The 124,639-nt window shown below is 32.1% G+C and overlaps 2 protein-coding genes across 8 annotated transcripts; both read right to left on the bottom strand.

Annotated features, from left to right (window-relative positions):
* Positions 1–3,086: 3,086 nt before the first annotated feature.
* Positions 3,087–70,003, bottom strand: LOC143243721 (spectrin alpha chain-like). Of its 4 annotated transcripts, none has more exons than XM_076487364.1 (49): positions 69,877–70,003; positions 66,549–66,797; positions 65,189–65,314; positions 62,124–62,264; positions 60,857–60,940; positions 60,555–60,659; positions 59,550–59,641; positions 57,520–57,664; positions 57,017–57,133; positions 55,358–55,531; positions 54,984–55,085; positions 53,922–54,059; positions 51,906–52,016; positions 50,631–50,708; positions 50,183–50,338; positions 48,623–48,765; positions 46,726–46,900; positions 45,974–46,042; positions 44,032–44,274; positions 43,139–43,262; positions 42,604–42,671; positions 42,121–42,270; positions 39,851–39,943; positions 37,525–37,659; positions 36,734–36,994; positions 35,791–35,982; positions 34,963–35,199; positions 34,309–34,490; positions 32,786–32,885; positions 32,211–32,252; positions 30,655–30,803; positions 28,301–28,594; positions 25,923–26,085; positions 24,566–24,835; positions 23,715–24,028; positions 22,793–23,021; positions 21,106–21,252; positions 14,481–14,739; positions 14,122–14,198; positions 13,327–13,463; positions 11,388–11,460; positions 11,076–11,192; positions 10,167–10,346; positions 8,896–9,008; positions 7,379–7,433; positions 6,783–6,979; positions 5,855–5,908; positions 4,949–5,243; positions 3,087–4,339 (listed from the first exon to the last, which is right to left on the bottom strand). In XM_076487364.1, the coding sequence occupies exons 2-49, from the start codon at positions 66,789–66,791 to the stop codon at positions 4,211–4,213; spliced, it is 7,278 nt and encodes a 2,425-aa protein (XP_076343479.1). In that variant the 5' UTR covers positions 66,792–66,797; positions 69,877–70,003; the 3' UTR covers positions 3,087–4,210. The 4 variants fall into 4 exon arrangements, with proteins under 4 accessions (XP_076343479.1, XP_076343489.1, XP_076343487.1 ...); XM_076487374.1 differs by having other exon boundaries at positions 66,549–66,793; positions 69,877–69,975; XM_076487372.1 differs by lacking the exon at positions 69,877–70,003 and adding an exon at positions 69,556–69,618.
* A 5,709-nt stretch (positions 70,004–75,712) lies between these two features.
* LOC143243663 (nose resistant to fluoxetine protein 6-like) lies at positions 75,713–119,142 on the bottom strand. 4 transcript variants are annotated; one of them, XM_076487312.1, is made up of 15 exons: positions 118,892–119,142; positions 104,327–104,553; positions 102,401–102,515; positions 99,758–99,845; positions 96,576–96,691; positions 95,063–95,233; positions 94,430–94,523; positions 93,158–93,250; positions 90,191–90,356; positions 88,642–88,721; positions 84,123–84,245; positions 83,119–83,239; positions 80,089–80,275; positions 79,647–79,789; positions 75,713–76,023 (listed from the first exon to the last, which is right to left on the bottom strand). In XM_076487312.1, exons 2-15 carry the CDS (start codon positions 104,540–104,542, stop codon positions 75,727–75,729), a joined length of 2,010 nt encoding a protein of 669 aa, XP_076343427.1. In that variant the 5' UTR covers positions 104,543–104,553; positions 118,892–119,142; the 3' UTR covers positions 75,713–75,726. The 4 variants fall into 4 exon arrangements, with proteins under 4 accessions (XP_076343427.1, XP_076343411.1, XP_076343435.1 ...); XM_076487296.1 differs by lacking the exon at positions 118,892–119,142 and adding an exon at positions 114,725–115,333; XM_076487320.1 differs by lacking the exon at positions 118,892–119,142 and adding an exon at positions 106,604–106,622.
* Between the last annotated feature and the right edge of the window lie 5,497 nt (positions 119,143–124,639).

Genomic DNA, 124,639 nt, shown 5'->3' with positions numbered 1-124,639 from the left:
TAAATGAAGATGCGCCGACCATGGTGATGAACTACCTGTTTCAGTTGTCTTAAAATCAGTAAATATGGGCACTGAGAGAAGCTACTTTAACACAAACTCTCTGCCAAGGTCAAATAAAGGCATCTAAAAATAACTATTTTAAAAATATTTTTTTCTGATTGGCTGGCAGCTTGACTTGGTGTATGAAGAAAGTTTAAGGTGAAGAATTCGCATCCAATAAAGTTGTCAATATCTAATTTAAACAAAAACACAAAACGTTTGCTGGTAAGTAATAAAATAATTTCTAAATTGCAGTGGAAAGGAAGTTCTTGATACACCTAGTTCAGTGAAGTTGCAGTATTTGGAACATAAAATTACACGGACTGGAATATTTGATACTCATTGTTCCGTGAAGTGGAATATTTCATACACGCGATTTTATGAACTTGGAATATTTGACAAACATAGCTACGCGAATTTAAAGTAACTAATACACATATTTTCATGAGTTTGGAATGTTTAGTACACATAAATCATTGAAATCAAAATATTTGATACACATAGTTCCGTGAACTCTAGACATCAGAACAGAGCTGTAAGGATGTGTACATTTGTAAAAAACAAACAAAAAAAAAACACAAGTACGACTGTTTCGTCTTCCGAATCAAACACATATATAACACGATTCGATATTTGACTTTTTTCAAACCTTACGAATGGGAAAGTAAAGGTACTTGTAATGGTATTGGCTCTTCTATGTAAAATATTTTCTCAACCCAAACGAGCCGTTTTTGCATATAAATTGGTCAACTATTGTTCTAAGACACCAAATAAGATAATAAAATAACGTTGGCTAAACTACTTTACGTTTATTATACAGATCAGTTCAATATCCGTTTATCATAAAGTGTCTGTAGAGTCCCCTAGTGGTACTGGTTATTAAATAGTGTAAGGTGTCTTTAGAAGCCCCTAGTGGTACTGTTTATCATATAGTGTAAGGTGTCTGTAAAAGCCCATATTCGTGCCGTTTATTATATAATGTAAGGTGTCTTTAGAAGCCCTCTCCCACATAGTGGCACAACGGTAATTCTGCGGACTTATAACATTATAATCCGGGTTTTTATACCCGTGGTGGGCGCAGCACATATAGTCCATTGAGTAGCTTTGCGCTTAACAACAAGCAAACAAAGAAACTCTCGTCTTTCCCTTCTGGCTATAAAAGACGGGCGAGAAGAGATAATTCGCCTTCCTGTTTCATATTTTCGCTATTTGTAACAAAATTTAAAAACGCATTACCTTGGGTTCTTACTTAAACGGACGGCTATTTCTTGGGTTTAACCTTGGAATTTCAGTATAAGATGATGTTATTGGTTGTTTGCTGCCCTAACAAATTATGGGGCTGTTACTCCTAGTTGTAGTATTTTTCTTAGAGACAAAATGTGATGTTTTAATAATTTCCATCAAGCATTCTTTGAACAACTCGAGTTTTCATTTGAATCTTCTACTATTTGAATAAAGTATCACAAACCTGCAAGATTGGACAATGTTAAAAACTTTGTGTTCCTTGACTGAATATGTGTTATTTAAAACAAGTGAACTTATTTTTTATTTTTCTTAATTATTAGTGCATATGTTTCTTTTAAAATACTTAAATACATTATTAGAAAAGGTTGTAGAACAACCAGAATACATCAATTGGAATGTTGATAGCTACTTTGTTGGATTCAGATGACGGACAACCAGAATACATCAACTGGAATGTTGATATCCAATTTGTTGTATTGAGATGACAAACAACCAGAATATATCAACTAGAATGCTTGTTTCTTTTGAATTTCGCGCAAATCTACATGAGGGCTATCTGCGTTAGCACCACCCACCACCAACTCTTGGGCTACTCTTTTACCAACGAATAGTGGGATTGACCGTTACATTATAACGCCCCCACGGCTGAAAGGGCGAGCATGTGTGATGCAACGGGAATTCAAACACGCGACCCTCAGATTACGAGTCGAACGCCTTAACCCACCTGGCTGATGCCGGGCCCAGTAGCAATGGTAGATTACTGTGCGATTTCTAAATTTTTACAAGTTTGTCACCTGGTTTTGTTTAATAATAATATTTTGGAACATTATAAAAGACTCAATGTTCAGATGATATCCATGGTTTTTATGTTAAATGGCCTAAGATTTCATAGTAGCCTCTACAAAAATACGTATGACAATAAATCATAATTTATAAACACTGTTAATATACAGAATTCATAAAAGCAAGCCTTTGGTATTTCATCTTCTCTGTTTTAGAATTTTTGTACAAAGATACCCAATGATTATCTCTTCATAGTCATCTCTAACCTTAAACTGGCAAAACTGAAAAGAAGACAATAGTGGTCAACAGTATCTCTCACCAACTCTTGGGCTACTCTGCACTGACTTAAAAGGTAGCTATATTTCCCCTCCACTCTTATAGTGCCACATCAACGACCACTTACTTGAGGACGTGGGATGTGAACCATGAACCTTCAGATTGACAGTGTGGGTATGCTAACGAACCATTCCATATCCTAACTTTGGTAATTCGAGGTTGTTTTATGTAGAACTTGGTGTGTCAAAAGATTTACTGAACATCAAATATGTGTAATTAAAGAATATAATTCAAGAAACATTCACTTCTTTTATAAATGTAGATAAGAGAAATATTTTGGCTGAAATTATGAATGCTTCTCAGTAACTGTTTTGAATAATAAATTGTTAAACATTAATTATATACTCGAAAACTGATTAAAATTGACTGTGATTTTAAAAAAATCATTTATTAAGAGGCTCATAACACTTAAAAAGCTAATAACCAAATAATTGCAAAAGAAAACCAGAGTAAATTTATTGAACAAACCATTGAAAAATGTATTAATGATGAAGAGAACTAAAAAAAAATAAATTCCGATGTTTGGAATACTGTGTTAAAATAGTGGCACACTTTTATTTCATGAGCAGCTGCATAATATTTAGATCAATAACTGGAAACTTTTATTTATACCTCAAGAGTTGTATTTTTGCTTCAAGTTATTGAAATGTCTCCATTTCCATTGTCAAGTAAACACACAAGCATCAATGAGGAATAAATTTATTTAACACAAGTTTTAACAACAGTCCAAACTAAACCTAAACAATGTCTTATTTTAGTCTAAAGTGATAAAATTGCTCAAGGCTTTTGTGAAGCTTTTAAAAAAAATAGAAACTTTGCTAAATAAAGTAAAAAAATTTGATTAGTGTTATTTACTATAATTTAAGTACAGCTCTAAATAAATACAGGTACAAAAACCAGCAATAATTATAACATACAAACTAAGTATTAGATGAAAACTTCAAGATACTCAATGAAAAACAACTTTTTACCTAACACTGTACGTTTTCACCACCTCATGGCACAGTGTGCAAGTTTAAAGAATATTTATTATAAACAGTTTCAGTTAAATATATATTATAAAAATATAAATACTCAATGATACACACACTGTAAGAAAATTGAGGCATCAAATACAGCTTTGTGTGTGTGGTACTTAATCTGTTACGCTTCAATGAAGGTTAATTCCAACAACATGTTTGTAAAATTACGTGCAAACACAGTTTAACATAAAATATATTATATTAATAAATAGATGCTTTATACACTTTCCAACAGCATGAGAGTTAAGCTGTCAAGTACTGGAGTAATTGTATAGAAATATGATTATTTGTTACGTAGAGATAAGATAAAAACTCTGACAATATCAAGCTTCTTACACATCCAGATGTTACTTTGTTCTCAGACTTAAAAATATATTAATAACCCACTTAAACCCTAGAAATATTATAACGTTAGGCAGAATAATAATTTATTAGTCATTACTAGCTCACTATTCATTTTTTTTTAACAAAGTCAAAAAGGTTCAATGTATGCAACATAAATAAGACCTGATCAAAATAATACACTACCTGTATATGGGGCAGCTATTGGATAAAATAATAACTAAAATAAAGCAATTATTGTGATTTAAATAAAGGGGTCTGATTAATAAATTAGTCACAAAAAATACTAACATGATAAAAATCAAATGTTTATATTTAATTATTATTATGAACATAATAGTTTCTGACAAACAAGACAGCCAAGTGTTATTCAATGGATAGAAAGTTGTCATAATAAATATTTTAAGATCATAGTGACTTCACAGACAAAACAAAAAAACAAGTTATTTCTGGAAAAGTAAGCGAGTAAATTCCACATAATCATATGCTCCAGTTATGGTACGGCCACTCTTAGGTTCCACGTATGGTTTCATGTGGGACACGCAGTAATCAGCCATCTGAACAGTGAGATTCTAAATAACATAAAATAATTGAAATAAGAAAAAAACGGAAAAATGGTTTTCAAAGCAACTGTACGATTCATGTTATTTTTTGTGGAGATGGTTAGATCAAAACCAGCACATTGTATTCTCTATTTTTTTATTTTAAACTTAGAAGCCATGTAGACAATACTGATATTTGTTAGAAGCTGACAAGAATCAAACACGAATATAATTATTACACAAGAAAACATCTTAATATTTCTTTTTTTTCTAACTCAAGAAGTGTTTGAACACTGAAACTTATTCAAGGTTCTTATACATCCAAATGAAAGAAAAGTATTTATCTGTTTCTGTTACTCAGGTTGAGATCTTGAAATTAATTTTTTTTTTTTATAAAGCACATAAAAATCTAGTACTATGTGAATAGGTGTACAAACCTATTAATATTATTCAAAATAATATATTAAGTCTTATAAAGAAGGTATAAAATTAGAAGTAGTATATTCAATCCCAAATCTATTATTTTACTAATCAATTTGTGAAATGCATATACTCTGTAAATACAACCACCCAGATTTAATACAAGCTTTCTGATTTTGTAAGAGTTTGGTTTTTATGAAGTAATAAGATAATTCTTACCGCATACAAGTCATCAGCTGTGACATATGGGCGGTCACCAGACGTGATCGCTCTGAAGGCATTTTCAATATCTTCGCTAGATCGTACATTTTCGGTTTCACGGGATATCATGAAAGCCATGTACTCTTGCAAGGACACGAATCCATCCCTATTTGGATCAACAGCGTTAAGGATAGATTCAAATTCTGGGTCAGGTTGTCCTTCGTCCACCATTGGGAGATCGTAACCCAGAGCTCGCAGACAACTCTTGAACTGATAATGGTTTAATTTTCCGATCTTTTCTCGATCAAAGTGTCTGTGATGAAGCACAAAAAGTTTCACGTGGCTTGTTTATTGAATGCTATTGTTAAGTGTATCATATTCAAACAACCATTTAAATTAGAATGATTCTAAATCAAATTAATTGCAAATTTTTAAGCAGAATATTGATACTATTTAGTGGGTTTCGTGAAACTTGCTTATGTGTTTCCACTATGAGAAATAGCAAAAACATTGAAATCCCTCTGATCTAGAAGAAGTTGAGCACAGCTACAACGTATTGAGAAAACATTTCTTTATCATTTGGTTAATTGAGAAAGTTAAATTCTACAAAACAAAACATTTCCATGTTGAATTTTCCTTGTCATATGTAATCATGTGATGTTTTAAAGAAATTTATTGGCATTGTAACTAAATATGATATGTCTTAAGGTTGTTTTAATTTTGATGGATCTCCTGAGTTATGTACAACAAACATTTGATTAGTTTTTCCAAATCTTGCAGCTAACAGACATGAACACTTTATATAATTCTCAATTATTACTTCTGTTGTTGTTTGTGGTTAAGCACAAAGTTACACAATGGGCTATCTGTGTTGTGCCCACCACAGGTGTCAAAACCCAGTTCTTACCAAATTCAACCACTTACCTAAACATCATGCTAAACTCTTTCAGTGCATCTTCTGAAACACCACTCTGGTTTCTGTAAGAGAAATATGTCAAAGAAACAGAATTGTTCTGTTAACTGTCGCTCCTTAAAACAATTAACAAACTTATATATCAAGTTGTTACTATTTTAACTAAAGTACAGGTACATCCAAGATGATTTTTTACTAACATTTCTTTATAAGTAACTGCACAAATAATCGATAAAAGTTTCATCAATTATTATTAATAAAATCAGCTAACTGCAGAGTTCTATGTGATTAGGCCATATGAATAACAAAAGCAATTAATATATATCTTGATGATGAGAAACCCACTTGAAGTAAAAATGTATCTTAGAATGGCTGGTAAAAGTGTTAATACCCATACCAGCCATTCTGAGATACATTTTTATTTCAAGTGAGTTTCTCGTCAACAACAATTAATGTATTATTTTGTTATTGTTTTTCCAGAATCTAGAGGAATTTAGACATTTTGGATTAATGCTAAGAAAAAAACCCAAACAAACCTTCATTCCCCAAATAATAACAATAATAATAATAACTTATTTCAGCCAATGTTAAGACATTCTGGCTTCCTCAGGATTAGTAGTACAAGTTCTGATATGATTTAATAGCTCTGATGGCCAAAATGTTGGTTGAAATATAATTTTTTTTCTTATTAAATGGAGTGTAAAAGTCTCCCTCCCCACCAAATTTGTTGCTGAAATTAATATTATAAAATAACAAATTAAAAGTGAAACAGAATTAATTAATATTAATATCACCCACAAGTAAACAAAGGTAAAAAACAGTTTTCATAAATAGTGTATAAGCACTGAAGAAAAGATAATTGCGAGTGTTTAGTATTTAGTATTAGTACGAGCAATTTCCATATTTGATTATCTTATACACATCAAACAGATGACTCACCGGGCCTGGATTTGTTGCTCCAAGTTGTGTTGCATCCTCATTCCTAGCTGATCCAGTTGATCCCACTGCTGTGCCAAGCCAACAGTACTGTGTTCAGTATACCGGTTATCCAGTATAAGATGCTCTTCTAGTGTTGCACCTAGATCTTCCAGTTTCTTTAGGTCAGCTCTCTTAGCCCTAATTTCCACTGACTTATCCTGATCAAGGTACAATTTACACGATTCATTTTTATTAGTTGACAAAACTATCTTATGCACAATTAAGTATGATCTACACGCAGTATTAAATTCACCATTAAATCACACACCTATAACTGCTGTATGACACAATACAGTCTATTAAATCTTTCTTAATATGGAACATGAAGTAACAAAATTTTTCTAAGGTGTCACAACATTTTGGTTGTTGAGGTTATACTCTAGAACAAAATTAAATTACATAATAATTTATTAATCATTTATATGAAATGTGTGTGTGTCTGTTTTTCTTTTCACAAAGCCATATTGGGCTATCTGCTGTGTCAACCGAGAGGAATCGAACCCCTGATTTTATCTTATATGAATAATTTAATATAGTTTGTAAAATGTTTTACTTACTCTTATAGCTTCAAGTTGAGTTTCCAAGTTACCTGTAACTTCCATCATTGAGGATCTACGAATAAGGAGAAAACTTTGAAACCATGTGTATATATAACTATTAATAAGAAGATAAAACATTTATCAAGTTCCGTATTTTTATGAAAATTCCAGAAGTTATTTTCTTGTAATCATTTCCAATGAAAGGTTTACACAATAAGATTGAGCCTTCTGTGTGGGACACAACTCCTCATAAACTTGTATGTGGTACCAAACAACTCATTTTATCCTTAAGGTTTGCACACAGGTAAAACTGAACCCCTTGGGGAACCCACGCATTTAAAAAAAAAAACACTTTTGTGGATTCCCTGAAAACAGATCCCAAATCTGGCACTAATTTACATTACAGCATGTAGATAAGTAGGCCTACTAATTACTGTTTGCAGCTTGAATAAAGAAAATAAATTTGCATTATAGAGAACCCTGTTAGTATGGGCCACAGGCCTATAAGTTTAATATGTTTCACATTACAACTTTATATACTTTCACATGTAAATTAAGTTGAAATTCTAATATGGTTGCATATCAAAGATGTTCCAAAATATGAAAGCCAGTCAATATATTAGGAAGGAAGCATTATGTGCATAATGTCTGAAAAATCTGTAAAAATTATGGCATACATAAGAGTCAGATTATTAAATGTCTCACACTTCACCAATGTCAAAAGAGATTTAGATACATTTCATATGATTCAAAAGATGAGAAAGAAACATTTAACAACCACAATAAAGAACTAAAATTGTGTATCAATATATTCCATTGGTTTGTATTATGATATTACATGTAATGACAAACAAGTACCAAATATCTTTCACTGTTAAGCTACTTCTGATAGAAAAAAAAAAAAGAAAAATGGCTGAATGGAAGGAAAACTGAAACAAGAATCAAAATGTAAACATTAGACTTACAAATAACACAGCTATAATTACTATGAATATTTTAAAGAAGAAAATTAAACCATTTAACATCAAACATTCTTCTACCATCATCACAGTTATAGTGTTATACTCAGGTATATCATTCTTAATATATAACGATACACCTATCAATAACATGAATTCATATAGATGCATATTTCTTTTGTTTTCTTTAATTAATAACTGTTCTCTTCCAATTGATAAGCCTTAACCCATACACAGAGTAGTTCCTCTGTCGATGAATAAAAGGGGTTTACGTTTTATTTAAATTTAAGACAATTAAAAGAAATTCATCCTAGATAGGTTAAGAAAAATTCCATCATTCTGGTTACTTGAACTCTGTGTACTCCTGGTAGAAAGTTAATGCTTCTTTAGGAAAGTTTTTTCTATTTATTGTTTAACTGTTTACTTTTAAGGTAATTATATTTATTTGTATCAGTTTATAGTATCTTTATTACTTAAAAGTTATTATTCTTGGAAAGAAAGTGCAACATATTTTATGATTAATGAAATGGGTAAAATAATCTAACACTATGAACAACCACAGAAGGTTATTCCTGCCTTGTCTCTGTTAACCACTGGTAGAAGGCATTAGCATGTTTGGCAAACTCTCTGCGAAGTCGGTCGTTCTCATCTTGACGTTGAGCTTCCTTAGCAAGCTCTATGTCACGTTCCTGAAACAAATATTACAAAGTTACATTATTAATAATTTCAAAGGAAGGTTAATTAATAGTAATAGTAGAAATGCAATTAAAAATAACCATTTGTTTATGTCTGAAATTACTTTGTGCAAGATAAAATACTACTTTAACAGTTTCTTATTTTAAAATACCAAAATAAATATTAAATGCAAAAAGATAAACTGCAAAGCACAAATCATCTGCATTTAAAGTTTGCATAATCCTAGAAAGACATTAAAAATTGTTCAAAAAAGTCACTATAGTTTGCTCCAATTTAACAGCAGGTTAGTTCCATCTATTGTATCTTAAGTATCATTAGTTTGGTTTGAATTTCATGCAAAGTTACACAAGGGCTATCTGGGCTAGCCATCCCTAATTTAGCAGTGTAAGGCTAGAGAGAAGGCAGCTAGTCATCACCACCCACTGCCAACTCCTGGGCTACTCTTTTACCAACAAATAGTGGATTTGACCGTCACAATATAATGTCCCCACAACTAAAAGAGCAAGCATGTTTAGTGTAAAGTGGATTCGAACCCGCGACCCTCAGATTACAAGTCGAGTACCTCAATCATCTAGCCATGCCAGGCCTTTAAATATAATAGTTTTAACGTTAGCTTTCTTTAAACACAAAGTGGGAAAAATTTATTAATTTTCTTTAAATCATAACCCTTAAACGGCAGCCATCATCAATTGATGTTGCTACCTACAACATTCAATTTTTGTAGCATACAGAGATTAGATGCTGCTGATTGTAATAACATGTAATTTTAACAAAAGGTCATTTTATGTTGATATTCGGTAACAAATGTTATATAAATTAAAATTCAGGTTTTTAAATAAACACTATATTAAAGACATTTTTAAATGTCTTCACTAACTGATAGAAACAAAACTATATATATCATAGATTTTTTAAAATATCTGTCTTAACATATATTAAAATAATTTTACCGTTACAACTGTTAAAAACATCCGATAAATAAGTAGTATTACACGTAGTTCAGACCCCATTTCAAACTATTTTTTTAACAGCTTAAAATATTCCCTTCTCTGGTCACTTTTATACAAGAGGCTTTATTTCATTACGTTTGTAGTCTTAGTTGAGTTTACTGTTACAACAGAGTATTCCAGTTATTCTACTCTAAACCTCACCTCAATGATTTTCTGCAAGTTTCGCCAGGTTTCTTCTAACGCTTCCATGGTGAACCAAGTGTAAGGGTTTGAACCAACATTGAATCTTTTGATCTCTTGATCTAAAACTGCCAGAGCATCAAAATCTGATTGGGCTGAGCTCAGTGATGCCTGAAACTGAGAATGGGCTTCACGCAAGGCCTACAAATAAAAGTACACAATAAATTATGACAATGACTTATACTAAAGTGTCTAAACTATGAAACAGAAAGGGGTAACGCTTTGACTAACAATGTCTTGATATACACTAGTTCAGAATGTTCTTTATATTTACTTTCCAAATTTATTTTTTTAACACTAATGACTTTTCAGTAACTATGTACATCTATTTCTAACCTTGTTTCTGAATAATGCTTGTGTTCAAAATACGGATACACATATCAGTGTAACAAATTTATTTGCATGTTTGCCCCCCTCCAAATTAAAACAAGAAACTCATCTCAGAATATGACGAAATTCTCAGTCTTCTAGAATTATTTCTAGGCATATTAATATATATTTTAGTTAATTATACTGTTTATTAATCTGTATAATTATTTACACATCTCACTGTTGTAGTGAATGTGCCTGGCCTGGATACACATATCAGTGTAACAAATTTATTTGCATGTTTGCCCCCCTCCAAATTAAAACAAGAAACTCATCTCAGAATATGACGAAATTCTCAGTCTTCTAGAATTATTTCCAGGCATATTAATATATATTTTAGTTAATTATACTGTTTATTAATCTGTATAATTATTTACACATCTCACTGTTGTAGTGAATGTGCCTGGCCTTTTTCTGAATACTAAGTTTATTCATTCGTTCACAAAAATTGTGAGGCAAGTAACAAATACATGAAGAAGAAACATGAAAAAAATCGAATACCCTAATTTCCTCAATTGAATTACAGCGGACGGGGTCAGTTAGGTCTTCTTCTGCATTTTCAAACCAACTATTAAATGCCGAAGCTTTTTTGGCAAATGTAAGAAAGAGATCTTCAATCTGCAACAAAAAAATCGATTTTTATATTTTATCCTACATAGTTTAAAATAGTAATATGCATATACACTTTAACCAGATGTATTTCATCATACGAGCACCTTACAACTGAAACAGTGGAAAATCAAAATATTGTTTGTATTGCTTTTTGTAACTAACATTAAAAACATTACGTATCAATGAATGGCCCTACAGTACCTGTTTAAACTGATCTTGCATGGTTAGGAGGCGATGTTTACGAGCTTCTGATGCTGCCATGAGATTTCGCCATCTACATTCAAGTAAACAAACTTAAACTCAATGTTCTTAACTTACAAAATAATGATTTAGTCTTCAGTAATGTAATTCTTTAAGGGTTTTTTATTGTTTTTCATTGATATAGTATCTACTGAAAAAATTGTTTGCTGAAGTATTATCAGACTTGTTAACAGTTAAAATTACATAACTAAAATAATGTACAGCAACCTATCTACATGCAGTTTCACAAAATGACAAACTTAAAACATTTTAATGAATTTTACCTAAAGTTACACAAATGTTCTCTATGCTGTTTCTAATTCTGAAGTGACAGAAGAGAGAGAGGGAAAGCAACAAGTCAATGCTAACCATCAACTCTTGTTATGCCAACTAATAGTTGACCATCACAGCTGAAAATACAAGCATCTTCTGTGACAGATTTTGACACCACAACTCTCAACTTTCAGTTGGTATCCTAACCATCAGGTCCTATTAATAAGAATGTAAACCTATTGAAGCAAATGAAACAACTTTCTAGCTGACAGGTCACAGAACATAGGTTTACAAGAAGTAAAAAAGAATATATCTTTAGGTGGAAAATACAGTATGAAACCACCTTCTACTTGATAGTTTATGGAGCCCAGGTTTAGATAATAAAAGCATGCAACTGCATCAAGTGAAATATACAGTATGAAATCTCTATCTGACAGTTCATAGAGCATAGATTTACAAGAAGTAAAAAAAGGATATATCTTTAGGTGGACAGCATGAAACCACTTTCTAGCTAGTAGGTCACAGAACATAGGTTTACAAGAAGTAAAAAAGAATATATCTTTAGGTGGAAAATACAGTATGAAACCACCTTCTACTTGATAGTTTATGGAGCCCAGGTTTAGATAATAAAAGCATGCAACTGCATCAAGTGAAATATATAGTATGAAATCTCTATCTGACAGTTCATAGAGCATAGATTTACAAGAAGAAAAATAGTCATTAGGTGAAACACACAGTGTTGAAATTTAAAAAAAAACATTAATTCTGAGTTGATATAAATTAGAAAAAAATCTCAGAAAAATCTTTTTTTTACACACGAAAAAAGGATTCCAAACAGTCTATAGGTACTTTGACATAAGAAATGCATCAGTATTCACAATTACTATTTCAACAACACCACTTAATAAAAATTAATATTTTGATATTTTGGAGAATGGAAAAGAAAAAACTGTTGCAAGCATAAACCAACAATTATTACATACACTACATATGAAAACAGGCCTATCTGAAATGAATTAGCTCTGTTGGATGTACATCACTGACTTTTTAAAAATACTTTTGCACAAGCCTTTTTCGTGAAGGTTTAGAAAAATCCAATATTAATGTTTATAACTTTGGAAACTTCAGAAAAACCTCACCAAAATTCTGGATTTATAATCTTGAAATATTTGCTGTCATTTTACTTAAAACTATAAAAGGGCTCTCAACTTAAAAAAATTCAAAATTCAGTCTTGTTGTTATACAAATACATTTACAATGGAGGATGAAAGGGTTAAATACATGAAAACTGAGAATGTAGTATGAAAGAGTTATATGTAGACACAGGTGACAGAGTATGAAAATGACAATATATCTTATTGTAGCAGCTTGAGGTTTACAGTCAAAAGTAAACATTTTCTAACCTATTAAACCTACATATAAACTACATCACAATGGTGCTTCAGGATACATGTTCTTTGTACATGTATATTCTACAGCATAATGCATAAAAAATAATCTGAAATATTAATCAGCACATGGAAAATGAACGGCCACAATGTTTTTTAAATACTTTAAAATTAAAACTTTAATCTTGTTCTCTTCAATTGTACGCTAGAGGGCCACACTACTGAACCAATGAACTCACCTGGCCATGACATCATCATGACGTTTTACAATACTATTGCTGTTGTCATGGTTTCCTGCCAACAGCTCTTGCTTCAGCTGCGTAATGCCCTGGATTCCTTCCTGTTCAAAAGCTTGCAATCCAGCATCAAACGCTTCCTATTTGTTTTGTATGTGGGGGAAACAAACTATGCTGTTATTCAGGTGTGAATATTCAACAAAGCACACTTAGTTCGATACCCTAAAAATGTATTTCTCTCCACAGATAAAATATAAGATTAAATTACATTTTTATTTGGAATTTTTTCATGCATGTGCATGAGACTTCTTATACATCTAATTACAAGTCTGCAACTATAATTATTAAACATGTATGCATATCTTAGCTATAGTTTCACATAATACTACTTAAGTAATCTACACAATTCCAAGTAATAATGTCTGTTTTGGATATTCAGACAAAGCTATACAATGGCTATCTGCACCATCCATATCAAATTGTGAGCTGAGATACTGGAAGGTAGGCAGCATAGTCAGTAGTACCTACTTACTACCAATGCTTGGAAAAATTTAATAAAAAAATGGGATTTGACCATTACTCTTATAACACATGCAACACTACAAAGTATTGGGTGCAATTTTCATTTTTATTTTGTAATAACAAGATGTGGACCCTGGATTTTCAGATGCAATTGGTCGATTTTGGCCCTCTGCTTTATGTACTGATGCATTAATTGTTTAATATTTAGCCAAAACAGAGACACAAGGAAATAGCTCAAACTTTATATACAAATAAATGTGAAAAAATATAACAAACCTGCTTCGTAAGCAATGTCTGAACTGAAGATAAATCTCTACCACAATCTTCAGATCGAAGATGAACTTCTTTGTCCGCTACAGTCATGTAAGAAACGCACGTATAAACAACATGAGTAAACAGTAAAACTGTACTCAAGTAATATAAAAAAAGGACTTCTTAAAATAACCAAATTTTATTATTTACTACAGTAATGTAAAAAACACGTGTGTAAACAGAAAAACTATACTAAAGTAATATAAAGCAGTTCTGGAAACAACTAGAAAGTTTATTTCTTTAAGAATCCTAATCATTTGCTGCATAATGTTCTGTTTTGTTATCACACTGTTAAACAAGGTTTAAGGCTACGAAATGCTCACCAATCCAACTCTCAACAACATCAGCTTTCCACATGAATTGTAAATAAGCTGAATTATCCTTCAGTTTTCCCTTTCTCGTAATGATGCTGGCCTCCAAGGAATTTAGTCGATCCTGAAGTTGCTGTAGACGTTGATGAATATTTTCAGAATGGTGATTACCGTCTGCTATTAGTTGGTCGCCTGCTTGTGTTATATCTCCACAACGTTCTCGGTGTACAGCAAAGTCGCACTCAAACGCTTCATGTTTCTTCAATAACCCCTAAAATTGAGTTCATACTTATCATTAACAAATAACCCCTAAAATTGAGTTCATACTTATCATTAACAAATTACCCCTAAAATTGAGTTCATACTTATCATTAACAAATTACCCCTAAAATTGAGTTCATACTTATCATTAACAAATTACCCCTAAAATTGAGTTCATACTTATCATTAACAAATTACCCTAAAATTGAGTTCATACTTATCATTAACAAATTACCCCTAAAATTGAGTTCATACTTATCATTAACAAATAACCCCTAAAATTGAGTTCATACTTATCATTAACAAATTACCCCTAAAATTGAGTTCATACTTATCATTAACAAATTACCCCTAAAATTGAGTTCATACTTATCATTAACAAATAACCCCTAAAATTGAGTTCATACTTATCATTAACAAATTACCCTAAAATTGAGTTCATACTTATCATTAACAAATTACCCCTAAAATTGAGTTCATACTTATCATTAACAAATTACCCCTAAAATTGAGTTCATACTTATCATTAACAAATTACCCCTAAAATTGAGTTCATACTTATCATTAACAAATTACCCCTAAAATTGAGTTCATACTTATCATTAACAAATTACCCTAAAATTGAGTTCATACTTATCATTAACAAATTACCCCTAAAATTGAGTTCATACTTATCATTAACAAATTACCCCTAAAATTGAGTTCATACTTATCATTAACAAATTACCCCTAAAATTGAGTTCATACTTATCATTAACAAATAACCCCTAAAATTGAGTTCATACTTATCATTAATAAATTACCCCTAAAATTGAGTTCATACTTATCATTAACAAATTACCCCTAAAATTGAGTTCATACTTATCATTAACAAATTACCCCTAAAATTGAGTTCATACTTATCATTAACAAATTACCCCTAAAATTGAGTTCATACTTATCATTAACAAATTACCCCTAAAATTGAGTTCATACTTATCATTAACAAATTACCCCTAAAATTGAGTTCATACTTATCATTAACAAATTACCCCTAAAATTGAGTTCATACTTATCATTAACAAATTACCCCTAAAATTGAGTTCATACTTATCATTAACAAATAACCCTAAAATTGAGTTCATACTTATCATTAACAAATTACCCCTAAAATTGAGTTCATACTTATCATTAACAAATTACCCCTAAAATTGAGTTCATACTTATCATTAACAAATTACCCTAAAATTGAGTTCATACTTATCATTAACAAATTACCCTAAAATTGAGTTCATACTTATCATTAACAAATTACCCCTAAAATTGAGTTCATACTTATCATTAACAAATTACCCTAAAATTGAGTTCATACTTATCATTAACAAATTACCCTAAAATTGAGTTCATACTTATCATTAACAAATTACCCCTAAAATTGAGTTCATACTTATCATTAACAAATAACCCCTAAAATTGAGTTCATACTTATCATTAACAAATAACCCCTAAAATTGAGTTCATACTTATCATTAACAAATTACCCCTAAAATTGAGTTCATACTTATCATTAACAAATTACCCTAAAATTGAGTTCATACTTATCATTAACAAATTACCCCTAAAATTGAGTTCATACTTATCATTAACAAATTACCCCTAAAATTGAGTTCATACTTATCATTAACAAATTACCCCTAAAATTGAGTTCATACTTATCATTAACAAATAACCCCTAAAATTGAGTTCATACTTATCATTAACAAATTACCCCTAAAATTGAGTTCATACTTATCATTAACAAATTACCCTAAAATTGAGTTCATACTTATCATTAACAAATAACCCCTAAAATTGAGTTCATACTTATCATTAACAAATTACCCCTAAAATTGAGTTCATACTTATCATTAACAAATTACCCCTAAAATTGAGTTCATACTTATCATTAACAAATTACCCCTAAAATTGAGTTCATACTTATCATTAACAAATTACCCCTAAAATTGAGTTCATACTTATCATTAACAAATTACCTAAAATTGAGTTCATACTTATCATTAACAAATTACCCCTAAAATTGAGTTCATACTTATCATTAACAAATTACCCCTAAAATTGAGTTCATACTTATCATTAACAAATTACCCCTAAAATTGAGTTCATACTTATCATTAACAAATTACCCCTAAAATTGAGTTCATACTTATCATTAACAAATTACCCCTAAAATTGAGTTCATACTTATCATTAACAAATTACCCCTAAAATTGAGTTCATACTTATCATTAACAAATTACCCCTAAAATTGAGTTCATACTTATCATTAACAAATTACCCCTAAAATTGAGTTCATACTTATCATTAACAAATTACCCCTAAAATTGAGTTCATACTTATCATTAACAAATTACCCCTAAAATTGAGTTCATACTTATCATTAACAAATTACCCCTAAAATTGAGTTCATACTTATCATTAACAAATTACCCCTAAAATTGAGTTCATACTTATCATTAACAAATTACCCCTAAAATTGAGTTCATACTTATCATTAACAAATTACCCCTAAAATTGAGTTCATACTTATCATTAACAAATTACCCCTAAAATTGAGTTCATACTTATCATTAACAAATTACCCCTAAAATTGAGTTCATACTTATCATTAACAAATTACCCCTAAAATTGAGTTCATACTTATCATTAACAAATTACCCCTAAAATTGAGTTCATACTTATCATTAACAAATTACCCCTAAAATTGAGTTCATACTTATCATTAACAAATAACCCCTAAAATTGAGTTCATACTTATCATTAACAAATTACCCCTAAAATTGAGTTCATACTTATCATTAACAAATTACCCCTAAAATTGAGTTCATACTTATCATTAACAAATTACCCCTAAAATTGAGTTCATACTTATCATTAACAAATTACCCCTAAAATTGAGTTCATACTTATCATTAACAAATTACCCCTAAAATTGAGTTCATACTTATCATTAACAAATTACCCCTAAAATTGAGTTCATACTTATCATTAACAAATAACCCCTAAAATTGAGTTCATACTTATCATTAACAAATTACCCCTAAAATTGAGTTCATACTTATCATTAACAAATAACCCCTAAAATTGAGTTCATACTTATCATTAACAAATTACCCCTAAAATTGAGTTCATACTTATCATTAACAAATTACCCCTAAAATTGAGTTCATACTTATCATTAACAAATAACCCCTAAAATTGAGTTCACACTTATCATTAACAAATTGTTAACATTTTTTTGGAAAGTCTAGTCTACTATATTGAAGGTTTTAGGACTGATTGGTTGCCTGGAGTTAAATCAAAGGATCAGTTACATTAAAATATTGACTTGTTCTCATATAAATAACAGCACTTGGGTCAAAGAATAAAGAATTAGAACTATCACCTGAAACTACAACACTATTTAATGCTCCAAACTATTACAACACTAAGTAACACTCAAAACTACTGCAACACTATATAACACTCAAAACTACTGCAACACTATATAACACTCAAAACTACTACTACACTATTTAAAATGTAAATCAGATAAATAAGAGATCCATTGTTTCTCCATAAAGGTAACAATGAAGAAACAATACGAGACTATAAAAGCATCAGAAGTTAGATTGTTTCTGAAGCTAGGTTTAAATACTATGTATAAACAACAGTACAAATAGTGAAGACAGGGATAAAGGGGAGTTACATAAAAAAGGTTGACTTTTTTCATATAAGCATTTCATAACAAAAAGACTGAAGTTGACTATATTCATGGTGAAAAAAATAACATCAACAGAGATAGAAAGTGAGACAAAGAACCATTCACTTTCTGACAAACGAAATACCAAAAGACTATATAACTGTACAGTCTTAAAATTACAGGACTAAAAATCAAGGATTTTATTACAAAAAAATACAAATCCATAGATGTAAGAAAGAAGATTGGTAAGTTTTAAAGGTTCCTATGATGACGTATTCAAAACAACACACACTTAAAATAAGCCTAACTGAAAGCACTCATACTCAATACCTAGTAGACGAATATCAGCAAGAACACTGCAGATAAATAGATAATATTATAAAGTCAGACAAATTGTTTGCTTTCTATATTCACACAAAGAATATCTCCACAAACCATCTTTAATTCTTATATGATAGACTAGAAGGCAACTAGTAAATAATACCCACTGACACTGTTGGACCACTCTAATTAAGTAGTAGGATTTTATGATGCACAGCCACAAATAACTGTTTTTAGTAATAATGGGACGTGTAACATATACTCCTATATCCACACCTGCAACATTAACCACTAGGTCATGCCTAATTCGTACAAGATATTAAACAACTAGCAATAATAATCAAAAATTTAAATATATTACTAAGTCTAAACTTTAACTACTAAAACAACTTAATTAATACACTAGTGATTTAATATTAGAACTTTCAAATCAAATCACCTGAGGCAAAGAGATATATGCAGGTTTTCCTTTATTATGTCATCCTTGAGCTAGAATATATATTCAGTTAATGTTCATGTGCTGTTTTCTATATGTTGCCATTTCATTTTCACAGCGAAAGTGTATCCTTAATAATATATTATTCACATAAAACAATTAACATTGGTTAACTGCTGTAATATAATTTTCTTTACAAAATAAAAAAGCAAACTTTAAGAAGTATTCATAACACCTGTAGACCTGCTGTATGGTTCATATATAACCCACATATAACTTGGAAAAATTCTAAAAAAAAATATATAATTCTAAAGTGAGGTGAAATACCTAACCATGACTATAGCCATTCTACAAAAATATAGCTTTACAAAGTAACTATAGTTACTTTACTTGACATTTTCATAAAGGTAAGAGTAATTAATGCAAAAGTAAGTAGCAGTTGTTTAGTTCTTCCTGAAATTAATCTCAAACTTTTGTTCTTGCTGAAATTAAACCAAAATATAATTAATATTTTTTTTCCTTAATCTAAATGTATTATTTAATTATTCAAGTAAAGCAAATGATTTTTGTTTACTTTTTGTCTCTAAAGCTAAAAATTGTTGTTTTAAAAATAAAGTTATTTAAATTATACATTCTACAATTGTTTAAAATAAAGATTTTTATTTTGTCTTTTTCTAAGCACAAACCTATCCAATGGGCTATTTATGCTGTGCCCACCATGGGTACCAAAATAAAGAAGCAATATGAACAACTTGTAAGAAATCATAAATTATCATTTACTTGATCAAAATAAGTTACATAACATAGCAAGAATTATGCAAGTCGTCCAAACATTTAGTAAGAATTACCTCGAAAATGCCATTTTTAGTTGGCATTCAATTATGTTTTTTATGTATTTTATTGTCATTTCACATCACGGATAGCTGGATATTTTTAAAAATAATTTTGCATTCCCTATACCTTAATATAGATACATTTTTAAGCCTTGTTTGATACACAAGACTGTTTAGTTTAATAGTTATTATTTAGTGATTTAGTATTTAATGATTACTTGGTTATCATAACAAATGTTGAAAGTTAATTGTTTTAAAAGTGATAGATTTAACAGGTTCATTAGGTAGTTCTATACAAGTCATATGTTGTGTACATAGTTCAACTGTTCTACCTGGCTTTAATAATACTGTTGATGTCATCTTTCTCATAGCTTATGTCTTTCTTGTTATGTTTAATATTGTTGTTACTATAGGGCTAGTAATATGTCTCGATTTTTCTGTCCTGTTATAAATATGTGCACATACAGAGAGGAAGTAATAAATGTGAAAAAAGTGAAGTTAGACTGCATGATTGTCAGTTTAGGCTTAAGGAAAATTTCTAAAGTGAAGGTATCACAAGTTGTATTGCAACAACAGAGCTAAAGAAGAATAATTTGTCTTGTCAAAGGGTGTTATAAATTGATTGAACCAACCTGTGTGGACTTTGATGAAAAGCAGACAACTGTGATAAATTAACAGTTATACTGGAAGTGAGTTTCACAGCTTGTATTGTGATAACAGAGATAGAGAATAATAATTCATCTTGGCAATCGTGTTATAAAGTAATTGAACCAGCTTGTGTGGACTTTGGTGTAAAAGAGCATTAGTATTTTAAAGTTCTAGATTTAACTGTGGTGACCGACATTATAATGATTATATATATATAAACATTTGACTTGTTTTGAACATATTTTTAATCAAGAGGATTGTGTGCTGTCTGTTTATTGTTGAGATTTATCATCACCAACAAATCACAGACATTTACTGTAAAGACTTAAGCCTCATAAACTGAAAAGACTTAAAGAGAAAAATAATATTAAAAAGTTAACAAATGTATAAATAGATACCCACTAAAAATTGTGGGATTACCTGTACAGCAGCCATGTTGTCACCATAATCTTCAACAGATAAAAGTTGCTGTTTTTCAGAAATCCAAGCTTCTTCCTCTTCCACCTTGGCAAGGAACTGCTGATAAGTCAAAGATTCTTCTAACTTGTTTCCTCGATTATTGGACATCTAAAAATTTTTAATGAAAGACATTAGTGTTATCAGTAAATTAAAGTGAAAAATACAAGAATTAATATTCGTATTATTCAAAATCTTAATCTTTTTATATTTGTTTTCACAACCTGATTTATAAATACCTTCACAAAGTCACTAAATTGAAGCACAGGCGATACCCCTTAAAACACCATAAGGTGTTTACAAAGATACTGCTGTGAGTATAAAGCTGAGAACCACTATTTTGAGCTAACTGGTCTCAAGGAATGGAAGCTTCATTTTGAATTAATGTATTATCAAATTATGGCAATAAGCCTTTAAAGGCCAAAAATATTTTACTGTAATTTAGTTAATAAACTTTGAAGCTGGATGAAAATTATCAAGATTGTAACCAGTACAATATCAGTAACATATATATTTTGGCATCAACAATTCTGTAACATGTAGCACATAACATTTTAAAACTCAATTAATGTTTATACAAATCTAGAAAAACATACTACTTTTTCTAAGAGAACTACTGTATGCTCTTACAGAAGAAACACAGCTAGGGGCATAAACAAATTCAATGTTTTCCTTTAATGTCCTTCACCGTTACACATACAGATTCCAAAAATACACCAGTTTTTAATTCAAAAATAAAAAAAGAAATTAATAAAATAAACTTTACCTGACAACCATATTTAGTGGTTATAACATACACATTATAAATAAACTTTACTGGACAAACATATTTAGTGGTTATAACATACACATTATAAATAAACTTTACTGGACAAACATATTTAGTGGTTATAACATACACATTATAAATAAACTTTACTGGACAATCATATTTAGTGGTTATACCATACACATTATAAATAAACTTTACTGGACAATCATATTTAGTGGTTATAACATACACATTATAAATTTGTGTAACTAGGTTATGCAATTAACTTAATTGTTTCTTGTCTTTTTAAATCTCTGGCTCCAAAATATCATAATACTTTAACTGTCTAAATAGTTACTAAATTCTAATGGTTAATATCTCAGAAATGTTAATCTGCAGTTTCTTTTTTGCTATCTCACTCATATTTCTATTTGTTTGTTCGTTATTACACACATAACTGTAAAATGTGGTAGCCATGCTATGCACTCCACAGGTATTTGAGCACGAACATTACCACTCAGCCAATGGGGGTGAGGAAGAAATTACATTTCTAGAAGCATAATTATTTTCCTAACTACACAATACACTACTCAGACTGTATATAATTTGATCAATAGTTGGATTAAAAACAAAAGTATATTTACTATGAACATCACACACATTTAAATAGGTTTGCATTTTACTGCACCAAATTAGAGAATTCCAACAAATGGTATTATTCCAAAACCTTTTGATAGAACACATTCTTCCACGACAAGCTTATTTCCAGTAGTGAATTAAAAACTATACCTAGGCCTCAATTATTATTACAAATTTAAGAAAAGTAAACAGCACATAATATTTATTGTTAAAATTATAAATATCTGTTCAAATTCTGTCATTCCAGATAGAATTTCTGACCTCCTTAACTTCCTGCCAGGCTTGAGCTAATGCTTTAAGTCTCTGTTCAATTTCAGGCACCCCAATATTTGATTCAGCCATTAGTTTCTGACCTGCTTCCTGGACATCTTGGATGGTTGGCTCATGAGAAGCTAGCTCGGTCTCAAACCTCTTGTGTTTCTTACGAAGATTTTGGACTCCAGTTAAGTCACGGCCATAATCATCTGAGCTAAGAAGGAGCTTCTTTTCTCTGTCAATTTTAAATTTAACATTTTCATACCAATATCACAAATGGCCATACTGACTTTCTAAAAACAGAGTTAAGTGACCCTATGTATAAATAATAACTTTCAATTATGTACTATATGTTTGCATAAAGAATTCCAGGAGTATATATCTTTTTCCCACATCATGATAAAATTTAACACTTGTGCTATCTAACCACTCTAAAAATTATCATACATCTACTCCACTTGGGTTATTTATAGTATATGCAAGTGGTACAGGCATGCAATCAAAGTTAATCTTATACTGAATATCACTATTACCTTTTTGTTTTATTTATTTATTGTAAAAGACAAATAATTTTAAAGACCTGTTTTTACTTACGTGTTTATATATATATATCATATTTAGAGGTACATATACATTTTCTCACATAAAAGTGTGTTTATACACATCATATTTAGAGGTCCATACACGTTTTATCACATGAAAGTGTGTTTGTACACATCATATCCAGAGATCCAAATACGTTTTATCATGTGAAAGTATTTATACACATCATATCCAGAAATCCATATACGTTTTATCATTTGAAAATGTGTTTATACACATGATATCTAGAGGTACACATACATTTTATCATGTGGAAGTGTGTTTATACACATCATATTTAGAGGTACGTATATGTTTTATCATGTAAAAGTAATAAGAAACTCACTTAATCCAAGATTCTTCATCTCCAATGTCCCTGAAGAACTGATGAAGAGTGTAAGCCTCATCAAGTCGAGACCTACGATAACCAGCAAGAGTTTTGACACGTTCATATCTTTCGTTAATGGAAGTACGTCTCTCCTGCACAGATTCAGAGTCAAACTGTCCTGACTCTACCAGACCATCAGCCAAGTTGTTCATGTCCTTGATACGGTCCTCATGAACAGTGATGTCAGCTTCTACAAGCTGATGTTTCTTGATCAGATTCTGTACTGAAGCTAAGTCTTTTCCAGAATCATCTGTTTCCAAAAGAGAGTCCACCTAGAATAATATTACATCAGTAAGGTTTATATACTAACGAGAATGAACTTAAGGAAAAAATAATACATATAATAACATAATTTTGTACAAAAGTGATGTAACTTTTACAACACCCAGAATATTTATTTGAAAATTTTAAAATGCCTTTCCTGTATACAGAAGTGGTTTTACAAAGTGTAATATTATGTTAAAGTGTATTCCCCTTTATTCCTCTATATCAGAAAGTCATTAGAAAATCCAGTAACTGGTAACAGGAGTATATAGTGGACAGAAAAGTACAAGGAGAGAGAGAGATAGTGTCAAAATTTCATGTTTTAAATGCAAACTCTTTCTCACTTCATAAAATTACCACAACCTTTTGAACACCAGTGAAAATACCGGTTCACCATTCCAAAAGATAATTTTATTATTTTGTTTCTGTTTAGTATGTTTTGCTGAGTATAAAATGTTTGCACACATTTCATTATTAATATTTAAGTATTAACAAAGTGCATACCAAAAGAAGTAAAATGAAAACACAGAAACTACAAAACTAACCTCGCCTAACCAAAAGTCTAGATCTTTTATGGCAGCATTAAATGATCTTTCTTTGTTCACTTCTTTTAACTTCAAGCTTTTCTCTGATGATTTCTGGGTCAGGTGCTCCCACTGGTCAGCAAGAGACACAAGTCTAGCCTTCACTGCTTCCTCTGAGCCAGCACACTGGTGCTTGTCGATTAGGTTTTGACCAAGGCCCAAAACAGCCTGAACTCTGTCAGCATTAGCAGCAATTTCAGCTTCAAAAGCTTGATGTTTCTGGTGTTTGCTCTGTTTCAATGATTACAAGATTTTTAATCAAAAATCCAAAACCTTTAAGACACCCGTTTATTAATTTAACACAATTAACTAAACAATAAAAAACTGAAATAAGTTTACCTTTCTTGATTGATTACACTTTGACTGATTTAAAAAATACAACTTTAAATTTAATATTAATTCTTCAACTGTTAGCCATAACTTTATATGATCAATTTTTATCACAATCATAAGCATTCTATATGAATAAAATGATATTTCAACCAATAACTTTCTTTAGTATCCATATGATTAATTACGGAAATGTCAATAATACATTTCTTCTACTTCAATTCAAACTTCAATCAAACTAATACATAATAAGAGGTTGTTTAATCTATTGAAAATGATTCACTGCTCATCACATCTGACATTAGCAACTCTACAGTTTTATATTATATGGATGAATGTAACAATCATGTAACACTCATTTCGAAAAATTAATTTAAAAGAAATTGCACGTTATAGAAAAGCAAAGATGACTGCTAAAATGACCAATTAATGTTTTTTTTTTAATTTTGCAAAATGAAACATTTGAACTACTACTTTACATATTTGGTAGTGACTTCACCTCATATAAAGTTACACTAGTAAAACTAAAATAATCTAATTTATATTAATTAATTGTATGCTGATTAATTATTTTAACAGAGTGTACAAACTTATTACATTTGTTTCTTTGTTATTATGCACAAAGCAACACAATGGGCTACATATATATATGTGCTGTACCAACTACAGGCATCAAAACCCAGTTTTCAGGATGCATACTGTAGTACCACCAGGAAGCCAAATTTATTACGAGAGTTTATTTTGATTGAAACTAGCATTAAATTGGTTTAATCAAGTTTGGATTTGAAGATTTAGATATTAGATTTAGTTGAGTTTTCACATTAAAAGTATTTTTAGGTGTTTACCAATAAAATTTAAAACTTTTCAGAATGGTCAGTTTTTGTTATTAATATGTTTTCAAATCTTAACCCTCATTAATCACATATAAACTTCTCCCTTCAACCTACAAAAGTTGATCTAAACTTGGATCTTTTATTTCGTCACTCACTTGGATGTTAGCAGGATCTCTATACGACTCATCTGTGGCTATCTGTATCTTTTCTGCGATCCAGTTCTCTATCTCATCAGCATCTCTACTGAACTGTTGCAGAGACTGAGATTCACCAAGTTTTGACCTCTTGTCAATAAGAGCTTCTTTAAGGTGGTGCCATCTGTAAGTAAAAATATCAATTTTTAATACAATATAGTTACGTGGGAAAATTATATTTGCATACATTACGTGGTCATAAGGTCCCTAGAGAAGTTACAAAAAAGTGGTATGAAAATTATAAGCAGCTCGGACACAATATTCGTTTCAAATATTTCCAATGGAACACACTAAACCTTGTTATGTTTCAAGTTCTTATACAATTTTTTTTTATTTTACAGAGAATAAAAGGAAACTGTTTTCTGTGGAGAATGCTTTAAATTTCAAGTAACATAAAGCAAACATGGATATATTATGATTTATAAGAATTATATATCAATATAATATACATATATATATATATACACACAGAATATGGCTATTTTATTATGAACTATACCTAGTAACAGGTTGGGCCACCTTTTGCCTGAATAACGATCTTTACAAAATGTAACTGTAGATCTACACAGTGCTGCATGGTTTCCAAATGGAATGTTTTCCATTCAGTTATTAATGCAGTAGAAAGAGAGCAAGACAGGAGTAGAATCATGATGAAAATTTTGTCTTTCAAATTTATCCTACAGATGCCCAATTAGATTAAGATTTGGGGATTGTGGTGGCTTTGGGACATACCTAAAGTCTCGGTCATATTCCTCAAGCCATGCACATACAATTTGGGTAAAGTGGAAGGGAATATTGATATGTTAGAAGTAGCCATCTACATTGTGGTACACACAAAAAATTGATGGATGCACGTGATCAGAAATGATGCTAAAGTAATCTGTAGCATGCATTCCACTTTCTAAAGGAATCAGTTGGCTCAGGTTATGTCAGGAAAATATGTCTAAAACCATTAATCCTGTAACAAAGTCCTGGATAGTTGAGACAACACAAAAGTAGCTTTATCCAAATCTGTCTTCAATGTAAAAGGCTAAAACTTATCAAATTGATCAGCCTGATATGTACCATACCTGTCAAACTGACTAGTCTGGCATGTATCATTCCTATCAAACAGACCAGCCTGGTATATCATACCTATCAAACTGACCAGCTTGGTATATAAAAGTGTCAAGAACATTTCAGTAAAGAATCCATAGTCAGTCCTAGTTGTCATCTTAAATCCACAGCAGATAATGTCTGTGATAACAGCTCCCACATGCACTGGGGATATCCCATCTATTAGACAAAATCCAAACACTGATGTTAAGCTAGTCAGCCATCATGGAAAATAAATTAAAGATATGAAAACGAGTGTTCACACCCACATCTCAATTCCTACTGCTTTTCACTGTCTATAGCCAACTGTGGGAAGACAGTTACCCCTAAAAATTCTTATAATTACTAAAGCAGAAATGAAACCACCCCTAACAATTCTACTGTATACAGCTCCTAACTTCCACCCTTATGAAAATAATAAAATAATTTAAGTACAACAACAAGACCTACCTTTATATTTCTTACACAATTCATATTTCTAACCTCCTCCCTTTTCCTTGAATATATTTTCTAGTATAACACAGAAAAGTCGAGACACACCATAGCTGTTGAAAAGTCTTTCCACCTCGATATAACAAAATAATTTCAAACTTAGCTACTTTTAAGTAGCTAGCACCCTCTAGTGAAAAAAATGTACTTTTTAAAATTTTTATACTTATTATGTAACTGTGTAAAAAAATCTTAATTGCCAGTACCTGTAACAATTATTTTCTAGTTTATGTAGGAATAATATAACATTATCCATGTATTATACTGATTTAATTAACTTGGTTTGTTTCGAATTTCATGCCAAGCTACACGAAGGCTAATTTAGCAGTGTAAGATTAGAGGGAAGGTAGTTAGTCATCACCACCTGCTGCCAACTCTTGAGCTACTCTTTTACCAACAAATAGTGGGATTGACCATCACATTATAATGCTCCCACAGCCAAAAGAGCGAGTGTGTTTAGTGTGACAGGGATTCGAATTACAAGTTGAGTGCCTTAACCATCTGGTCATGCTGGGCCAACTAACTAGATACGAGTATATACCATACTTATATAACTAACTACACACATTCTTGTAAATATTAAGGGGTATTAAAGAACAATAAAAAATCACTGCAACCTCAAAGACAAACATATATCTGTTGTAGTTTGTTACATTATCTCATACCTCACCTCAGACTACAACATTCCATTTAATTCAACAATTTATGTAACTAATGATGGTAACATACATATTTTCTCAAAAACGTGTGCACACCTATCAAGCACCTGCTCCTTCTTTTCTTTGATGGCATCTGAATCATAGTGGTCACCAGAAACCAGTTGGTCAGCCATGTGTGCCAACGTTCTTATTTTCTCCTCCTGCACGTTGATAGCTTTGTCAAAATCTTCATGTCTCTTAATTAAGGTTTCTACATTGTCTCCTCCCATGTCGTCAGAGCTGAGGAAGGCTTCACGGTTGCCCATCCAGTTCTCGGCCTGCTCGCAGTCTCTATAGAACAGCTGAAGTTCCAGGCACTGATCTAACTTCATACGTCTGGCAATCCATGCACTGGAAAGAAACAAACATTTAACAACCATGTTGTTCAAAAATTTACACGAACATTGTTCCAATCCCAAAAGATCTGTAGTTATATTTCTTAAACCAGATGTTATGAGATTGAAACAATGCTCATGTAAATTTTTAACTAATATGGTTGTTAAAAGAAACCAACTCTTGATGGCACACAGTAACTATTTAAAAATGGAACTGTTCCAAGGCCTGATGATGATGAAATAAAATGTTAAAACGTGTGGTGTTACATCTGTGCTCAGTCTCAAGGCTTTAATCATTGGACAATAAATCACTGATTATACATTTTATGAAAGTTTGAGAGTGGTCAAAACCTCATTTTTAGATATCTAGTGTATATTATTAAACATTTATTTGTTTTTAGCAATGCATTATGAAAACAAACTTAATTTCTTTGTATCAAATTTGTTGCCCAACGTAAGAAATATTTCCATTATGTTTAATTTATCTTTCTAAACTAAATGTTCTACTAGTACACGTGCCATTAGTTTTAACTGCTGTGTATTGATATAATGTGTAATACAACAAGGTTATAAGTTGTTACACACCAGTTATTAAGTTTAATCTGTGCTTACAACGAAGTAAGAATGACAGATCATTTAAACACATTTTACAAGTAGGAATGCACAAGCCCAAAATACAACAATTAAAAACAAACATATAAAAACCTAACCTACAAAACTTAGTTTCAACGTGTAATAGTTACATGGATGTTTTTTTCTCAGTATTATAACAAAAAATATCAATAAATAACATGAAAATGTGAATAATGTATTAATACTGTTATTTGTTTTGATATAAACATTTAACCTACAATAACCTGTAAAAAATTTTAGCAAAAACATAAGCATAATAAAAACTGTTATGGGAACAGATTACTTTATAATATAATATATTTCAAAAATTACAAATCACTCAACAAAATAAATAATCACACATAGGGTGAATATATGTTTAAATTTATATGTTTGTCCTTTCAGATCTGGGCACAGAATAGGTAAAATTTTCAGTGCTTGTCCTGTGAAAGTGGGTTTTCTTGGGGCACTCCCATTTCCCCCCACATCCAAATCTCAGGCATTGGATCTTTAGATCCCAGCCAAGGCAATATTCTTGCTCAGCTCTGAATCGGGCTGTTTTGAGTTGATATCTCATCGGCTTATTAGACTGAGGGCTCTGGCGTGATTTACTTCTCTTGTGTCGCCTTTGTCTCGCTCCCCCATTTCTCACCTGTTATTTTTATAATACCCCACTGCATTTCATCACCTTAAACAAGTCAAAGTAAAATACAAGTAAATCCCAAGCAAAATTAAATAATATTTCATGTGAGGGGACGAAGAGGAACCACAATGTTCCTGACCACCCCAGCTGGAGAGAGAATTCTTCAGACTTCTCTCTCTCTAAACTAAACTCCTGCCATGTTCGTTTGCATTTGATTATTTTATATTACTAAAACTATACTTATCCTTGATTGTTTATATTACAAAAACTATACTTATCCTTGACTGTTTAATATTACTACAACTATATGTACCCTTGACTGTTTTATATTAGTAGAACTATATGTACCCTTGACTGTTTTATATTAGTAGAACTATATATATCCTTCACTGTTTTATGTTACTAAAAACTATACGTATCCTCCACTGTTTTATATTACTAAAAACTATACGTATCCTCCACTGTTTTATATTACTTAAACTATACATATCCTTGACTGTTTTATATTACTAAAACTATAAGTATCTTTGGCTGTTTATATTACTAAAAACTATATGTATCCTTCACTGTTTTATATTACTAAAACTATACATATCCTTGACTGTTTTACATTACTAAAAACTATATGTATCCTTCACTGTTTTATATTACTAAAACTATAAGTATCTTTCACTGTTTTATATTACTAAAAACTATATGTATCCTTCACTGTTTTATATTACTAAAACTATAAGTATCTTTCATTGTTTTATATTACTAAAACTATACATATCCTTGACTGTTTATATTACTAATCACAATGTGCATCTTTTTACGCTTACTTTTCAAGTTCTTTACGTGCTTCATTGATTTTATCCAACTTTTCTTGAACTTCTGCACTAGCATAGTGGTCACTTTGCAATAACTGCTGTCCAAATCGTTCGAAGGCTTGGAAAGTTCCCGCCCTAGCATCAATTTCAGTTCGGTGTTCCTAAGATCAGGAAAGTATTTAACAACATTTTGTACCTAAAGATGTGTTTAAATTGATTAGGTTTTTGTCTCTCTTTACTTGAAAACATTAGAATTTCTGTAAATGTCGTTGTAATAGCAAATACGTACAGTTTATATTTCAAGTGTGAAACAACATACTTTCACACTGCTTTATCACAGTGTAATGTCTTATTTACTCAACTATACCCTATACATGTTATCTCTATAGACGGGTCTCTTGAAAACTTTGTTCTAATAAATACATGCAATACAGTTCGTCAGCATAAGTTATCCTACTACAACCTATAAGCTTATTGTCCTTTTGTATTCAAATCATGTCATTGATATTTCTTGACACATTTTTACAATAAAAAGGAAATAAACCCAGTGATTTTATAATTTAAAAATAAAAAGATTTGGGCACATATACTAGTTTTTCTTTTTTAATTTTGTGCAAAGCTACATGCCAGTTGTTCTTAATTGAACAGTGTATGACCAGAGGGAAGGCAGCTAGTCATCATCACCCACTGCCAACTTTTGGACTACTATTTTACCAACAAATAGTGGGATTGACCATCAAATAATAACACTACCATGGCTGAAAGAGTTTGTTTGTTTGGTGTGACAGGGATTCAAACTTTCTACTCCCAGATTAGGAGTCAAGCACTCTAACCACCTAATCATGCTGCACCTGTCATACCATATATATCAAAAAATCTCCAAATGTCAAACCTAAAATCTATGTTGATTTTGTAGTTAATAAGGATGAGCTGGAAAAGCTAAATAACACTAAATCTTGTTTTTCAGTTATATTTAAATTAAAAAATCACAAGTAATTAAATGCTCTTAAACTAAACAATTAGTTAAAGTAATTGAAACTTTCATTAGAATAATTTCTTTTAAATAACAGCAATGTGAAAAAATATTTTCTTTTCAGCTGAGTGGCAGAACAAGACCTGTGTGAATATCTGTTGGTTGTAAACAGAACTAAAAATATATATATAAAAAATAAATGATAAATTGAGGAAATAATATCAAATAAGATGAAATAAAACATTTATTATATGTCAAATAAAACTGATATTAAAATAAAAATATAGATATTCATCTCATAAAATGTCAATAATATAACATAAAATTAGTTATATTTAAATTTTGCTTCTTAATTCCAAACAATTAATAAAATTAATACATTGTTATACTACGAAATAAAAACTTTATTCTTTTCAATCATTCACAAATGAGGTAATAAGTAAAATATGCTGTCTTAACACACGTTGGTGTAAAGGAGGGGAAAAGTCTGAACAAGAAACATAATTATAAAAACAAGCAAACCATAAACCAAAAATAAACCAAAATGAATCCAGAAGAAAGAGAAGGCAGTTGTTGGTTCCAATGGTATATGTACCTGAGGTATGCCATAGAAGACATCAATCTCTGCACGGTAGTTCTAGAGAGAACAGTGCTAGAATCAGTGATAGTGTATCTCAGATAATAACTGTAAGATATTTAAATTTGTGGAAAAATGGTTCATAACATTATTTATACTTCAAAATTGTTTTAAAGTCTGTAATAGACTGCAAACTACTAACGTATATATATTATTTATGTATTAATATTTTGGTTTTCTATTTTTTATAGTAATAGCAGTTCTTCAGCTACAAGTAAAGCTAGTGATAATAATAAAAGCTAAAAAAATCACTTAAATAATCTTTACCAAAAAAAAGAGACAGCATGCATAATAAACCCTTAATTATTCATGATTAAAAAATTAAAAGTTAAAGAAACAAATGAATAACTAGAATGTGAGGTTTTAAAGGAGATAGAGGTTAATTTACAGTGAATTCATTCGATCTGTTAAGGCATTAATTTACAAGCATACAAAAGTTTAACTGTCAAAAAGAAACTGAAATTCAATATGATAGTTAAATCATAAAATGCCAACAATAAAACTACAACTAAACAATTTCTGAGCTTTATTACCTGATGTCGCTCTAACAAAGCTTCAGCTCCAGTGACATCATTAACCAATTCGTCAGAAGACACTAAGCTCTTCATATTATTAATCCACGACATCAGGTCTCTATGGACATAGTACAGGTGAGATTAAAAATCAGTGATTCCCTTCCTCCATCTCACAGATAAGTGTAAAAAACCCAAAGTTCAAACAAAAATAGTATGTTTATGTTATGCTGTGTTTAGAAATATAAAACAAACCAAAAATATAAATGGTTCCCTAGAATGAGACTGCTGACTGTTACAATACTTTTTTTAACATATTAGTAATAGCAGTAAGTAGGTTATTATAATTTATTGCAAACTTTAGTGTTGCTTTAAAAAAAACGTATGTATCCGAACTGTCTGGAGGCCCAATGATTCAACTATCACAGCCTAGTGCCCTTAATCCGCAAACAGAAAATAAAAATATTTATCTCCACACCATCATTTATTGACTTGGTATTGTGTATGTGTGTTTGTGCTCATGTAATCTCCTAGAGAACAACTGAAATAGGCAAATGGTGTAAACAGTGCAGGGAAACACATGGCATGATAACAGTGAAAAGAAGCACTGTGATGGTGTGAAAACAGTGAAGGGAAGCACTGTGATGGTGTGAAAACAGTGAAGGGAAGCATTGTGATGGTGTGAAAACAGTGTATAAAAGCCTATAGATGGTGTGAAAACAATTCAGGGAAGGCATAACTGCTAGGTGAGTACCATGATACAAACCAGAATATCAGAATAAGTCTTCCTAGCTGAACAGCTCAGACTTAAACCAAGGATCCTAAGGTTCACAAAGTATTTAAAGAACAGTTTTTAACGAAACAGCCATTAGTGTTTTAAGTATCAAGCAGCTAACTTGGCCTACCAATTGTATCAAAAACACTTAATGTTAGTTTATCAATCTCTCACATAAATATACTCCATATATTAATGTTGTATACAATAGAGAACTACACTAAGCTTTCTTGGTTAACATGAGAGACCACACACTCTCTTACACTTTGTTTACAGTTGAGACAGTTTTAAAGGTCTACTTAGCCCTACTGAAAATTATCATTATAAGCCACTCACCCAGTGTCAACGTTCTAAACCCATTTTACAACTAGGGGGAAGCAAAAAAGTGATTTTATAGCTAATTAATTTGGATAAAATAAAATGAAGTTGATATTACTTTTCAGTGAGGGCATAAAAATATATTGTAGCTGCTAAATGAACTATAATTCTGAAGAGAACAGGATTTTAAAAATCTGTATTCCATTAATCTATTTAGAAAACATTGACAGTACATGCCTGATACCAATAATTGTGGACTAACACAATTGCACAACAAAGTTTGATATCATATACCATCAGTTTCAGGCAGCTTAGTTTTGGCTGGCTATAAATAATGTATCTCGGAGAGTAATTTTGGTTTACATACTACTTGAATTCTTCTCAAGTTATACGTTGTCTCTCAATTAACTACGTTATGCTAGAATTTTGAGGAAAAATATGATACACTTGCCTGTAGTCAGCTGAGAAACGCTGCAAGTCATAAGAATCCAGTAACTTTTCTTTACGAGCATTTGCCTTGGCAGTCAACCGTGTCCATTCTTCCTTGATCTCTTTTTGTTTTTCGTAGATGGTTTCAGCTGAGTCAGGATGTGTCTGCATCAATCTACTGGCAGTTTCATCGAGTTGTTTGATCTAAACAGTTAATAATTGGTTTTATACAAGATGTTTTAAAAACATCAGAACTGATTTATTTGAAACCTAACACGATCATTCTTCTGAAACATATTCTTGCATTGTTCAAGCAGTTCATAAAAAATACGTTTTTCACATTACTAAAATATTACATGTAAACATCTTTTATTCTTAAGTATTAAAAAATATAGACTCCTAAATACTGTATAATTCTGATAAAAAAAACATCTGCAAGTTATTTCAAATTTAATATTAATATGTTGACAAAAAATAAAGAAAAAATTCTTATCAATTTTACAGCGTTTGTAATTAAAACAAAATTTGTTTTGGACAGTCGTTTACTAAGAGAATTAGTTATGTATTAAAACGTACTTTTCAGTAAACTCAAAAGCTCCTATCACAAGCACTATAGCTAGAGGATAATGTTTTTAAAAGTTAACAAACAATAATAAAGATATAACATCCATATTACCCTGTCTCCCAAAGCAGCCAAGTCCCTTTCTAAGCCTTCATGTTTCCGCTGCAAAGTCTGAACATTCTGCAGGTCTTGTCCATATTCTTCAGTTTCCAGGGCTTCATCTTTTTCTTGTATCCAGTCTTTTGTTTCATCCACATCACGATGAAATCTCTGGACTTCATGAGCTGTCCCAAGCTGAGTTGCCCTCTCAGAGGTCACTTGTTGAAGATCTTGCCATTTGTGGTTCAAGTCCTGCATTTGAGAAAAAAATATTATATTTTTACAACATTTCTGTTTATAAAAAATGAACACCAGTTATCCTTGATAAGAGAAAATGATACTTATGACTGAAAACGAAATCATTGTGATTAAAGTATTTTTACAGGGTTTCAGTATATTTTAATGAATTAAAAATAGAAAATGAAATGTAAGATGTTGAATTACTGACACTAGAAAAACTGATGAACAAACACTTTGACTTACAGACAGTTCGGAAATTTACCGCCAGCTCTTTAAAGAGCCCTTCACCCTGTATAAACTGTTTTCAATGTGGTCAATTATTTTCTTAATCCTAATCTTCCAGAGTACTTAAACCACAAAAAGTTTAGTTTAATGCGTTTCTTATTTTAAAAAAAATGGCATGAGAATAATATTAATTAAATCCCCTCTATTTTATAAAAGCTGAATTCAGTCAGAACTAAAGTTCACATTATTGCCATATATTACAACTACCCAAAGAAACAATATTTAACTTTCCAGTCAGAAACCTTCAAGTCTTTTAATAAGATTGCTTCTAAAAGCAAATCAGTAACATAGAAATACATGTTTATGTATATATCTCACATCAAGTTGTGTCTGAATCTTCAAAGCTGCCTCTGTCTGTCCAAGGTTCATCAACTGGGTGGCAATTTCATTCATCTCAGCCAATCGAACTTCGTTAGCTTTAAGATCATACTGGAAATCATCAAATTTCTTTTGAAGCACCTCTACTTGTTCTAAGTCCTCTCCAACCTCTTGAACTTTAGCAACTTGTTCCTGGAAAAGAAAAAAAAATGTAGAAATATATTCATATAATAACAAGTCTGAAGAAAAAATATTTTATTTTCTATCCAAAGCTTTTATCTTTTCACATTAAATATTATGTAAGAAACGTAAAGTTCTAATCCAAAAGCGTCAAGATACCTTAACCTTGACCAGAAGGACATAAATGAAATAACTGGACAAAATATTGGCTAAAAAAGTAGGATACATTAATAAAAATACAGTTTTATCTGGCATTCAGAGAAATGAATTTTGAGTCAGAATTTTAAATACGTCTAAACAAGAAATTAATTTATCTGCAAACAAACACAGTTTTGAAAAATTGTTTAATAATGCTACAATATTCTTTTCTTTCAGAAATCCTGTTTTTTTTAAGAGTTAAATTTAAAATACTAAGTACAGTTTTGAGATACACATTTCATTACAGTAAAACTTGTAATACTATACAGGCACACAACTGTTAACTAGTTATAATTTATTTGGATGCACACATTAGGTTTAACCATTTTAATAACATAACAGTTCCCAATATGTCCACAAAAACTGACTAGCTCAGTGTATACTATATTTACCTAACTGAATACCTCGGTGTATACCATATTTACCTAACTGACCACCTCGGTGTATACCATACTTATCTAACTGAGTCGCTCGATGTATACCTTACATCAATAAAAGATTAAGTAACATTTAAAGTGTCTGTTAGTTATTTATGTCCATAACTGTAACAGTTCATGAAGCTAACCTTGTCTTTGATCCACTGAGCTAGCTCAGCAGCTTCTCGAACCAATTGGTAGGCTTTGCAAGTTTCCTCGAGTTTTCTACAGCGTTCTCTACCAAGAGAGAGCAAGTTCTCATACTGAGTTTCAATCTGAGTTTGTCTTGTAGAAATACTATTAGTATCAGCAAGATTCTGTTGACTTTCGGAGAGACCAGCTTCGATTTTTTTCACATAAGCAGCTGGTACAAATCCTTGCCGATCATTAACTTCCACCTTCCACCAGTCCTGGAATAAATATAAAATATTCTAAAAAATATTTCAACTTGCAATAAAAAGCACATAATCCAAGTTTGTGTTGTACAACAAGCAGTGAAGAATACAAAAACAAAAACTTCGATATTTTAGGGAACTTTGTAAGAAGTTATACAATTGCAGCATTTTTCTTTACCTAAAAGTAACACAAATAACACAAAAATGCAATTACAACAATAAACATTTTTTAGATATATAAATAATGAAAGTTGTTTGGCTAAAACACTGATCACTTTCCTCAATCAATTCTTTTAATTTCTAATTTTCTTTCCTGTAAGATGACAAGTTAAAATCATATCCTAAAAGCATAAAATGAGTTTCTAAATAAATTTTCATCATCCATATATTTAAACACAATAAACTTTCATTTCAGTATTAATGAATAACTAATAAGTGAAGAAATATGTACATGTAAGCTTCTTTTATTGTTTCTATAATCAAGAGCCATATATGTCTGATTTATTCTAAACAAAACCCACCATTTTACACTGAATATAACATACCTTATTGTTGCTGTTCAAGAGAGTTAGAACGTCTCCCTTTTTCATTGAAACCTCTCTAGGGCTTTTCTCTATATAGTCGTACAATGCCATCACAAACTCCTTACCAGCTTGATCCACCACAGGAGTTTCTTGTTGCTATAACAAATAATAATGGTCAGAGTAATAATCTTTTACAACAAAACACAATTAAGGCATTTTTCTTATATGTGCCAATATTTCCTTAGAATAATGTGCAAGCACACAGAGCACTTCATAATCAATAACTAACAAGTTAAAATGCAAAAACTTGTAGTCAATAGAATACTGAATCAACTTATATGTATATGTGTATAATGAAAAGTTGTTTGCTCGTCTGGTGTATTGATGACATGATGCCGTGAGGAACCCACTGAATCGATTTCAGAGAAATTTGGTAGATGAACTAAGGTGGAACGTCCAAAGACAAAACTAACATGGATAAGCAACTAGAAAAACACTACCAATAACAATAATAAAAAAACTGGCTTATGTCAAAGTAATTTTTTTTTCAGTAGCTTGCACCTCTGTGGGCAGTGGGGAAAAATACACTGCATTTTAACAAGTCAAGTTACTAACAACAATAACAAAATATAGATAGAAGGAGTATGATCCTTTTGAAACCAGTGTCCTGAATAAAGCAATTTTTGTAGAATACAGATGGACAAAAGAATGCCATTACCCCAAATATGAGGTATTCAGTCATTAAAATATCAAGAGTATGGTCAACGAATAGCAGTATTCTACAATGAAAGACTTGGATGCTGTTTCACACAAACTATCTTATAGTCTTCACATTTTTCTTGTAGTTCTGTTAACATCACTGGATCCAAACTGTCTTTGTAAACTTCGTGGTAATCATCAATGACCTAAGGCTGAAGATATTCTATACAAGTTGTGGCTAACAAATCACATTTTCAAAGAAGCTCTGACTGAACTGGAAGACAAAATACTATACATTGGAGGTCATGAATTTAAGGTATTTTGAAAAATAATACAAAGTTGCTGTGAAAATTTGAGATAAACGAACTCTGCTGTAAACCAAATGTAATTCCATTGGCTTGATTTTCATTGTATCAATACCCCCACTTGTAACACTGAAAGAGGGAACGTATCTTCTGAAAAGTGATTAACTTTGTGTGAAACACAAGTGACTACAAAGTCAGCTTTGGAGTTTTACATAGTGCATATAAAAATCTAAAATAATCCAAGCTGCTAAATTTTAAAAATATTATTTGTGGTAAGAAGTGATCCAAGAGGAAATATTGTCAGTACAATAATAAATACATCTTATTTTTGGGAACGTTTTGGAATTTATAAACTATCCACTGACATGAGAGTCCATCTCAAACAGATTCAACATCAAAGCTGAAATATCTTCAGAATTTGGAGATGCAAAATTCAACGTGCTGTCAGGATCTAATCATTGATTTCAAGTGGAACATGTGTAAATGCAACTGAACAATTGAAAAACAGAGTAATCCCAGATCTAGCAGTTTGCCAAATCTCCAGCATGGTTGTGAAAGTATGCAGTTCTTGTCTCAAGCAATAAGTTAGTGTCTGGTGGACACATTCTCAGATGAAGAAGTTACAGACAAATCAACTGATCCTGTTACTAGCAAACAAAGGAAGTTTTCAACTGATCCTGTTACTAACAAATAAAGCAGTTTTCAACTGATCCTGTTACTAGCAAATAAAGCAGTTTTCAACTGATCCTGTTAGTGACAAGTAAATCCGTTTTCAACTGATCCTGTTACTAGAAAATAAAACAGTTTTGTACATGTTCGAGTTATTAAATTTATTGAAACACTCAGGAATACAGACACAAACCAAACTACCAATTATGAGAGGTAAACCTTAAGTCTGCAAACAAACTTCATAGAATTGTCATGACTATTGCCAAATATTATATATACAAAAATCACACAAGGTCTTTACTTACATCAAAAAGCATTTACTCCAACAACTTCACTACAATAAACAGACAATTCTTTCATACACTGCTAAATACTTCCCATACATACATAAAGATCAAGAAATCATAAAAACAATAATTCAAGGAAGATTACCTCAACCTACAACTCCACTATTTACTCATAGACAACACTGATTCATAACAACAATGAAAGGAAAACATTTAACACAAAACTTTTAAGGGGTTAAGGAAGGTAACATCATGAGGTATGACTCCTCATACACTGCCTGTTAGGTAGTCCATTGTTACAACTGTTTAGTTTCACCTGTATATTGTACATATTAGTCATTTTAAGAAAATGCAAACTTTCTTTGTCCAGTTATTTAAAAACCTTACACGACATGACTGTGCCTGATCCCTCAAGCCCGATATTGTATTTCCAAAAGCTTCCAGATCTGCCATGAGAGCTTCTTGTTTTTTCAGGAGTGCCTGCACAAATAAAAAAAATCAGTGAATGTAAACCAACTTGAACCTTTCATGTACATGTACTTTACATGTTATTTTCACAAATACATCACGAGAAGCAATTAATAATTACCTGCTCATCGTAAAATTACACGTTACAAAACACATTTAACAAGCATATACTTTCAAACACACTAAAAAATCTTGGTACATTTTTACATTGTTATAAAACAATGATCACAAGAGAAAGAAAGTAGAATATAATGAAACTGTAGTGGCATAATAAAAGTTTATATTTTAGCAAAGAAAGAAATGAGGTAAGTAATGACAGCTCAGTTTTAGACATGCATATTGTAAGTGCTGTGATAAACTAGGGATCTACATCATATATTAGAAATAGTTTTATCTAAGGCTGATTTAAGTAGTTGTCAATGATCTTGGTTTATGTTCAACATGCAGGATGAAATTAGCTATGTAATATACCAACAAGACAAAGTGATAAATCATGTCAAAATGAAAGTATCTGAACATATCAAGTGAAGGGGGAATTTTTTCTCTCTAATAAGAGTTGTATAACTTATGTTTCTTGTGATATCAGTTTGGACTGGTAAAATTGCATAAGAAGCAAAAAGAGAGGAAAGACGGCATTGAGAGGCAAAAGAGACGAAAGACAGCATTAAGAAGCAAAAGAGACGAAAGACAGCATTGAGAAGCAATAGAGAGGAAAGACACATTAAGAAGAAAAAGATTTCCTCTCAACTTGTCAGAAAAGTACTTTGATTGTAGCATATTTTTTGAAATTCTTTTGTATTCCAGTTTCTTGATTTATAATTTTTACATAAGATACCAGTAGTTCAGTCTACTAATAAACTATTTTGTTATATTTAGTAAAGTTAAATTCTTTAATTACGTATCAAGCTTACCGTTTTTACTTTATACTTAACTTTCCAGTAATACATTTTATGTTATTATTAAAAAATTAAGAGTGCATTAAATTATTTAAAAATAAAAAGAATGCAGTTTTAAATAAAGTAAAATGGCTTTACTCAGAACATGGCATACTAGCTAAGTGAATACTTAAGAAAATGTTTTTTCACTAGTTTACGCTGTGACTTCAATTTTACTTTAAGGTAAAATATTCAAATAAAATTATAATCAATAAATTTTTACTTGAACAAATAGACTAATTTTTAAATTTAACTTCTACTTGGTAATCATTTTGTTAGAGAAATGATGACTGACTTTGGATAGACTATTGTTAACTTCCTAAGTAATGATTAAAATGCATATATTTAAAGTTCAGCTAAATTTCTAATGATCTTGTACAATGTTAATTTCTATTCTAAAATATTTCGAATATAAAGTGTAAAATAAACTTACAGTTCCGATTTTTTCTGGCACTCTACTTCTGATATTTTTTATTTTTTTACATCATTAAGAGTTTTTAACTTTATAAAGCCACTGATATTAAATTTGATTCTTTACAATACGGTAAACCAGGTGGAATTCCATAGTATTTACTATTAGTTTTTTTCAAAATGAAAACGATTCCACAAACAAAACAAAAGATTCAAGTGAAAATTATAAACTAGATAACCCAAGGGCATACAGCTCAAACTTACAGGGATGACAATGCTAATTTGATATTTAAATTACTGTTTTTAGTTTAATATTATTTTAAATTTAGTTTCTCTAACCAAATTAAAAATGGTAATTAGTAAGCTTACTCATTCACGTGCTCTAATGTCAGCCAATGCCAAAGTTAGAGTCAGTTATCTGGGAATCCATGTAAATGTATGTTTCATGAAGTATCTGATGGGGTAGAGTGAAATATTTTACCTCTGTGCAAACCTCAGAACCAAGACAATTTTTTTGGTGCCATCTCAAAGTGGGTGCAGCCAGCAGTTAAGGAGGAGTTATGCAACACACAGACAGACAGGCATTAAATATAATATAGATTATAATAAATTCTACAGAACACAGAAAAGTCTCAATAAAATATAAAAAAAGGAAAATTGAACCAAAATTCAAAATTTGCAGATGCTTAGTTAAGTTACATGCTACAATGCTTTGCTACACAGATGTTGTGTAGCAACAGTTTCAGGTAAAAATTAACTTCTGTCTAGTTCCAAACTTGTACATTTTATTGTTATATGTTTTACGCTCCAACTATCTAACAGTTAAATTTTACACAGTTTCACCTCAGAAGAATCCTCATCCTTTCCAAAATCTTGATTTCCTGCAATAGGTTCTTTCTCTTTCATCCATGATTCTGCTTCATTAGCATCAGCAAAGTACTGATGGGCTTGGAGGGAGTCATCCAGGTCTTCCTTTCGTTGCCGTGCTTTATCCTTGGATAGAAATTAATTGCATCTCTTAGTCTTATTGAGAAAAAGAAGTTTCAGAGTATTCAAATTTAATGATTAATGTAGTATAAATTATCCCCATATCACATCAGCATTATTTTACTACTTGCTTATAATCACAGAATACATAATATTTTACAAGCAGTAAAATATTATTAAGTCTATTTTATTACAGAGGTTTAAAATGTTAACAAATGTTAATTTTTATTTTCTAAAAGTGTGTGTGTGTGTGTGTGTGTGTGTTTAACATTTATAAATTGAAACACATTTTGGAGATAGCACCTACTTTTTATATAGTATGAAAATATAACAACTAACCTTCAACTGTTGCCATTTTTCATTCAGCTGATCCATTTTTTTGTGAATTTCATCAGTAGCAAAATGACCTTTCAGAAATAAGTAATATTATTGAACACAAAGAACTTTATATATAATATATAAATAATGTTCTTCGATTACTAATGTCAAAAATAACTGATGCTTCAAAAAGAAAATGTTCAACAGATTTTCCTTGAAACAAGCATATGAAAGTCTAGAAGTGTTGCATAAAGAATTTTAAAATATATACACCATCAAATTACATATTTATCACTATATACATATATACTACAGGGAATTGAGAAAGTAAGACCATAATCCTTTAGTACACTTCTCCATATTTTAACTGAAAAGCTCGATGTGGGTTAATCTCAACTATTATAAAGTTCTGTAATGACATGTTTAAGATTCATCAAGTACTAGTGAAACAGCTTCAAGACTGTCTCTAAACCTTAACCACTTTAGTCTTTAAATATCTCTAAAGAATTCAGTAAAACTGTGATACAAAATGTTCAAAGTGAAGTACTTTGATTACCTTCTTTTATCATTTCTTCACCAACTTGGCACACAGCTCGAATTCTGTGTTCATGGTGGTTAATTTCGGCTAGCACAGCCTGATGCTTTTTGATTAGATTTTGTACACCAATTAGGTCTCGCCCTGAAGAAGGACAACAATAAAGTCACTACGGTACTGCATATCACAAAAATGAGAGACAATCAAAGGTTTTACAGTCATTTAACAGTAACTAAAGGAATGTTCAAACAAAAACTTTTTTATAATTCTTTTTCTAACAAACGAAAAACAAACATGATACACATACAAGCAAAATACACAGTCTTTCACGACATTTTTCTTAATATCAGAACATTTGATATAATTCAGTTCAGATTTAAATTTTAATGCATAACTTGAAACCAGTGGTTTTACTAACATACATATAAGCCGTTTTTCATACTACAGAATTTTTTTATACTTATCACCTTGTTGGATAAATAACAACATAATGATAAACATGGAACTTAACTACTTTCACAAAAACAAGTCATAACTAATTTAAAAAGTACTAGAAATATGTCTCCTTATTACTAGTAAGGTAAAAAATAATTACTAAACAAGTTGCATTACATTAAAAATATTTCAATAACTGAATATGAAAACAAATAGCTCCCAAAAATCTTAAGTTCACAAATACATCTTTCAAATTAACAAGTGTACAAATAAGTAAAAAAAACAACACAAAAATTGTATAAATAACACCAGTTGTGTTAACAAAGCCATTGAAGTAAGTAATAAATATTGTTAAAGAATGAAAAACAAGTTTCCTGGCAGGACAATGGTAGGTTTATTAAAACCTGAGGTCCATTTACACATGGTGGGCAAAGCAGACAGCTCTAAAACAAAAAAATGAGAGAAACAACTGCTCTAACCCTATTTGTAGAAGCAACTATTGGTTCTTTCTCTCGAATCCAAGCTTCTTCATCTTCAATATCACGAAACAGTTGCTGTACCCAGAGAGAATCATTTAAACGCTGCCGTCTTGCAGATATTGGCTGTTGTAGGCCATTGTAGCGCTCTACAATGGCAACCTGTTTTGATTTGATTAAATCTGCATGGAAATGACCTCGTTCCACAAACTGGTTAGCCTGGATTACAATCCCATCAATGCGATCCTAAAAATGTATTACCAATTTATTTTGAGTATTTGTTTAAAATATTTCAAAAATTAAAAATAAGAATTTTCACTTAATAATTTGATCTTTATTGAAATATATATACATATAAATTATTATAAAATTTGTGTTATCAGTCATACATATTGTAGCAGTCATATCATGTATGGCTTCTTTTCATGGTACGTTTTTCCAACAACATTACCAATACTTTTCATAAAAGGTTGATTAGAAGCCTTTTAATCCATTACTATATCTTAGCCAAGCATTTTTATTATTTAAACCCTACACCATTTATCTTTATCTCTAATATTACATGAAGGAAGCTTATTAGATATGTACTATAAAGGTATTAAAGTTGTTGCAAATTCAGCTCAAACTGATCTCCACAAGAGTGATGGAATAAGTTTACAAAATAACAGGAGATACGACAGGATATCGATAGAAAATCATTCTGTATTTCTCTTAAACTTACTGAGTTCATGAAAATTATATAAAGAGATCAGATAAAATGTACAACATACAATTTTCGTTATTTACACTAACACAGTCTATACATTAACGTTATTTCCAATGGATAGTTCTTTTACTGGATCAGAGATAACATCTATTTGACTGATTTGACTAAGATAATCTATCAGACTGTTTAAACATCACATTACACACTTCTAACACAACATCAGAGTTATCCACAATGGCTAGCACTACCCACATGACATATGACTCATCACCTCAAAGCAATATCCAACTTAACACTGGAAGGCACTTCTGTGAACATTTCTCTGTATAATGTGCAGTATTATAGCCATACTTCCTATGGGCAGATTAAGTGTTATCTCGGGAGAATGACAAAGAACAAAGGCAACTCGAAACAAAAACAACCTAACAACTTTCACAACCTTGTATTATATGAAAGCTGTACATACACAGAATAACTAATAAATATTTAATAAGCCTATATAGAAATAAGGAGGTAGAAAAATCCATAGTATGCTCAAATACCACAAACTATCAAAATTATCTGAGTAGCTTAAGGATAAACTAAGACTTTACATCACTTGTCTTTTTAATTTGTACAAATATCTTAAGGATAAACTAAGACTTTACACCACTTGTCTTTTTAATTTGTACAAATATCTTAAGGATAAACTAAGACTTTACACCACTTGTCTTTTTAATTTGTACAAATATCTGCCTACAGTTAGTTTTAGTATCTGACTCTGGAATTTAAGTGCAAGCTAATGCAAGTTTCATTCACTATTTCTGCAATAACCTTTATTTTTCAAAGAAGATATTACTTAACTGTCTCCTTTAACCACTAAAAATGGGACTCAATGCTACATCTCTCTGCCTAATATATAAAACTCATGATTCACAATTCTTTTCAGTTCATAATAAATTCAGTGTAACTTTAAATATTCAGCTATACAACAGAATTAAAGGGAATTAGTTGATGAACTCTGACAAAGTTTTCTAATAAAAACACCATTTCCATGTAAATTTGTCACCAAGTCATATTTGCAAATTCTGCATGGAGAGATAAAAAAAATAAAGAAGCTTATAGCTTGATAATTACAGAAAGGACAGAAATCAAATATTTAATTAACATATCACAAAATAACATTAATCATTCTAACTGATTTTGAACAGACTTCACATTAACAGAAATGTTAGGGAGAGAAACACACACAAGTGTTACCTGGTGAGAACTGACATCAGCCTCAAGCAGAGAATGTTTCTTCAATAGGTTCTGCACGCTAGTGAGATCCTGTTTGTAACATGTTATATAATTAGATTAAAAACTAATTCCTAAAGAAACCATACTATTATGAAGACTGATTATGTCCCATTGGATTACTATTGTAAAAAATATATTTACACAATGCAGTTTTATGTCAATATTTAATTCAGAGACAAATGATATATTTATTACTTTACTTACAACATTTGATTAGATTTATATATTTATTTTATAATATAATTATGAATCTTTTGTTTGTCCATATTAACTAAATTTATAAGTATGTATTATTTTGCATCTAATTTATCACTTTCAAATTAAATGTTTTCTATTAAAGAAAGAGCACAAAGTATTAATTTTAATTTAATATTTAGAACAATGTGGACTGAGATCTTTCTTGGAGTTAGAAAGGAAATATAAATAAATGTTGTGTATCTATTTGTGAAAGATCACAAAAAAGTACTACCAAAATAAATTGTTTTATTACTGCAAATGTTGGGGTAAAAACAAATAAAAAAGTTCAAATAAGTTTATATTTTCAACTGATACATAATGCTTACTATTAGGTTTCTAGGAACATTTCAATTATAATGACAGACAACTACACTGAACATAAAATTCCCATTAACTTAAGACTAGAATTATATTATAAAATAATAAAGAATATTCACATTTTTTTATCTAAAGAATAACCATATAAGTTTACAAACTTTGCCATTATCTTCAGACATAAGTTGTCCTTCAATCTCAGATAACCAGATTTCCACGTCTTCAACTCCATGGTTAAAATGTTGTTCAGCCGAAGCTTCCTTTAGTTTTGTTCCCTTACTGGAAGTTGCCTCGGTTAATGACTCCCACAAGTCAACAATCTCGCACATTCTTTCACTAACAAAAATACATATTCATATTAAACACTCACAACTATGTTTCCTCCATTTCTCATTTAACTAAGAGATATTTCAACTTAATAACACAATGTACTGAGAGAGTATTGGAATACATTTTACGATTTATTTCCAGAAAGTGTTCATTTTATGTCTCAAAAGTCAAAATGTATAAATACTTCCCTTGATACAAAATACAAATACAATCGTGAAACATGCAATAAATAAGAATGAATTGTTTGATATGCTGCAATTCTACAAAAAAATCTTCACAACAATTAAAATGTCAAGCTTTTTGGAAACCAGTTAAATAATGTATAGATATTCTTCTATATACAAAGAGAAGGTAAAATAAATGAAAAATAATTTCTACTTAATTAGAGATTTTGGTTGGTATGCAATCTATCAATCTATTACTGCAGGATTATTATAAAGTTATCTGATCTATTATAAAATCCAAAATTTGAAAACTTATTAACAGATAGCTACAATATCTGGTAGGAGAACTAATGAGATGATGGAAGAGATGACTGTAATAACGAAATGATGGAAGAGATGAGTGTAGTAAAGAAATGATGGAAGAGATGAGTGTAGTAAAGAAATGATGGAAGGGATGAGTGTAGTAAAGAAATGATGGAAGAGATCATTGTAATAAAGAGAATATTTGTCACCCAAGATCCTTAATCATGTTGACAATGTCAGAATTCTCAAGATGACATTTAGAAACTGAATATTGAGTAACTTATTGTTCGTTGGTTTAATCCAACGTTTGTTGCTTACAAGGTGTCTTAACTGTCTGCTGTTTAAACACTACTCAGAGTAAATTCACAACCCTCAAGGCAGCATGGACAAGGACTTTCATCTGATTTTCCTCTATGACTTCAAACTTGAACAAAAAGCTACCCAAACTATATGAAAAAACATCAAACAGGCATTCAGCCATGGATATGTTACTGAATGTACAGTTCAGCATTGTTTCTAAAGGTTTCCACATGGAGATGAAAGTCTTGAAGACCACAAAAACTATTGAAGGAAGCTGTCCTTAGGTGAAAACACAACAAGGGAAGCAGTTGAGACAGACCCTTGCACAACAGTGCATGAGCTTGCAAAAAACTAGGAATAAGCAAATCAAGCATTGCCAACCACCTGAGTGCAATCGGAAAGACAAAAAACTTGGATAAGTGAATTCCACATGAACTGAGTGAAGATCAACAAAATCTGCATTATGAGACCTGTCAAGGATGATACTTCAAAAATGTCTTCTACAAATTTTCATTTTATCAAACACTTTGATAACTTTTTAAAAAATAAACACTTTCAAAACTAGGCAGTTACAGAAGAAGCTTTCAGGGAGTTCACTGATCATAGAAACTCTAATTTCTACAGCAGGGGCATAAACAGCATCATTATACGTTGGCAAAAGTGTGTTGAGGCAAACAGTGCTTGCTTTGATTAAAGCATGGTTTACAACACTGGTTTATACTTTTCCAAACTTCACAGTTCAAAAACAATATTTATTTCTTGAAAACCTGATAATATATAATTATCAAGTTATTATGAATAACTAAATATTGGCATATTTAATGGTTACTAAATTTAAGATCCTTCATAATTCCATTATATCCAAGTGTCTCTTAACAACTAAACCTTAAAAGTTCGTAATGTCTTCTCAAAATATAAATTAACTATGATATAAGGAATCAACAACAATGATATCACTAACTTGATCCTTGTAGATGCATAATGACCACCGTCAATCAGTTCTTGACCTGTACTTGTAATTTCGTCAATCCTGCTTCTGTTTGCATTTAGTTCCTGTTCAAAATTCTGGTGTTTTTGAAGTTTTCCATTCAGATTTACTGGGTCCTGAAATATTCATGAACAGATCACATTTATAATTCACTAAAATAAAAAAAAATTATTTTGTGGTGTAGAAAGTTGATGTTTTCATGAAATCGTGTTGCTATTTTAAGAAATAAAAGAAAAATAGAAAAAATTGACAAAGTTTAAAGTTAAAAATAAATATTGTATAACATTTTAATAAACTTTTTTATTTGATTTTGTTTTTTTTTAACTTTGCTCAAAGCTACACAAAGGCTATCTGCACTAGCCGTCCCTAATTTAGCAGTGTAAGACTAGAGGGAAGGCAGCTAGTCATCACCACTCACTTCCAACTCTTGGGCTACTCTTTTACCAATAAATAGTGTGGATTGACCATCACATTATAATGTCCCCATGGCTGAAAGGGTGAGCATGTTTGGTGCGACGGAGATTACAAGTGGAGTGCCTTTTTTTTTATTCAGCTGCTTGAAATAAAAATGAAATATATCCTAACTATTCACACACATTTTCAAAATACTAAAAGGTTTTAGGGCTCATATCATTACCATGCATGCAAAAATTGGAGTAGTTTTTGAGAACTAATTATTTTATGTTCAACACATTAAAAAGAAGAAATCCAAATAGCAGATTATCATAAGTCAATGATGAAACTTTCTTACACCTTAAATGGAAAACACTGTCTTTACCGTTCATCATTAATGTTTGTTTTGTGGATTTTGCACAAAGCTACACGAGAGATTCGTCCCTGCAACTGACTAGCTGCCTTCCCTCTAGTTTTACACTGCTAAATTAGGAATGGCTAGCGCAGATAGCACTCATGTAATTTTGTGTGAAATTCAAAACAAACAAACAGACTACTCTATGATACTTGGTTAAATATAAAACAAAAATTAAAGTTGCTGCATGTAAAGTAACTATTTCTATAAAATACTACTAACATCACGAAAGCTACATCTTGCGGGTGTATACTATGAAATCTGATAAAAAGTATGAACTAACAGCTTATTCATTACAAGCAAACTTTCTTATTTCTGTATCTACATTACTGTAAAGTTTGTAGATGTTGTATTGAATTACTTTTCTGGTGAGCTGGCTTCCAAAGTGATAAAATGCATCTATGTAATACTGAACTACTTCTATGATATTTAACATCAGGACAAAATCAACCACTTTCATCAGTAGAATGAAGGAAAAAGTAAATAATACTGAAAATGAGTTCTTGTTAATAAGGTTTTCAGTACTATCAGTATAGTTTTAAATATAAGAGATAATAATGGTGAAAAAAATTAACACAAGTTATTATTCAGTAATAAACTGTGTGTGTAAAGCTTATTAAAAAAGTTAGGAAAATATGTATTCTCGGTAATTGTAAAGCTTAGTCAAAATAATTTCTCACACAAGCTGGTTTACTGACAAATGTGTCTTTCAAAACATAGTTTACCAGATAGCTATCGTCCATTGCTGTTTTCAGTTTTTCACTGATCCATCCCTTTGTTTCATCACAGTCTCGTTCAAACTGCTGGAGACGGTAAGAATCTTCTAACATTGTGCGTCGATAGTGCCATTTGTCCTGGAGTGCTTGCCGACCTTCAAGCAACTACAATTACAGAGATGTGTATGTATTATGGTAGAATTATGTTCGTAAATTTAAAAAAACTGTAGAACAGAAGAAAAACAAAACGCCCATATGAAAAAACAACAGCTATACTTTCCTCAACATTTGATAATTATAAAAAACGCAAGGCAAATCATATTTCACAAACTTGATTCTCACGATTTTTTAAGTTTTATTTTGTGAACATTTGTTAATATAAGCATTTAAAATGTGAGAAAATGAAAAACAGAAAAACAAATTTAAAAGAAGCTAAACTGTAAACCGTTTGACTTACAGCTGCTCTTCTTTGAGCTACATCATCAGCTGCATAATGTTGCCCTTCTATTAACTTAGTAGCAAATTCATCAAGAGCCTGTAAACATAAGTATAATTAGTTATTTAAAAACACAAATTTAGTAAAATAAACCTCAAATACTGCATATTTTAACTATCACAACTGACAACAAAAACTAGTCTCCAATAAAAATATCAGTCACGTGCTGTCTTAGATATACACACACATAATTATCAATAAATACTAAAACTGATTTTTGCCTGAATTAAAATGAAAATTTTCAACTGAAAATAATTAACTAAATAATTTTACATGCATCTGGTTTGGGGAAATCAAACAGTATAAAAAGATTAATTTAAAAAAGTTCCTTTTGTATTTGCTAATGAAAAAAAATCAGTGTGTACTCATAACATATTCAACTATAATTATAGAGTAACATTCTATTAATGACGTATTCTGACAGGTGTTAGGAGGCATAAGTAATGAAAACATTTGTTTGGCAGAAACTAAAGAGACGTAAGCACAAAACAACTGATATTACAGTAGCAATTATCAGTTTTCTTTTACTTGATTACATCCTAGCTTAATAATCAGATCTAATCACAAGATAATCTAACGTTTGATTAGGGTTAAGTTAAACCTGACATAAAGATGCTCATGCATTACACTGGGGAACACTCATTTTGTTGCATTTAAAAAAAGACCTTTCTGTAGTCAATTTGAGTGTGTTGATTTCAAATCTGAAGTCGGTTTTTGTCTGCAAGCTACAGATTTTATGCAATTTGACATTGTTATTTATTTTTTAATGTTTCGTTATTATAGAAAATTATAGGAATAGCCTATCAATTTGTTTGTGTATTTTATTCAGGTAGGAATTTGCGTTTGTACACTTCATCTGGACAATCTCGTTTAATGCTCCAGCAGTAGTCAGCCATCATACTTTTGTCCCAGCGCGCCCTTGGTAGAGTTCTTCCATGACCTTTAGGTCTTGGTGGAATCGTTCTCTTTGTTCGTCACTCACAGCCCCCAGGTTGTCAGGGAACTTATCAAGGTGGCTGTTCAAAAAATGGATGTGAAAATGCTTATACATGGTTTACGCAAGTTCACATTTGTACAATTTCGTTAACCTCAAATTGCATACAAACTAGAGCTTGTAGAGAAAAACTAATTTCAGATTTGAAATCAGCGCCTAAAACTCCTTCAGAATCAGTTAAAATATCCAATGCAACTCAAAGTTACTGAAAAAGTGTTCCCCAGTGTTATCTAAAGACATACTTTGATCTTCTCTTCCTGAGCTGCTAGTGATTTCTCAAAGTCTTCGTGTTTCTTAATCAGTGCTTCTACAGAGTCTAAGGAATCACCCAAATCTTCATTTTCTAAAAATGCCTAACATAAAAAAATCCTATATTAGTTCACCTTCTGTACAGTCTATTGGTAGTCAGAGTTACTAGTTTAACGTTAGTTATAGTCATTTTTACAGTTAACTAAATATAACTTGAGTAATGCAGGGCTCCAAATAAATGTTTTACAGTACTCTCCTTAGACTAGACAGCCACAAAAATGTACTTGACATTACATTCATTTGCTAAGCCTTGCTTACCTTTCATATACTTATATATCAGTAAAGTTGATTCTGTATGCTGCAAAAGTAAGTAATGACAAATGGTTAATTTACTTAAGCTTGACTTTAACTTACAAAATGTTGGAACCTAATGTATGAAAAAATTATACTTGCCTTATTTGTACCACACAAAATGTGCTTTTCAAGAATGTACTTCCAAAACTGAAGTAAAGTGTTTTGGAAAAACACAGGGCCGCATCCATAAAATATTTACTTCAACTCTCAATTTAAGTATGTTTCTTAATAAGTAAACTACACAGTAAATTTAGTGTTACAAACAAATTTCATTATGTTAAATCTACAGTCCTTATAAGCAAGTTAAATGTTTAGGTAACTATTCCTACAGGAAATTTAAATGTTTTGTGCTGATTTACAAATATGGACCTCATTGAAAAAAAAAATAATAATATTAAGATGTGAATTTCTATAGGCTCATATTACCATTCCATATTCAAATAAGAGTGTCTTATGGTTCTGTAACAATAATGATGAATTTAAATGAAATGAAAATTCCCTAACAAAACGACTGTATTTTTTCTTTAAAATTTAAAGGTACTTTTTTAGTTAGTTATTATTAATGAATATCAATCATTTTTCTTAACAGATATTTTCATTATATTTATAATTAACTGAAAAACAATTTGTGAATTATTCTGCAAAGTACTTCCACAATTTTGAAGATGGAAGGACCAAACTTGGCCTTCAGTGGATTTTTAGTGGCTTTATCTATTTGGAATATAGCTTACCCTCTAACAAGAGCTGCTAAAACATTCATTAACCGTATCACAATAGGTCAAAGATCAAAGGCCACATAATTATATTTGTTCACTTGCATTTAAACTTTTATTGAACTACTATTGTATGAATTTATGTCACTAACTGTTGTACTAAACTGTAGATTATAATTCAGATTTCAGTATTACACATTAGTTAATTTTTTTAATATTAAAATATTAAAAGATCACATATAAACACTGGTTTCTATCAGCCATGTGGTATGTTGAATACAGCACTGGTTGAAATTAGATGTTTGCAATGTCAAAATACTAAGTCTATAGTTTTGTACAAATTTTATAAGGCTCAGCAAGCAACTACAAGCAGTAACCGAGCACAAACGTTGTAACTAAAAGATACAACTGTTTGCTTTACTTCTTTATTTACTGTTCTATATTTTCAGATGCGAGGGGCATTTTGTCTGAAATTGTGTTTTTATCCCCATTCATAAGTCAGTTAGTTGGGCCAATGTGACTAAGATACCAGTGTCTTAATCATGTTTATTTTATAATGTACCTTTTTAGTTTTACCCAGTCTAAACATTAATTAAATATTACATAACTACAGCATTATCATTCGATGTTCAGAAAGACATACGATTCTAGTTCTATGAGGTACATATAAAAACAGTTGCATTAACCAAACATTCTGCTCTGGAGTGCATCAACCAAAATAAAAGTTACTATAACATATTTTATAATATGTACAAAAACAAAATCATGAATTAAACTTTTATTGTTCCATAAGATTCCATGGAAGTAATTCTAATTATGTTGTCTATATATATAAATAGAAATATATATCATAACAATTTAAATAATTTTGTATAATATACTTTTAATGGTTTAAAAAGTTTAAATTGGAAAATACAGATTAACTTAACTTTGTACACATACATTTTGTTTGGCCATCCAAGTATCAGCCTGCTCAGTATCACGATAAAACAGCTGGAGGTCCATACATTGTTCGTACAATATTCGACGTTCTTCCCACAAAGACAGAAGCAGTTGCTTCTCATTAGCTAAGATTACAAGCTACCAAAAAAATTGTAAAAGACACTTTCAACCTATTCTAATAATAATTTTAAATAAAGGACAGGTTCAGTTTACAAATTTCAAACAGTTAGAGAAAACACACAAATTATAAGATAAAATTCCAGTGAGCCACCAGTTAGAACAAATACACATTAAAAGATGAATATTTGATAACACTTTTTGATTCTTCATTTTAGTATAAAGTCGCCATACCAACAATACCTATACATATTTAATACGAACCATAGAAAAAAACAAATAAGCAAAACCTGAAGAATGAAAATTCCTGAGAGTTTTAGAATGTTTGTACAATATTTATTAAATAAATATATAAATCAATAATCAAACTTTACTCATCAATAATGAGGATATCAAAATCTGAAGTATATTTAAAAAAACACAAAAAAAACCTCAAGCTAATTCAAAAAAAAGAAAATACCAGATATGGCTTGATCTCAGCTTCACATTTTCCACATCTGCTGTACATTCAATATGGTTCTATGCAAACTTAAAACGAACTTGATACAGCTCAAATGAAATTCAACTCATGCAGGTCTGACTTTATTGTGATCTTTACATAATTTAACTTATTCTGAAAATAATGTAGCATTATTCAAATTAAATTAAGATGGATTTATAATGCATATCAGTACATTCCAGAGCTAAAAGATCTATGTTATAGTTAATTAGAAAATTTAATGGGCTTTTTACCTCACCCTACACATGTGCATGTAGCTTAATCCATCCCACTCACAACTTTTCAGTAAGAACATCATACATGCACTTTAAAGACAAACAAAATTTAACTGTAGCATCTAGGAACTAATAACTTGCACTACTGCCAAATAAAGCAAATTTTCTGCAATCACCCAGAAAAATTCAAGGAACAAAAAAGTCATATAAGTTATTAATACTTTCAAGTACCTTTTCTTTCACTTCTTCTGATGCTGAGTGGTTTTCATTCAACAGTCTCTGTCCTGCCTCAGCTGTAGCATGGAAACTATCTTCACGGGCATCAATTTCACCCTAATAATTCAACAGAAAATATCGCACAAGATTACTCAGAAACACTTGTTATAAATAGTTTTTTTTTTTTTAAAGATGTGAAAATTACTTTTCTTCCAAGGAACCTGAATGTATTCTTTTTTTTAGCAATTTCTTGAAAACAAATACATAAAGCCTACAAGTCTTTAGTTTGTTTTAATAAAAAATATAAATCTTCCAGATAATTAATGACAAACTAAGTCTTGTCAATAACCAGTTACTGTTATCAGCTTTAAAAAGTATTGTATTCATACCTTGTGTTCTTGATGGCGTTCCAATAGAGCCTCTGCTCCAGCTACATCTTTAGCTAGTTCATCTGCAGATATTATTGATTTCATGTCATTGATCCATGAAATCAAGTCCCTGAAGTCAGCTAAGAAGTAATGCAGATTGTAGGACTCATCTAAATGTCTACGACGTTCTTGAGCCTAAAGAAACAAAAAGTCAGAGTCTAAATTAAATGATCTTATATTTCTAATATTCTTTTCTAATCCATGTCAGAGCTACATTTCACAACAAATTTTCTAGTGTTCTCTCTCACTATAGCCATCAGTTTTCTTCCATTTTTCTCTTGTCTTTTTCTGTTCCACTGTGATATTTATCACTCTTCAACCACATACTTCTATTCTCTTCTTTCCATATCACAGAGTCACCTAGGGTGATAATCTACATAGCTGGTACTACCTTCATCCTCTCCCTGAAGGTTCTAGTCTTGATATAGACGTTCTTCAATATCCCTGTCATCCACATCAACATTTGCATTTCTGCCACTTTCTCATCTACCCTTCTTTCTTTCTTAAATACTAATATTAAGTTATCATGCAACAGAAAATAACAATCTTGATATTTTAATGGTTAAACTATAGAAACACACAAAATTCTCTAAAAATATGTTCTATTCAGTGAAAAAAAAAAACGACATCCATTAAAACACAGTCAAGTAATAAACAAACAGCAAAACTTTTATTCTGTTGATTGTTTTATGTTTTATGTTATATTTAAAACTTAACTTCTGAATATGTGTATAGTTTTATATTCATATTTACAACTTAACACCTAAACACGTGTACAATTTTGTATCAATATTTATGACTTAAAATATGAATAAATGTGCACTTTAATACTGTAAGTTCTTTGATATGGTCAATTATATACTCCTGCCAATAATGTTAGTGTTTGTTTGTTTTGTTTTTTGAATTTTGTGCAAAATTACTCGAGGGCTATCTGTGCTAGCCGTCCCTAATTTAGCAGTGTAAGACTAAAGGGAAGGCAGCTTGTCATCACCACCCACTGCCAACTCTTGGGCTACTCTTTTACCAACGAATAGTGGGATTGACTGTCACATTATAACACCCACATGGCTGAAGGGGTGAGCAGGTTTGGTACGACCGAGATTCAAACCCATGACCCTCAGATTACAAGTTGAATGCCTTAACCCACCTGGCCATGCTGGGCCTAACGTTAGTGTACAACATTACTGTCATCATGTGACATTATTCAATTTGTTCTGTTATGTTTTATGTAGAAAACCTTTTACTTGAATATTGTAATCATAAGGTAAGATCTTGTTTGAGAGAGCAACTGATAATTCACAACAATAATCTTGCACTTTTGTTCTTTAGTTGTTTATCTTCCAAACTAAGAATGTTTATTTTACAGGAAATACCCTAATTAAATTTACCTTTATATTCATGTGAAATCAGTTACTGCTGGAGGAAGAAATAAGGTGTTTTATAATACTAATGAAATCATATTGATAAGGTGTTGATTATGTTTTTCTTTATGCAAAGCCATACAATAGGCTATCTATGCCTTGTCTATCTAAGAGAACTGAACCATTGATTTTAGCCCTAAGTCCACAGACTTATCACTAACTCACCAGGAGATTTATCTTCATACAACTTTCACCATACCTTGGTTTTAAGCTTCTCCCAGTTTGAGACAATTTCAGCATGTTTGGACTGGATCTCATCAGCATGGTCCTTGTGGCTGTTGCACAATCTGTCAGCTTCTTGTCCTAATGTTAAAACCTGCAAAAAACGAAAGAACAAGTGACATATTGTACAGTAAGACAATGTTTCTTAAAATTAAATTCACCAGCAGGCAACTTTAACTTGCTAAGGACAAGTAGGTATTTCAACGTTTCTGTCAACAAACGTTTTATCATTTGAGTTATTGTTAATATCTTTTTACTAAGTAAATATTAATCTAAAGAAAGGCTACTGAACCTTTTTAAAATACAAAAACAAAAATTTATTATTATTATTATTACTCACAAGTTCTTGAAATTGTTTTATGATAAGACGTTTAATTACATATTATTGAAAATATAAATGTAAACATTTGATAAAGTAATACCTACTTTGCGAGTAAGCCAACCTCATACAATTAGTAAAATATTATGTTTCACTGTTACCTTGTCTTCTAAAGCAGCTAAATCTCTTTCCATTCCCTCATGTTTTCTCTGGAGAGCCTGAACACTAACGAGATCCTTGCCATAATCATCAGAAGAAAGAACAAGATCTTTCTCAGATATCCATCCAATTGTTTCATCAGCATTTCTGGAAATGTGTTAAAAGAGCAGTTATAATATCATTATTTAACAACAAAATTAACAACATTTTTGTTTCATATACAGAAAAGTGCAGGATAACATGAAGATACCTACAATCCTCATACAATAAAATTAACAGTAAAAACCACCGTAACACAGTTTAATGAGTTAAATAAAACAACTTCACATTATAATGTTATGAAATTATTCCATTCACTAAAGAATTCCTTAACAGGTTTACATAACCCTAACTTTGTGTCTTGGGAAAATAGTTTTAGCACAATCTTCCTGAAAAACTTAAAGATCAAAACTGAATAACATTCAAAGTCTGTGGCTATTGACACTGTAATGTTAAATTATTGTTGTATGCTGAATTTTCACACTTAAATATAATTTTTCTAGATGATGCTGCTACCCTTGATGATGTAATGATTGAGAAGCTTCTTGTAATATCTGGAGACAAGGGTATATTTTTCATAAATACGAATTTATGTGAAGTATTCAATGAGTCTATGAGTTAAATGTTGTCCACAGTTCATTGTCAGAAGAGAAGTTTAGTTAATGATTAATGCTGAGGTTCTATAATCTTGAGAGTTAACACCACTAACTGAGAATATCTGTTGAAACGATTTATGCTCTTAGGCCTACAACTACGCATAAGGGTAACTTGTAACAATCATGTAACTAATTTGTTGTTACATGTACTGGACCTCACATTATTTATACCAAATAACTTGCAAGAACCCACCTATAAACAGAGTATGCTACAACAGTATACATCAATAGAACATTAAACTGTTCAAGAAATAAAAACAAAAAACAGAACAATTAATCAACATGTACTCAAAAATATTCAGACTTGATATTTCTCCCATAATTTAACATCAGATGTACATTTTAGGTACAGTAGAATAATTGACTAAACTTATTAACATAAACAAAGAATAATTTTATATTAGTGAAAACATTTTGAACTTTGTATTCAAACAATATAACAAATGGAAAGATAAACCAGAGATTACAACAAAAATAAAATTAATATTTACACTTATAGTAAACCAATACACATATAATTTTCAACACATAAAAGATCAAATATGTTTCTCAGTTGTTCAATGAGCCATCTGTGTTAGCCATCAACACTGTAGTGAGAGACTAGAAGGAAGATAGTCTATCAACACCACTCACTGCTAACCTTTGGGATATTAAAATAGAAGGATTTTAGCATCATTAGTATAAAGCATCCAGGTTAGAGTCCACAGCATGATGTCTTTTTTTTTTTGTTTAAATTAGTAATGGGGTAAGGTTCATGTATTAGTAAGGTTGGTGTGTGTGTGTGAATGCGATGAACTGAAGTGGGTCTAATAAATATGCTATTCTGTAAATGTATTTTCAAAATACAAGAATGCCAATAAAAAATATCAAAGACAAATTGTATTTCAAAACCAGAAGCTTACAAATTTCTTGTGCAAACATATGTACCACATGTAACTGATCTTAAGATTCAAGTTGTCAATTTACTTATTTCGTGAGACAACAATATCAACCATCTAACTGCATGTGCAGTATTATATTTGTGGCTTTAACTAATATGCTGGCCCTGCATGGCCAGGTAGGTTTAGGCGTTCGACTCGTAATCTGAGGGTTGCGAATTAGAATTCCCATTGCACCAAACATGCTCACCTTTTCAGCTGTGGGGGCATTATAATGCGACGGTCAATCCCACTATTCCTTGGTAAAAGAGTAGCTCAAGAGTTGGCAGTGTGTGGCATTTACTAGCTGCCTTCTCTCCAGTCTTACACTGTAAAATTAGGAACGGCTAGCACAGATAGCCCTTGTGTAGCTTTGCATGAAATTCAAAAATCAAACAAACAAAACTGGTATGCTCATACCTATTAAAACGTTGAATTTCATGAGCACCAAATAATTTTTCTTGTCTCAATAAAGTCAAAGCTTTCAGTCTCTCCCAGGCTTCATTCAGTTCCTAATAAAAAAATACATAATAAATAATAAGAAAGCAAAACATGGTCTAAAAGAAACAGATAACGAGGGCCATATATCCTCTTGGGTAGAGGAAGTTAACACAGAAATAATATTTTCTTGAGCTCTAGACTAAATTAACAAACTACTCATTCCATGATTAATAAAATTCAGTAAAAAATATTTCCATATTGCTCTTTAAGCTAGAGAAGTAATTTTTATAAACATTATTTTACAGATAGACAAGTTCTACTCATTTTCCCAGAAAAGTGAATCTTGAATGATTTTTACCCATCAAATTATACTGTTTCCAGCAATGTTAAAATAACAACAACTGGAGACATGAGTAAGCAACATTAAATTTCATAAACAGGATACATCCAAGCCTACTGTTTATTTAAACAGACTAGAAAAAGAGAAAGTCAATATATTACATGGTTGTTTGAAATTTCATAGATTTACTGTTGTACATCAATTTAGATGGAAGAAAATAATTGTGTTGAATTTTAAACTGTTGGTTAAAATCCATCTCAATAACACAAAATGATTAATTACAAATTATTCCAAAGAAAAGTAAAAACTATTGAATCTTGTAACAAAGTAACTTAAGAGTAAGTTGTATGACTGTACAGGCTATGCCATAACAGAAATCCTAGTCATGAGTTATTATTTCCTAAAGCAGGGGTTGGGAACCTCTTTCTGCACATGGGACAGAGACCATGCCTGTGAGCAGATGGAGGGCCACATTAAGTTACAAATTTGAATTCTTTTTATGACCACCACAGGCCAGATGGATGTCTTATTTTGTTTGGGGACTGAGGGCTGGATGATTTTGGATGGTGGGCCATAAGTTGCTTATCCCTGTCCTAAAGGTTTTCATACATTCAGAGATTAAAGCCTTAAAAATTTCAACTCACCTCTTTTTTCTTTTGAATACCTTCTACTTCTGGATGTCCCTCATTAATCAGTTTGTTTCCAAGTTCATTGACCTCTGTTACTCTAAATTCTTCATTGGCCATGTCCTGTGAAGATCAAAGTATATAAATCACAATAATCATTACAAGTTTAGCTGTACTCTAATATACAAATTTCATATCAAAATACATATTAAAAACAAATACTAAGTCTACCGACATATCAGAGTACAAAGTACTTTAATATAGTTACTTGATAATAAATTGGAAATTTGTGTAAGCTTCTATTCAGACACACTTATTACCTTCTGAAACTCATCAAATTTTCTTTGCAAGACTTCCACATGCTCTAAATCTTGTCCAAATTCTTCTGTTGTGACAAACGTTTCCTGGAGCAAATAAATATATATACAAATTTAAAACATCTATAAGGTAAAATAATTAATGCTTGAAACAGTTGCACTCATTGAAACTCCAGAATTACAGAATTGAAGAAAACAAAAACAACTGTATGTGTTTCACAAATATTTTGTTCATCATTACTATGATTTTGCCTAGATGATATACATGGAATTAATAAATCAAATATTTAAAAGTATACAGCTGTTTTTGTTTACCTTAATTCTATAATATAAAAACTTAAATATTCACTGACATTTCAATATTATCTGGACAATCAGCAAAATATAGGTTTCTGAATTCTTGTGTTAAATTATGAAAGGTTTGTTTGTTTGTATTTTAAGCACAAAGCTACACATTGGGCTCTCAATTTGGGTAGTGAAACTAGATTTCAAATATTGTAAGCTTGCAAACATACTGTTGTGCCACTAGAGGCATAAACATGAGAGAAGAAAGTTTAGCTGTATGATCTACTAAGAAAGTTGTCATAAATAGGGTGATTAGCTAATGGAATGACTTATTGCTTTTGGAAGAGGTGAAGATTAGTATTTTGAAATACGGAAGACAACAGGATATTTTTTTTAAAAATGTTTTTTTCTCAACTTCTAGTCATCTTCAAATCCTGCTAAAACAGCATACATTTTAACTGATTTAAAAGGTAAAAAGAGAAAATTTCTCTAGCTTTGGCATTATGTAGCAAACAGTTATCACTTTTAAAATATTATTTTCTAACAAATTTAATGAAGTGGGTAACTTAAGAGCTCCAATGATTGGACATAAACCACAAAACAAAGTAAAAGTCTTCATTTTCTTAACTGATCTTTCTTAATATTCTAGGAAATAAGTCTATAATAACTAAAATTTTCAAAACTGTTTTTAAATTTTAGTAAAATTATGTATTGGATTTCCACTCGTACTACATGATCAACTGATGGATTTTTATTCATTGTCTGATAAGTTTTGAGTGCTAAGACTGTTTAACTGCAATAAATTTCCCATTCAACATCATCAGAAGCAAATTATTAGAACTTTCCATAAGCCTAACACACAATTCCTCAATTATTTTACTTAAATACATAAAATCAAACAGCTAGCAGTATGTTAACTTTTCATCATAACAAACTAAATACCACACCTCAATTCTACAAAAGTTCAAAACTTGTGATCACCTACTTTATCACTGATCCAGGACATAACTTCTTCACATTGTCGAAGAAACTGAACAAGCTTCAAAGCTTGCTGAAGCTTGAGGCCCTTATCGGCAAGACGAGACAAGAGAAGTTCCCAGAGTCGATGCAATTCTTCCAAACGTAGCTGCGATACAAGATACAAACAAAAAATTAAATCTTCATGTAAAGAATAAACAGTTGTCTAAACCCATGAATGCAAGCCTAGTTAAGAGATCAAATAAAAACATAACATTTAAAACTATTTTTCATCAGCAATGAACCCTTAAGTTTGCTTATGTAACTAACAAAACATCTCAAAATATCTTTCCATAAGGCTTCAAACAAACATATATTCCTCAGCTTTGAAACCGATTTTCTAATAAAATTTAAAGTATTCTCCAAATATGAATTGCTTATTTTAGAAAGCTAATTGCAATAGTTATTGAAACAATTCATAATGTTGATAAATTTGAACTGTCTTGAATAACAACCCATATTTGTAACATTAATGTCTTGATATGTAAAAATATGTAATTATATTTAAAATGTTAAAATATATATTTTTTTTGTTTTTAAATTCTGCACAAAGCTACACAAGGGCTCTATGCACTAGCCATCCATAATCTAGCAGTGTAAGACTAGAGGGAAGGCAGCTAGTCATCACTGCTAATTCTTGGACTACTCTTTTTACCAACAAATGGTAGAATTGGTTGTCACAAAATAATGTCCCCACAGCTAAAGAGAGAGCACATTTGGTGTGAAGAGGATTCAAACCCACAACCCTCAGATTATGTTTAGAGCACCCTAACAACTTGGCCATGTTGGGTCTAGTTAAAAGTAAAATACGAAATTTGGAATGGTACGAGAAAAAAAGAATAAAAACCAAGTGTGAACATGTTATGCTTGCCAAAGGACAAAGTTCAATCAAAAACAAGCAGCAAGATTTATGGAAAATATTAAAGCAATTGAACCTTATGAAATAATGGAGTAGACATTATAAAGCCTTATCCTAAATCTAATACTGAGAATAGCCATTTATTTGGTTATTGGAGGTTATTTTAACAAATGTGTTTACTGTTAGACAAGTTACTACTCAAGAGATTATAAAAAAACAAAATTACCACATTTTTGTATAGATTCAATAATTCCACAGATTAATGTATCAGATAATGGACCTCAATTTGTGTCTCATGTGATGACCAAAACTTCTAAAGTCGTGGAAATTAATCATGTTTTTACAAGTCAATATCATCTTCAGAGTAATGTGGCAAAACAAGTAAAGAGAACCACAGGTAATATGCTTACATTCCTAAGAAACACTGAACTTAGGAAAATAAACCTGAATTTTCTTTGGCCATTAAAACTTCTGCTGATAAGCCTACAAGTTACACATCTGTCAACTATGTCTAGAACATATGATCTTTCTTCCCTGGAATCATCTGACTAAACATCCTGCTGAACCTCAGACTATGGAAAAGGAGAAAATTGAAAGCAAGAAATAATGTTGAAACAGCTCAAAAAAGACAACAGTGAACTTGCAACAACAAGCTAAGTGCAGTTACTTACAAAGTAGGCAATACAGAATCAGTACAGACTCACCCTGCTGTCTTCTGCAATAAATAATTTCACTGTAAAACTTGATCCCAGATGGAACAAATATCTTCAAATTACAACTACATTTATATTTTATTTGTGACTTAATTCAATTTCTTTAAATGTCTAATGTTAATTTTAATAATCTTACAAGTTATGTTGTTGTCCTCATGTTTTTCCCTAATTTCCTAATATAATCATGTGGTTCTGATATCAACAACTTTGTTTCTTTGGAATACTTGTATTTGATTTCGAGACTGAGTTATTTCTTTTCAAAATCCTGGCCTCATTTTTTACGCTTTGTAGGGTTTCTGTTGTATTTAATAGACCTCTAATGTTCCACATCCTGGAAATAATATTGTTAATTTTATACATTACACTGTCAACATCATAATTTGACACCATCCTTCCCATTTTACATTGGAGCAATGTAAAATAATAGTCCTACGAATTTCTTCAAACTCATTCTACAACTATATAACTTTTCACCAAGAATCTGCATAAGATAGTTTACAAGGTGAGTTTATGAAAACTGAACTTATGTAGTGGTATCAAATGATCTAACAAAGACATAACATACAACATGAAGACTTCATGAAAACCATTGCATTTAATTAATGCTTCACTCTTCACGAAATTGTGACAATTTAAATTAATGTGACACCTAATTAATTATTCAAAGTCATAAGTGCAGAAGTAGGAAACTAACTGAAGAATCATATAAAATTAAAAATTTAAGTTTTTCTATATAATCTCAGTTCTATAGCACTTGATGCATACTTGAGTATAGTTATTCTAAAAGAATAGTTGAAACCGTATCCAAGCACTTTAAAAAAGATTAGTCTGGAACTGCCAGACAAACTTGAGAATTTGTATGTAAAGAAGATAAAAGTAAACTCAAGGAAATACATCCTTTCTTCCTGAAGATTCATTTATTCAAAAATCTAAATAACTATGTGGATGATAACAAAGTAATGTGAACTGTTCTAAAGGTTTATAAGTAATGGCTTTGGGAAAAAATTCTTTAGTAACAAAGCCAAGAAAGAAATCTGATTAATAGGAAGCCAAGCTTTAATGAGACAGTAAATGATATTAGTTTACCATGTGTAAAGTGGTCTAGTCATATACATTATGTAGAATTATGTATATGTTCCAATATCCTACCCAAAAAAACAAATCATCACTTTTTCCAAAACACATTAGTATATAATGCTTCTATATACATTTTCCACTAGCAGTAAGTCATTTAAGCCTGTCAAAAAACGTTTAAGAATGTCTAAATAAATCAACTAAAGCTAAAAGTGTAACAAAAACTGAACACAAAATAAACCCATTTTGTTAGGTATATGTAAACTAGATTTTGATTAAAAATAATGTATTCATACCTAATTTTATTATGTTTATATGGTACATAAGATTCATTAAGTTTGTGAACATAATTCTGTGATTGAGCCATAAGCAAAAGATATCTCATACCTTTATTATGTCTGATGCAAAATGATTTTTACTGATCATATCTGTTCCAATGTTATCAAGCACAACAATAGCATTGCTATGTGCTGAAACCTCTGCTTCAAATGCTTGATGCTTTTGTATCTTAGCCTACAGAAGAAAAAAAAATAGAAAATGTAGGATGTTAACTGACACTGCTTAGTTCTCATTATATGTGATATAATTTATACTATAACACAAAATACAAACAAATTACTACCTGAACATTTATGAGGATTAAGATATAAAAGTTCTCCACTGATAATTTTATAAAGTTAAAATTCTTTTACATGCTAGCAACTTTCCTACTGTAAAGTGCTTAACAACATTTTTATTTTTGGTTAAACTGAATAAATTATTTGACTTTACTGTAATTACAAAGACCAATTCACACATTTAAGTATTTGCTGGTTGAGTGTATGTATGTGTTTTCTCATAGAAAAGCCACATAAAGGTATCTGCTGAGTCCAATGAAGGGAATCAAACCTCTGATTTTAGTGTTGTAAATCTAAATACTGCTGTACCAGCTGGGTACTTTTCTGGTTGAAGCATGGAAGCATATAATACAAACATATATATATATATTTGCACTTAGTAAGTTTACAGTACTGGTTCTTTATGATTTCTTACTATTTTAAGTTTGTTAGAATGTTTTATGCATATGTAATATTAGATTCCAGAACACCATCATAAGTTGATATTTAAATATTTACTAATACAATCTTAGACTGTTCAGTTTACATCAGAATATATACGCTGTGTATATATATACAAAAACCATATTCAACAGTTATATAAATATTAACATAAAAATACAGAGTTGGAGGGGATCTCATTGAGATGTTTAATATTTTAAAAGTGATTGATAGTGTTGATGCATCAACATGTTTCATACTTAACAGTGAGAACATTAGAATGATGAGACACAAACATAAAGTATGGTAAGGTAGGAGTCATCTTCAGCTAAGATAGTTTATTTTTCAAACAGTGTGATTGGCCACTAGAATGGGTTGCCTCCGGATGTTGTGTAGACAGTAAATTTAAGTGCATTTATGAGAAAGGTTGATAGATAAATGATTGATAAGGGCTGACTTTAAGATATGTTTTTAATTTATTTATTAATAGCTTTAGTTTAGAAAATGGAACAGCTGAGATGGACCAATAAATCTCACGTTGTTCCAAAACATCATGTTATTTTATCCCACTTTATGGCTTGTGCTATGGTGAGCATTTTAAATTTGTTGTGTAACACTTTTTTTTATTACTTCATAAAGCCTGTTTTGATAATATATGTGTATGTAAAAATTCATATAGCATTCAAATATGCAGAAATAAAGTTACAAACCTGAAGATTTGTTGGGTCTTTGTAACTTTCATCTGAGGCTGCCTGAAGTTTTTCGTTTATCCAAGATTCAAGTTCATCAGCGTCACGTTTAAAGTACTGGAAGCGGCGTGAATCTTCGAGTCGCTCTCTTTTGCTCCTCGCTTCCGATTTAAATTCAACATATCTTCCCAGAACCTGTTCTCTTCTTTCTTGAATGTCTTCGACCGTTTCCAGAATTTTAATATCTCTTGACTGGGAGTCCATGGCTTCCTAGATACAGTTTATGTTATTTCACAATTAAATTTATTTGTCTCTTATTGACACAACACTTGTTTACAATAACTCCAAATATAAATAATAGAGTTGAAATTTCTTATCTATCATGATATTTCCAAATACGAGACATTCTTTACGATCAGTGAAATCAACTTGTTATGTAGTAAATATAATTAATAAAATATTAAATATTCTTGATAGTTTTTTACCAAACACATTTAAACAACTCACTTATATTATTAAATATATTTTAATACCAATGAACCAATGTATACAAACCTTAAACCTTACGCACGTTTAATGTTTCTTACCATTGTACAAGACAACATTTTAAGTGGTATAACTTACATAAAGAGATTTTTTTTTTTATTTCGTGCAAAGCTACACGATGGCGATCTGCGCCAGCCGTCCCTAATTTTGTAGTGTAAGACTAGAGGGAAGGCAGCTAGTCATCACCATGAACCACCAACTCTTGGGCTACTCTTTACCAACGAGTAGTGAGATTGACCGTAACTTTATAACGCACCAAAGATGCGCGCCCTTTCAGTCTTGGGGGCACTTGTTCTCACTAACAAATTAAGAAAATTTATATCACATTTTCTTATTAAACATTCTCAAAATGAAGCAATCTTAAATATAAGGCAACCCTCACTTTCAGAAACCATAGGAAAGAAAAAACTGAGTATCATAACATCCTTTTCTAGGTCCAGGAAATCAATAATGTGTTTTCTTAGAGCAAAGCCACTTCAGGCTATCTGCTGAGCCCACCGAGGGGAATCAAACCCTTGATTTTAGCGTTGTATATCCGGAGACATACCGCTGTACTAGCAGGGGGCAAAATCAATAATAGCCCGAAGGTGTATTAATTTAAAGAATTGGTGATTGCCTTGTAAAAACATCAGGCGCTCGTGCTATTATTATCAGCCATAATTATAAGGTAACTACGAATTTTACAGCCCAATTATTAACCAAAAAACATCATCTTATAATAAGGCCAATACAGCATTACGTATTAAAATATTTCTTGAATTAGGTTTTAAAATATGCTTTACAATTACGTCTAGAAATTTACCATAACAATATTTTTTCCGCAAAAAATGTTTCTATAAAATTATCGATGATCCCCACAATTAAACAGCAATTAATGTGTACAATAATATAAATTTATACAGTTTATGATAGTAAATTTTCAATTTCCTCACTTGAAAACGTACCTGTAACTGAATCATTCATATGTAACATATAAACATCAGCGAACTATTTAGTTCTTTAAGGTTTTCCTTGCATATTCACCACACGTAAAAGCAAACTTTAAACCAATGTATCTCAGAATGGCTGGTATGGGTATTAACACTGATAAGGGGAGAACAACGTTTCGACCTTCCTAGTTCATTTTCTTAACCCGTTCTCTCCTTATCAATAAAAGTGTTAATACCCATACCAGCCGTTCTGAGATACATTTTTATTTCAAGTGGATTTCTCGTCATCCAGAAACTTTAAACCATTTTGTTTTTCTTTTCAGGATATCATTGATCCCCCTCACTACTGTAACGTAATGGCCTTTACTACTACTAAACAAAATAATTCCTCAAGTAAACCACCATTTTAAAACTGTCTTAACTGAAGCCTAGCATACATATTCCAAATTAAACTTCTGTACTCTCATCCCAGTATCTTCAGAATAGAAAACAAAAGAATTAAAACCCTTTATCCTTTCAATTCCCTTGGATAATATTAAGATCATCAACTACCCTTTCTTTAGGAAATCTTAACCTATCATTATACGATGGCTCTTCTATCACTGAAATCATTCGTGTACCCCTTCTCTGTATCCTTTCCATGAATTGTAGCAAAACTTAAAAAAATAAACTATGTTTTGAGTATTTATCATGAAAATTTGAAATACAAATAATTCGTAAAACAATAAGGAACGTTTGGAGTATGCAATATTAATATCTAAAAAAGATTTTTTTACATATGATTTTCCCTCAGACTTCATTTTTTTCTATAAGTAATTCAAAATACACATCTCATACATAGCATACTTTTTTTCATTTTCAATATACAAAACAATAAATTCTAAAATACACTTTCTTCCATTTTCCATCAAAAAGATGTAACAGTATAAGAGAAAATGGATCACTTTAAATCCATAAGTGTGTTTTCCAGTGTTTACAAAAATCATAGAAATATTTTCTCAGCAGGCTTCTCTGTATAGACTGCCTGTTGTACAAGAAAGATGTTATATTAATTCTTACCGAGCATAGTGCAAAAGAAATTATTTTTGTGGTTTTAGAAACCATTTTATCCCAATTTGCTACAACTACTACTGTATGTAATCAACACGAATCTAAAATAAATAAGAAAATATTATAAACATCAAATAAAAGGAAACTTGCAAAAAGCCACTGTTCGCTGTCATTCAGTTAGTATTTACTACTACCAAATAATTTAACTTTAAATAGACTTATTTATAACTGACTGTGGCTAACACTTATAAGTTTAAATTAATTATCAAAACTAAAATTAGTTGTTGTGTTTTTTTACAATTTACAAAACAAGTACTTATCTACGTTAGTAGAAGTAGCAGTTATTTATTCAACACATACAAATTAACCACACTAACGACGAAGCACAGCGACAGTTAGTGATATTTATACTGAATTTTTCAAATCTGCTTTACTTTAGCTCAATACAGAAATAATTTATATTACATTAAAACATACTGTTTAAGCTGTTTTTTCGTACTTACATTTGAACAGTATATTCATGAAAATCAACGCATCATTGGTACTAGTAGTGGTAGACAATATTTACGTAGATAATATTACAGTTTTAGTTCCAAAAATAAAACTAAAAGATACTATGAGTCACTTTTTTTTAAAAAAAGTGTGTGCCAATTTATTTAATTAATACAGCTAGGTCCGACTTCTGAATTAGTATACGTACAACTTAATTTAAAACGATGGAAAGTATTTTACTGTTCAGTTTAAAATTTAAACTTTTATATTAATGTTCTAGTTTGTGACGATACACAATATATTTTTCAAATATTATGAATAAATAATCTTACCTGAAACAAAAAACTATATACCGAAAATTTTTCTCCTCTCGACACACGCCCTAGCAAGAGTACTTTCTGGTTATTTTGGTTAGCAAGATATTATTAGCACTATCGGTTTTATCGAAAGAAACCCTCTATCGGCAGAAATGTGGAGTCCAAAACTAAACAACGAATACTCCACCCAACTGCAATACTTCTGCACTTCGATCGATAAATTTTAGAGGATCTTCTACAGGTAATCCTAAAAATATGATACCTAAAACGTCCTCTTATATTTTCTTCTCAAAATTAAGACAACTTAACAAAACAAGGATTACATTCTGTATTTAACAAATTCAAGTCGTTATTTGATTGGTGTCAGAGATAAATATTTTACACATAAAAATTATAATTATGTTACTAATTCATGATTGACAGGCATTATATATAAAATAGTAATTCCTGGGAATTAGCCTAGTTGCTTTGCACCATAAAACGCTAAACCAACCAACCAATCCTGGGAATTTTTCAAATTCTGGAAAATCGTGTGATTCTACACAAAATTTTATTTTTATTTGCTAATGAACAGCGAAACACGCTTTTCTTTGTAATTATCTTTTGCTGTAAAATAATTACAATAACCATGAAAAAATATGGTGTAACTCGATTACATTGGTTGTTCTTTGTTATTATTAAGTGCATTTTTGTTTTGTTTTTGATTTCGCGCAAAGCTAGTCGAAGGTTATTTGCATTAGCCTTCCCTAATTTAGCAGTGTAAGACTAGAGGAAAGGCAGCTAGTCATCACCACTCACCACTAACTCTTGGGCTTCTCTTTTACCAACGAATAGTGGGATTGACTGTCTCATTATAACGCCCCCACGGCTGAAAAGGCGAGCATGTTTGGTGCGACGAGAATGCGAACCCGCGACCCTCAGATTACGAATCGCACGCCTTAACCAGCCTGGCCATGCCGGGCCTTATTAAGTGCAAACCAAGTTTCTAGCATTAAACGTCCGCAGATATATGGTTACTCAGTTAATATTGCCAGATACAGTAGTTTTATGATTATTCTTTCTGTGACAGCATTTGAAAGCCAAATTATGTATTTTTATAATTAAACACAAAGCTACACAATGGAGTATCGAAATCCGGTGTTAAGAGTTTTAAGCTCCCAGACTTAATGCTGATCCACTGGGGGTGGACAGCTCTTACAGGTAATTCATCATTTTTCTCAGACAAAAGTTTGTTTTGTTTTTGGAATTTCGCACAAAGCTACTCGAGGGCTATCTGTGCTAGCCGTCCCTAATTTAGCAGTGTAAGACTAGAGGGAAGGCAGCTAGTTATCACCACCCACCGCCAACTCTTGGGCTACTCTTTTACCAACGAAAAGTAGGATTGACCGTCACATTATAACGCCCCCACGGCTGGGAGAGCGAGCATGTTTGCGCGACTCGGGCGCGAACCCGCGACCTTCAGATTACGAAGCGCACGCCTTAACGCGCTAGGCCATGCCAGGCCCTCTCAGCCAAAAGTAGTGTTAGAAAATCTGTTGAGATCTAACAGCATTTTCCATAACTCAGACGTTTATTTTTATAACAACCGTCTTATAGTTACGATCTTTTATTTAACCGAAATACACTACTTAATCAGGTATATTAAAATTATCAATATGACACAAGATCTGAATTATCAAATGGTTTCAGTAAGTTATATTTTTCCTATGCTCTTTTTTTTTGTCTTTGTGTCTTGTACATTTATTTGACAGTTCTACTTGGGACAGTTAAGAACAATTTTAACAAGTCGTGGACTGATGTGGTATGTTGACGTTTACGTACTTTATCTGTGTATATTTTAAACCCCAATTATAACCTTATATTTACTTATCCCTATTTTCAAAGAATACGCATAACAGAGTATATAAAACAGTAACAAACGCTGTGCTGAATTCTGGTTATCATTGGCTTAAAGTCCTGCTATCCATTTAAAACTGATATTGAATATACAAAAATAGGCCTACTGGTAAAATAAAACGCTTTCTACGATAATTCAGTAAGAGGTCTCTACCAAACTTTAACACAAGCTGGTTGACAGTAGCATATCTTAAAATTATTTCATCCCAGTTGTACACTAGTTAGCTTAATATGTCTCTAATTGTTATTGTTATTAGTATACAATTTATCACAAATTCTAATGAGTACATGTTTTACATGCATACAATAATTATTCTAATTATTAGCAGCTGAATACCATGGAACTGAGAAAATGGCAGGACATGGTTCCTCCACTTTCTAGATCCATTGCGCCTTCGTTTGTAAAAATACTTTTTAAATCATAATTATATATAAATGACAGGATTAGTTTAATGTTTTATTAGTTTAATGTTATTCGTACTTATTTCTAATCCCCATGTTTATTTCACACTTGTTATAGATGTTTTCACACCAAACTGTTAATTTTCCGTTTTAATGTTATGTCTACTTGATTTTCCTTTCGAACTTTTTTTACCTCATCTTATTTTGTTTACCTTATAAATATCGTAACATTATCAACTTTATCCGTTATCCCGTTTAAACCAGTATCCCTCTGTCGTCAAAATAACGTTTATAATGTGTATATTAATACCTTTGTTCAAAGTTTCGTAATGGAAAAAAAAGTTGATGAAATAATTTCGGGTTTCTCTTGAATTTAATATTTCTATCTTTTTTTCTATAAAAAATTGCCCCCCGTTAGTAAAACGGTATGTCTACGGCCTTACAACGCTAAAATCAGGAGTTCAATTCCCCTCGGTGGGCTCAGCAGATAGCCCCAGGTGGCTTTGCTACAAGAAAAACAAACAAACCATAAAAAAATTAAAACAGTGAAGCGTTTTACACTGTAAGAAAAAGCACTGTTTATTTTGAATATGCCGTGTAATTAATTTATTAACGTAAACCTTGCTTGGCCAAAGTTGGTGGTAAAAAATTAGTGCTTTGTGTTTGATTTTAAACAGGAAACAGTGAAGACCAGAAATGATGGTAAAATTAGAGTAGCATTACATTGTGAATTTACAAGAACATTTTAGATGAAAATTGACTTAAAGGGTGAGAAATGAATGACTTCATTCGTATGATTCGTTGTAATTTCCGATGTCCTGATGTGGTAGTTCCCAAGCTTGAACAGTGTGTTGCAGCATACAGATAAATACATTATTCACTGGTTTCGTTCATATGAAGCACAAGTTAAACGCTTATTTTGTAGATTGTTTTCATTTATGGCTCATCGTATATATATTTTTTTACATACCGTGGTTGACGTAATGTTCGTAGTAGTTCAAAATATTGAGTTTAAGCAAATATATTTACGCTCACCCAAGGATACTGAAAGATGTCAAGGATTGGATATTTAAGAAGTTATTGTTGTTGTTTTGAATTAAGTACAAAGCTACACAATGGGATATCTATGATCTGCCCACCACGGATATCAAAACCCGAATTTTTGCGTTGTAAGACTGCAGACATACGGCTCAGCCACTGGGGGGGCAGATATTTAAGAAACTTGCTATTATTTTACGTAAGTCCTCCTTGAATAGCGGGCAGGTGCTACAAAAATGAAAATTGGATAATGTAATTCTTTGTCATAAAGGAGGTGATAAAATCTGCCTTAGTAATCATACACCTATTAGTCTTACATTAATGATGGGAAAGTTTTTTGAACATATGATAAAAGATACCTTTCAAAATCATTTAACAACGTTTAGAATTTTATTGGATAGTCAATATGGTTTCATTTCAAGAATATCTCGCCTCACTAGGTTTTTGACATGCTTTCAAGAAGTTACTGCTTATGCAAATAATGATAAGGGTGTAGATTTGGAGTATCTGGGTTTTCAGAAAGCATTTGACAAAGTGCCATATTAAAGTCTGATTAGCAAATTCTCTCTGTAGGCATGGAGAAAATAGGTTGGCTCATTGGACAGAAAACTGGGTGGATGGAAGAAAGCTGAGGGTTGTTATAAATGAAGTTAAGTCAAGTTAGATTAACATTATAAGATGAGTGCCTCTGAAATCAGTCTTAGGACTTTAGCTCTTTTTGAGTTCCATAAATAACGTAGATAAAGGAATAAATTATTTAAATTTGCCAATGATATTAAATGTTTGGTATTCCTAACTGCAAGAAGGATACTGCTGCTCTTTACAAAAGAACTTAAACTATCTAGTGAGTTGGGTGAATAAATGACAGATGTCTTTTAAGTATAAAATGTCCCTTCGTATAGGTTATCATAACTTGATTTACAAGTATAATTTTAATAGGAATAACATTCACAGCCTTGTGGAAGAAAAAGATCTTGAAGTTTTGGTTCATCGGTTCCTTTGATCATTTAAGCAGTGTGCTTGATGTAAAGCGAATAGGATTTTATATTATATATTTTATAATGTATTTACAGAAACAATGAATACAAATCTAAAGAGACTGAAACGTTATTTTATGGGCCATTGGTTACTCCTGGTATTTGAGATATTGTGTTCAACTTTGGATTCCTTACCAAAAAAAGATAAATGAATTATTGGAAAGGACACAGAGGATGGCTAGTAAGACGATAGGATGTAAGATTGTTGTACGAAGATAAATTAAAAATGTTTATTTTTAAGAAAAAAGAATAGTTACAAGAGATCTGATTAGTGTGGTTGAGATTGTTAAGGACACATACAGTCTTGATGCAACATCTTTTCCTCGTATTTAGTGGTGATAATTTGAAAACTAGGGACCACAAACATGAATGTTGGCAGAGTAGGAGTCATCTTCAACTAAGATAACTTTAGTTTTCTAACAGGATAGTCGGGCTTTGGAACGGATTGCCTTCAGATGTGGAAGAGGTTTGGATAAGGGTCTTGCTTTGAGCTTTTTTATTTTTATCTCAAAGTTTAGTATATAGGATGGGAACGATTAAATGGACCAACATATCTTTTGTTATTCTTAAATTATATATAAATAAATATACATGTATGTTATATATTTAAAAACGGCTGATATGGATAGAGAAAGTACTAATAGAGGAGCGAATAATGTTTCGCCCTTCTTCGGTCATCGTCAGAAAAAGGTCGAAACGTTGTTTTCTCCTCTACATAGTGCTTTCTCTATCCATAACAGCCGTTTTTAAATATATAATTTTTCTCTACAAGTGGGTTTTCTCATCATCACGTATATGTATGTGTTTAGAACTATATCGTGGCGTACAGTTGCAATTATTGGTTATACGTTTAAAGATCAAAACCGTATTGCCTTAATTAACGCCGACGGGGGCGTTGCAAACTGCAAAAGGGAGGCACTAGTTATTGTATTTGTGTAGTTTCGAATCCTATTTTTTCATGTGGTTTGTTGATTTAGATGCTGATAAGTGCGCACTTATTTGATTTTCTTATTTCTTTTCTTTGAAATCAAAATTACGATAATAATAGTGGATTATATGTTGGATTACTATTGATTTCACACAAGGTAAGCCTTATAAAAATAAATACCTATGAGCGTTAATCAGGGGCTATAGAGCATTTCCCATTGATTAAGACTTGCGAAGTACATTCTTTTAATAAGAATATAACACGAAAGAATAATGTGAAATCATAATTCTTTAATGTCCAAATAATCACTTAATTTAGACATTTTTCTATCATATATCTACATATGAAAGAAAAGATTTAAAGAATTACAACAAAAGTGAATCAGTTACATCCCCAGAAGTACATAGACACTTTCGTAAGGAATCAAAGGAAGAATGTTTTTCTTCATTAATGCATATATCATTTACATTGTCAGTTTACATTTTTAAAAACAACAACAACTGATAAAATACGTTTGTATCATAAAAAACTAAGCTCTTCATCTACAATACTGGATCTTCAAACTTATTGTTCCTTTAGGAAACCATTGTTGTTTATTCCATTTATACGGAATTCGATGGAATCGTGCTTAAGGTTAATTTCCTTTAAAATTATATCGGCCTTTTTATCGTTTTTCTTCCGACAAGGACCAAATGTGGGTCCAGTTTTTTCTGGATCGTTCTCTGTTTTCGAATCCCGATGTTGTTGACGTCGCTGGGAAAAAATTATTTTTTCAAGGTTGATAAACGGAGCTTCGAACACCAGATAAACGCAGAGAGACAGAAGCATAGTCATGGTAAGGTAGCCCGCATAGTCGAAGGCCTGAAAAACAAAAGAAAAATTAACTTAAACACGTAGAGGGCGCGCTAAAGAACTAAGTGTGGCTTATGACAATTAAAACAGTTTAAATATTTTGAAAGTTAATCCCGACGTATAACAGATTCAAATTTTAAAGTTCATTCTTGTTATTAGCGCTTCTGCGAGAAACTTTACACTTAGAGAATTGAAATTCAATAAATATGAAACAACCTGTTATTGCGTGCAACATGGACCCAACAACGCCTAGCATGGCTTAATATATATGTAACATTCGACTTGTAATCTAAGGGTCGTGGGTTCGAACCGTGGGGACATTATAATAAACGGTAAGTCCCCTATTCGTTGGTAAAAGAGTAGCCAAAGTGTTGACAGTGGGCGATGATGACTAGCTGCTTTCCCTTTCATTACATACTGCTAAATTAGAGAGGGCTAGCGCAAATAGATCCCGTGTAGCTTTACGCAAAATTCAATAAACAAAAAACACAACTGAGTCTAAATTTAACGAATAATAGTTTATTTTTGTAGTTTTTCATAAGTTAATGATAACTGAAGTACATTAATAAAATACTTATTTAGAGAGGGAAAAAATACGGATTTAAAAATAAGCCTAGATTAATCACACATAATAACATGGTTTGGTTGATGAATTTCGCACAAAGCTACTCGAGGACTATCTGCACTAGCTATTCCTAATTTTGAAGTGACAGACGAGAGAGAAGGCAATTAATAAACACCGACAACGCTTGAACTATTCTTTACCAACGAATAGTGGGATTAAACGTTTCATTATAACGCCCACCCAGTTGAAATAACCAGCGTATTCTGCGTTGGGTTTTGATCCCATGATCTGCAAGCCATAATGGCCCGGCATGGCCAGGTGGTTAGGGTGCGTGACTCGTAATCTGAGTCCCGTCTATTCAAACATGCAGGCCTTTTTCAGCTATGTGGACGTTATAATTTGTCAGTCAATCCAGTTATTCGTTGGTAAAAAACCATACCAATAATTGGCGGTGGATGGTGATGACTAGCTGCCTTCCTTATAGTCTTATACTGCTAATCAGGGTCGGGTAACGCACATGGTCCTCGTGTGGTGTTGCGCGCCATTGAAAACAAAGAAAACAAGCCTTAATACTGTGTCAGCTTCAGTTGTTATAACATTGGTACCGCTTGGGAGAGCAGACACACAATCGTTTAATTCGACACATCGGCTTAAAAAAATTATTCAAGGTCATCCGTTATTAGAAGAGCTTTTGTTTACTTTATTCAATTAATTGTTGAAAATAAAAAAAATCACAATTTGCAAAGAAAAATATCAAACAGTTATTGAGACTGTTTATAAATATTCTATTTCACTCACAGTATTGACTTGCGTGTCGAACTTTAGACAAGAGGTTACTGTGTTTGTGCCCCGTTAATGCAAAAAACAAGAAGTCTCCGCATTATGTGGTAATGTTCGTATTAAAACTGTGGTGTTCAAAACCACTCATTGGCCTTGACAAGAGTAATTGAAGTGTTGGCAGTAGGCGGTGCTCACTAGCTGTCTATCCCTCGAGCTCATCGCTTTAGAATTGGGAATTGCTAGCACAGATAACAATCGAGTAACCAAGCGCAAAATTCAACTACCAAACTCTATGCGTATAAATAAACAAAACTATAAACTTTGGAAACTTTTTTTTTAAAATATGATTATAACTTCTTTGTACAATAGTGATAAATTGTACATAAAAACTGTATAGTATTTTACGCTTCAAAGTAAAGTATGACATTGTAATTTATAATTATTTCGTGCAAATTATAGCTTTCAAAAATATAGACTTATGTATAGAACAATTGTGGCAGTAAATCATAAAATTAATAAATAAGTAAACCTTCAAAAACTGTTTAGAACGACCTCACAGAATCCTGATTAGCAGAATTGTTTAAACCTTGTCTCACACTTGATGAACAGAAAGTTAGGCCTAATGGTTAGTTTTACCTTCAAATTGTTGAATCACAAAGTGACATCTTAAGAGCTTTTTGTGAACTAAACAACATGATACATTTACTATAGAAATTCTCCCCGGTAGCATTACGTGCATCGAACAGATAGTCCATTGTGTAGCTTTGTGCTTAATACAAGTAAAATACTATGGCAACAGAAAAAACAATTTGGGTGTGATTATATAACCTTAACGTTATTTTCTTTTCCTTTCTTCTCAATGTTCTACATTAGAATCTTTGGAGGTGTTCCTGATTTTTGGTTCGCATTTGACAATCTGATGCTGACGCCATTTTATTTTACAATACTAGCAAGAGTTTAAGTAGTTTTCAATAATTCTAAAACAAAACCAAAGGATAATACAGAATTACGCAAATACTTGTGTTAACTTTTTCTTCACGAAGTATAGTCCCCTGCTGGGACGACGGTAAGTCTTCGGATTTACAACGCTAAAAATCAAGAGTTCGATTCCCTTGGTGGTCACAGCAGATAGCCCGATGTGACTTTGTTATAAAAAAAAAAACATACACGTAAAGTAACCTGCGAAACGATGTCTCAAACCAATCTTCAGAACGGCGAAATTTCCATGTTTTTAAAAATATTTTCTTATTATTTTATTGATTTTAAGTACGTGTGTTTGTGTTAGCATGAGATGATAGATAATATTTCTTAGGTGTCTTCATAAAAAGCTGGGCGATTTTTACCCATAAGCATTGACTGGTCTTCAGTCTTGGGCTCCTCTCCTTAGGAAGGACATTTAATTGTTGGAAAGGGTTCAGAAGGGGGTTACTAGAATAGTTCCTGCGGTGAGGAGCTTGTCATGTGAGGAGAGATTAAGATCTTCAAAACTATTCCCCCCCAGTGGCATAGCGGTATGTCTGTGGATTTACAACGGCAGAATCCAGGTTTCGATACCTGTGGTGGACAGAGCACATACAGCCCACTGTGTAGCTTTGTGCTTAACTTCAAACAAATAAAGAAAATGTTTCTCCTGAAAAAAAAGAATCGTTTGTTTTGGAATTTTGCGCAAAGCTACACGAGGGTTATCTGCGATAGCCGTCCATAATTTAGCAGTGTTAGACTAGAGGGAAGGCAACTAGTCATCACCACTCACCGCCAACCCTTGAACTACTCTTTTATCAACGAATAGTGGGATTGACTGTAACATATAACGCCCCCACGGCTGAAAAATCAAGCATGTTTGGTGCGACGGGGATTCTAACCCGCCACCCTCGGATTACGAGTCGAGTGCCTTAACCACGTACCAATGACGTCGTTAAGTACAAAGCTATATAACAGGTTGTCTATTCCATTCCCACTGATGTTATCTAAATCTGATTTCAATATTTGGTCAGCTATGAACCAGCGTGGCCTGGTAACTGTGGAAGAGGGGGGTAGTTGTGTTTCGAGTGTCTAGAGTCAACGCAAGTCTAAAGAGGGCGCTCGAATATCTCGAAACTAATTTCTACATAATCGAGACTTCTGACAGTTTATTACATTTACTTCCCAAACTGATACACAAGATATTGGTTAATATCACAGGTAAATAACAACGGTGATACTCCTTTCTTATATACACTTAACAGCAATAATTTCCTCCCATCCCCAGCAAAGATTTTCATGTCTCGTTAGTTAATAAGATACTCACTTGGTCAAAATGGCTGAAGTTTCGTCGTTCTCGCTGGAGTCCGTTTCTGACCCAGAATATAATGAAGTGACACAAGTAAGCGGAATACGTCAGTCGCCCCAGAGGCACAAACACTTTCCATGAGAGGAAGGAGTTGATTAAACCTGATTTAAAGAGCACGTGGTATTTAAATATGACCAACAAAATCTAACAACAACAAAAAAAGGCCCAAGATCGAATCTCAACATTATCATTACATACTAACACACACAGAGGGTCCATTATGATGACTTCCTTTAATTGAAAGTTTGAATTTCAAGACAATATGTGGTTAAACCTTTAACGAAAACAACCTCGCTGTAATTGAAAAGTACCACATTTATCTTTCCAAGAAGGTCCAGTTAGCATACCACATAAGCCTTTCATACTGGACTAATTATGGATTTGAGCATCACGTACATACCTCCTCTACTAGTCGTACAGGCGAATGTCAACCAGCCCAACCCAACAGCCCAACCAGTGTGGAAAAGAGAAGCATACAATCCAGCTTCCCAAGGTGGGGGAAGGTTTCCCCTGTTGAACTCGTACGCACCGTACAATGTCGAAACACTACATATTATGGCTATGGTCCACATAATTAACCGTAAGAACTGTAAAACATGAAATAATAAATCCATTATTTAGTATAATTTCAAGGAATCGTTGCATAAGTTGTTTATTAATATTTCACCACATCTAAATTATTTAACTTGACACTATAATTTTTAGTGTGAAACGAAACCTGTAAATTTACTGTGAGCAGAGAACATTCAAGAAAAGTATAACTACATACAGACGTCGATATATATATTTGTTTAAGTTTGTATGAGGGTTGTCAAAAGAAAGCAAAATATTCAGTTATTATACCAAGAAGAGTAACCATAAATTTAGATTGTAGTGAAGTTTAACAACATAAATAATCACAGATGTATATTGTAGTGAACTTTAACAACAGAAGTAATAACAGATGTAGGTTGTAGTGAAGTTTAACAACATAAATAATAACAGATGTATATTGTAGTGAACCTTAACAACATAAATAATAACAGATATAGATTGTAGTGAACTTTAACAACATAAATAATCACAGATGTATATTGTAGTGAACTTTAACAACATAAATAATCACAGATGTATATTGTAGTGAACTTTAACAACAGAAATAATAACAGATGTATATTGTAGTGAACTTTAACAACAGAAGTAATAACAGATGTAGGTTGTAGTGAAGTTTAACAACATAAATAATAACAGATGTAGATTGTAGTGAACTTTAACAACAGAAGTAATCACAGATGTAGGTTGTAGTGAACTTTAACAACAGAAGTAATAACAGATGTAGATTGTAGTGAAGTTTAACAACAGAAGTAATCACAGATGTAGGTTGTAGTGAACTTTAACAACAGAAGTAATAACAGATGTAGATTGTAGTGAAGTTTAACAACATAAATAATAACAGATGTAGATTGTAGTGAACTTTAACAACAGAAGTAATAACAGATGTAGGTTGTAGTGAACTTTAACAACAGAAGTAATAACAGATGTAGATTGTAGTGAACTTTAACAACAGAAGTAATCAACAGATGTAGGTTGTAGTGAACTTTAACAACAGAAATAATAACAGATATAGATTGTAGTGAATTTTAACAAATAAATAATCACAGATGTAGGTTGTAGTGAACTTTTAACAACAGAAATAATCACAAATTTAGATTTCATTGTACTATATAAACAGAAATAATCAAAGATTTATATTTCAATGTGATTTAACAACAAATAATCACTGGTTCAGATCTGGTTTATCCATTTATCAGATTCCAGAAGCCATCGACAGCTTTAGATTCGTGTATACCTTACCATAACATTTATCACAAATAATATAATTACCAATTTTCGTGTTTTTTGCTTTCTTTGGCCGCGGCCCGGCATGGCCAAGCATGTTAAGGCGTTCGACTCGTAATTCGCGGGTTCAAATCCCGGTCGTACCAAACATGCTCGCCCTTTAAGCCGTAGGGGCGTTATAATGTGACGGTCAATCCCACTATTCGTTGGTAAAAGAGTAGCCCAAAAGTTGGCGGTGGGTGGTGATGACTAGCTGCCTTTCCTCTAGGCTTATACTGCAAAATTAGGGACGGCTAGCGCAGATAGCTCTCGAGTAGCTTTGCACGAAATTAAAAACAAAAAATATTCTTTGGCCGTAGTAGAAGAAATAATCTGGAAACGTTAATTATTCAATTACTGACTTTAAAATCACCGTAAGAGGAATACTTTCATATTTTGTCAACAGGGGCAAATAATTGTTTGTTTGTTCGTTTTGAATTAATAGTGGGATTGACCATCACCTTATAACGTCCCTGGCTGAAAGGGCGAGCATGTTTGGTGTGACGGGGGATTCGAACCCGTGACCCTCGGATTATGAGTCTAGTGCCTAAACCACCTGGCCATGCCGGGCCGGGGCAAATAATAAGCAAAGCATTATTACTACTAGCCTACCTACTACTTGTGACAGCATTCCTTATACGGAATAGCATCTTTTTGACGCTTGTTAATTAAGACTTGCCTAAAGCTCCTTCTGGAATAAATTTCCAATCGAAAATGTCAAGAAAAAAAAAGAAACTGAAATCATAATGCTCGCCTAGTAACGCATGTCAAAATGAAAGCTGGTAAAATTAATGTATGTAACTACGTCGATCAAATGTCAATTGGCATGGAACCAAAGCAGTTTTAAAATTAATTATAGTACTTCCGCTTTTAGAAAAAAAAACAAAGAAAAACGAAATAAATCCGAAACAAGTTCTCGATCTTAGATTTGGAGAGACCTGGCAGAAATTATGTACTATATTCAGTTCATACATGTAGTATATTATTAAGCATCTTTAGTACCAGGTGCAACAGCATAAGTGAAGTTCGGACGCATTCTTTTGGTCGCTGCCTTTGCTGAAGGGAGTCTACTTCCTATTTTATTGGCTTCCTCTCTCACGAGTACCATACCTCTCTTAAAACGCCAAATAAAGACAGAAAAAGAACAAAGACAAACACTGATTCCCAAAGTCAAAATTTACTATTATAGAATAGTATACTTAGCAAAATGTTTGCATTTCTTTAAATAGAATATTAATCAGGCTTGTTGTTGAACATTAGTCGTTATAACTGATGCTATAATAATAATAGGGCATATTCACATGGAAAACGAATAATATTTATCGTTCCTGTTTATAAACGTACATACAACTAGGCCTACTTTTACTTTACCTTCGTTCTGTTTATAAACTCACATATACCAAGTCCTACTTTTCGATAACTTAGTTAAAAATGCTGTCGCTTTTCTTACTCTTACCCCTTTTTGTTTGATCTCTCTATCAGAGATTAGATTTGCATGTATCGGTAAAGCCTGGTGTAGACCGAAAATAAAACAAATAAACATATATGAACTGAGGAGAAAGTTTGAACTCACCGGTCTAATAACAACGTCTCGATGATTTAAGATCAAATAACCTACGATGATACCAACACAAAATGGACCCATATGTGTATATGGCTTCCAGTAAATATTCTTTACTATATTTTCATTAAACCTGTAATTACAAATAAAGATTTATCAAAGATATTTTCACTCCTACATTTCTTACTAGTAGACAGACGTGGAAGTAAAAAAAATACAACTTTTGTATTCCGAGCTGAGATTGGCTACACTGTTGTCTCAACGTTATTAACAGCACTAAGTAAAGATTAAATTGGCCAAATGTTTTTCATCAAAGTACAGAAACAACCATTTTCGTCAAAAGTTTCAGTTACAAGAATAAAAGAAAAAAAATTTCAAAACTACGTTGTTTTTCTTCTTATAATATCAATATACAACCTAAATCATGTTCAACAAAGTCAATCCACTTCCTTTAAGAACGACGCCTACAACTAACTATACTGCAATATTATTTCTTAAAATTACAAATAATATTCAAATAATTTTATCAATTTGTCTATTATCGTGAACAAGGAAAAGTACCAAGCATGTAAAACTACTCTATTTAAGATAAAAAGCCATCATATTCTGCTACCAAAACTGTAAACTGTGCATTTTATCTGAATTAATAAATTCAAAAGAAAAATCTACTTAATTTCAATGCAACATTCTCTGAGCCGACCAGACGTGAACCCTTGTCATTCTTTTGTTGATCTTCCAAGGCTGTAACTTATATCAATTTAATTAATGGTTTTTGTGTAGATTCTTCAAAGTTTTTATATTATACCTTTATGTTTTTTATCTCCTCTTTTTCTTCTGTTTATGAGTAAATTATTTCATCTTATGGTTCTCCATCGTTCCTCTTAAGCATTGTCATTCTCGTACTCAAGCAACTATTATCTTTACAAAAGTGGCAAAACCAATGCTAGAGGCGTCTAACGATTTACTTAGGCCTAATGTAAATTTCAGTTACCTTTAAAATATTTTAAATTACTCACTGTGGGTCGGGAGCTAGATGTAAGACGGTAGGAAAATAATCGTTGATTGATGTTATCACACCCACAGCAATGCTGGACCCAAGTACCAGGACGAAAAGTACCAGAAATCCTATAAGTGGTTTCCTGAAAAATATAAATAATAACAATAAATCTTACAAAGGAAGCCGAAAGAACTTTGTCATTTTCCAGAATCCAAAGAAATGTGTAAGTTACTTGAATAACATATTGTAACATGATAACCCCCAAAGTGTATCAGAGATAAGTTTGAAAATTTATAACACTAAAAAACGAGTTTCGATACCTGTGATGGATACAGCACAGATATGTAGTGTTGTTATTTACGAGATTTGGCTAAGGCCTGGTAGTTAGGTTGTTTGACTCGCAATCTGAGGACGGCGGGTTCGAATCCTACTCCCGAAAATACTCGCCTTTCAGACACGGGACATTTAAAGTAGCGCCAAATTCTATTATTCGTTAATAAGTAATAGCCCAAGAGTTAACGGTGGGTGGTATCGATTATCTGCCTTCTTTATAGTTCATCACTGCTAAATTAAGGGCCACCTATAGTGGTTTGTCCTCGTGTAACTTTGCTTCAAATTCAAATCAAACAAAACGATAACAGTGTTACGATATAACCTGATTCACATGACAACGTTATTATTTGTTTCCAACCCCAACAAGAAGTACTTCCTAATTCTACATAATTTTTAGGGACAATGAAACTTCTCATTTTTCTGTAGGTTTGTTTGTTTTTGAATTTCGCGAAAAGCTACACAGAGGCTATCTGCGCTAGCCGTACCTAATTTAGCGGTGTAAGACAAGAATAAAGGCAGCTAGTCATCAGCACCCACCGCCAACTCTTCGGCTACTCTTTTCCAATGAATAGTGAGATTGAACGAAACATTATAACGCCCCCACGGCTGAAAGGGCGAACATCTTTGGAGTGATGGGAATTCGAATCCGCGACCCTCGGATTGTGAAGCGAATGCCTTAACCACCTGGCCATGCTGGGCCACTGTTTTTTTAGGATTAGGATTCTCAGACAAACGAATTACTTTCTGTGTTAAATAGTGATTGGAAAAACCAATATTAAGTCAAGACAAACTAGATTTCAAATCAATAATAACTTTTTAGTTTTATCAAATATTTTTATTCGCATTTTAACCCATGTTGCTGAAGAGGTTATGTTTCGTCTGCTATTCACTACCTAAGATATTAATAGTAATATAAATTATCTTGCCATTTGATTGCTAGCTGGAAAGCTTGAGAGCTTAGGATACCAGAATTCGGAGGCTCAGTCTTTCACAGTGCTGCACCAAAACAAACAAGTCTAAAGCCAACTCTGTACAATTTCAATGGTATCTAAATTAAGAGTTTAAGTATATATTTATTAGAAGCTACAGTTATTTCCTTAAGTTAAGGCTCGGCATGGCCAGGTGGGTTAAAGCGTGCGACTCGTAATCCGAGGGTCTCGGGTTTGCATCCCCATCGCGCCGAACATGCTCGCCCTATTAGCCGTGGGGGCATTATAATGTGACGGTCAGTCCCACTATTCGTTGGTAAAAGAGTAGCCCAAGAGTTAGCGGTGGGTGGTGATGACTAGCTGCCTTCCCTCTAGTCTTACACTGCTAAATTAGGGACGGCTAGGGCAGATAGCCCTCGAGTAGCTTTGCACGAAATTCAAAACAAACAAACAATCCTTAAGTTGAATTAAATCAATCACGATTTATCAAATACTCAGCATGGCCTAATGGTGAGAGCGCTCAACCCCGAATCTGCAGGTTCGGATTTCCGTTATCGATCATGTACGTCTTTTCAGTCATAGAAGCATTAAAATGTGAATATCACTTTTAGTTTTCGTTGTTAAGAGGATAACCAGCACGTTGACGTTAGATAGCTTTGGCAAGTTACCTTCTTTCTTATCTACCACTACTGAATTAGTAACGTTGAGCAGAAACCTTTCGCATAGGTTTGCACGAAATCCAAGTGAAATGATTAGCAAAAGGAAGACAAATTAAAAATATTGTTATTTATTTTATTGCTCGTAATTGGCTTCATTAACTAATTAATAAGTTTATATTGTTGGTCCCGAAATATGGATTTCACTTACCTTTCAACAGAAATTCAAGTTAGTGCAAAACTTTTCTATTCAAAGTCAACATTTAAAGACTTATTTTTGTTAGTAATTTGAATATTATGGAGACAACGAACGCAAGATATTCCATATGACTGTGTTACAAAGCACAAGATGAAATAATTGGTTTGTTTTTAATTTCGCGCAAAGCTACTCGAAGGCTATCTGCGTTAGCCGTCCCTAATTTAGCAGTGTAAGACTGGAGGGAAGGCAGCTAGTCATCACCACCTACTGAGAGGATGAGCATGGTTGGTGTGACGGAGATTCGAACCCGTGACACTTAGGTTACGAGTCGAGTGCCTCAGCCACCTGGCCATGCCAAGCCAGATGAAAAACATAAGTGTACAAGTGTGAACTGATGGCTTCAAAAGGAATTTAAAATATTTATTATCCTTGTTGCATCGTCATGAAAGATATTCAAAATAACTTGTAACTTGTTGGTCCACCCCTAGCTACACAAAATGTCAGTATATTTTGAACTCTTTTTATTCGCAGTTCCAATAGATTGATATTATTTATTGACGAAAAAGAGGGAATTCTCAATATCCGCGGAACTTGAAATTATTTTAGGTGTAATTAGAGTAAATTGATCTATTACACTTTTTTTACCTATTTATTAGCTATTTTTGTAAGCCCCAGTAATACCAAGTGTGGGGCGTACGTATACCAGATTCGATATTATGACTCATCTGGATATCTACCAGCAAAGACTAAAATTGAAATTCTTTTAAGCAGGAATAGAGTAAATTAATTAAGGATACATCAATCGAAAGAGTTTCAACACCTCAGTCCAAAACTGTAATTAGATCTCAAATCGGTCAAGAGATGACGGAGCTATGAGCTAAAAGTTTGTATTTGGAAAACTTTGAGTTGTTCTATGAGCCTTTCTGCTGTGGCTAAAACGTTTAGTGTTGTGTTTAACTACATATTTATCAAATATATGACGTTATTTGGCTCTATGTTTTGTTAGGCAAATTAAAGTATGTCAGTGTCACCACTTAACGTCATATCTTATATCTAAGTTCATGAGAAATTCTATGAATTAAAGCAGTTTTGAAGAAACAGATTTAAACTTTATTATTTTAATAATAATTTATTTTGAAAATAAACCGAACTGTGTTGTAACGTGGAGTTTTCAACGATGAGTCGTCATAACGAGTTGTGATGTGACGTAGAGAATTCATCGATGATCCATCACAAAAAAAAAGTTTGTTTGTTTGTTTTATTGAATTTTGCACAAAGCAAGCTACTTGAAAGCTGTCTACACTGGCCGTCATAATTTTGAAGTGATATGCTATAGGAAAGGTATCTAATAACGCTGTTCACCGTCTAATTTTGGGCTACTCTTTACCAACGTCTAATTAGAATGTCCGTAACATTATAACGCATGCAAACTTTAGACGGACACGATCATTCTACCCACAGTTTACAATTCTATCGCTACTCTAGATCGCTTATCGTAACAAAACGAGCTACGACATGAAACATTCCTTGGTCAGTCATCATGACAAACAGTATTGTGACGTGGTTTGTTTGTTTGTATAAAGTTAGGCACAAAACTACACAATGAGATATCTGTGCTCTGCTCACCACAGGTATCTAAACCCGGTTTCTAACGTTGTAAGTCTGAAGACATGCCACTGTGCCACTAGGGGGCTATTAAAGTGGATTTGTTTTTTTGGAATTTCGCGCAAAGCTACACGAGGGCTATCTGCGCTAGCCGTCCATAATTTAGCGCTGTAAGACTAGAGGCAAGGCAAATAGTCATCATCACCCACCGCCAACTCTTGGGTTACTCTTTTACCAACTAATAGTGGGATTGACCGTAACTTATAACGCCCCCACGGCTAAAAGGGGCGAGCATGTTTGGTGCGACGGGGTTTAAAACCCGCGACTTTCAAATTACGAGTCGAACGCCTTAACCAACCTGGCCATGCCGGGCTTTGTAAAATGGAACTTTCATCAGTGAGTCGTCGTAACGAACTGTACTATGAAGTGATCCTTTCATCTATGAGTTATCGTAACAAACTGCATTATGACGTGAAACTTTCATCAATGAGTCGTTATAACAAACCATATTGTGATGTGAAAGTTTCGTCAATGATTCGTCATAACGAACCGTATTGTAAAATGGTTCTTTCATCAACGAGTTATCGTAACAAACCGTATTGTGACGTGAAAGTGTGTTTAATCGTTGAGTTATCCTAACGAATTGTGTTATGACATGGATTTGAAATTTTCCTTGTGACTAAAATGTAAACAAGAGTGTGATTCGTCAGAATTTGTCTTCTTTACGACTCTTACTTCTATCACACGTTCCGTGTGCTGCAATCTAAAGTGTCATTAAAAGTTATAAACAGTTCGATAAGATTCAAACTAACTTACCAGAACAAAGGAATCAAAATTAGCAGGGATATGATGTGTAGCTGCATATCAACACAGAGATACCACAAGTGGGGAAGGCACTAGAATAAAAGAAACATAAATCTGGTTTAAACGCAAGTCTAAAAGTTAATAATTCACTAGTGAAAGAAGTACGACCCTAAAGTTTTATCATCTTGTACTCCAACTTAAACAGTTTTTATTGATATGTTAGTAGACTCCTATGCATGCACTGTTTCAATGGCTCTCAGGACGTCTAACCGATATTCAGTTTCAGTCCACGTTCGTTGCAATATGCCCACAGTTACAGTAGCGATGACATATGTTATTCTCGTCTTTAGCCTTGTGATGTATGCCATAGGTGTGCGATACACGATAACCTTAACATACCCCCATACTTCTCTCCTAAACTGGCGTATACTTTTACATTGCACCACAAGCTCATAGTTGGTTTCTGCAATCCAAACAACGCATTGAGTCTTTCTTCTTTTCTGTTTTTTTGCGTGGTTGCCATTGTACAGAGTAGCACAACTCGCTGGAGTAAAAAAAAAGAAAAAATAGTTTAGTTTAGGCTACAATATGTTGTAGCCTGTGTAGTTGTATTTCCTTGGTTTTTAATTATTAATTTTTTTAAATTGGGTGTGTGTTTTCTTATAGCAATGCCACATCGGGCTATCTGCTGAGTCCACCGAGGGAAATCGAGCCCCTGATTTTCGCGTTGTAAATCCATAGACTTACCGCTGTACCATCGGGGAACTTTTAAATAGGAAAAATAATATTAGACACCCTGTGATATCGAATATAGTGGTATGAAACATTTACTCTACTTCTGTTTGTTTTTGAATTTCGCCCAAAGCTACACGAGGATTATCTGTGCTAGCTGTCCTTAATTTAACAGTGTAAGACTAGAGGGAAAACAGCTAATCATCATCACCCACCGTCAACTCTTGGGCTACTCTTTTACCAACGAATTGTGAGTGGGATTGACTATTACATTATAACGCTCTCCGGGTGAAAGGGCGAGCATGTTTGGTGTGACGGGGTTTCGAACCAGCGACCGTCAGATTATCAGTCGAGTGTCTTAACCACCTGGCTATGCCGGGCCTGTTCGGAAGTAAACAAATGGTTTTATTTGTAGTAAAATACGACATTAAGTATAATTTCTTTTCACAAAACTTCTTTGTCAAAGAGAAATTAGAAACTACTTATGGACTTGTTATGTTCTATATTTTTTTGAAAATGATTTATCATTAAAGAATTCCATAATAAAGAGAAATGGTACTGCTAACACGAAACTCATGCACGTTGTCTTTAACAATTAAACAATAAATTAGCGAAAAGACGTATTGAGGATTCATAGATTACGACCCCTTGCAGCAAAAACGTTGGTAGGCCATGAGGGTGACGGTCCAATTGAATTACTCGATCAGGTCAGGCAATAGTATCCCAACAGATGGAGATTTGGAATAGCTGCCCTACAACTATGAGGAGAGAACCTTTGTTTAACATAGCATGAAATGGTGATACAAACATAGAAGGACCAAGGACTTACTCTGTATTTGTGATCCCTCCAATTGCTGATATAGAGAAGAACTGCCCACCAGGATTCTTTACAACGTTCTGTTTCACTCCGCACGTGCATGTCCCACAGAGGGCCAGATCCCAGTCCTTCCATCAAGATCAGTAGAGAAATGACCATCATTAGTGGTGGAGTCAATCTGTCGGGAGGGAAAACATTTCACTAATACAAACAGCTTAATTTTGAGTTGATGTAGGCTCATAACGTATGAATTTGTTATTGTTTTTAATTAAAAAGAGTTGTTATATTCGTACTTTACTCTTATCGTACTTAACCCTAACGTGAAGTATTTTATCCTGTCTTGAAACGAAATCTTTGTTAAAACCACACATATTAAGAGTTAAAATATGTTAAAACCGCATATTGAGAGTTCGTTGGAAATGCTAAGGTCTCTAATATTTCCTCTCCTCTTTTGTGCGTACCCACCACCGGTATCGAAACCTGGTTTGTAGTGCTATAAGCCCGCAGAATTACCGCTGAGCTACAGTTATAGTATTGTGTTGATGGTTGTTTTATATATATATATATATAATTTCGTAATAAATCTGATAACGTTTAGAGTCCATGGTGCAGCTAAGCTCTTAGCAACAGCCAAACCAATAACCTATAGGTTACGGAAAACTTAAATTTATCTTTAATGCTGTTGCTTTCACGAAAATTAAAGTCAAATTATATTAATGTGCTTATCTTGTTTAGTGTAGGTCCTCACTGACAGTAATTAAAATCGTAATTGGTAGAATTATATTTTGTCTCATAAGTAGAATGGTGAGACTACGCTGTACGCTAAAGCATTGGAACTACATTCTGAGGTCACAATGCAGTTAAACAAATTAGTAAAGTTACGAAACCACCTTATCTGGTATAACACAGTAGCTAGGATGCTCGATACATGAACTGCGAGCCACGGGATTGAAACCCCTTGCCAAACAGGCTCATGGTTTTTAGTCGTAGGAGGGTTGTAATGTTACGGTAAATTGCAACATTTGTTGATAAAGAACAATGCAAGTTTTGGCGGTAGATGTTGTTGATTAATTACCTTCTCTCTAATCTGAAAACTTCAAAGTAAGAAACGTCTAGAGCAGATAGCGCTAAAATAGCTTTGCGCGAAATTCAACAAACAAATAAACATAATAAGCAAACACGTCAAGGTGTGTACATTTTAATGGATTTTTAAAAACACACAAGAAACATCTTATACATTTCTTCAAACGTATATAGAGAGAAAAATACAAATTTTTATCAGTAGTGCAGAAAATCGATTCAGTGACCTAATTTTAACCTTCTAAAGGGTAGATAAACTCTTCATGGCCTCTGATGAAAGTAAGCTAACTACATTTAGTAAACTATATAAACAGGTTTATCTGCGAGTTTATTATGTCATGCACTCCAGTGGCACGGCAGCATGTCTGCGAACTTTCAACGCTTGAAATCGGTTTTTCAATGACCCTGGTGGGCAGAGTACAGATAGCCCACCGTGTTGTTTTGGGCTTAAAGTTCAAACAAACAAACAAAATGTAATGTCAAAATTTGTGATACAACACAAACTGATGTGTTATTCATTTACATAAATAATTGACTTTGTTTGACAATTTAGGATTAAAAAAATTCTCTTTCACCTAGATATTTTACACTCTTACACAGTCGCTTATGGATTAGCCTGGAATAGTCGGGTGTGTCTTTCAGCGACTCAATAACACACCAGTACTAGACAAGCTTAAGTGTCATAGTCTAGCCCTAAAAAGGAGTATTGGATAATTCCGTTATTAATTTTGAACTGACAGACTAAAGAGAGGCCCAACATAGACAGGTGGTTAAGGCATTCGACTCGTAATCCGACGTTCGCGGGTTCGAATCCCCATCACACCAAACATGCTCACCCTTGCAGCGATGGGAGCGTTATATTGTGACGGGTCAATACTATATTCGTTGATAAAAGAGTAGCCCAAGAGTTGTCGGTGGGTGGTGATAACTAGCTGCCTTCCCTCTAGTCTTACGCTGTTAAATTAGGGACGGCTAGCGCATGTAGCCCTCGTGTAGCTTTGTGTAAAATTCAAAACAAACTAAACTGTCTAGACTAGAGAGAAGATACCTAGTTAACACCACCCACTGATAATTCTTGGGAATATGTTTAGCAACGAATAGTGAGAGAGATTAAAATATTATAACGCTCCTCTTGTTGAATAGGCGAAAATATTCGGTGACAGGTTTAGATCTCGAGGTCTTCAGATTGCGAACTGAGCTTCCTAATTACCAGCTCATGCCAAGTTCTCAAGAGTTTTAAATATTGCAGTTATAAAACCTCAGTTGGTTTATAACTTGTTTTTCATTTATTGATGAACTGTAATCCAAACAAGTAGTATAAATATACTTTAAAGAAGACTAAATATATTTATTTATGCTTGGTTGTTTTAAAATTCGCACAAAGCTACACGAAGACTGCATGCGCCAGGCGTCCCTGATTTAGTAGTGAAAGACTAGAAGGAAGGCAACTAGTTATCACCACCTTCCGCCAACTTTTGGGCTACTCTTTCTTACCAATGAATAAAGGGATTGGTCATGACCATTGTAACGGCCTCCACGACTGAACGTGCGAATATATTTGTTTGGGCGGGAATTCAAACCCGCGACTTTCAAATTACGAGTCAAGCGCTCTAACCACCTGGATTTTAACATTATTCACTCTTCAGTGACTCAGCGATGAGAGTTATGACTTACAACGCAAAAAAGGGTTTCGATACCCGTGATGGGCACACTATGGATAACTTACTGCACAGCTTAACAATAAAAATAATTTAACAATGTCACTGAAATGTGATATAGTTTATTGTTACACAAATTATATCTTGACACAACGCGTCAAATCTATTTCCTTACTAATTTTCTGAACGTAAATAATAGTAATACTATAAAGAATTAAATCAGTAAACGTTTTTTTCATACCTCCAGTATCTGTGGAACAGGAACAATCCATAATTCATTTTCCCTCCGGATCTCGTCAGATGTTTCAAAGTGACGTATGTCACTAATACACCACTGAGAAATAAAACAAAATTATTGGTGTTGCAATAATTACATTAGTGAACATACGTTCACGTCACTCAGAAGTAAATTACAGATAGGCTTAGCTCACATTGCTCAGAAGTAAATCAGAGATAGGCTTAGCTCACATTGCTCAGTTCTCTGTGTAGCCTTGTATTAGTTCTCTGTGTAGTCTTGTATTGGTTCTCTGTGTAGTCTTGTATTGGTTCTCTGTGTAGTCTTGTATTAGTTCTCTGTGTAGTCTTATATTAGTTCTCTGTGTAGTCTTGTATTAGTTCTCTGTGTAATTTTGTATTAGTTCTCTGTGCAGTCTTGTATTAGTTTCTTGTGTAGCCTTGTATTAGTTCTCTGTGTAGCCTTGTATTAGTTCTCTGTGTAGTGTTGTATTAGTTCTCTGTGTAGTCTTGTATTAGTTCTCTGTGTAGTCTTGTATTAGTTCTCTGTGTAATTTTGTATTAGTTATCAGTTTAGTTTTGTATTACTTTCTGTGTAGCCTTGTATTATTTCTTTGTGTAGATAACATGAAGAAAATATAACTTTATTGCTATAACAATGTAGATAACATGAAGAAAATATAACTTTATTGCTATAACAATGTAGATAACATAAAGAAAGTATAACTTTATTGCTATAACAATGTAGATAACATGAAGAAAGTAAAACTTTATTGCTATAACAATGTAGATAACATGAAGAAAATATAACTTTATTGCTGTAACAATGTGGATAACATGAAGAAAATTTAACTTTATTGCTATAAAAATGTAGATAACATGAAGAAAATATAACTTTATTGTTACAAGAATGTAGTTAACATAAAAACCTGTAACTTTACTGCTCCAACAGTGTAAGTATTATAAATATCGTTCATTATTTTGTTCAGGTATTCCTACCTTAGTGAAGGGCATAAACCATATTCAAGTAGGAAGACAGACAATTTTTATTTTAGCAAACGTTTCTATATTGGAGGATCTATGAACGACACATTTCGAAATGTTAAAGAAACGGTTTTTGTCTCGCTTATATGTAGTAAATAACTATGGTTTTGTTTGGAGAATAATATAAACGGTGAACGTAAAGTTTCGTTGCAACAACAGCGATGACAATACAATACAAATATGCTAGTTAAGCGCCCTTGCTACAGATATTCTAATAACATTTTAATCTGTTTACCTTAAGAAGAAGAAGGTATCTACGCTCACCCAGCCATTCAGTATCACCTCAAAAGCCAGATCTTCTGTTGAATTGTTAAGATCGTTGAGACTTCCTGCATGAAGAGAGGTTTATCCGTTTAAAACCGGGTATTTTGTGTCTTACATTACCGCTTAAATACAGATATAATTTTATTTTACGTCATTGTTAAATTACTGATATTATTTTCTTTTAAGTCACTGTTAAGGTACGGGTATTCTTTGTTTTACGTCACTGTTAAATTAGAGGTATTTTTCTGTTTTTGTCTTCGGAGAGAATAGAATATCCTATTGGCAAACTTGATTACTAAGAGTCTCAAATATTTTAACTTTGGTTTGGAATAAAGTGTATGACAAAAAACATTATAAGGCTTTTTAGAGTAAATATAGAAATGTTATTTATAAGAAATTATGAAAGTTAAACAGTTAAGATTTTCGGAATTTCTTTGTTAATTGAAAAACAACTTTGCAGGCGTACGTATGACACAAAACAATTCACGCCATTGTAATGAATCAAAATCACAAATGTTGTTTTCTTGTACTTATTTAAGGTTACCAGGATAATCGAAGCTTATTCATGTTAATAAATAAATATATTCGATTTGCTTGTACTTACGAAACGTTATCAAGATGGCCCAGGCGTATGTGTGACACAATATAACCCACGTTATTGTGATGAATCGAATCCCATTCAAAGCTGGTAAGCTCCCTGGCTTTTGACTCAAGTCAAATAGATGCTTCCCATTGGAATAGAGAGAAAATGCTACAAGCGACTGAAACACTTTCCCTAAATAGAATTATTGTCGTTTATTGTCGACATCAAAATAACCAATTGAACTTAGGGTACGTTACTTTGAAGAAAACACTCATTTCATCAAAAGAGATATCTTGAAAAAACAAGAAAATTACACTGATATACAAGACAACATTACATTAATATGCGAAATTATAAAAGTGATTCTTTTCCTAGTTTGACTCAGAAAATTTCCGTGTTTAAAACTTGACTGCATATGTACAGGTTTTGAAACATCACACAGCCTCACGTGTTGGGAAAGTACATTTACCGTTCCTGGTGGAAAACACAAATCTGTTAACTAAAAACGTCGTAAATTCTACACAAAGCTAAGAGGGTATTTATTTTTATTTTTATCTCGTATTTCGGCTTAGTTTCGAATAATGTTTTAAACCGGAATTAAAACCTAGCGACTGAATGTTTAAAAATGCAAAGTTAGCTTGCATAATCTGATTGCTAGCTATCAGATTATATGTTGCAGTCGTAACTTCCTACTTACTGAAACAAATAGGACTGTCGTAAAGAAGTGTTTAAACATTCTAAAATGCTTTAGTTTATAAAAGATAGGATGAGAACAACAGAAACTGCAACAAAAGTACAGCGAGGAAGTGTACAGGATATTTCAACCATAAACAAGTTCGTGAGTTCAATGGCGGACTCAGAGGGTTGGCCAAAGTGGCTATTCGTCCCTCCAAATCTGTCACTGGAATTAGAAGTTAGTCTGAGAGTTTATAAAAAAACAACAACAGTGAGAAACAGTATGATAGAAAAACAGCCATGGCTAGAGTACTGAAAGTTTCCTGTAAGAAGACAAACAAACCACTCAATAGATGAAACTTGCTGTGTTCGCCACAAGGATAGAAGCTAGAATTATAAGGTTGTGAGCTTAAAGCTTAACCACCAGAGGAAAGATATTTTACTTGCTGTTGTTTTATTAGTACAAATACAATAAGCTATCTACACTCTGTCTACTTCAAGGAGGCCAACCCTAGATTTTAACGATGTAATACCCTTAACTTATCGCTAACTCACTGAAGAGGGAAGACTTTTTTAGTCATTACAACGGGTATCGAAACCAGATTATTAGCGTTATAAGCATTCTGGCTTACCGCTGACTCACTAAGTGGTAAGTTATTTTAATAACAGTTGACAAGAAAAACGTAAATAAGGGAGGTAAACTCTGGTTGTGCCAGTTTCCACCGTAAAACTCAGCAGGCTACATCAAACTTAACGGTTTTCTTTTCAGGCGACTGTAAATCGTATGTTATGAAGATAAGAGTGTAATAATGTATTTGTAACAGCGTTTTAATGACTTTACAAGTTAAAATATATTTACCATTATTTCCAATCTTCGTCGTGAAGCTATTGTTTTTCTGTTTTCCACCATAAGATCTAAGCAAGTCCAGGCTTGTCCCGATGGTAACTAGAAGGCCAAACACAGCCAAGACACATCTATTCACAGACAAAAAATCAGTTAGTTGTGTGGTGTTAAAGGTTTATTCAAAAGCGTCTTAGTGAGGGAAAACAAAAATCCAGACTATGTTTGTTTTAATGTTCTTTGAGAATATATGTCATTGATATCTATCGCTCTTTTCTAGTTATAACGCCCCTGTAGAAGAGGAAACTTAATGATGACTTAAAACGTTAAGGTGTTATGATCGAAGTACGAAAGATTCTTAACATTTGGCATAGTGATTTGGATTGGTAAGTTTTATTAAAACAGTAAGTTGTTTTTTTTTAAGCACTGATAATATCTTCGTTTAATGTGGTTTATTTTAATAGAAATATTTTAATTTTCTTAATTACTGCACTTTTACTGTTGTTCTTTTGTACTACTCAACTCTTTAATGTCAATCTTATTTGATGTGTTTGTTTGTTTTTTGAATTTCGCGCAAAGCTACACGAGGACTATGTGAGCTAGCCGTCCATGATTTAGCAGTGTAAGACAAGAGGGTGTGTGTTTTTCTTGTTCCAAAGCCACATCGGGCTATCTGCTAAGTCCATCGAGGGGAAAAGACTAGAAGGAAGGCGGTTAGTTATCACCGCCAGCTCTTGGGCTACTCGTTCACTAAAGAATAGTGGTATTGATCGTCACATTATAACGCTCCGGACGGCTGAAAGGACGAATATGTTTTGTGCGACAGGGGATTTGAACCCGCGACTCTCAGATTGCATATCGAACGCCTTAACCACCTAGCCATGCCGGGCCTTGTCCAGTGTGACCCATTTTCCTAATTGTCCATTTTGAGTTTCCCATTGAGAAGGATTAAGTGACTCTATAAGTACTCGTTAATGTATTTTTTCTACGTTTTATCAACGAATAGTGGGATTGACCGTAACGTTATAACGCCCCCACCTGGCCATGCTGTATTTGATGTGAATATACACTTTACAACTTATACGAATGTAGTTTTACATGATAACATAAAACACATAGAACTGACAACAGTGTGTGAAAATAAGCTTTTTAAAAATGTGTTCCTGTTTCACTCGTAGGTTTTGAATGTTTTCCAACATTAAATCTTCTACCATAAGCGACGGAAAATATTCGAATTGCAGGGAGAGGGGTTAATGTTAACCAGAAGCATTGAATTCAGGACAAAATTAGGGTGCACGTGCCTCTCGTGAACTCTCTTCCACATCCAGCTCTTGTGTCTTTTGAAGTAACGTTATTCAAGTTTGTTTGTTTTTTACTTTCTGGAAACGATAAAACTAATGCTTTTTTGTTTGTTTTGAATTTCGCACAAAGCTACTCGAGGGCTATCTGTGCTAGCTGACCCTAATTTAGCAGTGTAAGACTAGAGGGAAGGCAACTAGTCATCACCAACCACCGCCAACTCTTGGGTTACTCTTTTACCAACGAATAGTGGGATTGACCGTAACATTATAACGCCCCCACGGCTGAAAGGGTGAGCATGTTTGGCGCGACGGGGATGCAAACCCGCAACCCTCAGATTACGAGTCGCACGCCTTAACACGCTTGGCCATGCTGGGCCAAAACTAATGCAGAGAACGTCTTTTACAGCGATTGATAAATATTTTAAGACTATATTATTTCCTTATTAACAATGCTTCCAGGGGACAGGCACGCAGGATTTTGCAAACCTAATTTTTTCAAGTAATTCGGGATCGTTAACTTATTGGTTAATACTTTTACCAAAATTTGATTGTTCTAAAAGCAGGCGATTGCCACACTCCTTGTGAAAACTAGATCCATGACTGACCACAAAATAGATATTGGCATTTAGTGAGTAAGTGTACTGATAATTAATACAGCAAAAGCAGAAAATGGCTTGTCAGTACCAAGTGCGTATGTGAGGTACTTGTAGGAAATGCTCTTGATGTTAGTGTGGATGCAACGGTTTGGATGCAGAGATCAAAACGACATGAAAATCGCGTGGGAAACAGCCGTAGAGCAAATTAAAGAATTAATCACGGTGTTCCGTTGGAGAGTGACCAAGATGAAATGTCCAGTGATATTTCTGAGGATCCCCTGGATTTAGTGACACCGAAGAAACGACCCAAGTCATCCAAGAACTGAAGTGTGAAAGCAAGGCATCGTTGTAGTACTTTAACAGGGCGTTGTAACGATGCCTATTTTAATTCGGCAATTCTTTGGTATCGAATCTACAGTGGCATCAAACTCTCCAAACGAAGAAGTTCGACGGAAGGCATCAAGTTTCAGTGATTTTTACAACAACAATCGATTGCTGGTGTTCTGCACGACTGTATTAAGGATTGCATACACTATGTTACTCCCAGGAGATCCAGGTGGTCTTATGAATGTGATTGGAAATGACATTTGTAAGAAAACTAATGATACAAAACCATTCTCATCTGTCAACAATGTACAACAAACTCTACCAGAGAAATGTATTCAGAGAAAAGTTGTACTTGCACTGCTATGTTAGTTGACGACACTCAAACAAGTGAAACGGAGATTGAAGATTGTAGAACATTCTTTTGAAACAAACTAGATAACACTTTCGTCATTGAAGTCTGGGTTTCAGCTTGAACCTACAATACGAACTATCCAGCATTACTGTTAGCCAGCTGCACTAAAAGTGGTAAGTACCATTGGTCAAGGTGATGATAATTATCCTACTCATGCCAAGGTCAGGACCTTTGTGTCTACGTTAAACAAAAAACAAAAATGACAACAAATAGTCAAGAACACAACATGCTATGTTTGAGCCCAGCCAAGAGGCGGAAAGGGTAAGTTTACACCATAACACCACATGTACACCTTTGGTGTCCACCAAAAATACTAAATTTACTAATACATACTTATGGGGAGTCGTAAACTTGCGGTAGCGTCACTGAATCTGGGAATTTTTTTATCGTAAAATTTTATGTGGAATTTTAATTCAATCTGGAAACACTAAAAATAAGGTTTAAGTTCATTTCAGAATCATAATGTATATTAAAGTCTGTCAAATAGCCCAAATCGTGGGTACCTGGTCCGTGAAAGCACTGTTAAATTATGAGTGATACACAAATACAAAAGTGCACGCTTACACGACAGCAGTTTGACTAGCGTCCAACCTTACTGGTTCTTCCACGTGACAACTAGAAACAGAAGTCTTTGCAAGTATATGTTGGTCCACTAATAATAACAATAATAAAGCATTAATTAGTAGCAAATGTTTATAACACATATCTTTTAAATAAGTGTAAAAATACACACACACACATATATATAAGGAACAAAGGGTAAAATTTAACAAGTACACTCTCATTTATTCTAAATTAAAACACCACAGGTTTAAACATTTTTGCAAAATAAAACTTCATTAAAATGGAATTTGTTTGATTGGTTTGTTTTCATTTCGTGCAAAGCTACACGAGGGCTATCTGTGCTAGTCGTCCCTAATTTAGCAGCGTAAGACTAAAAGAAAGGCTACTCTTTTTCCAACGAAGAGTGGGGTTGGCCGTCACATTATAACGCCCCGATGGCTGAAAGGGCGAGCATTTTTGGTGTGATGGGGATTTGAGCCCGCGACCCTCAGATTACGAGTCAAGTGCCTTAACCACCTGGCCATGCCGTACCTTACAAAGGGAATTAAGTCCACTAAGGAATATGTACATGTTTTGGTGGTTATATACCATATCAATAACGTCCAGGAATCTCCAAGGCCTTTTCAGATGAAGTTTTATTTGCAAAATATCTAGCTTCGCGGTACGGTTTCAATTTAATTAACTTTTCTATGTATAACTGCTATTTAATTTCTAATATATTTTTTTAACTAAAATAACTACTCGTATGTGTACATACGTGTTCAAAAACTGATTCATAAATACTTTAAACAGTTTGGTTACTCAGCTTCTTAAACATTTTCAGTGACAAATGAATTTTAGGCTTAGTTCAGTTGCTTTTTTGTGTGCTTTCTTATAGCAAAGCCACATCGGGCTATCTGCTAAGTCTACCGAGGGGAATCGAACCCCTGATTTTAGCGTTATAAATCTGCATACTTACTGCTGTACCAGCGGGGGAAAGGTTGCTTATGAAATGTCAAACTTAATAAATCGTCTTCCAATCGGCATGGTCGGGTGATTAAGGCAGTTGCTCCGTTATCTAACGGTCGCGGGTTCAAATCTCTGTCACCCCCCAAACATACTTAACCCTTTTAGCCGTGGGGCCGTTATAAAGTAACGGTTAATTCCACTAGTCGCCGGTAAAAGAATAGCCCAAGAGTTAGCGGTGGGTGATGATGACTAGTTACCTTTTCTACAGTCTTGCACTGCTAAATGAGGGAGGGATACTGCAAATATCCCTCTGATAGCTTTGCGCGAAATTCAGATCATATTTTTCCTCGTTTTCTCAGTGTCAGTATGTGCAAAGAACAAAACACAGATTTCTCTTTTTCTTTGAATTCGAAACTGAAAACTGGATAACAGTCTTCAAAACCTGTCGAGTTTTTCAGCATTACGCAGCATAAGCTGATTTTCCTGGTTCATTTACTGTTTTCTTGTTTCTTTTTAAAATTTATTTCCTCTTACGTTCTGAACACGTGTTATTTGGCAAATTGTGTAAGTGAATCATTGATTTTTTAGCATTATTTCTGCATTAATGTGGTAAAAAATAAAATATGAGAGCATCACTGACGTGATATACAAATGTATGTATGTGAACTAAACTTAATGAATCAAATAACAGAGGTCTTCAAATTTAAACGTAATAAAAGCTGTTTTAGTTTTAGTAACAGATTTTTTGTAATTCAACTACGGAAATTTCGAAAATAATTATTTTTTTTTTTATAAATCGGGAAGAAAAGAAATTTTGACTTTGATCACATTATTATTTCATTTGTATTATTGTTTTGTATTATTATTATGATTGTTAAGAAAAATACAAACAAACCGAAGTAATTCATTCTGATTTTGTGTATGTGTGAAATACACGTCTTTTAGTCCCAAACTACAAGCTGCAGACTTTTTTTACGTATTACATTATAACGTTTTGTGACCAAAGCTGGTTTGGTTTGTTTTGAATTTCGCGCAAAGCTACACGAGGGCTATCTGCGCTAGACGTCCCTAATTTAGCAGTGTAAGACTAGAAGGAAGGCAGCTAGTCATCACCACCCACCGCCAACTCTTGGGCTGCTCTTTTACCAGCGAACAGTGGGATTGACTGCACAATATAACACCCCTTGGCTGAAAGAGCGAGTATATTTGGTGTGGTGAAGGTTCGAGCCCGCGACCCTTAAATTACGAGACGAGTGCCTTAACCACCTGGCCATATCGGGCCGGAAAATACCTGTACGTGATATTTTAAAGATATCCCAAATGATTTCTGAGTTACATAAGCACTGGTAATAATACTTTTGTGATTTAACTAAAGCACAATAATGCATAAAGAAAAATTCACAATTTAGGTATTTGTAATTAACATAAAGTTGTCGTTAAATTTTATATAATTTTATATAAAATTGTTGGTACTTGGCGAAACTCCATAAGTATAGAATTTAAAAGAAAAACAATAAGACTCCTTTCACAAAAGATACTGTTTTATAGGCTTGGTTTAAATTTGTTTTTTAAACTCACTTTAATGTCACATAAACAAATGCAGAATCGTATAAATTATCCAAATCGAGAAACACGAGTTAAAATAAACATTTCTGAGACTTTTGAAACTAGTGATTGTATAAGAAATTTCCTTACCATTCTTTACCATTTCTTTCACGTCACTTTCTGTACAGGTGGATGGAACACAAACACCGAACATAAGGTTGAAATAATAGAAGAAGTGGGCATAGTGACTCAGCTCCAGAAAGACCTCAAATATCAATACATTGTTAGCAAATTTCAAAAGTGTATGTGAAAGATATTCGTTTGATTAAAAATAAGCCATAAATATGCAGAAATAGATATTTTGAAGTTACGTTTATTAATTTAATTTTTAATCTACTTTTATATTAACCAAAGCTAAAACTGAAAGTTTCCCAGTAAAAATATTTGGGAGATTTGTCCGTTGAGCTTAATAAAATTAATTTATGTTTTATAATAATAAATTATAATACTGATTGCAACAAATCTGAAATACAACGAATGCTAAATGCAATATATCCTTAAGTATTCATAGATTCTAAGCTTTCGCAATTTGATTTGTCATAATCCATCACAATTTGATTGTCCATAAACTGCTACAATGTGATTTTCCGTAAGCTGTTATTGTCTGACATTTCGTAAGATTTCATAATTTGATTTACCCTAATTTGTTAGCCCGGCATGGCCAGGTGGTTAAGGTACTCGATTCGTAATCCGTAATCCTTTCAGCCGTGAGAGTGTTGTAATGTAACGGTCAATCCCACTATTCGTTGGTAAAAGAGTAGCCCAACAGTTGACGGTGGGTGGTGATGACTAGTTGTCTTCCCTTTAGTCTCACATTGTTACATTAGTGACGGCTACTGCATGTTTGGTGTGACGGGAAGGGGAGACTAGAAGGATGTGTGTGTGTGTGTTTTCTTAAAGCAAAGCCACATCAGGCTATCTGCTAAGCCCACCGAGGGGGCTCGAACCCCTGATTTTAGCGTTGTACGTCAGGAGGCATACCGCTGTACTAGCGGGTGGCGACACTAGAAGGAAGGCAGCAATATGACACTGCTCACAGCCAACTCTTGGGCTACTATTTTATAAACGAATAGTGGAATTGACCGTAACATTATGACGCCCCCACGGATGAAAGGGCGAGTATATTTGGTATAATGGGAATTCGAACCCACGACCCTTAGATTACAAGTCGAACGCCATAACCACCTTGCCATGCCGGACCTAAATGTCTAGCTACTTCAGAGCGATCAACGATTCTTGTGTTTTTGGAGAAGAAACGTAACCGTAGACATTTTAATTACCCAACTACAACTGTGAATCACTTTTGATCAAATACAGTGAAACTGTGTGTATATCGGTTTTGTAGAATATGTAACACTATTGCTACTATTCATTCTTTTTAATAATTCAATAGACAAGATGCTTACGATAATTGTTTGTTTTGGTTTCTTTTGAATTTTGCGCAAAGCTATACGAGAGATATCTGCGCTAGCCGTCCCTAATTTAGCAGTGTAAGACTAGAGGGAAGGCAGCTAGTCATCACCGCCCACCGCCAACTCTTGGGATACTCTTTTACCAACGAATAGTGGGATTGACTGTCACATTATAACGCCACCACATGTTTGGTGTGAAGGGAATTCGAACCCGCAACCCTCGGATTACGAGTCAAGTACCTTATCCACCTGGCCATGCCATAAAATTCAACCCATCACTCTATTCCCTTTATGGCTTTGAGTTTGGGTGAATTATAGTTTAATTTTGTTACTATCTGAGGCTATTAACAAGGAATAGGGCTCTACGAAATTGGTATAAGTCCATGACAAGTGGTCATTCGAATAAAAGAGTGGACTTTGTATTGTAGAAGTGACCATTTGGAGAGTTATAACATTAAATGAAACCCTCGTCAGCAAAGAAAGTGTAATTGAAATGATTTGAATATCCTCTTGCAGTAACGCCATCCTACGCGAGACAACAACTGGTTGGTTATGATTTTTGTTTTTTATCAGATCTTCTTCAGAGATAATTATTGGTACTTACGCCACTTTCAAACAGTGAAGTGTTTAGAGCTTTGGTCTTAGCTGAAACCCTTTTTGGTTTCTTAGGAAGATGAACGTTTCCTTCAATGAGACAATATTTTCCTCGAAACTCTTCATTATCTCCATATCTGTTTAGAACTCTTATTTTCACACATTCGTCGTAAGCTCCTAAAGCCATAAAGGTTCCTTCTAGAAATCCACTTGGAAGCTTCCCCATCGCATCTACCACTACAAAAATAATCACTGAAAGTTAATGAAGGTCAAAGTTTAAATTTATCGAGTTATTAATTAAGATTAACCTATTGCAGTGATTGTTTTCACCTTTCACAACTGGATTTCTTCTCTGACACTAAAAATATGATTTTACTTTCAGTATTTGCAATAAAAGTTATTACAATTTTTAAATAAATTCCTAAAATTAAAGATAGAGAGACAGTTCTATTTATACATCTTAAATCAACTATGTGTGTGAAGATAGTATTCCAGATCTATCTTTTCTTCCCCAGAAGTCACTGCCCAAGAGGCATTTCGTACAATATCAAAACATCTCATGTGGGTGAAACTATGAAAGAATAAAGTTAATCCGAAACGATACTTATGTTTCTTAAAAGTTAGGATTTAAACACCGAAAGATATCTAAGCTTTTTTTTTTCTTTATTCTTATGCACAAAGCTGCCCAACTAGCATTGTTATGTGCTCATCACGGGTGAGTGTACGACTCATCACGGGTGGTACAGACATTAGGCTTTTTAGTTTCGGATGTTTTAATATATTCGGTGTTTAAATTGTAACTATCATAACCAAAAGCTTTGTTCTTCTCTTCTATATATATGTATGTAGTACTGGGAAACTGGGCACTGTTATAGACATGCTACGAAAATAACTCCATAAGAATGTAAGCATATGAACAAGAAACACAAACCATATACATTTTAGCTCACTTGGCATATATGAATAGGAAAAAAACATATATTTTAAGTCACTTGTTATATATGAACAAGAAACCATTTACCATGTAAACCATAAACTATACATTATGTTACATTGCTTTCAAATTGAGGACTTATAACCCTAAAATTCACGTTGGGCTATCTGTTGTGCCCACCGAGGGAAATCAAACCCTTGAATTTGGCATTTTAAATCCGAAGTCTTACAGCTATTCCACCTGGGGACTGAGCTCTGTCCATCGTGAGGAATCGAACCCTGGAATTTAGCTTTGCAAGCCTGTAAACTTATCACTAACCCACCAAGAAATTGTATAAAGATAATATTATAAAAACACTACTAAAAAGTCACTAAAATGTTTTTTTTTTTTCAAACTAACGCTTATTTATAAAATTTAAATACTTTTTTGCAGATAGCTAAAATTCTTGATGACAAGAAACCCACTTGAAATAGAAATGTATCTCAGAATAGCTGGTATGGGTATTCACACTTTTACTGATAAGGAGAGAACAATGTTTCGACCTTCTTAGGTCATCTTCAGGTTAACAAAGAGAGAGTTTGCAAATGACCGTCGGGGGGCACATGTCTTAGAGACGAGAGTCTAAACAAAAACCCAAAATTAAACCAATATAAAGGAACACCTTTATAGCTATAGTAATTAATAACCTAACATTTAACTGTAGCGCCTCCTACAGTCTCGTTTCTAAGACATATGTCTGGCAATGATCACTTGCAAACTCTCTCTTCCTAAAACTGAAGATGACCTAGGAAGGTTGAAACGTTATTCTCTCCTTTATCAGTAAAAGTGTTGATACCCATACCAGCTGTTAGGAGATACAGATAGCTAGAATGTTTGATCTAAGTCATTAATTTAGAACATTAGGTTTTAGCACTTTCAAGTTTTGCAACAAGAGGGAATCCTAAACAGCTCTGGCATTTGAAATTCTTTTACAGAGAACAGAGTTAATTGATTCTTGAGACCTTTCTTTTGTTTTTATTAACATTTTTGTGTCAACAATACCAAGCGTGGGGAGCGAGTACACCCAATTCGATTTTATTACTTACCGGGATATCTACCAACCTACCCTCAAACTAAAATTATTTTAAGCAGGATTAGAGAAATTTAAAGTATGTGACCTTGAGCGTGGTTGAATACAATTAAAAGGGTTTGACTTCGTGAGTCCAAAACTGTAATTAGATTCTAAATCAGTTAATATATGGCGGAGCCATAAATTAAAAGTTTTCACAAAGCTACACCAGGGCTATGTGCGCTAGTCGTGCCTAATTTATCAGTGTAAGACCAGAGAGAAGGCAGCTAGTCATCACCATTCACCGCTAACCACTCTTGACTAATCTTTTGTCAGCGAATAGTGGGATTGATCGTCATATTATAAGGCTTAGAGAGTGATCCTTTTTTAGTGTGACGGGAATTCGAACTTGCGCCCCTCAGATTACAAACCAAGCGCCGTAACCACTTGGCCGTCTCAAAGTATAGTGATGTCAATAGGCTTAAGTGAAAGATTCCATAGTATTGTCAATAGACATGGAAGGTGTGTGTGTTTTTGAATTTCGCACAAAGCTACTCGAGGGCTATCTGTGCTAGCCGTCCCTAATTTAGCAGTGTAAGACTAGAGGGAAGGCAGCTAGTCATCACCACCCACCGCCAACTTTTGGGCTACTCTTTTACCAACGAATAGTGGGATTGACCGTCACATTATAACGCCCCCACGGCTGAAAGGGCGACCATGTTTGGCGCGACCGTGATTCGAACCCGGGACCCTCAGATTACGAGTCGCACGCATTAACGCGCTTGGCCATGCCGGCCAGACATGGAAGGAACTTCTACAGTTATGTCAATAGACTTCAATAAAAAATTTCAGTGACGTCAGTAGACTTTAGAGGAAAATTCTTTAGCAACGTCAATAGATTTAACAGGAAAATTCGTTGAGAAATAATTCCACACGAAAGGTAGCTGAGATAATTATTGTGTGTCTGTGGCACAATTCCCTAACACGCTGATTATCCTGGTATAAACAAATATTCATGCAGAATGTCTTCAAGATATATATATCAAACCAAATAAATCCTTTTGTTCAAAAGCCCGAAAACAAGTGTGACAATCCTTCCAAGTAGATTTGTGTGAAAATTCTCAAGAAAATATTCTATTACAACAAAATATTTCATAAACTAAAGTGAACATATCCATACGATATAAATATTAATTTAATTATAGATTTTCTCACTGTATAGTTAACATAATATATTTATAGATTTTTACTGTATAGTTAACATAATATAATTATAGATGTTTTCACTGTATAGTTAACATAATATAATTATAGATTTTTCACTGTATAGTTAACATCATATAATTATAAATTTTTTCACTGTATAGTTAATATAATTATAGATTTTTCACTGTATAGTTAACATAATATGATTATGTATTTTTTCACTGTATAGTTAACATTATATAATTATAAATTTCTTCACTGTAGAGTTAACATAATATAATTATGTATTTTTTCACTGTATAGTTAACATTATATAATTATAAATTTTTCACTGTATAGTTAACATAATATAATTATAGATTTTTCACTGTATAGTTAACATAATATAATTATGTATTTTTTCACTGTATAGTTAACATTATATAATTATAAATTTCTTCACTGTATAGATAAAATAATATAATTATATATTTTTCACTGTATAGTTAATATAATATAATTATGAATTTTTTCACTGTATAGTTAACATAATATAATTATAGTTTTCTTACTGTATAGTTAACATAATATAATTATAGATTTTTTCACTGTATAGTTAACATAATATAATTATAGATTTTTTCACTGTATAGTTAACATAATAATTATAACTTATAGTTAACATAATATAATTATATATTTTTTCACTGTATAGTTAGCATAATATAATTATATATTTTTTCATTGTATAGTTAACATAATATAATTATAGATTTTTTCACTCTAAAGTTAATATAATATAATTATATATTTTTAGACTGTAGAGTTAACATAATATAATTATATATTTTTTCACTGTATAGTAAACATAATATAATTATAGATTTTTTTCACTGTATAGTTAACATTATATAATTATAAATTTTTTCACTGTATAGTTAACATAATAAAATTACATATTTTTCATTGTATAGTTAACATAATATAATTATAGGTTTTTTCACTGAATAGTTAACATAATACAAATTATAGATTTTTCACTGTATAGTTAACATAATATAATTATAGATTTTTCCAATGTATATTTAACATAATATAAATGTAGATTTTTTCACTGTATAGTGAACATAATAAAAATTATAGATTTTATTCACTGTGTAGTTAACATAATATAATTATACATTTTTTTACTGTATAGTTAGCATAATATAGATATATATTTTTTCACTGTATAGTTAACATAATATAAGTATATATTTCTTCACTGTATAGTTAACATTATATAATTATAGATTTTTTCATTGTATAGATAACATATAATAATTATATATTTTTTCACTGTATAGTTAACATAATAAAAATTATAGATTTTTCACTGTATAGTTAACATAATATAATTATGTATTTTTTCACTGTATAGTTAACATTATATAATTATAGATTTTTTCACGGTACAGTTAACATAATATAATTATAGATTTTTCATTGTATACTTAACATAATATAATTATAGATTTTTTCACTGTATAGTTAACATCAAATAATTATAAATTTTTCACTGTATACCTAACATAATAAAAATTATAGATTTTTTCAGTGTATAGTTAACATAACATAATTATAGACTTTTTCACTGTAAAGTTAACATAATATAATTATATATTTTTTCTGTATAGTTAACATAATATAATTATAGATTTTTCTCTGCACACTTAACATAATATAATTATATATTTTTTCACTGTATAGTTAACATAATATAATTATATATTTCTTCACTGTATAGTTAACATAATATAATTATAGATTTTTCATTGTAGAGTTAGCATAATATAATTATATATTTGTTCACTATATGGTTAACATAACATAATTATAGATTTTTCTCAGCACACTTAACATAATATAATTATATATTTTCTCACTGTATAGTTAACATAATATAATTATAGATTTTTCACTGTATAGTTAACATAATATAATTAGAGATTTTTTTCAATGTATATTTAACATAATATAATTAGAGATTTTTTCACTGTATAGTTTACATAATATAATTATAGATTTTTTAATGTACAGTTCAAATAACATAATTATACATTTTTTCACTGAATAGTTAACATAATATAATTATAGATTTTTCCACTGTATAGTTAACATAATATAATTATAAATTTTTCACTGTATAGTTAACATAATAAAAATTATAGATTTTTTCAGTGTGTAGTTAACATAATATAATTATAGATTTTTTAACTGCATAGCTAACAGAATAAAAATTATAGATTTTCCACTGTACAGTTATCATTATATAATTATAGATTTTTTCACTGTAAAGTTAACATAATATAATTATATATTTCTTCACTGTATAGTTAACATAATATAATTATAGATTTTTTCACTGTATAGTTAACATCAAATAATTATAAATTTTTCACTGTATAGTTAACATAATAAAAATTATAGATTTTTTACTGTATAATTAACATAATATAATTATATATTTTTTTTCACTATATAGTTAACCTAATATAATTACAGATTTTTCACTGTATAATTAACATAATATAATTATATATTTTTTCACTGTATAGTTAACATAATATAATTATAGATTTTTTCACTGTATAGTTAACATAATATAATAATAGATTTTTTCACTGTACAGCTAACACAATATAATTATATAATTTTTCTGTATAGTTAACGTAATATAATTATAGATTTTTCTCTGCACACTTAACATAATATAATTATATATTTTCTCACTGCATAGTTAACATAATATAATTATATATTTCTTCACTGTATAGCTAACACAATATAATTATATATTTTTTCTGTATAGTTAACATAATATAATTATAGATTTTTCTCTGCACACTTAACATAATATAATTATATATTTTCTCACTGCATAGTTAACATAATATAATTATATATTTATTCATTGTATAGTTACCGTAATATAATTATAGATTTTTCATTGTATAGTTAACATTATATAATTATAGATTTTTTCACTGTATAGTTAACATAATATAATTATATATTTTTACACTGTATAGTTAACATAATATAATTATAGATTTTTTCACTGTATAGTTAACATAATAAAAATGATAGATTTGTTACTGTATAGTTAACATAATATAATTATAGATTTTTTTCACTGTATAGCTAATATAATATAATTATATATTTTTTCATTGGGTAGTTAACATAATATAATTATAGATTTTTTCACTGTGTACTTAGCATCATATAATTATATATTTTTTACTGTGTAGTTAACATTATATAATTATAGATTTTTTCACTGTATAGTTAACATATAATAATTATATATTTTTTTACTGTATAGTTAACATAATATAATTATAGATTTTTCACTGTATAGTTAACATAATATAATTATAGATTTTTTCACTCTATAGTTAACGTAATAAAAATTATAGATTTTCCACTGTATAGTTAACATAATATAATTATAGATTTTTTCACTGTATAGTTCACATAACATAATTATATATTTTTTCACTGTATAGTTAACATAATATAATTATAGATTTTTTTCACTGTATAGTTAACATAATATAATTATAGATTTTTTCACTGTATAGTTAACATCAAATAATTATAAATTTTTTTACTGTATAGTTAACATAATAAAAATTATAGATTTTTTCAGTGTATAGTTAACATAATATAATTATAGTTTTTTCACTCTATAGTTAGCATAATATAGATATATATTTTTTTCACTGTATAGTTAACATAATATAATTATAGATTTTTTCACTGTATAGTTAACATTATATAATTATAGATTTTTTCACTGTATACCTAACATAATATAATTATAGATTTTTTCACTGTATAGTTAACATAATATAATTATAGATTTTTCACTGTAACTTAATATATTATAATTATAGATTTTTCACTGTACACTTAATATATTATATTTATAGATTTTTTCACTGTATAGTTAACATAATATAATTATAGATTTTTTCACTGTATAGTTAACATAATATAATTATAGATTTTTTCACTGTATAGTTAACATAATAAAAATTATAGTTTTTTTCACTGTATAATTAACATTATATAATTATATTTTTTTCACTGCATAGTTAACATAATATAATTATAGATTTTTTCACTGTATAGTTAACATAATATAATAATAGATTTTTTCACTGTATAGTTAATATAATATAATTACAGGTTTTTTCACTGTATGGTTAACATAATATGATTATAAAATTTTCACTGTATAGTTAAAAAATCGTTGAAATAAAAAAGTAATATAGAATCAGAAGAAACTTTACTACTTAGTTCTCTAGCTCATTTAAGTTACTGCATTATATGTATAGATATTCGTCTCTTCTATTATCTTATGAAAATAACTACATAATACGCGTAGTTTTCATTGTTGTCTAACTCATGAATATTATTATATCACATATGAAATTCTTCATTATTCTATAGATCATAAAAATTACTACTTTAGATGTATAGTTTCCATTCATACACATAATTATTCATTATTGTATAGAGGTTAAAGTATACTACTTTATATGTATAGTTTTCATTGTTGCGTGACTCATGAATATTTCTATATCATTCGTATCATTCTTGATTATTGTACAGATCATAAAAGTTACTTCATTATATGCCCTGTTATTCGCGTTCTCAGCGTTTTTCACGAATGTTTATAAATAAAAATATCAAATATTTCATTTTTGCAACTTATCTATTCAAACGTAAGACACAAGACTCGTTATTTATTTATTTATTACTGCAAGAATGGTGAACTGTTTACTGTATGAATCATATATTGTGTTTTTTGTTTTAAATGTTTCCTTTTTGTAATTAAGCACAAAGATACACAATGTGCTATCTGTGCTCTGTCCACCACAGATATCTAAACTCGGTTTCTAGCGTTGCAAGTCCTCACGCATACCGATGTGCCACTTGGGAGAATGGTGTTTTTAAATTTAGTGAAACTACATTTATTTATGATTTGAATAATTTCTAGTATCTTGTCTAATGAACAATCAGAAGCATAAATGCCTCTATAAAAAGCCTATGTATAAATATAGACTCACTACCCAGGAGGCCTGTCGTACAATACTTGAAATTGTCAAGTAGGCTAGACAACAGCACATAATATTATATTGTAATAACTGCTTTTCTAAAAACTCCACCGAACAGAAAGAATAATATTTGTTGGTAACAGTTTTATAGGTTCTTGAAAGCATTTTTTGTATTAAATTATACGGAGAGTTTTCAGTCATAAACCTGTTTTAATTTTTGTTTCCTACCAATAACTTTAGCGGTGAAACAACGGTAATTTTATGGATTTGCAACTATAAAATCCAGGGTTCGATTCTCTACAGCAGACACAACAAATAGGTAATGCAATGTGGCTTTGCTCTAAACCAAAGCAAACACTCCAATGAAATCATTTTTAAAGAATATTTTTAAGCGTCACAGTACTTTGTGTTTCGGAGTCACTTTCATTAAACACGTTTCTATTCGAAGTTCTGTAACCGGCGTGGTCGAATAATTAGTAAAGGTGTTTGTTTTTTGAATTTCGCGCAAAGCTACTCGAGGGCTATCTGCGCTAGCCGTCCCTAATTTAGCAGTGTAAGACTAGAGGGAAGGCAGCTAGTCATCATCACACACCGCCAACTCTTGGGCTACTCTTTTACCAACGAATAGTGAGATTGATCGTAACTTTTAACGTCTACACGGCTAAAAGGGCGAGCATGTTTGGTGCGACCGGGATTCTAACCCGCGACCCTCGAATTATGAGTCGAACGCCTTAACCCACTTAGCCATGCCAGGCCTCGTAAGGTGTAGTGATATAAGTATCGTATTTTGAAGAGTGATAGGTTTATATCCACACATCGTCCAATACGATACAATTTCTGTATCTTCAAGAAATTTGTCAAACTTTCAGTAAGCATTACAAGCATTTTGTACAGAAAAAATAGAATTCCTAATGAAGTATTTTTGCTAAAAATTAATGATTCAATAAAGGAAGATAATTTGTCTTCATTTATTTTATCAAAAACATTGCATGTAAAGTAACACAACAAATTAACAATAACAAAACAAACAGACAGATATTAACTTTTTTATTTTACTTCTGTTGGCAACTGCTATTTAGTTGATCAAACCTGAGAATTTAAAAAACAACACTGTAAAGTGTCTATAAATTACAGACAAGAATGTCAAACTTTGAAACAAACTCTAAAACTTGTGTATCTAAATACGATACGTGTCGACCACCATGATGTAATACATACGTAGTTAATATACTCGAACTAGGAGCCTAAAGATTTAATTTGCGCAGCTCATTATCATAAATAAAGTGTTTCAAAATTTAGGATCATGAGTGGATTATAAGAGCGATGGTCAAATATTACTATTTGGTCAGATTAGAGTGACCCAAAAGTTGGCGATGGGTGCTATTGGTTTGTTTCCTTTTTTCTTTCGTCTATTAATTCAATATTAAAGACAGTTGTGTCCTTCTGTTGTTTTGTACGAAAGTTCTTAGAGAAATAAACATTTATCACTCCATAGCTGATAACAATAACTATATTCAATAACACCAAGCTTCAGAAACGTGAAATGTTATTATACTTTAATATATACTTTTTACAAAATTCTATTTTTCTCAAACTCACGAATATCAGAAATCCCGGTTCTATAAAAGTGAATTTATTAAAACCTAAGCGAGAACAACCAAGTTTATCTTTTGTTTTTTCTCTTAATATTGTTTAATACTGAATATATAACGCTGCGCCTCCGGTTTAGCTTGCTTTGTGAATTTCACGTAAGACTACACGAGGGCTATCTTCGCTAGCCACTCTAATTTAATAGTCTAAGTCTAGAGGGAAGGCAGCTAGTTAACACCACCCATCGCCAACTACTCTTTTTACCCACGAATAGTGGGATTGATCGTAACACCACAACGCCATGATGTTTGAAAGGGCGAGTACGCTTAGTTTTTCCTTCATTATTTAGATTATTAATCTATTAATGTTGCTTAATAGCAAATCTACACAGTGGTCCTCGGTGCATTGCGAGGAACCGAACTCCGGATTTTAGCATTGTATGACCAAAAATTTATCGTTTACCCGCTGAGAGGCCATATTATTAAATAAAATTATGTTACACAAAGTAGTGGCTTTACTTTTTAAATATTCTGTTTTACTTACTTCTTATAGACCAGTTTTTGAGCTTTCTGATTCCGAACACCAGTTTCAGCAAACTGGACATACACTGACCAGATATTTTCATTTTTCCGCCAGCGCGTATGAACTTAGGAAGGAGGTCACGATAAAGCGAGGCAACCAATTTTTTGCTTTTCTTTTCAGCCTCCATCCAAATATCCAAAACGGATTCCGTTGAAGTAATAGATGTAATGTCCTCTATATGTCCTGGGGTCTTGGTTGAAATTGTTGGCGATTTTGTTGACCTCAGCAATCCTGTTGTTGGGCTTGGCAAATTTCCTGGATAACGTGAGGTCAACGTCTGTGAGTGAAGTGTTTCAAACACTTCCGAAGTGTTATTGGTTTGAATAATTAGTTGGCGTTCATTTTCAATACGTGCAGGATTTGCAAAACCCACACAGATGTATACAAGACAAAACAAACTATAAACTCCTCTAGAGGAAACCGCATTCATTTTTAATGCGAGAATCTTATAAAATTTTCTTTTGGAGTTCCTTTTGGCTTTATTTTGGTTTGCGTTTAACTTCGGTTTAAATACAATTCTCAGCTTAAGTACATTGGATACTTGGCACTGAACCTAAGAAACGAGGAAAATGTCGTGAATAAAGTATTCTTCCACAATGTCTATTGCTTCTATAACAGTTACTTTTGATTGGACAGAAATTCAAATGCATTATTTATTAGTTTTTTGTGTGTGTTTTTTTCAAAAAAGTTTTATTCTACTAGCTACCGACACTTCTGATTGGAGGGAAATTCAGATGCATTTTTATTTTTGGCATTACTAGAGTTTCGCGAGTATTTGACCTAATTATGGGATTAAATGCTTACTAAAAACGTTAGAGAGCGTTGTCTTTTATCTCCCCCTTTATCCCTTTCGTCTTGCTCTATGTAGGCCAGTAGAGTAAATTAAAAATATCTTTTTCGTGTTATTTTTGTCTTCGTTTTACTTACCTCTTTGTTTTCTGTAACGTATCAGTTAAAATATTGTTGTTGAAAACAGAACACTGTCAGCAGATGAAAACGGCATCCAAAACAACTATCATGACAGTTAAAGTCAATGTTCTAATACTAGTAATAGTTGTAGTAGTTTAAAACAATGGTGTATAGACATATGTGGGAAATAAAGTAGTATCTTTTATAAAGTTAATGTGTGTGTGAGTGTTTAATGTGCTATAGTTTACTTTATTTAAGCGATATGACAACATATGCTGTTAGAACATTGCATTAAGAGCTCGTGGATATTTCCGCTGTCACTATGTCTTTTCTGAGTGGCAAACTAACCCTATAAATATAAACTCATTTATTTACTCTATCAATTTACCATTTAATCTAAACATTTTAAATGCCGTAAGTACTTTGTTCTGTTATCGTTTCACTTTGTTTCATTTATATTCTAAAGTAATATATATATATATAAACTTGCGTAAAGCCTGTCTAAAAATGAATAGGATATTACTCACCCCCACCCTTTAAGGTATCTTAACGTGACATACTGGATTTTAGGTACGTTAGATTAATGTTACTTTTTTTGTGTTAAATTAACATTATAAATTGTTACACAGCTTTACTTCAATACATCTTTACAGGAAGAGGTACGTAAAACAATCTAAGGTAGTTGTTGTCAAACGAGTATATACAGAACAAGACTGGGCACACTGGCATGTCTGCGGACTTTTACAACTAGAAATCCGGTTTCGATACCCGTAGTAGGCAGAGTACAGATAACCCTTTGTGTAGCTTTGTGTATAACAACAAACAAACAAATAGAACAAAACGAATCGTCATTATCAATATTCACAAAGGGGAATCAAACCTCAGGTGCAAGCGTTGTAAGCCTTCAAGTTTACCGCTAAGCCACCGAAGGGCGGGAAAGGAAGATGCTGCGAATAAGATCTATTTTGGAAATGTTTAATTATTTATCACAGAGTGTTTAAATTACTTAAGGTCTAACACCCACCAGTCAGGACTTTTCCACCTGGTGATCCACTAAAAATCAGCATAATTTTTTTTTAAATCTAAAATATACACAAGAAAAAATAGTAGCACTTTATTATTGACGTGATGTGATGTTTTCAATATGTAAACATTATTTTGTGTAATATATATACATATTTATAAATGTATAGAGTGAATTACTTCTGGTCTGTCCACTCCTAACGTTTTTTCCAATCTGGCCTTTTTAGAAAATAGTTTAAAAGTTTTGTACTATTGGAATGAAACACATTATATCACAGGAACCACACTGAAGTAAAAGTTAAGGAAAATGGAACCTTCCTTACACTCCAGATGTATACAAAAGGAGATATTTTTATTTAAACCAACGTTTCGCCTTTACTGCTTCTCCAAGCTATCGAATCATATGTAAGCACTTTTGAATGCGTAGAAATCCATTCAAGGTGTTTCGTAGATACTCATTGTAAGCTGTAAGAAAACACTTACCCGATACTGGTATTATATTATTTGTAATTTTCAAGTATTTTCTGATTACTTATTTAACAGACTATGTGTCGCTGGTATACGTTACTGACGTGCTCGAAAGTGTAGTGATAAACCTTTGCTACTATGCAATCACCTGTTCCTTCCTTCTGTAATAGTAGAATGTAAGTTTGCTTGGATCTAGTTTTTAATTTCGTTACGCTTGTAACGAATAACAAGCATTAAAATAATGCATTACGTGGGTGACTTCGTTTTCTGTACCCAAGATTCTGATTGATATTGAAGTGTCATAAAGTAAAGGTACATAACACTAACGTTTGACCTAGATAAATAATGCTTTTAGGCCTAAAAATAAGCTAAATATAGCAAGTAAATGTACTACGTAGGTCATTAGCTTATCTAATAAAACGTTTGAGTGTTCATTACATTATAAATCATCTTGAGAATATCTATTTGATATAAATGTAGCTTTTTCATGTTGCTAATTACAACAGTGATTTCGATTATGTATGATTAAAACAGTTTGAACCCTAGAATGTATGTTGCATTTGCAAAACTAGTTTCGAAAGTTAGCAAACAGAAAAGCAATGACTGTTTTACCCCAAATAGGCGAAAAGTATTACAATAAACCATTTGTTTGATTTAGACAAAGACACATTGAGCTATTTGTCATATACATGCAGTAATTTTCGAATTATAGAAAAGGTGTCTGTCTTACCGTAATAAAGGCAAATATATTATGTCTCTTATAGGGCCAGGTGGTTAGGGCGCTCGACTAAATAAGTAATTTGAGGGTCGCGGGTTCGACTTCTCGTCACATCAAACATGCTCGCCCTTGCAGCCATGGGTGCGTTATTATGTGACGTTTAAACCCACTATCCGTTGGTAAAAAAGTAGCCAAGAGTTGGCAGTGGGTGGTGATGACTAGCTGTCTTCCCTCTGGTCTTACACTGCTAAATTAGGGACGGCTAACGCAGATAACCCTCGTGTAGCTTTGCGTGAAATTCGAAAAACAAACTTACCACTGAGACACTGAAAGGTGAATAATGTTAAAAACCTATCTGGCTAGGTTGTTAGGGCGCTTGGGTCGCAATCTGAGGGTCGCGTGTTCGAATCCCCTTTCCATCAAATATGTTTGTTCCTTTAGCCTTGGCGGCGTTATAATGTACGGTCAATCTCTCTATCAACACCTTAGTGCTGAGGTTAAGAACAACTTTTTTTTTATATAGCTTTCAGTGTTTTATTATAATGTCTTGAGTTTAGGGCTATAACATTGTAAATTAAAAATGAAATTGCTCGAAATATATTCACAAAATTTATATGTATAACTGTATACAGCTGTGGTGACCTATATTAAACACTGCAATGCACAATTATTCATGAGAAAAATGTTAAATAAAGTTAGTTAGCAGAATTCAATAAGCAAATATTCACACATAAAGAGAGTTTATGCTAAAAAATGTCTGGAAAAGAAACTTTGGTAGACTAAGTTATTTCAATAACTTGGGACTTTTTTATTTTGTTTTTGACAAATTTTCTATCTTCTCAACTGATGTCATTTTAGTTTGTTATTATTTTGGATATAATATAAAAATATATTTATTTTTTATTGATGTATAACTTGTACGTAATTGTTGCTTTTGTTTCTTTCATGTGGTTTAAAAACATTAAGATAATCTATACATTTGTATGTGTAATACAGAGTTATTCATTTACCTGAGAAGGTTATAGGTTATTTGTTATTAGGCACAAAGGTAATCTGTGTTCTACTTATCTCGGGTATCGGAATCCGGTTTCTAGTGGTATAGGTCCGCTGACACACTGCTGTGCTACCAGAAATCGCCTCAAGAGGACTGTCAGAAATATCGAATTTAACTGGATAAGGAATTGCACAGACAATTACCATTCGCATTTGGTAACCATTTCAAATTTTATTATGACAGGGTCACACCACCTGGAAGCGGCGTTAAATTCCACGTGTAAAGCGGGCACTTGTGGGAATGTATGTGTGATATGGCTTAAAATTTTGGAAGGGAGAAGCCCAAGCCCTATTTGTAACATTACTTTTACAACCTGACATTTTCGCATTCTCTGTAATTTTGTTACCGCTCATAGTGTTGGCAGAGTGGAACGTTACACCTTACTTTCAGAATTGAAGAAAACAAAGATAGCTGAACGTTTCACAGAATTTTTTTTTATATTATTACCATGATAGTTATTAAAATCCAAGGTATTGGAACAAGGAAAACTTGGAGGAAAATGTTTATCAATGCTGAAACTGTTTAAAAATCTCTAGGTTACACTAACGTAACGTTTTTTCATCCACGTGACCGTAGTGCTTTCTTTCAATGGAACGGTTTGATTACCAGGAACACTTTTGTTTCAAACAAATTATATATCAAGATGAGCTGTTTACTATTTTCTTATATATTGTTAAGATATTAACGAGAGAAAAAAAAGAGGTTTAAAACATGGCAGATTTGTTTTTATGTTCAACGTAATCGTTATGCAAGGCCCAACATGGCCAGGTGGTTAAGACACTCGTCTCATAATCTGAGGGTCGCGGGTACGAATCCCCGTCACACCAAACATGCTCGTCCTTTCAGCCGTGGGGGCGTTATAATTTGATGGTTAATCCTACTATTCGTTGGTAAAAGAGTAGCCCAAGAGTTTGCATGGTCAGGTGGTTAAGGCACTGGACTCGTAATTCGGGGATCGCGAGTTGGATTCCCCGTCATATCAAACATGTTCGCCCTTTCAGTCATGGGGACATTATAATGTTACGGTCAATCCCACTATTCGTTGGTAAAATAGTAACCCAAGAGTTTGCATGGCCAGGTGGTTAAGGCACTGGACTCGTAATTTGAGGGTCATGGGTTCGAATCCCAGTCACACCAAAATGTTTGCCTTCCCATCTGTGTGGGCGTTATAATATCACGATACATCCCACTATTCGTTGGTAAAAGAGTAGCTTAAGAGTTGGCAGTAGGTAGTGATGACTAGCTGCCTTCCCTCTGGTCTTACACTGCCAAATTAAGAATGGCTAGCACAAATAACCCTCGAGTAGCTTTACGTGAAATTCAAAACAAACATATAATTCTTATTTGAAACAGTGTATAACTTACATCTAACTTTTGTATCGGTTTAGAGCACAAGGTACATCTAACTTTTCTATTTGCTTAGAGCACAAGCTGCACCTATCTTATCTATTGACTTATATCACCAACTATACAAAACTCCCCAATTAGCTCAGAGCACAAGCTACACCTACAGATAGAACTCGTGTAGTTTTGCACGAAATTCAAAAACAAACAAATTGTTATGCGCCATTACGATATATTTGAAATAGGTAGTAGAGGTACTAGAAAGAGATTTGGTTACGAATTCTGATAAAAGGATATCGCTGTTCTGGTTTAAGCTTGTTTATCCACTTGATAAACGTTTGTTTTTGAAATGACTTTGGCATGCAACTGGTTTTCCGGTCAATACGTTGTTGATATTATCTCTCATACTTGTTATACTTATAATCTAAAATATTACACATGTTATTGGTGTAAGAAATGTGTAAGATAAATAAACGCGTTAGTAAAGGAAGCCTGTACGTTTTGTTTCTAGGAAATGCTAAAATGTAAAATAAGCTTTGAATATAAAATAGCATTGTACCATTTATAGATTGTAGTTGGTGATTCTTAATGACTCAGCCACGTGGTTCCAAATGGATAAGATTATTTCTAAGATACTACTAACCGGATAGCTAAGATCACCAGAAAAACTGCACTACTATTTGTGGTTTATAATTATTGTTGCCCCAAAGTTGGCCGGGCCAAAAATAATGAAGGAATATAAATTTATTTACAATGTAATTTCAGTAAAACTTAAAAGTTACAGAACATCCACACAGCACAGCTGAAATACATCTACAGTATTTAAAAAACTGCACTGGCTAGTCTTCTTTCACTTTCAACTGAATAGACTGTAGCAAAGATTGCTCGTCAGTAGCACCTATAAGATTTGATTGTCACCTTTCAAATACCTTTACAAACTTTCGAAAAAAGATTCTTGGTTTGATGACAAGTGTTCTTATGAAGAAATATAATCATACTTTAATATAATTTCATATATTTTACACAAAAGAATAGCCCGCACAATCCAGTAGTTAAAAACTTCTATATTTTATTTTAAAATTAATAGAGAAGACAAATAAATAATTTAATTTTGAAACTTTTTTTTGAAAAACATTTCAAGTATTTCTGCTAGAAATTAAATATTAAATTACTTTCAACATACTATTAATATCATTAAATCAAAATCGAATTTAAACAGAATTCAGTGATTTTTGCAACCATGTTATTTTAGTAAGGAGACATTTGTACGGAATTATGACAAATTATTTTAGTAATACATAGCTTTAATTACTGTTAATTATTATTTATATCGGTGAACACAGCAGATGGTCCGATGTGAGGGTGCTATAAGAAAAACACACACGGACTATTGATATTGCTCCTCTGTGAGATAGCGATAAGTTTACGTACTCACAACTCTAAAATTGGGTGTTCGATTCCCTGCATAGACACCCCAGATAGCCCAACAGTATTTTACTCTAAAATAAGCTCAGTAAAGTTTAGTTTACCTATAGATTTGCTAATTTGTAGAACGTTTTGTATTGTATTAATTTTGAAAAATCACAGCACTCTGTATTAATAGTTTTATTAATAGTATTAATAGTTCGCGACTGTTACTGCTATATAGTGGCTTTGAATTTAAGACGTATACTTTGCCTAGTAGTAATGTCATGTGTTACAGTAAAACGATTGCTTCGGAATTTTGTTAAATATCCACTAGGTAACGTCACATAATGACCAGCTTATTATACTTTATTTCTGTAAATAAAAAAAATTAGAACTGTAACGGATAAAATTTCTGGAACATATATGATATTACGAAGTTGGAAAACATTAGAAGAAAAATTCACGTTTGAGTAACAGGAAAAATGAAATATTTACTTCCGTAAAGGGAATCATATTAGTTTGACATAATATATATTTTATTTATTATTCAGGGGTAAATTAAAAATAATACTTTGAGGAAAACGTAAGTGTATGCATTAAATATAAACTGATATGTCTACCACTAGATGGAGATGTTTAGAATGTATTTTCTAATCTGTTGCTGTCCTGAACACTTTTTCTGAGCGATCTGTTGTAACAATGGAGACTTCTTTTATATAAGCATCAAGTTCTTTGGCTTTTGGCATACATTATTTACAAATATGTAAATATTTCTCTTTGCAATGGCTTTGGAATGATTCCAGCCATAAATCTAGCCACGGCGGCATTGCACTGTCGAAGTTTGGGAAAACTTCCGTGAACCAAAGGTATGGATGCTAGATAAGTTAGCAAGGAAAAACATCTCGCTTCTGCGACATTACTGTATTAGCATACACGAGCAAATGCCGTTTATTAATATAATTTTATACTTAATTTATGTTTGGCCTCATTGTTCATCTTCCTGCGGTTAAGAAAAGCCATAACGTGGACTCTTTAAGCGCCGAATCTGACTAGAAGATTAATTCTGTTGTTGTTGTTTGAAGCACAGTGGGCCATCTGCGTTCTGTCCACCACAGAGAATCGAGTTTTAGCGTTGTAAGCCAGTTACGAACAACGGATCTGCCAGAGAACGTAAACAACTTTGTAGTCTCAAGCAGTTGTCGTTCTCATAGAGTATTAAAATGTTTTTTTTTTAAATGAAATATGAACAGGTTGTCCTTTAGCTGTTTTTATTTGATTTGTTAAGCTAATTTCGCTCTACAGTGATCAATATTTGATAAGAATTAGTGTAAAAAAAATCCTTAAAGATGGTTGATGAAAAGGATTCCGTTATCTACTTGCCTTTCCTTTAGCGTAACAGTTGACATTCAGGGATGGCTATGCGCAGATAAGTCTCTCTGTAACTATATCCGGAAATTCTAGAACAAACAAATAAAAGACATCTTTCATTTCAGACATCATTTCACACACTCGTATTAGTTTCTTAGATCCATCGCAGGACGTTATAACAGTCCGCTAGGGGGCTTTGTCTGAGTATCAATCTCTAATAACAATAATAAATGAACAAAAACGATGAAATATTCCTGTTTGTGGAAGTTTTATTGTTCGTTTAGAATAAAGCGCAAAGATACACATTGGGCTATCTGTGCTCTGCCCACCACGGGTATCGAAACCCACTGACCTCGAATTACGAGGCAATCACCCTAAATAAAAATATCAATAAAAAAATAACGCAGCAGTATTTTAAATACTTGAACGGTCGTAATAATCAGGATCAGTCCATAAAATGGATATAAATATTATAGTGAAACAAAAAACACACCTCTCTCTTTTTCGTAACCTGCTGACCTATTAAAATTTGAACTTTAGAATGATATTTGTTTCATTGACAGATTAGAGAATGTTAACCCACTAACCAACTGATTCAATCCGTCTTACCATCTGTTAGTGGGCTACTAATTGAGTTGAATAATTCATTGTTCTGTTAGAAATGGTATCTGGAATACAGTATATATATATATGTATATACTAAATAAAATATTTTACAATATTAATGATTCTATAATCAATCCATTCAAATATAATTGTTGGAAGTTAAGAATGAATAAAAAGGTTTAAGAACTATGAGATTCAACGTTTGTTAGCTTTCTGAAGGGTAATGTACCTCGTGACTTGACGACAATGCATAGTTAGTGGTCATTGGCCTCGTGTGGCTCGTGGCTTAAAGTGTGTTTTGGACAGAACGAAGTGTACCTGATCAATCCAAGTTTGTTTTTTTTGTCGACTCCCGACGCTGAGAGAGAGAGAAGGAAAAGTGATGCCATATGCCGGATTTTTTTAACAAAGAAAAAATATTTATTCATATATTTAAATGTAAGTACCTACATGGACACTGTTTCGAAAAGGGTCATGGTAAGTGCGGGTGATTTTGACCCTCATGTAGTATTTAAATTAATATTCTCCTGGGGAGGAAGGAAGAGGTAATTTGCACGTGACTCTCCCAGGCCTAAAATACATAAACAGCCACGAAATGATAAATATATATATATATATATATATATATTAAAATGATTATTTTCCCTGTTGAGATGTAGTATTTAGATAAATATATATATATACAGTTAAAACCGCATAGACAATGAAAATAAGTTTGTTTTGTTTTAGAATTTCGCGCAAAGCTACACGAAGGTTATCTGCGCTAACCGTCCCTAACTTATCAGTGCAAGACTGGAGGAATGGCGACTAGTCATCACCACCCATTGCCAAGCCTTGGGCTACTCTTTTACTAACGAATAGTGCGATTGACCGTCACATTATAACGTCCCCATGGCTAAAAGGGCAAGCATGTTTAGTGTGACGAGGATTCGAACCCGCGACTCGAACGCCTTAACCATCTGGCCACGACCAAAAGAAA

Source organism: Tachypleus tridentatus, chromosome 2 (genome assembly GCF_004210375.1).
Source record: "Tachypleus tridentatus isolate NWPU-2018 chromosome 2, ASM421037v1, whole genome shotgun sequence".
NCBI classification, from domain to species: domain Eukaryota; kingdom Metazoa; phylum Arthropoda; class Merostomata; order Xiphosura; family Limulidae; genus Tachypleus; species Tachypleus tridentatus.
Note: the sequence above shows the minus strand (reverse complement) of the source record. Positions and strands in the feature narration are given on the sequence as shown.

Excerpts from the sequence above, each read along its gene's own strand:
- LOC143243663 (XM_076487296.1), bottom strand. The coding sequence starts at position 115,193 with ATGAATGCGGTTTCCTCTAGAGGAGTTTATAGTTTGTTTTGTCTTGTA. Across the intron at positions 88,722-90,190 it reads GGAGGGATCACAAATACAGA|TGCCTTCCCCACTTGTGGTA; the intron begins GTAAGTCCTTGG and ends CTTTTATTCTAG. Across the intron at positions 76,024-79,646 it reads ACTTCAGCCATTTTGACCAA|GCCTTCGACTATGCGGGCTA; the intron begins GTGAGTATCTTA and ends TTTGTTTTTCAG.
- LOC143243721 (XM_076487364.1), bottom strand. The coding sequence starts at position 66,791 with ATGGACTCCCAGTCAAGAGATATTAAAATTCTGGAAACGGTCGAAGAC. Across the intron at positions 32,886-34,308 it reads CGTTTCTCAGCTGACTACAG|AGACCTGATGTCGTGGATTA; the intron begins GCAAGTGTATCA and ends CTATGTCCATAG. Across the intron at positions 5,244-5,854 it reads GAGTTTAGCATGATGTTTAG|ACACTTTGATCGAGAAAAGA; the intron begins GTAAGTGGTTGA and ends GCTTCATCACAG.